At 40.7% G+C, this 144179-nt stretch overlaps 1 protein-coding gene and 1 long non-coding RNA gene across 4 annotated transcripts; one reads left to right on the top strand and one right to left on the bottom strand.

The window, feature by feature from the left end:
* Positions 1-49521: 49521 nt before the first annotated feature.
* LOC311434857 lies at positions 49522-73520 on the bottom strand. 3 transcript variants are annotated; one of them, XR_014691777.1, is made up of 6 exons: positions 61718-61857; positions 61062-61175; positions 58516-58685; positions 57376-57487; positions 56921-57078; positions 49522-50779 (listed from the first exon to the last, which is right to left on the bottom strand). It is a non-coding gene; the product is annotated as an uncharacterized lncRNA (long non-coding RNA). The 3 variants fall into 3 exon arrangements; XR_014691778.1 differs by having other exon boundaries at positions 49522-50488; XR_014691776.1 differs by lacking the exons at positions 61062-61175; positions 61718-61857 and adding an exon at positions 73220-73520.
* Positions 73521-75142: 1622 nt separating this feature from the next.
* TBX18 (T-box transcription factor 18) lies at positions 75143-99451 on the top strand. Its single transcript, XM_084513876.1, has 8 exons — positions 75143-75737; positions 76049-76235; positions 77798-77899; positions 80916-81087; positions 87833-88000; positions 89217-89281; positions 93195-93289; positions 95771-99451. Exons 1-8 carry the CDS (start codon positions 75473-75475, stop codon positions 96493-96495), a joined length of 1779 nt encoding a protein of 592 aa, XP_084370002.1. The 5' UTR covers positions 75143-75472; the 3' UTR covers positions 96496-99451.
* Positions 99452-144179: the final 44728 nt, after the last annotated feature.

Genomic DNA, 144179 nt, shown 5'->3' with positions numbered 1-144179 from the left:
GTGATGGGAAAAGCAAACATGCTCTGCTCAGTGCTGTACCTCCAGGTTTTTGGAGCTAGTGGAGAAGGGAGCATGGAGTTAGCTCTGTGTTGTACATCCTTTTTCCAAGGTTAGAAGCAAGGGGCAGTAGAAGACAATACATCTTCTCCAGCATAGGGGTGCCTGTTGTGAGTGGTCCTTAGATAATCCTCCTGTCATAATTACCCCTGGGCATCTAGATGGGTTCTGTCTGTCTTCTAGCCTTGCTAATCAAATCATACCATGTCCCTGAGAGATCAATATTTATAAAAGACCTCTTTCTCGCTTGCTTAATGCAGAATCACTCCTCCTCTCCCTGCTCCCTGAAAAGAAAAAGGAGGAAAAAAAAAAAAAAAGAAACAAGAAAGACATAAAAATTCAAAGTTCATCTAAACCTATCAACATGTGCATAACGCATGTCTGTGCCTATTAATCACTGCTGGGGAAACACAAAGCCACAATGGCATTATGGAAAAGACAACAGATCATTCCAAAGCCATATGGCCACCACCATTGATCCTGACATCCAGGAATCAGTGAATGATCTTGACTGGTAAGAATGTAGAATGAGAGCCAATATTATAACTTCACTGCTTCTACAGATTGTGGGGAAATACGTTTGGAGAGTAATGCAAAACTGCAACAAAGGGCACATGGATGTGCTATCAATATTTGCTATCAAAGGATCTTATCATGTGGTGTGATGTGCTTTAAGAGTGATTACAGTAACTTAGAAAAAAATTGTATTACCGCATTTGTTCCTTAATAAATCTGGTTTTTAACTGAATACTGAATGAGTTGGAACAGTAAGTTACATGGACCATCCTCCAAATCCTTGTACTAGCATATTATCCCATTTATTTGGGTATGAATATTTACATATATATACTAGCAATTGTTAAGAAAAAAAAAAGTCACCATTTCAAGAGTGTTTACAGTAAAAGCACTGAATATCACAACTGGGTGCAAGACTCAGCATCTACATTTGGGGCCCTTCATTGGCTCAGAAACAAGACTGGGAATTTCCAGCTAGCATAGCAGGCTCTAAATGTCTTCAACCATTTTTATAAGCTGTGTCAGAAAGTAGGTGGTCTCTGACATGGTCTTTAAATACAGTGGGCCAGATACTCAGCTGGTATTAATTGTCACTCCTTTGTCTTTGAGAGCATCATGCCAATTTAACCCAGCATAGGATCTGGCTCAGCATGGTCCTTTCCACACCGTCTGTTTAATCTGTTTAAATCCAAGTTAATCTGGAGTAGCTTTCAGTATCACTTAAAAGTACCTCAAGGAACAAACTTTCCTTTCCAAGGATGAAATACTGTACAGAGATTTTTTTATTTTTTTTTTAAGTGGGCTTTCAAAAGCTGATCTCCCACGCTGCAGAAGCATCCTGTAGTCTTCAGGTCTTGGCTGGCACAGAAAGAGAGTCTAAATTTGAGTTTTTTACTTCACCATCCCAAACCTCAAAAAAATTTGGATCTGGCCTTTGCATAATCTTCAGTTTAAGATGTTATATAAATAGGTAGGAGTTTGTCCTGTTACAAGCTGCTGTTAACCTCTTTGGGACAGGTTTGCAGTGAGAATGGAATGCCGAGGTAACAAAACTTCCCCTTCTTTGACATTTGTGTGTGCAGCTCTGGGATGCAGAGAAATGTCACTCTCCTTCCAGGTTTTGCCATGTGCATGCAATATTCCCATCAGGCTGGCACCAACATCTTTCTCCTGTGCAAAACCTGTAGATTTTGTTCATTTCTCCATCCTGTTCAAGCTACTGGACATGAGAGATGAATTCAAATGCCCACCACTCACAGAAGCATGCTCCAGAGCTTGAAGTATTATGAAAAGGGATGCTTTGACTGCACCACTGCTGCATATATTAAAACATTCAACAGAGTTTCAGTCTGGGAAAATGAGAACTCTCCTGCTCCTGCCTGAAGGTTATCACAGGCCAGAGACTATTTTCAGAAGGCAGCTGCAGCCACCCTGTTTTGGGGAAAAACATAGCGAAGCTGAACATGACCCTTGTAATGACTTTTGTCCTCAGGACCAGAGACATGTTTCTGACATCTTTCATATATTAGAGTAAATGCCCTTCTTGTATTAGAGCCATTTCAGTTTGCATAAATTACTGAAATAGACAATGGTTTGTAGTCTGAAGACAGACCTTTCCCTCCCATACTTGGCTGCCACGAGGGGAGGTATGCCCGAGCACCACCAACCTGATGTATTGCACCCAAACATCCTGCTCCTGGGTCCTGGCAAAGAAGCACACCAGTGAAGCTGGAGCAGGGCAGGAGAATAGCTCCAGGTGCAGATTTCTAGGGAATGCTTGCTTGGGCCCTCCTTGGGCTGTGTTAGCCCTGGCAGGGCACATGCAGCTATGGCCATGATGCTTCCTGCTTTGGAAATACATCAGTCTGTCCTCATGCTGCCAATGCAGCCTACAAGTGGTGAAATACCAAAGCTGGCTAATTCTGTAATACTGTTGCTGCCAGGTGTGTGAGTAGGGATCACTCTGCACCACACAGTTAAACCGGGTTGTTTCTGTATCCCAGAGGCAGGAACTATGCATGTGCATCCCTTTGGCTGGCTATCAGGCAAGAATGCATGAAAATTAAACAAATTACTGGCTATTACAAGAAACATATTTCACTAATTGGCTTCTGAGGGCAACATTTTATTGGGCAACAGCTATCAATAGGCAAAGTGTGTCACTTGTTTAATATTAGAACTTTATTCTAGCCTAAGGGAAAGGAAAGACTAAAGGATCAAGGAGACAAATGAAAAACAAACATGGAAAGCTGCAAAGTTAAAAACACTGAGGGGAGGAAGCCACAAGGGAACGGGATTAGATTTCAGAGTCTCCATAAGTGAGCACCAGGATCTTTCTTGTAAATTAATTCCACACTTAATTTTTGGAATTCTTTCTTACTTTTCCAGACTCCAGCCAAAACTAAGTCAGATGAAATGTTATAGGAGACTGGCATCCTGGGATGTAGTGGTAAACTAGTTTACTTTCACAGTTTCCTTTCATATGTAGATTAAGCACTGCATTTTCTTTTGTCATTGCTTGCAAAGATCTGAGTTTCCTTCCTAAGGCATCATCTTTTATTAATCAGCTTATCCACAACAGAGTCCAAAGAGACTGGAAATGGGTTCAGACAGATGTTGATAAATGTCTTAAGTTTCTTATAAACTAAATCAAGGCCAGCCATGTTTTATTAATAAGCTAACCTTCAAACATACTTTGCCCTCTGTATACTGTATCACACTTTATATGCCATCCTGTTTACACTGCTTGTCCCAATTTTATTCAAGGCTGTTAACATCCTTTACTTAAGAAGGCAAACCCCAATGTATATGTATAATGCTGTCATAAAGGGTAAATGTTATCATCTGCAAAAGTACATGCTACATACCAGGTATGGTAAGAATTTGGAAAGACTTATTCCTTCATTGCTGCATCTCCTTTCCTGCAATGTTGCTGGCCAAACATCCTTAACCAGCATGCAGCTTAGCTGATACTATCACCTTGCCATGGAAAACAGACTTTTGTCATGTCCTTGAAGATTTTCCCCCTCTCCCACAGCATTGCTGTGGAGCGGATGCTGGATCACACTATCCCACTTCTAAGAGCCTGTCCTTAGCCAGGAAAGATGAGAAAACCCCAGACTTTTCCAGCCCAGAAGAAAGACAGCATTCAGTCTCCTAGGGTGACAAGTCCTTCAGCATGAAGTCAACACCTGAACATGCATTTTGGTTTTATAGACCATTAACATCCTTCATATAAATTATAACCTCTTAGAGTGACATTTCTATGAAAGACCTGCATGAATCCACAAATGACTGGGTGAGCCCTGTGACAAGGATGATCTGTGAAACTGAAGGACTTGTGTAGTATTGCCAATGAAAATTCAATGAGGGGGACAGATGACAGCCTAAGGTGAATGTTTGGTGGGGTGGGGAGTGGTCTCTGGCTTAAAAAGTTAGGGGAATGTTGATCCAGATGGCTTCCAGTGACATGAACTGTGAATATGATTGGTGACATTATTACTATCCCAAACCCCTAAATTATTTTAGGAAAGGAAGGAAACAGAAATCCCCCCAAATGCCTTCTGACAATTCATTTTTTAACCTCCCTCAAGAAGTTAACATTTTAAAGGCATGACAATGTTACTAAAGGAAGCATTACTGAAATTACAGGAACATGCCTGGAAAGAGGTGTCATGCAATATGCCTTGCAGTATGATTTCTACAGGGGGGTTGTAGTGCTCATCAAGTTCAGCTGTGGAATGTTCTTGCAGAATCAGCCTTCATTAGAAAGCAGATGACACAGAGACTGTTTTCAAGAGGCATCTTTTCTTTGTGGTGGTGTTTTATGAAATTTTAGGCTTCTACAAACTCATTTTTCAGATGTACCGGGCATTTAATCTTTCATCAAAGTATTATATGAGGTGATAGAGCTCATGATTTTGAAAAACAAAAATCCACTACCCTGGGCAAAATCCCACCTGTATTGTAGTTGATTAAATTTTTATCATTGAGGTAAAAAATAAAATGCAGGGTTTTTTTTTTTTTTTTTTTTTTTTTTTTGTTTGTTTGTTTGTTTTTTGTCATTATTGTTTTTTAAATCAGCAATGAGGTTTGCACTGTCCTCACTAAGGTCGGGAATTAACTTTAAGCAAGGCACCAAGAAAAAAGCATGTACAGCCAGAGGCCCCTCTTGTAAAAATGGCTCTAGTGTGTGCAGCTGAGAACAGGATGTTCACACAGGCACAAAATCCCAAGTAACATGTATCATGAAACACTTCCCATTAGGTCAGAGTTGCAGTGCTGATTCATTAAAATGCAAAGTGTTGCACTCAGACTTCAGCTTTCAGATGCGACATTCTGAAAAATGTACCGTTGTGCCTGAAATAGCCCGAAGTCGTGTCCTGTCTTTTCTTCTTTTCTCCCCTCCTGAGTTTCTTACAAAATCTTCCTATGGGAAAAGTCATAAGAAGATATGCAGAATTCAAGCGGAGGAGCTTGAAACTCAGCAAATAATTTATCTCAGTGGAGGGGGGAACCGTGAAAGATCTGAAAAGACCATTGGATAATTAAAGTGATACATGATTGGAAAACTATTTCTGACTGTGTCAATTAGGCGTCTGTTAAATGCTTTAACAGAAACTAATAAACTGTGGAGAAAAGAGAAAAAAATCAGAAAGATGTCCCAATTTGCTAGATCTATTGTTTCACAAATGTGTTTTCCATTGTATCTCAGTGTGCTAAAACACTTTAAACCTCTTGCTCTTGTCAGGTTCTTGCATAAAGGATCCCCTCTGCTCTTTAGGTGCTTTCTGACAAGTGCGTGATTCCTCTTTGCTGACCAGCCTCAAACCTCAGTGAAGCTAATGGGAAATCAGGAAGGTCCTTCACCAGGCAGGTTTGGGCCCAGAGGCACAAATGAAAATATTTTCACCATCTTTATCGTGTCCAAGAGATGAAAGGAGAAATTTCAGTGGCGCTTAACACAAGCCCTGTAGACTCCATATTCTCGGCCTTCTGCAGAACATGCAAATCCTATGTGCCAATTCCTCTTATTTTTATTGTAGCTGATGAAAGTTCCCAGTGTGTAGAATTATGAGATTTGAACTACCACAGTTCCTGTGCAAAAACCCTCTAAAATTCAGTTTTCCCTTCAGAAAGAATGAACTACCAGGTCCATGACTCCTCAGTTCAGGGTGTCCTGATGACTACCACCTCTAAGGACTTCCCTGTACATCATCTTATGAAGCTATAGTATTGTTTCCTGCCAGGCAAGTCTGCAGTAGCAGATACAGCTAAATTATTTGAGGGTTAAAGGAGAAAAAAAATGATAAGATATCCTTTGTAAAAAAACAAGTGAGCTGCAGGATCCAATAGCTACCCAAAGGGTGAAAAGAGGGATGTGTACTGTCAGTGGATGCACTAAAATTTTGGGTGCCTTAAGTTATTATTTTCCTATATATTAGTTATATTTATATATTATGTCAGGCAGCCTGAAGTCCACTTGAACCGGGCAAAAAATCTCTTCCATTAAAGTCATCAGAAATCTCTTAGTCATCCAAACCCACTGGCCTCATAGCAAAATTATTTCTATGCTTACCATAGCAAAATAAACAAGTTCAGGACAAGTGCAGGGGCTTTCAGAATAAGCTATCTTTTTCTCTAGCCATTTCCAAGCACAGCTCAAGTAAAATAAAAAGGATTTTTTTCTTTAATTCTTTGGAGTATCATAGAATCATAGACTGGTTTGGATTGGAAGGGACCTTGAAGATCACCTGGTTTCAACCCTCTGCCCATGGACAGGGACACCTCCCACCATACCAAAGCCCCATCCAGCCTGGCCTTGAACACTTCTGTGGATGATGCATCCACAGCTTCTCTGGGCAACCTGCTCCAGTGCCTCACCACTCTCACAGCAAAGACTTTCTTCCCTGGAGAGGATTTCCATTGTGGTTTGTATTTCTCATTCTGTAGGATTTGATGGAAAATCCCAACCGTCTTCAATATAGTTATCCTGAAAGACCATTTGTTCTTAGTGAGGCACTGTTCTTCGCTGCAAGGTGTGGGGAAAGGGCAAGGACTCTCTCTACCCTGATGGCCACTTGTACTCCAGGAACCATTTAAAGGTTGTTGTAGCTCATGTGGACGCAAGCACATGGGGGTTTCCCACATGCATGCACTGTGCTCAAAACAGACCCTCACACCATCTTGCATCACATCAGCATTTCCCGGTACATAAAAGACAGGGATCTCCTAGAAAGAGTCCAGTGGAGGGCCACAAAGATGATACTGGGCCTGGAGCACCTACCCTATGAGGAAATGCTGGGAGGCCTGGGTCTGTTCAGCCTTGAGAGAAGAAGAGTGAGAGGGGATCTTATTAATGTTTACAAATATCTTAAGTATGGGAAACAGAGGGATTTGGCCAACTTCTTTTCAGCAGTTTGTGAAGACAGGACAAGGGGCAATGGTCAAAAAATGGATCACAGGAAGTTCCACACCAACATGTGAAAGAACTTCTTCATGGTGATGGAGACGGAGCACTGGGACAGGCTGCCCAGGGAGGTTGTGGAGTCTCCTTCTCTGGAGATGTTTAAGGCCCGTCTGGACACCTACCTGGGCAACCTGCTCTAGGGAACCTGCTTTGGCAGGGGGGTTGGACCCGATGATCTCTCGAGGTCCCTTCCAACCCCTACAATTCTGTGATTCTGTCATTCTCATGGACATGTCAACAAAGCCATTGACTTTGGTGTGGTGGTGGCACAGGAGTTTTATCACGGCCCTTCCCACTTTGGCCAGAGCAGACATTCGAGCCACAGAGAGCTCCTGTGTGGCACAGGGCTGGGAGGCAGCTCCTGGTTTGCAGACGTAGGGCCAAGTGCATGGGCTACAGCTGCTGGCCTGAAGGTGTAACCCTAGTCCCGTGCCACAGAGCAACTGCAGGGCCCAGTGGGTGGCGGGGCTGAAGGGGCCTGGCATGAGCGCTGGCTGAGAGGCTGAGCGTGTGTTTTGAGAAGAATTAAAATGGCTGGCTGTTGGCGGGAAAACGATTCATTTAATTGCTCGGCGGAGGCCTGGCCCACCTATAGCGCGATTGGAGCAGTGTATAATCACGGAGGGTGTAACTGATGGGAAAAATGTGCTGCTTTTACTGAGTGTAATAGATGTTATAAGGTAAAACCTGCTGTGTAGTTTAACAGCTCCTATTAAACCCCCAGACAAAGCATTTGCTGGGATTGTGGAAATTCTACAAAATAGCCTGTCCCAAAAGTCACCAGAGAGCACGAAGCATTTCTCTTTTTATAAACTGAATCATAAAAATAATAAAAAATAGAAAAAACAATTTCTAAATATGTGGCTGGATTAATGAAATTAACAGAGCACTGCTAGTTTAAGAGTTTAATGACACTCTAAGGGAAACACAAAATGAAGCTGTTCAAAAAACAGCAACTGAATGAAGCTGACTTGATCCCTTCTGTGCTACAAATTGCTCCAGCCATGAAGACAACTGCTAAAAATGCCAGGGAGTTCCAACAGCATCTGGTAATCTTTACAACAGATAAACTGGTGGTAAGGCAGACAGCACAGGCAGCACTCGGACTGTGCTGATTTTTTCCCCTCTTCTTGTGGTAAATAATCTTCAAAGGATACTCATGCACAGGCAAAACACTGAAAAAGAAAAATAACCAAGAGCAGACACCATCTCACAAGGGGAAGAGTGAAAGGCCCCAAATAGCCTCCTGGAATCTTTGGAGAGTGTTGCAGCAGCTCTACACTCAATTAAGATGTGTTCAGATTTCTTTACTATTAAAGGAGCAAGACTTAATACAAAGCTCATTTCACAGTCTGCTGCTTGTAACTGTGCTAACACTGCCAGGGACTGCTGAAAAGGGTGTTAGGTTGTGACTTCAGCACGACTGAAACACACACAGAGGAAATCCTTGCTGCACCGACTGTTCACAGAATCACAGAATTTCTAGGTTGGAAGAGACCTCAAGGTCATCGAGTCCAACCTCCAACCTGAAGGTAAAAAAATGCAGGATATGATAAAAAACTCAGAAAGAAAAGGGTAGCTTAGCACTGCAAGTGGGTGTATGATTTGGTACTGCAGCAGCCAGTGTCCTCACAAAGGTTGAACCAGCCCATCAAGATGCCCTGCTCTGAGTTTTTCCCCTGAAGACATCATTCCTGGCCCCAAGGAAAGGATGCACCTCCTGCAGGCAGTCCAGGCAGTGCAGGCAGCCCCAAGCTGCACAGATACTCCCTATCTAACTCTTCCACAGAAGCAAAAGCTCACAACTTCCATGGTTGAAGGGCAATCGAGAAGTATTTCCAACAAGCAGGAAGACAGCAAAGAGAAGTTGATTTCCACAGCAATAGAAATTGGACAGAATTTAATAGTACAGAAGTTACAGATGTCTATTGTAAGAATGAATCAATGTTATCTATATGCAAAAAAAATAATAAAAAAAAAATGTTCTGGAGGATGTGGCTAATGAGCAGCTGAACAGAAATTTTTGACCATTAGTCTGTTATGGGATGAATGAGCGATGAGTGTCTTGTGGCTGTGAGAAAACCAAATGTGCCTGGAGGGTATAGAACAGTGGTATTTTGAATATCGCATGAATCCCATCAGTGCTGTTGAGCAAGAAAGACCCTGGCAGAGCTACCAAAGCTACTGATCTGGGCTGCCAATGTCTGCTTTTAAGGCTGCAGTGAACAGAAGAGTTTTCTTTAGTTACCCTTTTGAAAACAAGTGCCTCCATTGCTCTCAGAAATTTTAAGTGATTCAGAGTTGGATAATCTGAGTCAGTGTCTCTGATGTCACATCCATAATGAAACTCAACTCTCATCACTCAGCAAAGTAAATCTGAAAGAATTTTTGTGAATGATTACTGAGGCAGTCAGTCCTTGTGATGAAAAAGCTGGATCCTGTCACTGCAGGAAAGCATGCTCTCGTCACAGCATTTAAGTCTTCTAGCTGTTCCATGGTTTTGGGAGTAGCTACTACTCAAATAAGCAAAGGAAAGGACAGGTCACCACATAATGCATCCCTCGTCTAGACACAAAATGCAGCAGGAACAGCTAATGGGGGAGGCGCATTGCCTTCAGTTTCTCTTCCCTAGTAAATCTGCAGAACTTCTGGAAAGTTTATTTCCCATCCATTAAACACAAGTCTTGAGTGCCTGAAGTTGCATCATGGCTAAAGAAAACAACAGAAAACTAACAGAATTTTACTCTTCTGATCACCATCTACTCAAGGAACAAATGTCTGCTCCAGCAGCCCTGATATCCTATTTTCTACTGTTTCCACAGAAAAAAAGAAACAACAAAAAACAAAGCTGATCACATCTGGTATATCACTTATGTTGTAGATACTGACTATTAACTGTAATCAATCAGATCCTAAAAACCTTTTTCAACTCAAAGGAGCCTTACCAAAACCTCTTCCCTCAAAATGCTATTGCTCACAGAAAGTGGTGAGCCTTGGCCTAAACTAGGGCTTACATCTGCCTTGATATACATTGATACTGCTGTAAAAATGTCAATGGATCTACTTCAGGTAATTTCCAAGAAGGAGACCAGGCTGAATTCAAGCACTTATACTTTCTCCTAGATGTCCGGAAGCCCTGAATGACTAAGCAATCATGTTTTTTGTCCTTTATCTATTTTCATTGTATTTTTATCCACACATGTGCTGAAAACAGTCAGCAATACGTAACTTTCCAACCTCTGCTGTATTTGTATATTAGAGTTATATTCTTTGCTTTGTCTAAAGGTCAGATTACATTAGCAGTTCACATTCCTGGTTAAACATGCAGGCAGATGTTTTCTTCAGGGGGCAGATCATGTAGGAGGAGGCATCTTTCGCTCCTCCGGTCTTCAGTCAAACTAGACTTGTCCTAAGCTGTGTAAATGTGCATCTTAACTGAATGGCATATGCTTCATTTCGGGCTAACATTTCAATGAACTTAAAACCATTCAAGGGTCTGTTATCTCTTTGCTTAAATCCTGGGACACTGAAATTAATGGCAGGTCTGCTGTTGATTTCAGGAAATGGTACTGGGACTCCTGCCTCCCCCTCAGCCAAAATGTGGTTCAGTCATGAAAAATGGAAATACATTTCACTCTATTTAGCATGGACACATTATGAGATGCAATTTGGCACTGAGGAAGTAAGTCTGGTTCATAAAACAGCTCACTATGCAGAGAAGAAATGACTTTTGCAAAGCCTCCAGCTACACTTTAATTAGGCTAATAACCTGAGGCTGTGACAGGTCTTCTGCAGAGCTGAAGGTCCTTGTGAACCCAGCCTCCAACTGCATTTGCACATTTGATTTATACTAATTTTCTATTCTTTTGTGTGAAATTTGCATCCTCCAGCTTGAATTTTCAAGGTCTAGTTGAACATGCAGGCCTCGTACAAGGAACTGATTAAAACAAATGTTTCAGAATTGGGAGATCATGGTATAACTGCAGCTTTCTGAAACATTTGCTTTTAATCATGGCAAAAAGAAGTTTGAAATGATGAAAAAGAATGTAAATAAGAGAGTGTTCTCCACAAACAATACTCTCACAATGATGTACACTGAAAGCTGCTTTTTGGAAGACTGTGGACAGAGGGTTCACGTATGCTGTTCTAGCAGAGCACTCCCTTGTGTCTGGGCTAGATCAGGAGGTAGGGGAAGTCTCTGGTACTGCCCCATTACCTCCTCAATGGGTGGAAGGGTGTTAGAAAAGCCTTCACTCATAAGTGAAAATACAAACTGGGTCTCCTGCCGGCTTTTTTTGGCCTAGTTGCATATGGCGTTGTTGACATCTATCACTGCCACAGTGGACTGAGAGGAAAGCTAGGTTTTGAGCCACTGCTTAGAGTCAGAATAACTCTGTGTATGGGGTGGATTTTAGGGTGATATTGCAAGGATACATGTACATATACTACTGTTCACTAAGTCTGTTGACACATCCCAATAGAAGTCCCTGTTTTCAGTTGCTAACAACTTTGCAAAACTGTGATTTGAATGTTAGCAATGATCATCTGTGGTTGGGTTATCTGATAAACAGATGAATATCTACTAAGAAAAAAAAAATACAGTAAGGCCAAATCCAAGATCAGACAAGGAAGAAAATAAGCAACTTTGCTTCTCTTGAATAAAGTGATGTGATAAACTTTCTTTTGCTTTTAAAAAATAAAGCTCAGACAAAACTTGGGCATCCAGCCCTTCTCTTGCAACCTTTCTACCAGCGATGGGTCTGCTACTGTGAAAGACTGCCTATACTAACTAAGCTTGAAAAAAAATACTGTTCTTTTAGGCAGGATCTTTTCCTGGTTAGATGGGAAGATTGCTAGGTTGCTGAGCATGTTCTGGTGGCTCTGGGCCCTCAGGCGCATAACCACCCAAGCGCGCCCCAGCTCAGGCCTTAGAGGGCCTGAGCAGCTTCTCCTCATGTGGCTCCATAGCTGCTGGCATGGTCTCCTGCCGGGGAAGCCCTCCAGAAGAGGAGGAGGAAAGCCCTGTGATCTGAACCTCACGCAGGACGAAAGCAAAGCTGGGTAGAAAGGAAAGAGCCATGTTATGGCAGCAAGATGTTTCCTGTAGGATCACTGGCAAGTGGAAGGGAAATGTGGGACTACTTAGGCAACAAGACATGGCCTGAGAGATGGAAATGAGGAAGGAGGAATAGATCAGAAGAGGATTTAGGAGGGAGAATTGGATGTGGGCTGCAAAGGAAGTCACGGCTGGAAGGTGAAATCTGAGGAACAGATCCTGGAGTAGTTAGGTAACGAGGAGAAACTTCTTTTTCTCAGCTGCAGCTCTTTTCCCAGTCTCAGAGTCAATCTATCAAAAACTAGGAACTTGGAAAGAAGGTTATTCTGTGAAGGAAAAGATTGCAATCCTCTGGGGAAAAATACTATGTGATCATATAATTAAAGTCTGTATCATGATGCATATGCAAAAGCAGGCCAAATTTAAGTCATGCAGACAGTAAATATTATGTTTTAATTAAATTGTAGAAACATTTTATGACCTGTTTCTTATTTTATTTTATTTTTTTATTTTTTTTTAGAGAAAAAAAGAATTGTCAAAATATGCACAACATCTAAAACAATGAGATAGAGAACATTAATACTGGAAAATATTCAAGCAGGTTTTGAAGCAACAAGAAATTATCTCAAGAGAAACACAGGCTACCAGAATTTATTTCTGCTTCACTTGTGAGTTTATATAATTTTTGTTACTTTTTTATTATTATTTTTTTGCCTGGAAACTGATTAAATATCTATGGTGATAAATTTTTAGTCACAACACTGCAATTCAGTGACTAAATACTGCTGATGTCTCTCTTAATGACTCAGTTTTCTGTTATTTCAAGAGGAAGCCTGTGCCTATTCCTTCATGATAAGGAAAGAAGCCTGAATTCTGCAGAAATTCCTCAAGTCTTCTGAGTGTCATCACATTCGGGTGCAGATTAAACAAACACACCCAACACACGGGATTAAGAATCACAGAATCACAGAATTTCTAGGTTGGAAGAGACCTCAAGATCATCGAGAGCTATGGAGAAAGTCCTCTAATATTGAAGGAACTGTTTCTTCAAAAGCTTTGGATCAGGCCTCAGATTTCCACTGGAAACTGTAGTACATTTTCTGATGGAAAACTTTACATCCCTTTGTATAAGAAATTTTTTAAAGTGAGGGTGTTGCTTTCACGAACATGTATGCTTTAAATTCACTGTAAATGCTCTATATCACGGATTACTTTTGACACCTTCATGCAACATATCTTTGGCTGCCAAAATAGAAAATGGATGACCTTCCTGATTTATAGAAGAGCTGGTCATTTGATCCAACACAGTAGAGTCTGGAAGCAGTAGCTCAGCCCTGGCCTCACTGGTCTCATGGAAATAGAAGAGATTTCATATTCAGGGCCAAATTCTGCTTTGATTGACACCTTGTGCTTTTCTACAAAAAAGCTCACAAGGAGGAGCACCTGACTCTGTGGGTGAGCTCCTCCTGGAAATAAATCCTGGGTCTCCATCAGGACATAGCCTCCCACTGTACTGCCCCCCGGGAATCATTTGGTGGGAACCTCACTGCCTCATCTTACTTTGACAGGGGGTGTCAGAATTTGGCCAAGAATCTCTCCCAAAACAGCATAATGTCAGACCAGAAATCTCATGATTTTATCTACAGCAGCATTATTTTCTCTTTCTTTTCATTTGCATAGTAAATTAAGTTATTTTGGATTAGAGCCAGCATTCTTCTCAGCCTTTATTAGCATATATTCCCATTGATTCTGGTTGGAGTTTGAAGAAAAACTAGACCAAATCTGCAACTTTTTACTCCTTTTATTATTGGTTTAAAACAGAGGCTATCTGGCTGCTCACTCAAATAAATGAAGTTTAGAAATGTCAGTAAGAGTTTGGTTCTCCTGTCTGCTGAAAGAGTGTTTTTTTAATTAATGAATTTTCTTTTAACTCATGCATTTGGCTTCCATCATTAGGCCCAAAAACATGTGCTCTCATCCAAAATATGGTGCTTACATTGATTTTAATTCATGTAACGGAGTATTATAATGCCACTACAGGAACATCCCCTTCAAGTCTGAGGATCAGGTCCCTCCTAAAGCACAGAGGGACTTCAGCTGCACTTGTTTCTGCTTCTTGTACATGCACATTGCAAGCATGGTATGTTTTTTTTTTTTTTTTTTTTTTTTTTTTGCTGTTGATAGCTTTAGCAAGCAATTATTCTGCAAGAGAAGCTGTTTTCTGAAGTTAGGAGCTTGAGATCACAAATGGAGGATGTGCACCCAGCCACTCACAGAAAAATAAACAGAGAGGCCCGGTCTGCTGTGCCACCTTTAACAAACATGCAGCACTATTCAGGGCTTTTAAAAGAAAACAACACAATTCCTCCTGCCACCCAGTAAAAAATGTACGTTTGCAATCTCGTCTTGTTTTGCATATGATTGGTAGCATAGTTTTAAACTGCTGTAAGTAATAAAAATATATATGTGCAAGTTGGCTATAAGAAATGCCAAAGTTTCACCTAATAAAATTTTGGTATGCCTCAATTTTCAAAGTAAATTTGATTTATTTGAGCCACCAGCCATCTGATGACAGCCTTGTGTTTTTTATATGAGTCATGTCCCAAGGGGTCTAGAATATGCCAATAGTGTACCTTGGACCAGATCCAGTGTCCGCAAACAGGTTTTCATTAGACTTTGATGCCAGTTGCATTGGGGAGCAGAGAGGCTGCTGAAAACCAGCTTTACTTTGGGATCGTTTCTTTCTTTTAGAAAAAATAACAAAGATCTTTTTTAGAGAAGCTTTACGCCTCCACATTGTAGGTGTATGGCAATATTTTAGAGAACAGTAATCTGTTATTGCAGGTGGTCATGCTTCAAGCACTTCCGTATTTTGAGAATAGATCAGACAAAGTGCAACAACTTTTATTGAAAAATTGCCGAATTTGTAAATTAGAAACACATTTTTCTGTGGCTGAGATTAAGTTAGCATGTATTACAGTCACTGGGACTTCTCTGAAGCACTAAGGGGACTATAATTGCACAGATTATTCCACATATCCTGGGTTGGGACCGTGGCCATCCTAAGGGCACCTCAACCACCCAGTTCTAGATCTGTATTTAATATCTCTGCCAATACTCTGGGACCTTTGGGCTCGACCTGTTGGCACAGTGGCACGTACTTCCCTTCCTCTCATCCCCTCAGTGCTGGCATCACTGTCTCCTTTTTGGTCGTGTGGGAAGGCAGCAGGAGCCGGATTCCAGATTCTGGAGATTCGCAGAGCCAAGGCTGCATATTGCTTTACTGGGGTCACCATAATAGATTTGGTGGTATCACATTCAGCCTAAAAACGGATGCAGACCTGCCCTCCCCTTCCTGTAAGGTTACCACACTTAGAAATCTTGAACAGGACAGGAGTGTAAACAAGAGTGGAAGAGATTCAGACTCACTGGGAGATGCTGGTGTCTGGTAAAATAACACTTCTGAGGTCACCAAATTTGTATTCATTGTTGATAATTCTGTATGAATATGCACAGCCTTTGGCCATGCATGTGTGCCAGCTCCCACCTTGCAAAATGCCATTACTATTATTCTTGCTGTGCAAGTTTCTCCTCTCCTTCATGGATCACTTATTGGCAAAGTGTTTTTGTTTGATTGGTTGGATGGTTTTGTTTTTTAAATTCAGTAAGGGGCAGTGCTTCTTGGTCTCTCAGAGAAGTGTTAGTGGCTGGGCAAAATGAGGAGCTGCTGAAATCCATCCTTCTTCCTGGAGCTGTGGGTTTTACTTCAGATTTGAAGGCAGGAGTATGCTGGCACTGAAGATCCAGCATCCCCAGGGTCCAAAATGGCACCCCTTTCCTGCAGGGGAGGATGGTGGAGGGAAAGAGCATTTCCCCCCATTTCCCATTCAGAGCCCTGCCACTGCCAAGGCATTGGTGTCTTGGGAGTCTGAGACCTTCTCATCCAAGGGGTTTCATGTGGCTGCAAGCCACTTCTGGAGAACTTCCAGTTTCTCTGGAAACTTTCTTCTAAAAATCATTTTCTGAAGAAGGGAGAGCTGGAGGCAGCACTGTGTGGGGCAAGGAGGAACCAGCAGCACTAGGAAAAGCCAAGCTCAGCCTCTGTGAGAAGCCATAGGCAAACACTTCAGGTAGTTGTCCAAAAACCACTCATCCCAACAATTTTGTAGTTGCTGAAGAAAGAGGGACATCTCCAACAAGCTGCTCCTTGCTCCCTCTTCTTCCCACTGGACTTGGTACCTCTGGCTCTTTCCCCCAGTGAAAAGGTGGCCCCAGAAATCATCAGTCTCCCTTCCTCAGGGAAACACATAAAGATAAATGCATCCCAGACATGGGGCTGATGAAGGCCATACACATATGTGCCTAGAAAGGAACAAGAACCTCACAGTTTCCTCCATGCAGCTCTCTAAAGATGCCTGGGGAGCTCCAATCAGTTCATGGCAGTAGCTAAGCACTTCTCTTCTCACCAGACGCAAGGTGCCACACAGCTGCTCAGTGCTTGAAAGTTGGTCTAGTCTCCGGGCTTAGCATTTTATGGCGCATAGTGCTGGTGCTGGATGAAGACTGGAGCACTGAGCAATGTCTACTGAATACATTCAAGGCTCCATGTTATGTTTCATTGGAATAAATAACTCTCATAATACTTAGTTTTCTAGCTTATGGATAACATGAGCATTGGTATTAACTCACAACCTAGTTTATAATTGCTGCTCCTTTTTTTTTATAATTGATGAACATCGACCCGTGAAGGTAAACAATGCATGCCTGTCTCTCGCTGTATGCAGCTGAGTAGACTCCCAGCATCAGGAAGTGCTGGTTGTGTTGCTGTGACTGTCCCTGCCATGCAAGCCCACGCAGAAGGTTTTATTTCTATCTGCGTTCCTTCATGTGCTGCTTACATTCCTCCTCAAATAATCTGGTTTCACACGCTTGATGCTTGCAAGCAGAATCCATGCAAATACCCCACGCCATGCGGTCATTAGTCATGCTTGGTTACAGTTTTCAACAACTTCTCAGTGTGAACCTTGAAAAGACCCCGCTCTATTTTACAGTTTTTTAAAGCTTGCAACTGGTAGAGGTGAAGGACAGGTTTCTGTGTGGGTTTATTTGGCTTTTTAATTCCATTACATTTTTATGGGAAAGAAATATTTCTGCGAACTTGTGGACACCTACAGAGTGCAATACTTAATTCATTTTGATGTTCAGAATAAAAGAAATTGGGACACATTTTCACAAGCTTTATTTTCATAAATAAAACTTTCCTTCCGGCTGTGGCAAAAGCCTTTGAAAAGCAGTCCCAAGGAAATGCAAGAATTCCTCCCAGACCTACACGCTTCCCAAAATTGTCTGAGCCTGGAAACTTGAGCAGTATCTGCAAGGGGGAAGGGGCTAGGTTGCAAGGCTCACCAGAGAAGCTTTGGAAAAATGCTGTTTCCAATAGCTCACTGAAGAAGCTATGTTCAAAACTGAGGTGAAGACAGAGTCAGCTGTACCCACCCATAATTTATACTGTGAGAGATTCTGGTCTCCTTCCACTGAGCTAGACTTTCTTACATACTTATAAAGAGAGTAGCGAGGGGATTCAGGCTAAACTGGTATAAATCAGTCATATTAACCCCCCAAAAAGATTCACTTGAAGTACCTCCAGGCCCACTCAGAGCGCTTGGAGAACAGGTTGGGACAGATTAAACCTCATTTGCACATTAGAGGATGTGATGCCAGTGGTCCTAAGACTATACTTGAGTGACCAAAGCTGATCTAGCACACCACGCTTTGCTCCTAAACACAGTCCCATCTCCACTGGCAGAAGCCGTGGGTGAAAAGCATCTGCAGGTCTTGGCATTAGGCACACGGGATATTGCAGCAACATTTGGCTCTGACATGATGGAACACTAAAAAAACCACACCACCACGTACACTGTGTGTGTATATATATATATATGGTTCATGTTCCCACGTACAGCACTTCCTCTCTCAATTTACCACCCTCCTTCTGGAGCAGAGGCAGACACTGCCCGATCCACACAGCTGAGGTCATCTTCCATCACCAGTCCCACTGGTGGCCTGGGGATGCTGCCAGTGCTATTCCCTGAACAAGGCTCCTTCCCTGCTCCCTCAATCTTGGTCAATTCTGACTTTTTCTTTGTTTCTCACTCTCAGGAAGGAAAAGAGAAACTTGAGGATATTTCTTTGTTAGAAGCCATCAGAAGCCATTTTCCTCTGGCCACGGCAGCCACAAGAAGAAATAATTTGCCCAGCTATTGCCACCTGGCTGCTGCCTCCTTCTGGTGTAGCCTGCAACAACCACCTCTGCTGCTGTAGAGTGGTTACAGCCCTGCTATAGAGGCAAACGCTGACCACACCTCTCAGCTTTGCACCCTCTCATTCTTGCAGCCCAGGCTCTGCAGGAATGGTGGGAGGAAAGATGTTAGCATTTTTTTTTAATCTTGAAATGTATTTTCCAGTCAAATCCTCCATGCATTGGGAATAATTAGTTTTTCTTATGGGTCTCCATGTCAGCTGAAGTCCCTAAGGCTTTTGTTGATAGTTTAGTGTTTTATTATTATGCTTTTTTTTTTTTTTTTTTAATCAAAATTGAAAGATTTATGCTATCCTTTCCAAAAGTCCTGCCTCCCTTTCCTAAGGTGAAACATACACCTGTGATATTTGTACTTGCAGAATTCATAAGGATTTGTGTAGTACTCACAAACATTTTCTGCTCCACGCTTGGTGGATTCCAGGAGTAAGTGTTAACACAAGATCAGCTCACCAACTTGCTTTGGAAAGAGACATATAATGGCCACATTAGTGCTAGGAGGAGAGGCTGACAGATTGAGGTGTGTTCACCACTAGAAAGAGAAGATGAAGACAGTCTACAATTGGTTCTAGGCAGAGAGAAGGCAGAGCCAGGCTCATCTCAGTGACACACAGCAACAGGCTACAGACACAAGGTACAATATTGCATATTCCCATTAGATAGGAGGAAAATTTACTCACACTGAGGGTGGTCAAACATTGCAAAAGTTTGCCCGGTGTCTTCTTGAACACACTTAAAACTCATTGATCAAAGCAACCAAATCCAACTTTGAAATTGGACCTAACCTGGCAGTTGGTCCTGCTGTGAGCAGATGCTTAGACCAGATGACCTCCAGAGATTTCTTCTAAACTAAATTATTTCGTGACCCTATTACAAAGTGAGACTGTAAAAGAGTCTTAAATGGAACTGTTTCTCTCTTGATGTGTTCAGTTGTTCTCTAGCTGAACACAGATTGAAACCCTTGAGTGCAAAGACAGCTCAAAGTTTTTTACCAGTGCAAGTCCCATTGAATTCCTACAGCCCTGTGGATGGGGATTGTCCAGGGGAAAATCAACCACTTGAGTCAGTGAAATGATATGGGATGGGGAAGAAAAGGGCTAGCCCTCTGACTGAGGAGCAAGAGGTTACCTCTGGAGGATTAGCTCATGGTATTGTCTGCTGCCAGAGCATGTGAAGAATGGGGAGTTTACCTTCTCCTCCAGCAGTATTTGCTGCCTTATACATACTGCCAGGCAGGCATCTTGGCTTTAAAAGGCTGTGGCACAGGCAGGAGAGGCAACAGAAGCATGACTCTTTATGAACTTGTCATATTCAACTGAGAAGTAACAACAATCTATTTGCCTGTGCTTGAAAGTGGCCCTTGCTAATTTGATATTATTCATTATATATTTTTTTTTCCCTAGGGATGAATTTTCTAAGAAGCTTTGTCATCATCTTATGTGAAAATTGTATTGATTTATGAAGCTTTTGTTGACATGGGTCTAATATTCACTGCTGTTTTCTTCCCATTCCAGTGTCAACTCAGAAATGCATAAGCGTTACATAAAAGGAGTTGCTGGTAGCAGACTCCCTGGTGGACCTAATTCTGAAAGCCCTCCTTCCCTTTCCCCATGCTTATTCTGAAATGGACTGAATCCTACAAAAACCCTCTCTCCCCTTTTTAGCATTCAAAAAGGCAGAACAACTGCAAAGGGAAATACATGGCAGAAAAAAAACAAGTTGACAAGCTTGCTGCTGGGATGCCAGGGAAGGTGAAACTCAAGTGGATCTGGTACAATTGAGAAAGTTACACTGAGGGGAAGGAATAAATAAATAAATAAATAAATAAATAAATAAATAAATAAATAAATAAATAACCGTTCCTTTGCCTTATAGAAGACTTCAGTTAAATAGTAATTCTCTGGGCAGAGTTTTCAGACTACCACAGACTGTCATGCTATACAAATAAAGTTCAACATTTTTAAGAATGATTAGATGTTTGTTGTGGAAAAGTTCATCTTTCCAGAAAGGTGACGTATCAAAACATGATTTCTCTAGATCAGTCAGGTAAGCTAGCCTTATACTGAATTCTCCAGACACAAGACTCCAAAGTCAGCTGATGGTTTTCATTATTCAGAATGAGTCTCATACATTACTCATCATTGCCATAGCTATGATTTATTGATTTGACCCCAAAACACTGGTTCACTTTTGTTAAATTTCTCTGAAACAAAAGCAACTGGTTGCCCTAATTGCACTTTGTTTTCAATAAATGGGTATAAAAAGGAAGAACTCGGAGCCCAGATCTAAGATATCTTGTCTAAATGATGAAAACAATGTCTGTGGATTTGTGTTGGCCTGGAAACAAGCATTAACTTGAGAACCTTTTCCCATACAACAACTTATTTATTTTGAGATTATTTTTAAACAACCACAGCATTCATTCTCTATCCAAGGATAAGACAAAAATCACACAAAAATTTTTTCTAGATGATGTCTGCTTTAGCAGTTTGTTACAGGGTATTTCTTAGAAAGAATTGATATCTATTTCCAGTAAATGTACCACAGAATAAAACAGACTGATAATTTGGAAACCTTAGAATCCTTAATTTTCCTTTCCTTGATTAAATTCTTAACATTTTTACTTTTCTTTCATGGCTATGTATTATCTCTACAGCTATATCAGTTTCCAGTATTGCTGGCTTTCATGCAATTCTCTTTAAAACCCAGACCCTTCCATAGCCTTGTTTTTTCCTACATACTGCCTTGAGGGATGGATAGGTCCATCTGAAAGTGTATATTTCCTGCCTTCTACTTCCCCTTTTACTTCATGAATACAGGAAAGGGAGAAATAAATACACGCTAGTTCACAACAGCTCACAGGAATATTATCCATTTTTTCAGCAGAATTAATTTCCAAACCCTCACTAATTATGTCTTGACATATCAACAGATGAGAAGAAAGCTTCAATCCATCCTAATAGATACTGGCACAACAAAGAAAATATTCACTGGGGCAGTGCTTAAGGGTGCAGAGGCAGGCTGGAAAGGTTATGAAAAGCTCTAAAGTATGGGAATAGACTGAAACACAACCCATGCCTTAAATGACGAAGATAAAGGTGAAATGTTTATATCAAAGTTCAAAGTACTCTTTCTAGGAGCTCATAAATCTCACTGGCCACTTAAAAGACAGGGCCTTGAATCCTGGTCTTTAAATTCATATCATGCCTGAAGAAAACTGAGAAGTTTAAAGGACCTACTGTAGGTAGGAAACTTCTTGTAGAACATTATCCTTGTGTCTTTAGCCCATGTTAAAATCTTTGAGATGCAAACACATTGTCAAACTTATTTTATCCATTTTTTTTTTCATCCTATCTTGATTCAGGGCATAGGTATCCTCTCCAAAGTCATATAGGAGGATTTTGGAAGAGCCTTCACACCCACTGTTTCACAGACAGTCCATCTAACTTTTGAGGTATGTGGTCATAGCTTTCTCTTTTGGGGGAGCCATGACTCTTCAGACAAAACTAGCTTCTTTTGCTTGAGCTCCATAGCTACTTTTTGTAAGAAAACTGTTTCATCAAAGTATAGTAGTTGGCACAGATGTGAAGCTACTGTCCAGCTTTTGTCTTGCTACTCATGAGCATTTGATCCTTTTACATTTTCTGTAAGTTAGATGGTCCTATTCACCTAGTACTTTGGAAGGAAAGTTTTTTGTTTTGTTTTGTTTGTTTGTTTTGTTTTGTTTTTGTTTTTCTCTAGTAGCTTTGCTTTTAGCTATGGGCTTAGATTGCTCCATTAAATGAACTGAAATTCACATTGGCACCTGCTTCCATCAGTAGTGCTCACTTTCTTGGCCAAACAGGAGACATAGATGGAGGAGAGCTCCTGAGCCACAACATCCTTATGCATGTGTCCCAGCTGAAAAAGTGACCTACACTCTAGACCTGGGAGCAGAGAGCTTTCACCACGTTCTGTGAAGAGGACATAAGAGGTCAAATTTTGCATTGTTACAGTGGTGAAATGCCACAGACCTCAGTAGAATAATTCAGAATTTAAATGTATACTTATGCAACAAAGCTGGCCTATGACCTCCTCAGCCAAAAATTGGCTGATGACCCCTATCCATCACCCAAAAAAAACACATTAGGGGGTGTAGTTTCTGGTTTTGCTTTGGGAATGAGAAGATAAAATACTTTCCTGTCGCCAAGGAAATATGCATTAAAATACAGTTCAAAGCAAAAACTGAGCAAAAAAAATGAGCAAAATTCAAATGGCTGAACGGAGAAGCCTTTACAACATTTTCCAAGATACTGACTCATTTTTTTATCCAATGATAGAATTGTGTAAATCTGATAAATAATGACCTTAATAAAGTACACAGAAATCACCATTTGTTTTTACAAATTGCCACTGGAATTAGCTCTGACTGTCCACATTTGTAATATTTGAACAAAGTCTGTGGTTCACAGGCTCTTGTACGACTGCCCACGTCTGCTGTTTTGCTATACCAAATTAAAAAGCCTTCTAGTGCAGCCCATAAGCATAACTCTAGAGAAGGAGTTTGGGAAAATCAAGTACAGTACAAAGGGCCAAATACGATACTTGCCTCTGAGCTGGACTGCTTCCGCTTCTACCCTTCTCTCAGGCTGCACAGAACTCAGACCAACAAAACCAGCCCATCCTTGGAGGCACTTTACTTCATTCATACTATACCTTTTTCAAGATGAATTGCAGAGGGATGAGCATGTTTAAGTGGAAGATGAATCACTCCTACATTCAGCCAATTCAATAAAGTAGGAAATATGAAAGAAACAGCCCTTTTAATAGCTTTGGCTGGTTCCACAGGGTGGGGTGGGGAGCTTAAAAATCAGGAGTGAAGCACTGAGCTTGGCATTCAGCTGGGAACCAGCAACATATGGAACAGGGCACCTGAATGATGTGCTCCTGGCAACCTGAAACAGGCCATTTGCATTCTGAGCCATCTGGAGCTTCTCTATAAGGTCAGTGATTTAATTATATAGCAATCTCAGTGATTCATCTGCAGTTCATAGCTATGTGGCTCGCTACAGGTAGGTCAAAGCTGATGGGCTGGAATGAGTTCCTCTGCCAATAGCAGTTGTTTCTGAGTCTAGCAACTGGTAAGAGGGAAGGGCGTGAGAACTATAGGACTTTTGAGAGCTGGCCTATTGATGTATTAAGACAACAAGGTTAGAGATGCCTAGGTTCCTAACTCCTGATTGAATTCTCTGTGAGTTGAGAAATTTAAATAACTGCCTGGATCTGGGACAAATGTCTCTGAAGGGTTTCCTCTGTTCCTGACGTTTATCCTTTGTAAGCCATGTAACCACATTGCACCTAACAATAGCTTTGGAGGTGGGGTATCTGATATCTGTACCATGCTAGAGTTAATTGAAAGGATCACATAAAAGGAAAGATTCACAAGCAGGTACTAGCCCATGGACTTGGGTGAAAGCAGCCAGTGGCGTTCCCTGCAACCTCCCAGAGCAGAGCACACCTCATAACTACATCAACATTATGTGTGAGAACAAAACAGCAGGAAGGAATTGGTAAGGCTCAGGTCTGACTCTCCACATCTGGCTCTGCAATTTAAGCCTGGATCACAAGCATAGACTTTCTTGGAAAGCACCACAGCTTGAGATGGACAACTGAATAGAATAAGGGGAGATGCTGGGCAGCCAAAGAGAGCCTGTTGCTCAAGTATTTTCACACACAAGGCAGAGGGAGACATTGCTATCGCTTTTTAGCCTTTTCACTGCATGATGTAAGCCCTGAAAGAATATTTCTGGATAAAAATCAGTACATTGTAGCACATACTATATATCACATAGCCATATGTTCTTATGGTCCTTCCTTGCACATGAATTGACTGTCTTAATTTAGATCACCAGCCAAAGCCTTACTCTGTGATCTCTGGTAGGGCATTTTTAAGGGATAAACTTCCAGGTAAGAGGACTCTCCTCAGTAAAGAAAAATTGTATTAGGGAAAGTTTAAGTAAATTGGATGTACATATGTCCACGGTGCCTGATGGGATGTACACACAAGTGCTGAGGGAGTTGGTCAATGTCAATGTGAGGCCACTATTGGTCACCTTTGAAAGGTCATAACAAAAAGGGAAGGTTGCTGAGGAATGGAAGAAAGTAAATGTCACTGCTGTCTTCAAGAAAGACAAGAAGGAGGATCTGAGAAATGAGGTCAGTCTGCCACCTCTTCTTCCATGGGAAGGGATGGAGCAAATAAACCTGGAAACATTTCCAAAGATATTAAGAGCAAGAAGGTGATAGGAAATAGTTAGCAAAGGTATACAAAAGAAAAGGCATGCCTGACCAATTTAAGAGCCTTCTATGATGAGATGAGTAACTTGATGGATAAGGAGAAAGCAGTGGAAGTTATTTATTTAAATAGAGAGGCTTTCAGCATTGTCTCACATAACATCCTCACTGACAAGAAGGATGAAGAATAGTAGCCTGTTTAAGTGGCGGTGAGGTGCACTGAAAACTGTCTGAACTGCCTAGCTGAAGGGGTTGGTGAACAGTGGCACAAAGTCCTGCTGGAGGCCATTCACTAGTGGTGTGCACCAGGGGTTGGTTACAGGACTAGTATGGTTTCTTCTTTACTAGTAATCTGGGTGATGGAAAAGACCACACCCTAAGCAAATTTGCTGATGATACAAAACTGGGAGGAGTGGCTTATGGACCAGCGGAGTGTGTTGCCATCCAGAGGGATATCAACAGACTGAAGAAACTGGCTAACTTTATTTCAGCAAAGGTAAATGCAAAGTTCTGGCCCTGGAGAGAAACAACTCTGTGTAACAGGAAAGGCTGGGGATCAACTGGTTGGAAAACAGCTTTGCAGGAAAAGATCTAAGGCTCATGGGGGACAACAAGTATGCCAGCAATGTGCCCTTGTGGCAAAGAAGGCCAAAAGCATAGTGAGTTGCATGAGGGGGAGCATTATCAGTAGTCGTGGGAGGTGATCTTTCCCCTCTACTTCATCCCAGTGTGACACATCTGGAGTGCTGGGCTCAGTTCTGAACTTCCCAGTACAAAAGAGATATGCATTTACTGGAGGGCGTCCAGAGAAAAGCTATAAGGATGGGTAAAGGACTGGGGCATCTGACATATGAGGAGAGGCTGAGAGAGCTGTCACAGTTCAGCACAAACATTAACATCACTTAACAAACTATACAAAATTATTGGCCCTATGTTAATGATATTCTGTCAATCCTCTGTTTTATTTTGGAAAGGCTTAACATCACAACATGTGAAACATGTAAGGGTTATGTGGACTAAGTAGGCTACAATGAAGACAGTTATTGTTAAAAAAAAAAAAAAAAAAAAGTATGATTTTATGATTTGGGGAATGGGAGGAGGCGTTGGTTAGTCCTGGGGGATACAAAACTTCCCACCTTCTTCTTTAATCTGATCCCATCTGTTTCATGATCAGTTATGGACATTAGCTTTCCCATGAACACATAATTTTGTCTGCATGACTTCAGCTTCAGATAGGAGGGTCATAAGGGTGGAGAAGCTTGTTTTGCTCTCTCATTTTGGGTGGAGAAGGCCTCTAACTCCAGCTGAAGGAGTTAATCCCTCATTGGTTTAAACCTCTAAGAACTAGCTGTTCAGACTAAAGCATGACTCCCAGTGCAGTCATACTTGGGTTAAACTGTGTCAATTCCCACTTAAGCACAGGCACTTAAGTCCTGAAAGAGTGGGATGGGTAAAGACTGTAGGATTTTTGGAAGGTATTTTTCAACTAGTCACTTAGTAAAACCCAAGCAGTGCTTCAGGCTGATTTATGTACTAGAGATTTTGAGAAGGGCTAACCAACTTTTTATTTAACTTTTAAGAACGGATCCTATAACCATAATTTATTCACTAGACAACAATTTGCATGACGGGTTTATTTCCCTCAAGTATCCCTAAAAATATCCTGATACATTGAATTGATTTTAGAATTAGAAAAGGGCTGATTATACATTTACATTGTAATAAATATTTTTGTTTTGTTTTCTGCACTAGCATAAGAACTCCAACACACTTTTCATAATCACCATTACCAATTCTGTATTAGATGTGATAAAATGAAAAATAACTCTTGCACAAGAAAATCAATGGCTTTAAAAGCAGGAGCAAAAGTCACTCACAAAACATGCGTGAAATAATCCCAATGTCAGTAAGGGAAATTACTCCTTTTTCTGAATGCTAGTCATGAAAACTTAGAGGAAAATTAGGAATCTTTATATTTATTGCCATTCCATGAGAGAATATGCTGTCATTACCCAGCAGATAACTGCTGTGAACAACATGGAGCCTGTGTGAAATCCAGCATTGCATTTCACTGGACCAAGGATCTTACACTTGGGCTTTACAAGGAAAAAAAGAAATCATGCAACTTTTCCTGCTCCTTATAAAAAAAGAGACGGTCCTGTCACTGGTTGAACAGATATTTGCTAAGTATTTTATATATATATATATATATATATATATATATATATGTGCCTTTTATACCTTCTCCAGTGACCAACAGAAAAAAAACAGCAGAAACAAACATGCTTTTCCCAAATATATATCCTCTTGTATCTGAGACGAAATAATCTCTAGTCTTCCAAAAAATAAAAGTCAAGCTTTGAATCTATTTAACTTAACGCATGTAAATTGCTGCTCTGAGTAAAAAATTTCACTAGTTTTGCACAATAAATGTAGATGACAGGAAGACAAATGTTTGGGTGAGAAATATCACCTATCTGAAATATGGTCTTCACAGTATTTCTTAATATCATTGACAAAAAAATGGTAGAAATGATGGAGAAAGGAGAATACATCTCAGGGAACAATTATTATTGTCCATCCAGATAATACTATCGTCTTGCTGAATTTCTTTTTCACCCCCTTGGTACTGGCAAGGCAAGTGACTAATATATTTAGTGTTATGAGAACTCCGCAAGGCAATGACATCACATTACTCAATTTGTCTCCTGTGTCCTCCAAGGAGTCAAAGGTCTCGTGTACACTCAAAAGAAAATCAAGTGACCTAGTCTGAAATGAAAGTAGCTTCCAACACAAACAAAGACAAAGATCCAGTATTTTTGCGGTTATGACAAACTAATTTGAAAGTTAACGGTTTGGCCCTTGCTTTGAATTAGTCATTTTTTATTTTATTTTTTGTGAAGTGAAAGGAAAATGTCAAGTGCTGTCAGAGTATGAAACTTATTGGTATGAGATTTCTCTGTTAGATGATGTTTCCTACACTGATCTTGTACTGCCAACAACTAAAATACCTTTTAATGTGTTCTGGCTTTTAATGTATAGCACTGCCTAAGTTCCATATGTTTACCATTATCCATAGACTCATCAGTCCCCTTTATTTTCAATAGAGGCAGTTGTGGAAGGAGGCCAGATTGTGCAGCAACACAGTTCCGGTAGTGAAATTAGCAACTGCACAGTATTCCCAGAGAAGTCCTGTTCATTTCTGGCCATAAGCCTATTTCTGACACAAAAATATCCATAGGAAAGGAATTGTTATGTGCACGTATGTCTGTAAAAGCGAGTGTGCAATATAGCATGTATGACACATTCACAGAGAACCCTTCATCCGCAGCTCTGATCTTCTCCAGGTTGGGTAATATTCAGTGACTTCATTTTGCAATGCCAGAAATCAAGGTACTGAGGTACAGGAATGCCAAGTAACTTTCCCAGAGTCCTGCTGTGAGCCTGAGCCAAGCTAGAAGCAGAACATTAGGTTGCAGCTCTGCAGTGTCCTGTCCCTGGTGGCAATAATGGCCGGAGGTATTTCTGCCTTTCACTCCATCACCTGATCTTCTCCTGGTCCCTGCACTGCAGTACAATGCCCCTGTGGCTCTGCCAGGACAGCTGTTTGTGGGGAAAAGCTGTGAACCAGGTCAGGAAAAAGTCTTTTAAGAAAACCTTTTTAAAATTTCAGGCCTGATCATGATCACTGTTGCTGTACGAACTATTTGTCGCTGTGCTCTGAAAGCAGGAAGAGGTGATAGGCGAGAGAGGATGCCATAAACCAGCATTAGCACATCCATAGCCTAAATTATCCATACGTGCTGATGACATCCATGTGGCATGCTGCAGAACAAGGCAGTAAAGTGAAATTATCATGTGCCTTTCACTTACCTCACTTCCAAATCCCTGTCTGCTCTATAACATACTCTTCTTGTACACCAGTTACTCTTAATTATTTCTAAAAATTCCATAAACTTCTCCTATTCCCCAAACATGGAATATTTATCCTCAGCTTACCCTATGTTTGGTCTGTGCATAAACAATATTTAGACATAGACTGCTGGCACTTCGAGATTAAAACTGGAGTTTTCTCAGCAAAATCAGAAAACATCAGTGGGATAAATAGTTCTTTCTGGCTTTCCTGGAAAGTCTTGCTTAGGTGCATCAAAGATAAAGTGGCTTTTCCCTTTAGGAAATTGAAGGTAACCTTTATAGGTGTTACCCAGGTATGAGTTACAGATCATCCATTCCTTCATCCTTCCCACCAAAAAGAACTGAACATGTGGTGTCAGGATAGCTGAGGAAAGTGGTTTTGCAGAGGAGACAAGAAGGCCCATAGGTGTGCTATTGGTTCCCAGGACATAACTGAAAGCAAGCTCAGGCCACCTAATTCTGCTCATATTTAAGCTGGCTCAATATCTACCTCCCATATACACCCAGCAAGCAAATACACCTACTGCTTTTATTGCCTTCACCATGAGTTCTGCCCAACATGATGGCATCACAGAGAAGTAGGGTATGGAGATGTGATACCCCACTGAGGAGGCTGTCACTGACTCATCCCAGCTTGGTACCAGCATCACACTAGTTCCACCTTCTCCTGTAGCCCAGGAGTCCCCTGAAGCTGAAGGTATTTACTGACCATTACAAGCCACTAGGTACTCTGGTAACTGGGGACACTGCTATAAACCTGCTGTAGCCTCCGTGATCTAATCTAGCCCTAGGCCTCATCAATTTTCTCAAGCATAACAAAAATAGATTATCTAACATCACTTTTTCAAAACTGAAAAAGTTTTTGCTTCTTTTTTGCTTCTTTTTGGCCTCTGCACCAGATCTGTCCTTATCTTATTAAGCTTGAATTACTCAAAGTTCCCAAAATATTCCTGCACACTTTTGCTTCTTCCCACTTAGCTTATCTGGGCAGCTATACCCTTAGTATTGCGGGAAAAGACAGTTTTAAGATGTGCTGGCTGTTCCTATGCTGGTCTAGAGTTTGGAGCATGTACAGAGCAAACCTCTGCCTGCTTATGTGGTTCTGCTTGTTTTCTGACTAACACAGTTATCATGTGGGCTTTTATTACTTCTTCACCACTCACCTCAGACAAGGCTATCTCCTGCCCCCAGGCAATGCAAGGAATGCTCTTCCTGCTTCACTTTGTTCATATGTACCAGTTTAGTCTGGAGTTATGAACATGATGCTGACATTTACCAGGAAATCAGCCTGGAGAACCACAACTGGTTCCATCTGGCTTTGAAATCTAGGGTAGTATTAAAGTTTTTTCTTAAATATTATAGCCAGGTTGCTTGTTCTGTCTGCTTTTCCTTGCCTTGCCTTGCCTTGCCTTGCCTTGCCTTGCCTTGCCTTGCCTTGCCTTGCCTTGCCTTCCCTTCCCTACCCTTCCCTTCCCTTCTTTCTTCCTGCTAGAAAGTGCATATATTGGGTTATTTGACTTTCTTTATCAAAATTTCAAAATAAATTTCCATTAAATATATTTTCAGTATATATTCAACTTATTTTGAATATATACTTGGGGGTGTACATTTAGATTTCCATGTGTATTTCTATATGAATACATTTAAATGTGTACCAGGCTAAATTCTGATATAACATAGGTCTGTGTATACAAGCCAGGATCCTGAAGTTCCTTGACAGGTGGAGCCAGGCAAAGAACTTTGTTCTCTTCCCTATAAATAAGCACAGGTGAAGGCTGCTCACAGAGACCAAAGAGAGTAAATGCTTGATAGAGTTTTCTGACAGCTTACCAACACTCCCAGTTTCATGTGGCTTTCAAGCATGCAAACCCTGCAGGCACACAAATAAGCAGGATTACAAAACCAGTGGACAGTACACACCGGCCAATGTAGGTGCCATTTCATTTCTTGTCCCTACCTTCATGCCACTCATGCTACACCAGTGTGTCCTTTCATGTATCTTCAGGAATGTGAGATAGAAAAGGATGAAACAGGGTGAAGGATGTATGGAAACAGAAACTGAAGCAAAGTTGAGAAGAGGTATTGGATGTATTGAGTTTCCTTCATCCTGCTCCATCTTCATGAAGCCTGAGTGCTTGCACTAATGCAGAGGGCTTCCATCCACCCTGTCCTGCTCTATGCTTGTAGGTACAACTGATCAAAGTCAGCTTGCTGGCAGCAGGAAGGAAAATCTTCACCTTGAGCAAGAGGGAAATCTTCACCTTGATGGATTCTGTGAAACAAACAAACAAACAAACAAAATCAGAAATTTGTAGAACAAATAAAGTGGATAGAAACAGCCTGTACTCACCATGCATGACCTGGTTAAAGAATCTCTGCAAATTAAGACAATAGGTGGCATGGCAGAAATTCAACTTGAATCCCTGAGCTCATAGAAGGTATCACTACTACTGTACAGTAAAGAAGCCATGAGCGAGACCCTATGAGGTGATCCAAATGCTAGCCAGATGTTCCAGCTGGTTTTGAATTCTCTCAGCTGGGTGTGTTTGCTGGAAATGTGTCCTTTGGAGTATAGCCACCTTTTCTCCCCTGCTCTAAGTGATGCTGGTGCATTTGCTGTCTTGTGGTGCTGGTAGTTGTGGTACTTGAATTACACACAGAAAAAGTAATAGAAATAACCCATTCTTGCTCAAAATCTTGGGAAAGTGCTGGGAAATAGAGAATTAATTTGCATTTCTTCATTCCTGTTTACATGACTTCTGTGCATGTCAGCATATGTTGATCACCAGCCACTAAAAAAAAATGATTTCTCATGCTATGCAACAGGCAGAAGAACCAAAGCAGACTAAAATTACTGGGATGCTTGTTTCTTTAGTTTACTTTAAGCTTAGTTTTACTTTGGGGCTGACAGTGAAATAACAGTCATGGTTATGGCACAAATTCAATTCTATAGTGAACTTTTCAAGTTGTTATACCTGCAGGACACTGGGATGGAAGGACACTTCACTGGTAGGGAATCATGGTGATATTTTGTTGAAGGACACCTAAAGAAGGGTGAAAGTCTGGAACAAATAGGCTACCTCCAACTATCTCACAATCTCTTGCAATTCTACTGCTTTCTATTTACTAAACTATATGCAAAACTCTTTTGCATCATTATGAAGATTTTGGAGGCCCTGGTTTATGTTTGCTGTAGTTGAAGGAAAAGTATCTCTCTTGACTTCTAAAAGTGTTTTAATTGTTTCCTTCTGTATTTACCTCATTTCCCTGTGGAAAGCTATTTCCATTTAGAAAGTATTACATGGAAAATATGGAAGAAACAAAATCTTATTTTGAAATAGTTTATTGGTTCTTAATATTTTTGAGAACACGTTCAGTATTGACGATTAAACCTGACACTTTTTAACAAATGAAATCAACTATAGCATGGACACAGGTGCCTACACATGATGATAACTCTGGCAGAGCACAGGCAAAAACAGTACTCTGTAATAAAGACCAAAAATGTGTGGAAAAAATTTGCTAAGCCAAAAGGTAGTGAGATGGATCTTAAACATGATGATTTCTGCAAGGTTCCACTGATAAAAAGTTGCCGATTTGCCACCCATTACATCTCACTTCTAATCTCACAACTCCCATCATTAATGTTATCTTCATTTGTCCTAAATATGTTTGGAACATTATATATTTGAATCATTATTATATGATGAATATTTGATTTATGTTCATTGTATACTTGGGGAAAGTATTACAGACTCAAAATATGTCTAATAACAATTTAACTTATTGAAGACTTAAACAAGAGTGCAAGGAATTTGAAATATGACCTAATGGTGGCCAAAGGGAAAATTCAAAGACTTAAGACATTTTATAGCATAAAGTACTATGATTTTAAAAATGAATGGGCTGGAGAACTTTGCGCAGAAAATTGAATTTTGCAGGACTTAATTAGCTTGCTTCATTCTTTTGAAAACTACAATTTCAGCTTTTTAATGAGGGCTTTGAGTTCCCTTGTGTATTCTGGGCTTATTTGTTTACCCAGAGAGGATCATGTGCTTGGCATGAAGAGTTAGTTGCAATATGAACAGGCAAGTAAAGCAACATACGTCAATAATGCAGAATGTAACCATCAGAGGGAAGTATTACTTGTTGCTCTGGCTTAATCTTGTGGAGGCAGGAATAAAAATAATACTATAATTTAGAGGGGATTGAAGTTGATGGATACCATCGAAGACATATGAACAAGAATATGTAGCGGACAAGCTGAAGTAGGCTTTTCTGCACACAGAAAAGGAGTGAAAGGTGCATATATAAAAATTAGGAGGTAAAGAAAAGCAATCAGATATGACTGTCTGAAGTGAATGTTTGAAGATGATGGTCTGTATTAGCAGAAAAAGACTTACTGAACAAATGTTAAATCAGAAATAAGTTAGAAAAATTAACAAGAGGGAATCATCCACTTCAATAACAAGCTAGATCATTTCTTGATATTGTATGTCTATGCACAAGAAAGGACATGTGGCAGACTTTTGTGCAACAGAAAAATTATCAGATCCTGGATACTCTGAATGAGAGGACAAAATGTGGAATGTTGTGTAGAGAGACATCAGCAAGAAGTGATCAGAATGAGACAGAGAGGAATAACAATGACAGTGGCTAAAGAAGAAAAATATCACTGTAAGTCAAAATGATATAAAAATTAAGAGCTACAGTTTATGTACAAAGGTATATTTCCCTGTAAACCTGAAGAATCAAAATTTTAATTTTAATGTCCAGTGCTTCCTGAAGATTGACAGAGTCTGCACCCATCCATCCAACATTTTCGGGAAGGTTGTCCCACCTGGATGAACTTACATTTCTGAAAATAATTAGGAGGATGCAACAGTTGTCATGCACATGAAGAACATGGTAGATGCCAGAGGGAGGGAAAAGTATTTTTGTCTGTGTCCATATCCCCTACAGAAGGCATTCTCTAGTACTACCCAGAGGGAGAAATGCTCCACAGCTGTCCACAGACTGAAGGAGAATGAGAGAATGTCCACATTCCCCTTCCAGCCTCATAATTCTGCTCTTATCAACCAGCCTCATAATTCTGCATATCACATGCAGTTGTTGCTCTAGCCTGTTTCCCCAGCCCCTCCAGAACTCAGAGCATTTCAGGGGCATGCCTTCCCCTCCCCATGACTTCCACAGATCACCAGCACCTACAGCTGATGTCCTGCTCTGCAGTACAGCCATCCTTTTTCTTCCTCTCCTTACAGATAATAATTCAAACCCAAGACTTTGGCCAGGCCATCCTTTCACAAAATGATCTCCTGAACTCACAGAATAGATAAAGAGGACATGTCCATAAAAACCTCACCCCAACCACTGGACATATGGTAGTGCCAGCCTTTGATTAAAAAAATGTATCCTTCAGTTCTTAATCACGCCTTAACCTTAACTTTCTTGTTTCCATAAAACATAAGGCAGAAGAAATCACTCAGTGACTCTGTTCTCATGGGCGTGCCAGACATTCAGATAACTGCATGTCTGTATTATAACTGTATTCAGATAACTGCCATGGGCTGATCCAGTCTGCACTAGAGCAGGGGGAAGCTCCTGAACACCTGCAGTACATCGATGACATTATTGTGTGGGGTGACACAGCAGAGGAAGTTTTCGAGAAAGGGAAGAAAATAGTCCAAATCCTTCTGAAAGCCGGTTTTGCCATAAAACAAAATAAAGTCAAAGGACCTGCACGGGAGATCCAGTTTTTAGGAATAAAATGGCAAGATGGACGTCGTCAAATCCCAATGGATGTGATCAACAAAATAACAGCTATGTCTCCACCAACTAACAAAAAAGAAACACAGACTTTCCTAGGTGTTGTGGGGTTTTGGAGAATGCACATCCCAAATTACAGTCTGATTGTAAACCCACTCTACCAAGTAACTCGTAAGAAGAATGAGTTTGAATGGGGCCCTGAACAACGACAAGCCTATTAAGCAGGTCTAATCCTTACACCAATTTTAGTTTAACACACTCTGATCAGATCTGCCGTTATCTCAACCTTTCGGGCCCCACGTTGGGCGCCAAAAAGACTGTCGTGGTTTAACCCGACCGGCAGCTAAACACCACGCAGCCGTTCGCTCACCCTCCCCCCTCCCTCTCTGGGACGGGGGAGAGAAATGGAAAGTGAAGCCCGTGAGTTGAGATAAAGACAGTTTAATAAGACAGGAAAAAAAAAATAACAAAATAATAATAACAATAATAATAATGATGATACAATGGTGATAATACGAAAGTAATAATAGTATGTACAAACAAGTGATGCACAATGCAATTGCTCACCACCCGCTGACCGATGCCCAGCCTAACCCCGAGCAGTCCGGCCCCCTCCCCCCGGCTAGCCACCCCTATATATTGTTTAGCATGACGTCAGATGGTATGGAATACCCCTTTGGCTAGTTTGGGTCACCTGTCCTGGGTCTGTCCCCTCCCAGCTCTTACTGCACCCCCCAGCCTGCCCGTTGGCAGGACAGAGCAAAGGCTGAGATGTCCTTGGCTTAGTATAAGCACTGCTCTGCAACAATTAAAGCATCGGGGTGTTATCAGCACTCTTCTCATTCTAAGCCAAAACACAGCATTCCACCAGCTACTAGGAAGAAAATTAATTCTGTGCTAACTGAAACCAGGACAGTCTTGCTTAAAGACTGATGCACTTCAGGCTTCAAGATTACAGCAGGCAGAGGACAAAATCAGCCAGGATGTGCCTGTACTATGGAGACACTGTTAGGCAAGATATATCCAAACTAATTCAGGCAGGCAAACTAGTACCATGAAGAACAGAAAGAGACAAAATATCGCTGGTCTGTATCCATCCAATAGAAAGCGAGATATCTTTCTCATTCAAGTGTACAGAGGAGACCAATACTGTGCAGCTAAGCATTTCCCAAAGGTTTGCAACACCACCTCAGTGTGCAGATCCATCCTATCCTGTTACATCACTAGCTTTGAACTCAGCCTGGACTAACTGGGTATTTACCCAATTTTCCAAAGCCTTTCCCAGGCTCAATGCTATTGCAGCCCTGCAATTGTCTAGCTTAGGCTAATTCAAAAAAGACAGATACAGGACAAGGTCACTACTGTGAGAGGCTTTCTTTGGAAGAAATTGAAAACCAAAAAAAAAGCATTCCCAGGTTTCATCTAGACCATGACCTGTCTGGTAGTCTTTTGCTGTTTGCTGCTCAAAAATATAAAAATCATTCAAATTATTGTCTTAATCATAGAATCAGAGAATCACTCCGGTTAGAAAAGACCTAAGATCACCTAGTCTAACCTTTAACCTAGTACTGATAGGTTCACCACTTAACTGTGCTACTATGTTCTATATCTACACATTTCTTGAAGACCTCCAGGGATGGCAACTCAATCACTTCTCTGGGCAGCCTATTCCAAAGCCTCACAACCCTTTCAGTAAAGAAATTTCTCCTAATATCTAACCTAAACCACCCCTGGTGTAACTTGGGGCCATTTCCACTTGTCTTTTCACTTTCTAATGAAGAAGTATGTGTTATGAGACCATTCTTCATGCTCTCAATTACCAAGAAAGGCATTGACAGGGAGACCCACCAGCTCCCAGAGTCCAAGACCAGAAAAGACCATGATGACCAAGTGGGACAGCTTCCTCTTTCCCTTTGCAAACTTAGAATCTTAGAAACATTAAGGTTGGAAAAGACCTTCAAGATCATCTGGTCCAACCATCACCCTACTACCAATGTCACCCACTAAACTGTGTCCCTACACACCAGGTCCAGCCTTTCCTTGGCTACTGAGATAGTAGCCAAGGGCCTAGAGGGGAAGATGTATGAGGAGTGGCTGAGGTCACTTGGATTGTTCAACCTGAAAAGAGGAGGCTAAGGGGAGACCTTATTGTGGTCCACAGCTTCCTCATGAGGTAGACTGGAGGAGCAGGTGCCAAACTATTCCCTGAGTCATAGAGATGGCAGATGTCTCCTTTCTATACCAAATGGAGCCTGTATATAACTAACACATTTAGTTTGGGACACTTAAACCACAGTAATCCAGCTTCAGGAGGACTGGACTTTGCCCCTACTTGGGAGAAAAGGATTAATTCACTAGTGGGTGGGAGAGAGCAGCGTCTGGCACTAACTACACCTGGTTCTTCCATGTCCAGGGCAGCCAAGGAGTTCAACACAGCTTGGATTTGACTTCACAGCACGGTTTCTCCTCCAGGAGGATGTCTACACATGTCCATCTATGTAAGTGACCACTGTTGGGGAGATGGACTCTGACTTGCCTGCAGGAACCTCAGGGTGGAGTGGAGAGGCAAACTTTAACTCCCCAGGCCCCAACAGGTTCCTTCAGGAGGAGCTTTCCTCCCCAGAGTCAGTTCAGCTGGACTGAACCTGAGCATGGTCATCCACAGAACTGAATAGAAATGAGAGAAGGAGCTGAGATGCAAAGTGCAGTAGGGCATAGAGAGAGGGAGTCTGATATGACTTTAGCACTGGGATGGTAAGAAAAGGTACATGATCATTTCTTGCAGTATTAAGGAATACGGAGCATAAGAAAGTGTGGCCATAGAGAGAACCCCCACGGGACATCAACAGAGTGAGAGAGAAGGGAAAAAACAAAAATGAAACACAAAATAACCCAAAGGCTGGGGCTGGCTGCTGAGTGTTGAGCTGTCTCAACAGTCTCTGAGTTAGTATCCTATGTGATCATTGCAGTTAAATAACTTCAAGGTCCTCTTCACTTCTAAATGCCAAACTGCCAGTGTTGCCACATGGATTCCAGTCATTGATCGGGTACTTGGCCCTTCTCTAGCCACAGGCGTATTCATTGTAGTGCTGAAAAATTGTATCCTTAATCCAAAAGCCACCTTTTTCTGGTAAGTGTGCAGAGTGGAGGAAGAGAACAACGACTCAAAAATGGCAGGGATACAAAGAGATGTCTGAGAAACAGATTAACAAAATACTTCGTTAAACATTTTGCAAACTAGATAATACTAGAAACTTCTATTAACAAGCAGGGGATGCTTAGAATATGCTATCACATAAGAAACTTGCTATCTGCTAGATGTGTCTTGAGGGATTTGAGAGGATTAGCAAGGAAGCTTATTGTAACACATGTAATCTATTTTTGATTTCCAGGAAAATTGGGAGGTATGGGAATTTTTGAGAAAGAAAGAGCAAATAAAGTAGTATTCATCCAAAAAGGAAGAATGACTCTGGTTATTATTGTCCCATGGGAAAATTTTTTAAATGCCTATAGATAATAGACTCCTGAGCAATACCAGAGCTCATTGTATAGAACAACTTTCGCTAGATATACTTCACCATTAGAGGAAGGAAAAGCAGTAGCAATCATGGTTGGAAATATGTGCTTGGCCCCCATGTTTTGCAAAGTAATAAAGCTGTCTAGGGCATATCTAGTTCTTATGGAGACTGAAGACTTGACAAAGGGCAGCAGATAAGAAATTCAGTAAAATGGCAAAGTATAGACCATAAGGAAAGTCTCTAGGAGTTCAAATCAAAGTACAAAGTACTCCATATTAGCTTATTTGAACAGCTTATGTGCACACTCTCAGCCTGCAGGAAGAGCCAGGTAATTCAGTTTAGCATCAACCACAATGAATGTGAAGGTCCCACCATGACTGATGGTAGGTCCAGACTTGTAAAATACTTTTCTTCATGATTTGGGGGAGTGAGGTACAAATATTTTATAAGAAAGGACTGAAAAGTTTATGACTGCATGAGGCTCTCTATAGTATGGATGTAAAGAAAACAGGAGAAGAGAGCAGATGTTTGGAGGTCAGGGAAATTTCTGGGAATCAGATATCTGTAGAGGTAGCCACCAGGCAAGGAAAGTTGAGCTCCTGTTAATGACCTCCAAACATCTGCTCTGCTCACTCCCCTGTTTAGTTTCTACTATGATTTGGGGGATGTCTTATGCAACCATGATTTGTCGTTGGCAGTTTAGGGGCTTTGGCTGACTTCCAGTCTCTGCTCCAAGTGGATGTCTTTGCTATGAAATTTTTGCCGTATTCTTTGCAAATGATTACCAATGCTCAATTACATCTTTTGTGAAATAATATTGATTGTGTTCCTGCCTCTGTTTCCTTCTCCTTTATTATAACTTTTCTCCAAAAAGGATTTCCTAATGTGTTGATCTGGCAAAGCAACATACTTCTGAAAAGGCAGCTTTTGCTGTTGCAAGGTAGACAGACCACCTGACCAAAAACTCATTTCATATGTTGACTACAAATCCAAATCAGAGATTATCTCTAAATGCTCTCTTCTACTGATCACTCACTTTAATATAATGAAAATTTACATTATACTTCTGTATAAGACTCACTGCCTACTGCCAGCTATGTGCCTTCTGTATCTTTGCTGTAGGAAAAAAAAACAAAAACAAACAAAAAAAAAACACAACACTCTTTCTCAATGTCTCAATGTGTAAAATTTAATTTTATACTGGTAGAGATGAGTAAACTGGTGGAAGGGATCTGGTTTTTCTTTAGTGGTTTAGTAAAACCTCATCAGTCAAGGAATTGGCTTTGTGAAATATTGGAAGGCCTTGTTTGAATAAAATGTCCCCAGGCTGGCTGGGAATGGGTGGGCAACTTTGTTAAACTGGTCTGGTTCTGTTGCAAGCTGGGCTTTTTTTCTCATCTATTTTATATAAAAAAGGAAACAAAACTTTATCCATGCCTGTTTTTAGCACAGATGACTTTATATGACTAAGTGAGAGGAAAACTAAATAGCAGTCAGATGGAGAAGATTAGAAGTGGGGAGGCTATTGTATAAAATTAAGGAGATAGGGAAGCCCAAAGCAATAAGTAGTAGCCCTTTGCAAGATTTTATTAAACAGCTTATTCCATGAGAGTAGAGCTAAACAAACTCAATTTCCCATAACATTTGCCCCTTCATCCCTTCATATATTTTCCATCATTCTTAACTTCCTATCATCCTGCACCATCCAACAGCCCTGCCGTATCTACCTGTCTTCCTAGATAAGTAGCAGCATACTGTGACAGGTCCAGTGCTGATGGATCAGACAGCACACAACCACTGCAGGCTGATTTCTATTTATGTAAGCCTTGGTGGAAGTGTTAATTAAGATATTTCCCTTCTGTTTAGCTATAAAGTTTGGAATGCTTTAAGCCACTCAGTATCTCTGAGACAGCTAAACTTCTCTTGGATTCTGAAAGTGGTCTACGCTTTTAGGGGGAATGATTGTTCTGGAGCATCAGTCCAGTGACAGGCACAGGTAGATGTTGCAAATGACATGTAGGTAGGCATAACATTCCACCACATGAACATCTTAGACAGTTCAGTTAAATATGTTTGTATATTCCATAAGAAAATACAAGTAGTTAGAATTAGAGGGTACAGAAAAGAACACACTGAGATCCAGTTCTTAGGGAAATAAAGTTTTATTGTTTTATTTTATTTTATATTTTATTTTATTTTTATTGTGGAGATTAGGTAACAGCCAACAGAAAAAGATGAACTACTTCTAATGAGAAAACTAAATGAAATTTAAATTTCAATTAATGAATGATACACAAGACACAAAAGAAGTGTGGGATGGATTCTGTATCAAAATAAGAGACCATATAAAAAGCTTACAACAAAGCTGGCTGTTCAATGCATGCTACAAAGTGCCATAAAGCAGAAGGCTGATATCTAGAAGGACCTGAGAGGTGAAAGGTGAAGGACTTGGGCTAAACAGATGGAGGAAAAGAAGTAAGAAGGACAACAGCACAGAAGAATGCATGGGAATGTTTTGCTGAAGGATGAAGACATTGGCTTTCACATTTACAGCAGCAGGTGCTCAGGGAAGAGACACTGCAATTCTTCAGGATTTCATGGATCTCAAGATTTTGATGATAGCTTAAAACACAAAATGAGGTACAATAAAAAAGCTGGTCTATAGCTCATATTTATCAAAGAGGTGCAGGGACTGAATGTGGCTGAAAGCTGTGTTTGTTCCCTTGCAGCCAGAATTGCCCAGCAAAATCTTCATCCCACCTTTACTCACAGAATTAAAGTTGAAGGCCATTTAAATTAGTCTCTTAAACTTCACTCAGCAAAAACTTCCTTCACAACCAGAAACTGGGGGAAGTTCCTCACAGTGCAATGCTTCAGAGTTATTTTTCTTAAAAGCCTTTGGAGAAGAAAATTTTTCTGCCTGAGTTTTTATAGTTTAAGAGATGTTGTTGATTTAAATTTCTGTCTTTGAAAAACTTGTTCTCCTAACAACATCTTTTTGGACATCAGGGATTTTTTCCACAGTTTTCAATGTTTATCTTTCTGATACTCATTTTGATACACCCTAATGGAATTTCAGTGCCTGCCATGTAGGACAATTGCACAGTCAGGATGGCCGAGCGGTCTAAGGCGCTGCGTTCAGGTTGCAGTCTCCCCTGGAGGCGTGGGTTCGAATCCCACTTCTGACAACTTCTTTTCAAAAGCCACCTGGACGTGGTCCTGGGCAGCCTGCTCTGGGTGGCCCTGCTTGAGTGGGCAGTAGACCACAGGGACCTCTAATCCAACCTCGACTATTCTGGGATCCTATTAGGCATATTTAGACAACATGACACTGAAAGCACAAAGCAGCCTTGGGTTAAATGAAATATATAATATATAAAGAAAGGCAAAGAACTATGTCTGAGTGAAAAATTCAGATCTTCTTGACATTTGGTCAGTCACCTTTCTATATAATCTTTTAGGTGAAGGATCATGCTGTGGGTTTGTTAAGAGCTGTGCCAAATTTGATATGCTTTGAAGGCTAGATGGTATGGTCAATCACCTCGTCTTCATTAACAGTTTCAGGTCTTGCCAGAAATAACTGCTGTGCAAAGGGAGAACACTCTTCGCTATGTTAAAATTAGTTAAAATAGGGTGTCTCCTACTCAAATCTTTTCCTGGATTGCCAAATGATGTATAGCTGTTTGTGTTGCAGATAACGCTCCAGTGGGGACCATGCTAAAATCCCTGAAAACTCATATTAAGCAAGACCTCTGGCTGAACTTTAACTCTGTGTTCAGAAGTGAGAGGCTGGTGCTATAAGCCACCCAGATCTACATCAAACACTGTGATTTTAATTGCACACTTAGCTAACTAAGATCAATTTAGATTAAATGAGCAATAAATTCCCAGCTATATAAAATGAACAAAACAGCATTTCAGATTAGCTTAATCTGTATATGGGGCACTTGCAGAAGTAATGATGGCAGAAAAGGAACAAAGTGGCCATCTAAACACTGGTAGGATCTTAGTACCTTTTGCCTTTGCGTGCAACAGATGTTTCCCTGAGTTGGTCAGTTGTATTACATAAGCCATAAAATAAAGACAGAAGGCTTAACAAATGATTGGCACAGATCCAACACTTAAATCAGCTTCAAGTAGTATGAGAAATGATGCTGCTTTGAGGGCAACTATAAGGAAAATCTATTCTGATAGAGTGTACCTATCCCATTTTGGCTGATTGCTGTTTGAACTCCCCCTGGTTAGAAGTACATTAGGGAGTATATATTTCAAACAAACATTGTGCAGCATTGTTAAGCACTCTGCATATATTTACCCTGTCTAAATGTTTGAAGTTACAAGCCACATATGAGTTTCTAATTTCTTTCTTCTTTTATTATGCCCCATTGGAAAATGTCAGTGCATCCACACGTTGCACTTGTAGTGCCATTCCAAACCTCTGCAACATTTGCAATAAGTAAAGGAGAGACAGAGGCTGGAGCAAACATCTCTGGAGCTGAATGCTTATGGAAAACACCATTTGTCCTCTCTGTTCTTTTCTACAGAGATCTACAAAGCCTCTTTCACCATGCTGCCACAGAGTCCTGACTCATTTCTGTTCTTGGATTGGCTAAAGAGGTCACCATTGGCCTGAAGATTCCCATGATGGAGACCTATATGACAGGTTTCACAGCTGAATCTAAGATGACCTGCACTGATTCCCTCCAGATGTCTGGAGAGACAGAAATAACAAAGGGCTCCCTATGTATTTCAAAATGTTTCTTTTCCTTCTGCTGAGGAGAGGCCCTAGCACCCGATTGTGTTTCCATTCCTGGGACTGTTTCAGAAGAAGCCTGTTCCTTAAGCCACCCAATCCTCCACTCAGCCTGGGTTATCTTTTGTCTTTAAGGGAGAGCAGAGCATCTGCTTGCAGTGCCATGTGATGGAGTTGTACTTCCAAAGAGCTCTGCTGATCTCATCACTTTGAATGATGAAGGCTTAATGTCATGCACATGTTCAACTACCCCTCCCTGCATTCAGACCACTGCCATTTTTACAGCATGGTTGCATACAGCAGGCATCTCCTGAGATACTTCTCTGTGCTCCCACTCAACAAAAATCTTAAGACAAACAGAAAAGGATTGAAAAATGAAAAACAACATCAGAAAACACCAAACAGATCTCATGTGTTTCCATATCGTGATTTATTTATTTATTTTCCTACAGTGACAGCTATTGGCATTCAAATCTGGGGTTTAACACAACAATGTAGGGCCTCTAGGTCCTGAAGGCTACAACAGCTCTCTCTTGTAATGATATAAGCTACCACAGGTTCTTTGCTCCCGTGACCTGATACTTCATTCACTATTGCTTTTGCTATTAGCTGTTATTAGCTGTATTATATGCCGTCAGCTTTTGTTTATTGCTATTTTGCTTTTAGTTTAAACCACACAAGAACTATCAAGACAACTGTCTTGTTCCAGGTTAATACAGCTCTCAGAGCCCAAAAGAGTAGAATAAATAACCTCCATGGCCAAGCAACCCTGCTGTATAAGTAGTTTACTGCAGGAGGTTAAAGTCAAGCAGAGACCAGACACCTTCAGAACATGTCGCAAGACTTGTTCTCTTTCAAAATTTCAATGTATGGAAATTCAAGTACATGTAGCACTTTCTTCCCATGTCTTTAGCAAGGGAAGAAAAAGAGTAAAAGACAGCATGAAACTCATTAAGCACTGTCCTTTCATTCTGGAAAGTATTGAGAGGCTGCATAAACACATGAAGAAAGCTTTAGAGCAGATGAAGAGATTAATGTCTTAGCTGGAATTGGCTTTAACAAGTGGGCTAGGTATTTCCCTCCTTGTGAGCAAAATAAAAAAGCCTTCACTTTTAGTTGCTAAATTAATATAATTATTCTTTAAATCCCAAATGAAGAAATGCAAACCTTTCCTGGTAGATACCTCCAACTTCACAAAACACCCCAGATGATGAGTGTGTCTTTCTGAAACAATCTGATGATTTCTTTTTCATCCAAAAAAGAAGCAAAGTCACCCTGTTTCAGCAGAGGGACATCCACATAAGGGGGGTTGCCACATGCTCCTGACTGCATGAGGCAAAACTGACCACTCTTTCCAGCATGTCATCCATGCAATATAGAGCAGATGAATGCATGACACAATGGATAATCATCTGGCTCTTCCAGAAACATTGGTTTCATTACATGTATGTCATGGAACTGGTCAACACCTACGCATTAGAAATGTTTGGTATTCCTGATATTAAATGGTTTGGTCTGACCTACTGCTACTGCTCTGACTAGGTATAGACTCTCACTAAAATCCCAGATGTAGATGCAAGCTGTTCTCTTTATACTTGGATGCTACCCTTTGTGAGAGAGAAGGGGAGGGGAGGGGAGGGGAGGGGAGGGGAGGGGAGGGGAGGGGAGGGGAGGGGAGGGGAGGGGAGGGGAGGGGAGGGGAGGGGAGGGGAGGGGAGGGGAGGGGAGGGGAGGGGAGGAATATGGCACAAAGTATATAAGGAAACATTAATGTATTTGTCTCAATTTAAACTAAGAACCTCATTGCACAGGAAACAGTGGCAGAGCTCTCAACACCTTTAATAAGATCACATTTAACCTCTATTTACTTGCTACTTCACAGCTTTTATCCTTAAAATATACTTACAGCACTCAGACCTAGAGCAAGCAAAGCTGAAACAGGCAAGGCTGGTGAGACAGAAGGAGGGAGAATTTCCTGGTCAGTCATCTATGCACACAAGAACAAAGCAGCCATGGTCAGCTCATATGTCACTGCAGCAAGCTCCAAAACCTCATAGAAATGTCCCAAGTATAGAGTGATAGTGAGTGCAACAGATTCTATCCAAATAATTCTGCTGCTGTAGTTAAAAAGGACTATGGATGGTAAGGCCAGAAAAAGCTGTTTTATCCACAAGTCCCATCTTCTTCTGCTTAACATGAGACACACATCACATCGTTCTAAAATCACATTTGGTTGTAACATAAATTGCTGACTGAGATGGGTAAGAAATGGCTTCTACAAATTCTTTGGTGATTTCTTGTTACCCCAGGAAAAGGATGGTAAGATGAAACCAGGGGTGTGGTGGCAGTGTGGGTTAAGAAACCTCACTGTATGTTCAAAGGCATGTGGTAAGCCTAGTGACAGATTGGAAACCAAGACTACCACCAGCAATCCCTGCTCTAAATAGGTTTCTGCTCATCTGGACTGGAGAGTCAAAGACAGTGGCATGGGATGTTACCATACTAGTAACCCTATTGGCCATGCAAAAAAACATTAATTTATCCTGTCTGGCTTATTGAGACATTGGCACTGGATTCTGGATAGGTGAAACTGGTTTCCAAAGTACCTTAAATACCAGGCATGTGGTATGCTACAACTGCATCATAATTAGAAGAACACCAATATAAAACACTCTTGCTGCAGTGTCATGAAAGAGTTTTGGCTGTTCTCAAACTCCAAGTATTTGTATTTATGTCCTGAAATAAACAAAAAAAAATATATATATTTTTAAAAGGAAGGTATATGTATTTTTTTGCTTAAAGCTCAATCATCTCCTTATGATTCTTGCACAGATTCTTTCTTCCATTGCTCCACAAGTATATAATATTGAGTACATTATTTTCCTTCAAATGCCTGGGAAAGGAGGAGTTAATACATCATGGAAAATAGCTTTGTGTGGAAGACATTTGTTTTTATGAATCTGGCTCTAAGGCTCTCTCTCTAGTTTTAAAATTACTATCACAGCCAGATTGTGCATCAAAAAGATCCCACTTAGCAGAATATATGATCTCAAAAATGAATATCTGTTAGATTGTTCATACAGAGTGCTTTGAGAAATAACTTCTCACAGATGGAAAGCTATAAAAATGGTGTTCTGCTATCTTGTAGTTTGAACCACAATCTCAGAACATATGAAATATTGATATTGAGTCAAGCTGTACCTGGTTCCCCTTGAATGAATTCTTCCAAGTTCTTGACCTCTGTTCTAGTGCTGTTTCATTTTAGGCTGGAGTCCAATGGAAAAGAAAAAAAATAAAAAAATAATAAAAAAACAACCCTTTTGTCCATGAGCAGAGGCAAATCAGGAATGACATACTGTTTTCTAACCAGCCTATTTGATATTTTATGCTACCTTTGAAGAGAATTGTTATAATAAAGTATAATGACATGAACGGTCACACGCATGAACATTTACTTGGTGTGAAGTGTTTTCACTGCTCTCCGTACAGAGTAGATATTTCTTGACAAAAAGAGATGGCATAGAAAGCACTGCTGACATTTTTAGGTGATGGAATAATGAAAATAAATGCTCATTACTGCTAGCTTTTTCTGAAGATTCTCTACTGACAGTACCTTTTGCACTGAAAAATGCTGACATCGTCAGCGTAGAGATCTATCTCTGAACAGGGAATTTTCCTCTTGAAGTCCCTCTTCATGCACCACTTCAGTCCTGGCAGTTTTCAGAGTGTACTGTAAGGATGCGTTCAAGCACAGTGCCTTTAAAACACTACTGAGGCCACACCAGAAGTACCCTTTCCTGGAAATTTTTTCACCATTCTCTCCAGGTGCTCCTAACCTTCGTAATAACAGTAATTCTCAGTGCCAAGGTCCCATTAGCTAGGAATCATTTAACCATTCACAGAAAACATCCAGCATTGTGTTCCAAGATCCATGTTTCCTGACCAGAGCCTGTTGCCTCAAGCCTGTTGATCTTGAGCTGCAGTTTGACTGTGACTTGTTGCGAGCAGGACAAACGCCAACACTTGACACCCCAGAGTCCACTCCCAAACTAACGGAGACCCTAGAGGAGCAGATGGAGATCCAGAGAAGTGGATGGAAACTGCTACTCTCTGCCATGAGCTGACATGGGATCATTATACCCTGCTCCTTCTTTCTTTTTCTTTTTCTTTTTCTTTTTCTTTTTCTTTTTCTTTTTCTTTTTCTTTTTCTTTTTCTTTTTCTTTTTCTTTTTCTTTTTCTTTTTCTTTTTCTTTTTCTTTTTCTTTTTCTTTTTCTTTTCCTTTCTTTTTTAATAAATAAGTAACTCATAGGCAGCACCTTGTCCCAGTCAAGCTCTTGTTTAGTTCACCTCAGTATAGCAGACCATTTGCAGGTATATTGCTTTTATTTTCCATACCTTTCCTTTCTACTTATTTATTAACCCTCACCTAATAAATATTTTATTAAGTTATTCTTAGTGCTTGGATTGATTTAGAAAAAGCTCTGTGACAGGTTTTAAAGCAGAATATCTCAAAAATGTTATTTTATCACCACCGGATATTCCATATAAGTGCTAATATTCATTGGTCCTTTCTGTAGGACAAAAGTGATCTGAAGTGTGCTCCATGAGGACATCGCTGTCATTCCTCCCATTTCTCCTTGTCCAGTTCAGGACTCAGTAGCCTGAAAGATGCTCAAAAATCTGATGCAAAAAAATAGTGTTAAAAGCGCTTTTTCAGGCAGTGTTTGTGGGAGGGGTGATATTCTCCCATTTCCCCCAGAAAGGCAGCAACAGAGGTGTTTTTTGCAGGTCCACGTGTCCATGCAGTTCAGCATGGATTGGGCTCCTTTAGACCTACATTAACACCTTTCCTCTGTGTTTCCAGATCTCATTGATGCAGCACAGCTTTCAGCTCTAGGGGAAGCTGAAAGCCCTCTGCTGCAGCTTGCCCAGGGACTGCAAGAAACCCTGAAATCCAGTCCTTGTGCTCTGCCACACAGCCATGGGGTCACACACCATGCACTGTGAGTAGGTGCTGGGGGTGGTAAAAACCCCTTGCTGCCATTTATGACAGAAAGCCATGCAAAGGAAGAAGAATGGAGGCAAAGCAAAACAAAAGTAATAGGAAGTGCCATGATTGCCTGCTTTTTCTTCTTTCTCTTGGAAATACAAAGGGAGAAGTAAAAACAGCTGTCAGGGAGAATTCAGTCTTGGATTCTCATTCACTTCATTCATTCTTTGTATTCTTTGTTGCTTGCATTAACGAAATGTCTCTTGCAGTTCTTGTGCAGTAAGATCTTCTACCTTCATATCACATAGGTTTGTTGCTTTATTTCAGCAAGCAAACAAGCAGCCTTTGGACTGATGGGCCACATTTGCCCAAGTGAAATAAGATGCACCTGAGCCAAGAACATCCCTGCAGGCAAAACAGCCCAGATGGGCTGACGTCCTCTGGAGATGCCTCACTCCATGTCCTTAGGATATAAGGAATACATGTGCATCCTATCCAGTACCTAAAGGGGGCCTACAGGAAGCTGGGGAGGGACTCTTTGTCATGGAATATAGGGATAGGGCAAGGAGTAATGGCTTTAAACTAAAAGAGGGGAGGTTTAGATTAGATATATGGAGGAACTTTCTTATGCAGAGGGTGGTGAGGCACTGGCACAGGCTGCCCAGAGAAGCTGTGGATGCCTCATCCCTGGAGGTGTTCAAGGCCAGGCTGGATGGGGCTTTGGGCAACCTGGTCTGGTAGGAGGTTTCCAGGATCATGGCAGGGGGATAGGAATTAAATGATCCTTGAGGTCCTTTCCAACCCACACCATTCTGTGATTCTATGATTCTATGATTCTGTGAACATCAGAATACTGTGCTTCAGTCACATGCCTGAAGTTGACACTTGTGCCCCCAATGTTTTCATCAGACATTAGCTTCAAATGAATTTATCTTTCAAAATAGTAAATAAAACATGTGATCTCTCTCCTCGCAACAGGGCAGTCTTTGCAGGGACAATGGGTCCAGTCAGGGACCTGCTGTGGCTCTGCCACAGGAGCTGGGAATGTGTCCTACAGACCAGGGCAGCTTGCAGTTCCCCTGGGCCACAAGCTCACATCCACATGGCCAGAAGAGTATGTGAAATCCAACCTCATCAAGCGGTCTGGAAACAGGGTTGTCTGGAAAAGCATTAGAGAAGGGCCTTAAAACCTGTCCACTGCAGCAGGTTTAGATTAAGACAGGTATGTCGCAGACAATCCCACTGCAAAGGCTGGAGCCTGTGACTCCCATTCAGCTTGCACAGATGACATTCCTTGCACCGACTGACTTCATGCTAAAAACCAACTCTGACAACCATCTTGACTACAGGTCCCACCAGGAGCAGGTGGTAGCCATTTGCTCTGTAAAGCACCATGTGTGTTGAGCCCACTAACGGATGAGTAGTACATTGTCATAGATTGTCCTGTTTTTCCTGATCTCATGTAGGTACACAGCAATTCCCTCACCTAGCACCATGATGGGAGCCTCAGTGGTGACCCCATGTTAGTGCTCGCAGAGGACGTCTTCCCACCCACGCGTTAAAAAGTCCCCAGTGTAGACACTTCCATGAGCTCTTGTGAACATTTTACTTTTGTTCTTTCTTGTTTTGTTTCCCTTAATCTAAGAGAAGTTACTCAAACTGAGAACATATTGTTGCTCTTTGTGTGTGGAAAAACATAACATAGCAACTTGTCTTAGCTTTCTAATAGTTTCACGATGTGCTTTTAAACAATGTCAAACTTGTTCAAGGCTCGTGACATTTGAAGTTGGCAAGTAAATCAATGTTTATTTTCTTTCAAAAGCAAAACTTTTTAGAAATAAAATGGTTGCATTTATTTCAAAGGAAAAATTTCATCCCTGTTTTTTTTTTTTTTCCGTTTTCTTTTTTTTTAAAACATAAAATGCTGTGTATGCAGGATTATTTTTATTTTGTATGTATGTTGCAGCGCTCAACATTTTAATTGCCACTTCCTCAATAAAACTATTGGAAATCTTCCATCTTGCCATTAGCACTTACAAAATAACTGTTAACAATATGTTATCCAGACACAGAAACTTTATAATTAACATTGGACTAGTCTTCAAAGTCTAGTGACTAAAATATATCCTATAAAATTACTGGACTTCATTCAACGCTATTCTGCTGGTTTAATGTTCAATAAATGTGTTGAGGGGAGATATTTGGCAACATGAGTTAGTCTCTCTGGCAGAGAGAGTGACTACAATAGGGTTTGCTCTCTGCTGTATGGCAAAAGCACCAACACTCTATGAGGCTACAGCGCAAACACTGAAAGGTTGCTGCTGGTGTGAAATAACGTAGCTCCCAGACACACTGCTGTGCAATCCTTCAATGCGGCGCTCCTCCCTTGTCAACTGACAAGGAATTGGACAGTTTTCACATGAGCAATAAAACACAACAGGCAGTGTATTTCTGGATGATTATAGCACAACTGTGGTAGTGTCAGAAGTCAGGGGGCTGAAGGCCAAGTGTCTTAACTACGGGAGAAATGCAAGATTGGCTCTGAAGTGTCTTAATGCTATCCCAAAATGGAATTTCTGCAGTACATTAAATAAAAAGGAACACTTAGACCTGTGCCTTTAACACAGACATGGACATGACATCATTGGCAGCTAATTAAAACTTCTTCCAGCTGCAGCCATAGTAGGCCATTCCACTGGTAAAGAGTTTGGAGAACAGGATGAAAAGGTCTGGTATGTACTTTCTTTTGTATTAAAATATGAGAAAAGTATCAAAAGAGTTCTGTAGGATCACAGTCATTTAAAGCAGTATCTCCAAATAATCTGGCCATACAAAGCTCTTACTCCACAGGAAACATCTGAAAAAACAAACAAACAAACAAACAAAATAACTCTCCTGCTTTTTGAGACAAAAAAAGACTAATGGACCAATGTACATATTGATACAGTCTTGGAAATTATTTTTTTGGGGTAGAGCTCTGAATGAATCCAACAGTATCATTGTGTTCAATATTCTAGATACTCAGGGAGAAGCAGTCACTGTCCTAGTGTACTTTCAGTCCTTTAAAAATATGCAATACTTCACATGCCAGATGATATTTCTCTTAGAAGCTTCTGCAGGCAAGAGTCAGGCTGCCCAGGGCTCCTGCCTAGAAAGAAAAGCAGAGGAGTCAGAAGTAGAATCCTTGGTCTTAGAGTCCCAGGGCTCCATGGTGGCTTTGGTGACATGCTTGCAAGGCAGAATATGAGGACATTAAAGTGCCATAAGGAGCCAGCCCCAAGGTCCACCTGGAGTGGTGTCCTGCCTCCAGGGGTGAACCAGGAGTGCCTGGACAGGGAGGAAAAGGCCTCCAGAGGGGTGCGATGGAGCCACGCACAGCTCTACCAGGCCAGTTTCTCAGATAAGAAAATGAGAATAAAGAGAAAATTCATAAATTTACAGTATAAATATTAATACAGTCTTGCCATATCTGAAAAACAAAAGTACACATGTGAAAAGCAAAAGTATCTAGTTTTCCAGACCACGTCACTAACTCTTTACAGATAGCAAGCACTATAAAAGATATATCTGCAGCATCTGGGGCAAACATTTCTTCAGAAAAAAAAAAAAAAACCTCCTAGGAGAAGCTGTTTTCTTATACTCTCCCTTTTCTCTGCTCACAGGTCATTTGGTGAGGCCGCAGGTCAGAGTAAGGGCTTCAGTGCAAGAAAAGTGCCGGGGAAAGGCTTTCATCTTCTGTGCTTGTTGCACACACCAGCATTTCCCTTCTGTCAACAATTCGGACACCCGGTCAGACCAGTTATTTTCAAATTATTTGTCACTGTCTGAGCAGGTTTGGTCTCTTTGCAAAATGTGATTTTTCAGATCTGTCAGAAGCAGGAACAGACATTTAAGCAAGTGGCTGGGTTGCTGAGGGGACATATCTGTGCTTAGAAATGTCTACTAGGCCATAATGCAAGCTTGTATCTTCTGGACCTTTCTTTTCACCAAGACAATGGGCTTATTCTGTTCAGTGATTCCCTAATATTAAAACTGGATAATACACTTTTGAAATAAGTTACAGATCATTGTGGGGGTGTTTGAGTTGTGCCAGTATAACATCACTATATTGTGACATTCAGGTCTCAGATGAAAAACATGGACAAAAATTTTTGAAAGGAAAAATATCCTTTGTTGATACACTGTCAAGCATTCAGGTGAGAAGAGCAAAGGCATATTGTAGGACATCTTTTCTGTGCATGTTATTGCAAACATCACATAGTCATCAATCATAAGATCAGAGAAAAGAGATGTTTTAAGGACACTAAGGAATTATCTAGTCAATTCATCTCTGCCGTGTTCCTAGTTTAAATTATTTCTTCTTTTGTGCACAAAGGGCAGAAGATTTTTTTTTTCCATTCTTGCTGCCACCCTCATGTATGTGAAGACTATTATCACAATTTCTTTTTATTCTATTGAAGACAAAACAATCTGAATTCCTTCAGCCATTACTTGTAAGATATAATTTTAGGCCTTTGATCACAGTCAGTGCTCTCCTCTGGTTTCCACCCACCCATCCATCCATCCATTCATCCATCCATCCATCTATCCATCCATCCATCCATGTCTTTTTGTAGTTCAACACCTAGGATTTATCCACGATGAACAAAATGAACAAAATTAAAGTCTCACAGGTGGTAATTCTGTATGAATACAGTACAACTGCCTTCTTCCCAGCTGTGTGACTGGAAGTCAGAGAGAAGAAATGTGAATCTTTCATGATGTAACCAGGGTAGGCTCACGTTTAAGACAAAACATTTCTGTGTTCATCATTCAATAAAACTACTTTCATCTTAAATTTTATTTATTTTTGTGAAGATTTGTTTGAATGCTCATGTAAGGTGAATGCAACTAAGACACAAAGTAACAGACACAAACAAATATTCCTAAAATGTTAACTCATGTTCGCACTGAGTTAACAGAGGTACTGTACCCTTCTTTTGGGCAGCTTAAGATGATAAATTAGTATGCAAATTTGATGAGAATGATGGTAGGTACTCATTAAACTGGTGATGGGTGTATGTCATCTTATCATTTTGATAATTTAAGAAAAGTCAATCAATGTTTATGATTAAAGTACAATGTCTCTCATGCTGTAGCTGTTCTAACTGGAAAGAAAAAAAAAAAAAACAAACACGCACATAAAAAAAACAAGCTGCCATGCACACAAGCTGTCCTCAAGATATGCTTCTATCTTGGACCTGTAAAAATGTTTTTGACCCAAAGCCTTGTCTGTTTTTTCCAACTATATTAGTCAGCCTAATAAAAGAGACTACCTCTGTCCATAAATTTTGTTTCTCTGGTGGTTTTCACTATAATATTTGCTACCATAAGCCCCTAGGAATTCACAGATCTCTTTCTCTCTGTCTCTCTCTCTCTCAAATTCAGATGAAATCCTATCCCACTACAAGGCTGTCTCCCTGTGTAAAAGAGCGGTGTGGTAGTATCAAGGGTTGCCATCAGATGAGCTGACAGGCTGGTGCAACACTGCAGTTCTGGTAGGAGATGTGGTCTTGCATCCCAAAGCCATGCAGACAGCAGAGATCAGCGCTGCACTGGTGCAATTACACCGGTGCCAGTCCTGGAGAGAGCTCTCCCAGTGCTCCCTACTGCTCCATTTCAAGCCTCAGACATGCCTCAAACCACTTGTGAGACTTCAGTTCCTTAGGTGCATGGTGACTTTGGAAAAACATAATCTCTATTCACGAGCAGGAGAAAATCACCAAATGATTTGTTACAAATTATTCACCATGCTCTAAGAATAACCAACTTATTTCATTTAAAAGAGGGCAAAGAGGTTCTCTGTAAGCACGTGAGCACTTTTCCCCAAGGAAAATTTCATAATGGTTAATATAAGCAGAGCTACAGTAGTGCATATGGTTAACAGCTGCTTTAACATGATATGGCATAACAACTGTCTGGAAATCATTAGCCTAACTTTTCTTTAGTATTTGGATAATTAACTAACAGACAGAACTATTTCAGCTTATCAGATAACGCATAGATATGTATTTTTCTGTATTATTTACAGTACATATAGTCCCTTTTCTCAAAATAATGCATGAAATGATTGCTGAGGGGATAAAAAAAAAAAATCATAGGTCTCTATAGATATTTAACAGCTATTTAGATATTTCCAAAACATTGAAACATTCATGGGTTCCAAAGAAGACTTTCCTTTAAGGAAATTAAAACATAAAACTGTATTACTGTTAAGGTTGCATTGAGACTCACAAAAGCCTGGAAGATAGATATTTATATATATATAAATTTTGTTATATATATTGAACCATAAAGCGGAGTTCTCGGGGACTTTGATAATGCAGATCACCTTTTGGTTCAAAGATTTTCTAGTGGACCTTTGTTGTTCTTCACAACTGCCACCCTCCCTCTCCTTTATCTGCCATTAATAATTTTGTTGCAAATAAAACTACCTTTTAGTTTATACAGTGGTATAAGTAAAAGTTCTCATGTTAAACAGAGACAAAATTGTAGAAAAAGAGAGATCAGCACCAAATATGAGGGCAAAATAAAATTCCTGGCTTTGTGTTGATCTACAGAAAGCTAGAAGCCATTGTCCTTTTGCATGAAAAAGTATATAAATATGCAGAAAGTCAAGCAAAAAAAGCATGAAAAGCAGAATAATTACTCCAGCCAACAACTCTATAAGTTGTTAACATTCCTCATCCAGAAGTTAAGTTGCACATTCAAACTTCATTCATTCTTCAGAAGAATTAAATTATAAAAATAATATAATTGCCAAAAACTTCTTTAGGAAGAAAACATGTTTGAAGGAAGCACCTAGAATTTAGACTGTATGTAAGTAGCAGAAATAAATAATTGAAATTGTAAGATCTGAATCCTTGTCATCTTTCCATGAGTCCAGATAGAAGAGAGATGAATAATGATGTACAATTTTTCCTTCTGCTTCCCAGCGTATTTGCATGTGCATATTTGTGCACCTGTCCTTTCTTGAGGACAGCTCAGAATCCATGTTGAATACCCATAGAAAGTTAAACCTATACCCTGATGCAGGTGCATGTTCTTTCAAGTGGGGAGGTGGAATGCTCTTAAAGGCTTGGTTATAATGAAGTTTTAGGAGTGGGGAGGGAGAAGGGACATGACTAAAGTACAAATGGTTACCCAGCTGCCTTTGAATAACATGAAGAGTAGTTTGACCCGATTGACTTTTCTGTTGTCTAGTACTAAATGCAATTCCCTCTCCAGCTTTTCCATAGACCATAGCTTGTTTTACCCTTTTGGACCTCATATGTACCAAAGCATATATTTCTTTACAGCACACATCAGAAAAAAAGTGGTAAATGTTAATCCTGCAACGGGCATTGAAAGAACAGGTGTGTTCTTGCTTAATGAAGATAGATTCCATTTCAACAGTAGCCATTTAGTAAGAAATATGTGTAATACCCGGCTACCTGAATCTGATGTATCTTGGCTCTGCTAATACATGCTACCATAAGAGTCAGAGACAAAAAGCTTATTAAACAACAGTAGCGTTTCCACAAACTCACCACTGCTATTAATTAACTGCCTGTTAATGGATGCAGCATGCTTTCTAAAGTCCAAATGTATTTATTATTGGTAGGGAGTTCAATAACAATCCTGCCATACTCATAAGCTTTATAAACTACCTAAATGCCTATTTGTAGTCCTCATGGGATGGTATTGTCAGTAAAGATACCTGGTGGTATTTCTACATGTATATGACTTCGGTATGATTCATGGTCCAACATGACTAATGACTGCGATTCCTGTAGGGTCATGGAGTAGGCATATCTGATGGCTTTTTGTCACCAAAGCTTTCTGCAATACAGATCAAAAGCTCACTTAACTTAGAGCCATAAATTTTGGGAATAGATGTAGCATTTAATTTGCTCCAAGTTTTGTTTCCATGGGAGATAAATAACTGAAAAACTCCTATTTCCTCAGAAATGTAATGAAATATTTCTTTTAGATATCCATATAGCAGAGACTACTCAGCTTACAATTTTGTCCAGTGCTGCATAGTTGGACCTTAAATCTCAGGAGAAAAGTTCATTGCATGTTGTCTTCTTTGGATTTGACCCACAGTCCTAGCAGAGGCAGAAGAAAGACAACTGTGGCTGAGAGGGGTCTTACAAAGTGCAGGAGTGGAAGTCCCGCCATCCTTCAGCTGAGTATTCGCCTCTTTACAGAGGGCACCACAATACTTTCGGAGTGCCTACCACAAAGTTTCATAATCTAGCACATTTTGATCACAACATCTGAGCCAGGTCCCCAGCCTCACCAAGGAGTTTACAGGAGCATGATATGAAATTTCCGATGTTACTATTGCTGCCATCTTTGTGCAAATGCAGGCATACAGCCATTCATATATGACAGGTCGCTGGAGGATTATGGAGTAAACAAGATTGTAAGGATCTTGTGAGTATGGGTGAAAAGTAACTCTTATTAAGGGAAAAGGGTTTTTACCTCACTTGCCCTTTTTCTCTCTTATATGACAATAGCTAGAATAAATCTGCACAACAATAGAGTCAGATTTCTAATCACAAAATAATGTCTCTGTTCTCAGCACATTGGCTGAGAAAAAATAAAAATAAAAATAAAAATCTGTTCCCTTTCCCATTGTTGGCCTATGACCAAGTTCCATGTGGGTCTAATACTGCAATCTTCATTCAGATAAGAAGAGATTTATCAAAGTGAAGATCAGGACTTTTGTCTATAAAATCAGCTGGTTCCTGTTATAAGATTCATTCAATCATGATGACATTTGTGATATCTACACCAAAATCAGCAAAACTCATTCCTTTTGCTTTGCAAGATTCATCTCATTGTATCTTATCAAAGTCTTTTTGTTACTCAGACCAGCAACTGTAAAAAATTATCAGAAAAAAATTCTGGAACTGCTTAAGACTACTGATTTCACGTGGGGGATGGGTCGAGCACATAGAAATCTTCTATTTGAATCCTGAAACAAATGTAGCACAATAAAATTGTCTTCAATATTATAATAAATTTAACGAGTCTTAGAACAATTCAGTCACAATAAAACACAGAATCATGCAAATAACACAAATAGTAACAGACAAATCCTAAGAACTAGTATTGCATCTATCTGACAATAATAATTGTAGGATGAAAAATTAAATCAAATCAGAAAAAAAAACTTTCAGTTGAAAGCTGACTATCGAGGTATTTTATAATTTAAAATACATCCAAAATAAAAGCAACAATAAAATGTTAAGTATCTTACCATACTACTCATATATTGGAGGGTTATTTTTGTTGATGTTTTGGTTTTTTTTTCAGTATTATATGTTCCATCTTTGTTTTCAATATATAAGCAAAGTTTCCTGGGAATGATCGTCATGGTCAGCTTCGTATTTAGCATTTCTCTTCTGTTATTTGGTTCTGAGAGGTACAGCGATGACATGAAAAGAAAAATAATGTGTCAGTGAAAGAAAAAGAGAAAAAAATATCTATTCTAATCCCATTTTCTGTAATAATATAGATACTCTTCATTTGTGAAAACCAGTAAATAACCCATTGCAGCTCCTAGACGCCTTTAAAACTTGAATCTACCAGCCCACATTTGAAGAATTCCAGTAAGATTTTTAAAGGACTGTTGTCAAAGAACAAATATCTACAGTTCAGGAAACAAAGTTTGTTTCCTAAAACCTTCTTCAAGGAAAAAGTATTACTCCTCACCTTTACCAGTTTCTGAACACATATTTAATCCATGATCTAAGTAATTTATTCTGGCAGAAGAGCTTTTCTTTTCTTCTCTTTTCTTCTCTTTTCTTCTCTTCTCTCTTTCTTCCTGTGAAACAAGTAAGCTATCAGAACAGTTTTATAAAATGTGAAGATCTGCTTAATAAACTCCTTTGAGGGTAGTTGGGACACAGATGTTTTTTATAGTTATTAGTTATAGCTTAAGATAAAACAATGATGGAAAATTAGAAGTCTGAGTTTTATACTGGGTACCTACTAAATCTCTTTTCTATTGGTGATTTTATCCAACAGTACACAACAAATGCATTACTGCAAAGTATGCATTAAATATTCCACACATATGTCGCCAGATAGTTGGATGACATAAAAATAATACAAACACTTGCACCCGTCTTCCACAGGGGAAGAATACTTCTATAATGTGGAGCATTCAACCATTTCATATTCCAAACTTCATTTGATACAAGAGAGTATGCCACTTTTTCCTTTTTTTTTTTTTTCTCTTTTTTTTTTCTTCACAGCGAAGAAGTAAAACTTTTCCCATGGATTTTTTTCTATAATATATAACAACAAAGCCTATATTACTCAGCTCTGTCTTTGCAGAAATAGGAAGGCTTTTGCTTGCTCTTGACCATTGGCCACAATAGACCGTAACCTTTGGAAATGACTTGTTCACAATTAGTGGCCTTGCTGGTGCTCAGGGATCTGTATTAATGACCTGGGCCTGGCTCTTCCAAGCACTTCACATGGAATTATTCCTGTCCAGAAGAGTTCACAGGCTTGAAAGGCACTTTATCCTCAGCTAACAGAGGCTGGTGCAAGATTCTCACCAAAGGTAATTGGGCATTTCATGGCTGTAAGGAAGGGCATGTAACCTTCAGTTCCCCTACAGGCTTTACTCTTAACTGCTGCCCAAATATAGGTCCTCCTTTCTCAGATTTTGTTATGTCAAAGTACTGTAGCTGTTTATCCCTTCCTTCGCTCCCCCCCCTCCGCTCCCTTTCCCACCCCCCATTCTCTTTCAAGCCCATTGCTTTTCCCCACAGAACTTATTTAAGCCATCAGGGGTTTATATTTAGCTCTGGCAGAAGCCAGAGGGTATGTGTCTGCTCCCACCTCCAGTGATGTAAGGCTAACCCCAGGACCTCAGTGTCCGCACTTCCAGCCGAGCTCAGTGTTTGGTGGAGTAAGGCTCAGAGCATCGATTTTCCCATGCCCTCAGACTTTGCTTGTTGAGACTCCAGCCTTTTTGATTCAAGCATCTCTTGGCTGCCTGGTGGTGGCTGCTACAGTTAAAAAAAATAAAATAAAAAAAATCATCATCATCAGTTCTTATACATTGAGATCCAAACTTTATCTGGCATGAGCCAGCCAGCACAACCCTATCAATTGAGGCGAGGCTAAGCTGCCAGGTTATGTCACCTGAGGACCTGGCCTCTGGTCTCTCTTGAAGTTCACCAGAAGATTTTCAGCCAAAAATCTTCAAGTTTCTTTTCCAGTATTGGCTGCTTTTTCCAGCAGTGAGAGCAGAGTGCTCATAAAATATGTACTCGTGTTATTATTATTGTACAGTAACACTAATATTATAGTAGTACCCAGAGGGCTGGAACTAGGTCCCACCAAGTTATATGCTGAGCAAACACAGCCGTGGGACTCGGCCAAGGAACTAGCATGTCAGGCGTCAGCCCTGGCATCAAGTACCACCATGCACAGTGATGGAAGTACCAAGCAGGAGGAGACCCCAGGGGCTGCAGGGTAAGTGCATACCAGCCATTCTTCTCCAAATACCCATCTCTTCATGCCCTGAAGGTGAGTTTTCACCATCCTTCTCACAACCTAAAGGAATCTGATGAAGAAAAAAAAAAAAAAAAAAAAAGGAAACAACAAAAAAACACCCACCTTACAGAATGCAGCATAAGGCTGAGGGTGAGAAAGAAGGTTGCCATGATGTTCACAGAACAAATAAGAAAATACTTGATCTGTGCACTACCATAGGCTTAGCTGGTTTGTTTTTCAAGATGAATAGTCCAGTCATGAGCTGACCCTTCCAGAGAGACTTTTAATAGGTTAGAATAACCAATAACCTTTACAATCCCTCTTGGGGTGCTGAGATCACCCTTTTAAATCCAAAAGTGAGAAGGCACATGCTCTTTAGAAATTGTACAGTTCCCAGTAGGTAAAAGGGTAAATGACAAAGAAGACACCAAACAGAACTGGTCTAAATGAAGCTTTCCTTGTTTCAGATACATAATCTGCTGGAGAGACATGGGACTCCAATGTTTCTCTGTTTGTTTATGTCAGTAAATAAATAATAATTAAAAAAAAAAAAAACATTTCATTTATCTTAACATTACGGTTAAATATTTAACTTTGTTAGCATGAGAAAACTCTAGTTTCTGTGTCAGTTAGTTTACTGGAGAAGCAACTAGTGATTGATACCTGCAATTTTTTTGTACCCTCTAAACACTACACTTTAACTGATAAGACATTTCTCAAGCAAAATTTCAGTCACGGTGCTTTTGTTTGCTATATGTCCTGGGATACCTGCAGGCTCTCCCCACTCTTCACCATTCTGCAAGGTACTCTACAGGCACATAATGTTTCACAGACCCTATTTCAAAGGTTTCTAAAATGACGTTCACAGTTTCTGGACTGGATTCTCTGTTAGTTTAGATTGGCAACCCTACATTGACTTCAGTGGAAGTCTGGTAATTTACACCAACTGCGAATTTGGATCTTTATTTCTTCTTCTCTTTTATTTCTGAGGACAGATTGGTTTATTTTAAAAAGCTGGCTGCTGACTAGAAATGTGTGAAATAACTTTTTTTCCTGCATAAATATTTTTAAACAGTATTTTCAAGGATTTTGCAATGAGTTACATGAAGCTGGCAAAACTCTGGTACCCCCTTCATCTTGTGCAAACAGAATTATGTAAAGAACAGGCCTATGGGACATTAACATGTTCAAGCAAAAAGAACATTAAAAAGCAATTTTTATTTTTATTTTTTTCCCCAGAGACCTTAACCTTTCCCCATTCTGGCCCCTGGGCAGGTGACATTCTACCATCTAGAGATTTTACCTGATTTATCCTGACCACCCCCATTAGATTCTTTTTATATTCTGGATAGGACCAACTGGCCAGTTTACTGCTTGTGTTTGCCATCATTGCAATGAATAATTAATCTCATGCTGAGTCTCTCAGTCTATAAAGCCTACTCCAAATTCAATTAAATTTCTAAGTGTAGGCACAAGGCCATCTTAAAGTTGTTTTTCCCTTGAATTTAATAGGTTTTGGCCTAGAGAGTGGTCCTCTGCCCCAGCAGTTTCTCCCACATAACGGAGACTTTTCTCATTCTTCATTATTCAGAATTACCTTGAGATCTTCCTAGTAGTAAGCACTCACTTAGCCATACACCTCCCCAAAATGTTTTAATGTGATGAAGCCACCAAAGCATTTCTAAACATAGACCACAAATATTCATGACCATGCTGTAAATGGTTTCTGCATCCCCTTGAGAATTGTCTAAGGCCAAAAGTCATAGCCAAGGAATGGAGTTTAAAACTTTGACATGAAAATCTTGGAACATCTGGTCCTTGAAGGATGGCTGCAGCAGCAACTAAGGCTGCAAGGATATCTTTCCTTCTCCAGCATTTTCTCTCACCCGACTCTATCCATGCTTTTGGTGTCCTCTCTCCCATCCAAGAATTTCTTTCCCTTTTCACCAATGTTTTTGGGTAGCTGGTCTTCCTCCACACAATTTCTAGTCTGTCTCCTGCTGCCAAGACAGTTTGCACACTGTTATCACCAAAGAAAAATATAATTATTTGGGCAACAATAAGACACACACCACTAGACACATCCATGCATGAAGGATATCTTTGGTCCCTCCTTTGAGTTTTAACTACTTTCCCTTCCTCATCTCCAAAGGCTGTGGTGGACATAACGGTGCAAGGCTGCATGTGGGTGAGGGAGACCTGCCAAGGTCCCAACACCAGGAACTGTTGCAGCTTTTTGTCATTAGGGCCTTCACAGCTCCTCCTGACTTTTCCTTCATTTGAGGGCTTGTGTGCCTCGTACCATACACCCCTACCCACATATGACAGCAATTTATGCTGCCACCTGACCCTTCCCACCCACCCTGGTCCCAGCTGCCCTGCCTGGTTGAGCCCCGAGGGGCTGCTTCCCAGCTGCACACCAGTTCTTCATCTTACACTCCTTTCACACATGCTAGCACACAAACCCAGCTCTCAGCTTCCCCCTTCCCAGCAGGGGCTGGTTGAGAAGAGGGATGCAGAGAGCCTGAGGAGTCCCAGCCACCTGAGATGTTGCCTTCTCCTGGAGGTGGAGAGCAAGGCACAGGGGGGCAGGCCAAGAGGTTTTCCTCCTGATGGCAAGAGCTGAATTTTATAAGGGGGGGTGGAGCTCTGCCTTCAGATCTTTCCTGGCTCTGCTCCCAAGGAAATCATGTCAGTGAGGAGAGCTGGCAGCACTGCTGCCTGCCCCCCGCCCCCCCCCCCAGCTCTTCAGCCCAGGAGGACTTGTTCAGCTCTCGGCCTGACAGCTTCTGAATGGCGGCGGAGCTGCACGTGGGCCTGGCCATAGCTCCGAGCCTTTGCTTTGCCTCTCCATCTCATCTATGAATCACAGGTGTTGTGCATTTCCCTCAAAGGACTGAAAGGAGTTTTCAAGAGCTCCAAAATCACTCAAAGTTAATGGGAGCTGGGAGCCCAAAAGGCCCCTGAGGAGCCACACTGCCCCAGCGCTCTTCAAGTCCTGATGTGCACTGGAACTGGGATTCCTACGGCACAGGATGCTTTTAAATGCATGTTTTGCTCTCTCACACAACTGGGAGCCAAGAGCTCGGCAGCTCTGGTCTTGCTTCTGTAATTAAACTTTTCCAAGGCATTTAGGCAAGTCAAAATCCTACTGAGCCTCTTTCACCATCTGTAAAATGGAGATAACAATATTTAAGATCCTTCCAAAGTAAACGTTAATAAGGCTTCAGCAGCTTATGAATGCATAGGGTCTTGAAGATACAAGGCACTGGGAGAGCATTATGTGTTGTTGTTACTAATTGTGAATATCCCTAGCTCTAGTTTGTTGTCAATTATTATTAAAAGTGAGAATTTGTGATCCAATGTAATATTACTCTGAGAAGATTTAGTATCTTTCACAGCCTGTAAATAACTTCGTTGTATTTGTCTGATGCAGAGATGGTAATAGGAAACAGATTTGAAAAGTGGTGCAAAAAGGAATGTGTGGTTGTTCTGACAATATAGTTTTCTTAAATTTAAACCTGATAAATCAGCTTTGGGATTATATTTTCTCTGAGCAGAATATTTTTAAAGGAGGCAACATAAATGAATTCCTTAATTAGAACGTAAACATTAGCAATATGTTTCTACACTTCTGTTCATACTGATGAATAAACAGATACATGTCAGGGATTTAAATGACATTTGGCAAGGAGGTATAGGGAATTTTTTCAGAATCTGCAGGAGGAATCTGAGGAAGGTCTTCTGACTACCAACTTTTTGACCCTACCAAGTGAAAAGTGACCCATGGATCACAAGACTAGATACATCAGTGCCACAAAGGGCATATCAGCTGCTTACCAAAAACATATGTCTTCACTACCATGAAGTACCAGTCTAAAGCTTTCTAAAATTTTGCAGATGAAAATTAATTGTACTGCAGTAAAGATGTTAGATGAACTGGCTCCTCATATGGGAAGTTACTCAGGCACAGGAAAGGTCTATGCTATTTCTTTCATCTTCTTCCATTCCCCTCCTCCCCCCCACCTCCCCTGCCTCAGGAACCACAGGACACTAGATATACCCACTGAGGAACTGCATGAATGTTTTTTTTTCCTTCTCTTTTCTGTTCATTCCTATGGGTTCACACTACCATAAGCTTCCCTTTAGTGGATGCTAGCCCTCAAAATCAACCTTATTCTAATGGGCTGAATAGCTTTTGACTGCTGTGCCATGAAGAAGTCAGTCTAAGAAACACATAATTTTTCTAAGGGAGACGGGATTGCTCTATTTTTATTTATTTTTTCCTCTTAGAGATTTCCATCCCTAGTTGAGCAGGTCTCCATCCCCTAACAGCAAAGGGTTCCCAGCCCTAGGTCATCGTGCACCAGGTGAAGGATGTTGATGCTGTTATTCTTCTTTTCATAGGCATGAGTAAGCATATGAGTGTGGGTAACTGACATGAAGCAGACAATTTGTCTGCAGAAAATGAGGTCTGGACTCTTTCTTCCATGGCTGAGGTGTTTGGGTTTTTTTTATACTCTCAAACCTCATTGAGCCACTGTGTAGCTCTGGTTATGTGTATGTTTTTGTGTGCTTTTCAATGTATCTTCTCCTTTAGATTAAAATCCATACTTTTGTTTTTCAATAGCAGTTTTGGAAGGGTCAGCTCTCACGATTTTATTATACTTGGTAGTGACTTTCAGAGTATTTGGTTCTTTAACAGAATCTCAACTTCTGTGGATCTAAAGCAGATATGAATTTCTCAAAAGAACTGAAAGGAGTGAAAATGTTAGTCTTTTCCATATTTATAAGCAGCCAGTTATTTTTGAATCTATTGCAGATGTATCCCATTAACTGTCAAGTTACTTAGTAAACCCACCAAATTACTGCACACTCACTCAATAAAAGTGCTAGATATATAAAAGAGCAAGGAAGTTTTTCTTAAACCTAACCAGGAAAAAGGAATTGTGTTTCTTTCTCTCTCTCTTTCTCCCCCTCTCTCTCCCTCTCTTCCTCTCTCTCTTTCTTTCTCTTTTTCTCTCTTTCTTTTGCTTCTATCTTTCTTTTATTTCTTTTTAAACAAGGAGCACAGCAAGGGAAAATGAATGTTAAAAACCAAGCAGAACAAAATGAGGGCTTACATTTGCAAACCTCGACATACCACATGTGCCTATAAAATACAGGAAATGGGTACAAATGTGAAGCTGCACACAGGATTAGAGGCACATGAACACATTTAAAGCAGGTGGAAATAATGTCAGCTGGAGATGTAATGCCAGGTTTGTACCAGTGCAAGGGTAGATGGGGCTATACTGCCATGAGGGTATTCTCAGTACAATTTTCTGAAAATAAACTGTAAACGCAAGGAATTTCTGCTGTCCTTAAACAAATGTACAGATGTTAGCTGCATCTCTTCCCATTGCTTTTAAAACAGGAAAGCCTCCAGGCCTTCAGCTCAACTGCAAAGCTTTACAAATCCAGTAAGCTACTTTTTCAACAAAAGGAGCCTTGGGGAACATCACTGAAGTAACTTTTTTGTCAACTGGCATTACAATATCATGCAAGGCCAACACACAACATCAAGCTATTGGGAAATCCAGCCTGGTGAGAAATTGTCCTTGAATAAGTGTGTCATGCATTAAAACAATGATGGGATGTACACAAGGCAAGTAATAAGATGGCCTGTACTGCCCCCACAGACTCATCCCTGCAAGATCAGCATGGGTGGGCGTAATCCTTCACAAAAATGTCTCCATTTTCCCCTACAAATTCCCAAGTAGGATACTTTTGGGTAAAGTAGATCAGAAAGAGCCTGGCAGAATTGTCATAAGGTCTAGAGAGGAACAAACTTTTCATGTCTTTTCAAACAATCCTGCCAGTGGTGAGGGTAGAAGTAACTTGTCATTAGCTATGCCCAAGACTATGATCTCTTCTCTGGAGGTACTGGGGGCACCTGGAGCTGACAGAGCCAAGCAGTCAGCAGGGAGAGGGGCCAGAGCTGGCACAGAGGCACAGAACAGGATGGTTCTTACCCTGTTTGCATCCTCTGGGGTATGACTTGCTCTGTGTGCACAGTTGGTAAAGTTTACTGCATCTTGTATCTCTCCTGCCAAAATCTCATTCACAGTGAGGATCTAAATCAAAGGCTCTCCTACCACTATGGCTCTGCCTCCTTGTAGCAGCTTAGATTACACATTTTCCATAAACTAGAAGAGCACCCATCTCCTACTACTTAAAAGCAACATCTGAAGAATTGACTGGACCCAAAGAAATTTGTGTTTCCAAAAAAGACAAAATATGAATGATTTCAGAGTCTGGAATCTCTTCAATCAGTGCCTTCCAAAAGCAACCCTATCCCTGCATCCAAAATCTACTGAGAGAGAGAAAACAAGCAAACCTTTCCCACTTCTGAAGATATGGCATACTTTCTCCGGTGCCCATTAAACACGATAGTAAGTTTCCCTCCTCTTTGCCAGGTTAAACTACACATATTCCTTCCCATTCTCTTGCGCTGCCTTCCAGAGCACAAATAAAGCACCATCTGGCCCTTCATTAACTCTATTTGATTTCCTTTGATCTCATGTAAACGATGAGAAAAAGATCTAAGACTCTCTTCTCCTCTTTAGACATATGCATAACTCACATCAGTGTCAATGGGAGTTAAACATCCCTATGGAGAGGAAGAAATAGAAACCACTGTGTATTTCACTGCAGCATCCACACATTTGCAAAATGGAAACAAAGTGGTCCAAAACCTAATTCCCAGATCAAATTCCTCCAAGTCTGAAAGTGGACCTTAGAGAGGATGTAGAAATACCAGGATACTCTGACATGACACAATAGGGTAGTTGATGCTCTTATTCATAAAGCAAAACACCTCAGTTGTCATGAATTCAACTGGCAGCAGCTCAAAAAGAAAAATAATAAAATTTAAAATGCATTTTGAAGTTATCCATAATTTACTTTATCTTCCTCTTATGTATAAGATAAAAATTGTTGCGAATTAAAGCCTGAGGTCGCAGAACCTTCCAAGACCCTTCTTCTATTTTCTCCCCAACCCCCCCAGACAACACCATCTTTTCACCAGCATTATCTTCTCTTATTGCTGGTAGTTTGTAAGAGTAAAAGATGTTGTCTTTATTTCAGGGCTGGCCAAAGAAGCAATGGATCCAGAATACTGGCAATCACCTGCTAACACCCCACACATCCCAAAGCATGCAGGGAAGTTTGTGCCCGCATAACATTACTGACTGTGGTGGTGAAGGCTGGGAGCTTGTGCACCCCATGGAGAACCACAGTCATTCAGGAGATTACGGTCAGGCAGGGAGGCAGGGACTCCCAACATCCTTTTAAATCCCCTGGAGAGAGGTGCTTAGGGCAGAGCCTGAACAAGGCCTTCACCCTGTCCTGCTGCACACTCTGGCACTGACCACTGCTGCCAGGGGGGTGCTCAGCCCCTTTCCATCCCCAGTGCCCCTTTGGGGAGGCCTCTCACTGATCAAGTGATGGATTTCAGGTTGATTGAGCGTGGCGAGAACTGACAAGTGTACCCAGGAGCTCATCAGTCCAAACACATGCGCACACCTCAGCACTCACCCCCTCCACCCAGCTGAGGCTCTATATGTGTGTCTATGCCCGTATATATCCAAAATACCCACTCACACACAAACACATAAGCTCTGCTCTCGCAACCCGTCCCCTCGAGGTGTCCCCAGCTCCAGCACTGCCCGCAGGCGCTGCTTTGCCGCTGGACCAGGACAAAAGCAGACGGTGGGAAAGGGGCCGGGGGACCGAGATCCGTGGGTGCGCAGCGCCCTACGGGACCCGCAGCGCCGTGCCGCGGGCAGCAGCAGGGCCCTGTTTTTTTTTCCCCGGCGTTTAACGCGGGCTCTGATCTGGTGCAATAATCAATAACCATCCTTCAGTCTTTGAACACCAGGGGGCTGAGAGGACTTTTCAAGACAAATTCCTCGGGCGATGATGTATACTTCACACTTACTGTGCACTTTCCACTGAGGAAAAGGAGAGAAAGAGAAATAAGGGAAAAGAAAAAAAAAATAAAAATAAAAATAAAAATAAAAAAAGAGAAACAACAAAGGAAAATATTACATTTATCTACGGAAATCAACGGCTGAAAGAATCCCGACCGCAAGGCATGCCTATATTTAATGGGGAAGACTTTAATCAATAAATATGCGTGCGCGTGTGTGTATGTAAGTTTCCATATACACACATACATACATCTATACATAATATATGGATGTATGTTCTCATGTATATGTGTATGCATATGCACACACGTACTGGTTTATTTTTAAAAAGGCGCCAAGGGGCTTTACACACGCAAACCTTAAAGGAGAGTGGCTTTCAAGCCCTGGTTTGCGACACGTAGCTGGAGCCTCCACAAGCGCTTCGCCCTCGCCCCGCTCCCCGGGTAATTACAAGCAGAATGCTCGCACAGTTTTTAATAACTGTCTCCCTTTCAGCACATCGAAAAAGCAATATATTTAAAAGATATATTATGTATGCAACATTTGATAGGGAGCTCCGGGGAAATGATCTCCTGGATGTTACTCTGGAAGTATTTGGGGCTGGCTGATTGCAGAGGAATGTAATTTCGGCGAGCCAAATCCCTTCTTTCAGGTGACACGGGGGCTCCGACCGCGCTCACGGGCTCCGCCGGCATGGGACGGCGCGGGGAGCCGCTGCGCAGCAGAGAAGGCTCTTTGGTGGCTCCTTGGAAGGATGTTGCCCAGCTGGGGCTCAGCTTTCTCCTCCACAAATGGGTTTCCACCCGAGATCCTACCCGCTTGCCTCTTGTTCCGAAGGCTCGCCCCAGTCGCCCTCGCCCACCGCCGGGGTGGCCCCGGGAGGGCGTCGGGGCGCGGTGGCCCCGTTCCCACACCAGCTACCCCCAAAACGGGGCAGACGGGGCCGAGGGAGAGCAGCTGTGGGCTCCCCTCGGCAGCCGGTGTGCGCGCATCTCCCCGGCCCGGGGCCGGGCTGCGGCTTCGGGGGACCGCGGAGCCTTCCCGGGGAGCCCCCTCGCAGCCCCCCGGAGCTCTCCTGGGCTCCGGGGGTGCCTGCGGGAAAGGCAGAAAGGCGAGCTGAGCGGGGCTGAGCCGCAAATCCGAGCGAGAGGCTCCGGGACGAAGCCCTCGGGCTCCCAGCCCCGTTTCAGCTGCCGGGTTCAACAGCAGGCAGGGAAGGTGCGCTTCAGGCAGCGGGGCTTTTCAATTCCCCTCGCATATAAACACAGGAACGGCCTTTCAAGAAATTCAGACAACTTTGTAAAACACCATCGACTCACACGTTCACACCGAGAAGAGCAGTAAAAGGGTATGAGTGTAGGGTCTGGATTTTATGTTTTCCTGTCCTCTGGGGTCTGGTTTTAGACGGAGGGAATTGGGGGGGGGGGGTTATTTTAGGGATTTTTTTTTTTTTCTTTTCTGTGTGGGGAAAGATTAACCTTTCAAGCCGAGAAATACAGGTGCTCCCTGGAATTTCCCCCCCAACGCACATATCTAGACAAGAACCGCAGAGCCGCCTTCTGCGGGACAGCGAAAAGGGAGATTACGACGTTGAAAGCTAAAACAAAGGGCTCTCGTATTTCCCACTGAGCAGTGCCGGGCTAGTTATGGCAGGGGAAAAGCCAAGTCCTTCGCAAGTGAGAGAAGCAGGAAGAAAGCCAGTTCAAGGCGGAGAAGCAGGGGCTTTCGTTCAGAAATTAATCTGCGCTTGGAGCAGGGAAAAAAAAAATACTTTTCCCTTCGCATCTGTACGATTATTTCGGTTTATTTATAGCTGGTGGGGAAACATCGTCTTTTCCTCTCCTCCCTGGAAACGGGAAAAGCGCTGGTAGCTTTCTCCTGGAGGAGAAGCGTTCTCGCCGCTCGCAACAAGCGCACTTGGCGATGCTCCCCGGTCCCCTCTCCGCTCTCGCCGCTGTCCTCCCGGCAGAGCCCGTCCTTTCCCCCCGCGTTTCAAAGCACTGTCGGGAGCTCTTCGAGGCGGGGGACATGTACGAGGGAAAAGGAGGCCCGATTCTGCAGTGAGATTCGCGTAAAGTTCAGAGGAAGTCTCACTGGACGCGGAGCCTAAGGTCAGCTTCTAAAGCAGCCTACTGAGTAGTTTTGTGGCTATAAAGTCCTTAAGTAACCTTGCATTTTTTTTTTTTTTAATATATAATCAAGAGAAAAAAAGAAGAAGAAAAAAGAAGAAGAAAAAAAAAAAGGAAGCCTTATTTGACATGGTTCAGTAATAAAACAATCGAAAACACTAAACCTCTCCCATCCCAACGCTCCAAGAAGGGAGTTTGCAATTAGCTGCAAAAATCCCCCTGTGAGTTAATGACCTAATTTGTGAGGTATAAATTCACTAACTGACTTTGCTTTCTTCTTCTTCTTCTTCTTCTTTTTTTTTTTTTTTTTTTTTTTTTTTTCCCTCTTTCTTGGTTCATTTATTTTTTTTAATTGCTTTTTTTTTTTTTTTTCCTGGACCTCCATGGAAATGTCTTTATTCATTTGTTTGTAATACAACAAAACTATGACTGTGACACTTTGCCGCACAGTATTCAAAGAATGGAAAATACTCGCTTGGGTACCCTTGGCTTTGTAAATAACTGCTTTGCCAATAGATGGCATAGTGTCCTTTCCATTGTGCGGAAGCTCCGGTTCCCCGTTTTTTTTACCTTGCTTGTTTGTTTTGCTCGCAGCAATTTTTTTACGCATAAACGTCTCTTTGCGTTTCCTTCCCTGGGGTACAGAAAACATAGGTATCTTTAAAAAGGTATATTGCAAAAATTAAAATTACAGATGTAATACATACTGTGAAACCTATAAAAATGCGTTTACAATGGTTACTTAAAAAAGAAATTTATAACTTTCATATGTACCTTACTCGTGCAATATGCAACTGCCATATGTTTCCTAGTTCCATAATTCAGTTTTTCCTGGACAGCTGGAGCAGGTAGTACTTCTTAAAGTACATTTCATGTAATATGAGAAGTAGTCCTGACTAAAGACCGAGGGTTACCATAAAAAGACACAAGCCTTGCTTAAAAAATGTTGTTTAACTACACATCATTTCTTACAATGGTATGATATAAATGTTCCCGTAGACTCACGTTATGATAAAACGGGGATATACTGTATCTTTTTACTGCCGAAATCCCAGCCTAGCAAACATAAATATTTCCAATTAGTGACTCTACTCTAAACTACGGTGATTTAAGGCTACTTAATTTAATTTAATTCCATACATGTTTTCATATTTTTCCTGAGACAATAGTGAAAATATGAGTTAAATTTATAGGAAAGCAATAAAAAAGTAAAGCCAGAGGTTTCTTCAACCCTCATTTAGCGTTTGCAAACGTTTATTTTGTGACTGCAGTCATGAAAAGGCTATTTTAAAAAATCGTTTGTCTGAAACGAACAATAAATGTAAGTGGGAGCGTCATATTAAAGACTGGAGATTTCCTTAGAAATGATTCATACTCGTGGCTGCGTGATTCTGAATAAAGGTAGTAATTTAAGCGCTATAAAGCGCAATCGCCAGAATATTTATAATTTTAACACGGGTGCCTTTAAACAGTATTTTCAATTCTTTAATGCGATTCCTCAGTATTTGCACCCGTCTGGAAAGCCGACCGGTTGGCTGAGCGTTTATTTCCGTACGCTGATCTTATTTATGCTCAGCAGCAGCAGGGGAGCGAATATTTCTTTCCGCAGTTTTAAAACGAGACCTGAGGCTGCGGGGGCACCGGCCGGCAAACACTGCCCGGCCGAAGGGCTCGACGAAGAAGGCAGGAAAAGGCCGGCGGCCGCCGTGCGGGGGGCGACGCTGGGCTGCCGCCGGGCCGAGCGCCCCGACGGCGGGCACCCCGGGCCGGCCCCGACCCGTTCGCCCCCTCGGCTCCCGGCCGCCCCGGAGCAGCGCTGCTCAGTGCTGAAGCGGGGACAAAACGCGCTACCCGCGCGTACAAGTCCTCGTCTAACCCCAAGCACGGCGCCTGTTTGAGGGCCGCTCCCGGCAGGTTGGGCTTGTCTTGGGGGCGACCGGCGACGCCCGCAGCCCGCGTTAAACCGGGGTCACAGCAGGCGACACTGGGAGCTGTGAGCGGTGAGGGCGGTGGGGTTCCTCTCGCCTCCCGGGCCCGGTCGCCAATTTTCGGCACCCAGGCTAGGAGCACCGATAGGGATGCTGCTTGCACCCCTGCCCCGCAGGCTGGGGCCGGCTCGGTTTCTCCCTTTGAGAGCTCCCAACTGGGGCCGAGCCCGGGTGCTCTCAGGTGCAGGGGCTCCGCTCCCCCGTTCCCCAGCCTGGCTGCGGTCTCTCGGGGCAGTGAAACCGAGCCAGGCCCCGGGACGAGGACCGGGGGCTCCGCGGGCCTGAGGCCGCTGCGGTGCGGGGTGAAGCCGGTGCGCACCCGCGGAAGGCGACCCACGGGAGCAAGGAGCCGGGCCGGCTCCCGTCGGCAAGCTGAGCGAGGTCCCGCCGCCTCTCCGGCCGGCTGCTCCTGCTGGCTCCATCGTGGCTTCTCCTGGCCGGGCTGAAGCCCTCCTGGAAGCCGAGGAGCAGCCCGGCCGAAGGGCCGGCTCCGGGGAGTGCCCCGGGTAGGCTGTAATACCCCACCGTGGCCAGGGGGGCTGCAGGGGCTTCCCTGCCCCTTTGAAATTCACTCCACGCTTAACCTTATCTCAAGCTCGTTTTGAAGGCGACCTGCATCTCTGGAAGAGCAGCTCCAGGTTTGCCGTGCGCCCCGTTAATGGCAAAAACGGAGGTGTTAATTCTCTCTCCAACGCACCCAGGCCTCCTGCTCATCCGCAAGTGCGGAGGGCAAGGGAAAGAAGTGGGGCGAAGGTGCTCTGGGGAAACAGGGTTTACGCACGAATTTCTCGCTGTCGTCTGTATTTTCTCACTAGATGGTCGTGTTTGGCTGTCTAGCCCCCGTCAGCTACCTGCTGTCAGTGAAACGATTAGGCTTACTGGGGGAAAAAATGGATAATAATATAAATATATTTTCCTTAGTGACCGCTCCTACGGTCCCCTGCTGGGAAGTTACAGCAAATCGTGATTTACAGAGAAGCGTACGCTGTGGATATTCCTTTCCTCTCTGATGGCACCCGGCTCTAATGCTCGAAAAGCTTTGCAGAAATCACACTGTGATACGGCAATACGCGGCCGTAAGGATCTCCAAAATGTCATTCGACATTCTCGAAGAGAGAGAAGGAAAATATCCTTCTGGTGGAAAACAGTTTAGACATCTTTTTCGGAAAGTCTACATACACGATTCTCCTACTTCAAATAAGCAGCGCCTCAACCAAGTGCCTGCAAAGGCAGCCTGCATTTTAAAGTCCGGAAATAAAAGAAAACCCAGAAAGGTGTTTTGAATATATATATTATTCCATTAGCAGATCACTATATATAGAGATTCTTCTCTCTTTCATCATCCCATAAAAAAATTAATCGGACAGACATATGGATCACAGGTTGTTCGATAAATTTAAATCCATCTTATTTAAATAAAAAAAAAAAAAAGGAAAGAGAAGAAAAGAAAAAAAAAAAAAAAAGAAAGAAAAAAAAAAAGGAAAAGAAAAGAAAAGAAATGAAAACAACATGCCACAAGTAACCTACAGAAATCTGGCAAGAAAAAAAAATCCACAACAACAACAAGCGCCCACCCTCCCGGGAAAGAAAAAGAAAAAAAAAAAAAAAAAAAAAGAAAAGAAAAAGGGGGGAGGGGGAGAGAGAAGGGGGGATTTGCCCCTTCCGCCGCAGCGCGGGCAGGATGCGGAGCAGGGCGGGGGTCGGGATCTGCTCCGCGGGGCAGCGCGGTGGTCTGAGGCCGGGGGGGTTGTCTCGAAGCCCCCCCGGGGCAGGACCGGCCATGCCGTGGCCGGAGCCCTCTGCGGCCCCCCCGCCCCCCCCGTGGCTCGGCTCGGCTCCGCTCCTGGGTTCGGCGGCTCCGCGCCCCGCGGCCCCGCGCCCGCCGCCCCCCGGCTCCCGCGCGGTTCCGCGCCCCCCCCCGGACCGCCGGGCGGGCAGCGGCGGGGGTCGGTACCTGCTCCCGCCGGCCCCGCCGGGGCTGGGGCACCGGTGGCCGTGGCCGTGCCGCGGGTGGGCCGGGGAGGGCGGCGGGAGCGCGCCGCGGGGCCGCGGGAGGTGCCGTCGGTGCGAGGAGGCTGCCGGAGCGCTCTCGGACAGCTCGGCTCCGTTTCCTTCCTTCCTCGCCCTCCCGAGCTCATCATCCCCATCGCGACGGCGTTTAAACTCCGGCGAGCTCCTCTAGCTTAGCACGTTGCGACCACTCTCGCACATCTGATTTCCTTCAGATTCAGTCGCGGCTGGAATAGGCAGAGCAGACAGGCTTTAGACCACGGAACAGTTAATATGTCCCAGATTTAATGTAAAGATAAACTAACTCCGCAGCACTGTTCGTCGGCGACAGGCATCAGGCATTTTCTGCTATCCTATCGATTCCGAGCGACAGCAACTGCAAGGGATTTTTTTTTTTTCGTAGTGTTGAATTTTTCTAAGACAAATTGCCATCTCTTCCAACGTGGAGATAGTTAGCGCTTCTGTGGTAACCTACGGATAACACTTCTGCGTCGGTTTCGTGGTGTGTGTTGTTGGTTTTTTTTTCTGCTTTAATCAATTATCTATCTGTCACATACCTATATTTTCACGTCTCGAAAGCGCCCCTACTATTTAAGTGCTGATAACCTCATTCGAGGGGATAATTTATCTCTGGGGTATATTTATTAGTCAGCCCTTCCTCAGCCTCTCTGACGAAGCAGCCCACTCACTATTGAAATTAGGGATAAATTTGCATTTCGGGGATAGGTAAAATGCTCTAGTGAAAGCAGTTACGTCTCCTAAGTGGCAGCTATTTCCTTGTCGGACTACAATCAGAAATCTTCCAGTTCTCTCAGCGGAGCCACTCGACGGTCCGGACAGGACCTCCGAGATGGTAGCACAGGCGAACCACGCTAGGAATTCCTCTCCTTGCTGCCCGATGCAGCCAAGAGAAGCCCAGATCCCATCCCACGAAAGCGTGAGCTTTTCCCCAGGATTTTTTACACGAGGATTTCTGCTCCTTCACCGGAGCGTGCCACCTCATTCGGCTCTGCGCAAATAAACAAACAAAAGCCCCCAAAATGCAGATCTCCCTCAGAGAAACGAAGAAAATAAAATAAAATAACATAAACAATAAATCTCGATAACTTTTTCCCTTCCCTGGGAGCGCAAAGCAGAGGGTATCTGGCTCCAAAACTGCATCTTTTAATAAGTTTTGCTCGCTGGAAAGATTCGAAAGGATTTTCCCTGTGACTATTCTATGCACCTGAATACGATTATTAGCGAAGCTGCCTCGGCTGGATGCCCCCATGTTGTACAAGGCTCGCTTTGATTCCCTTTTTAGCGCAGCTCCAGCGGGTCGGGGTTTGAGGGGGGAGGGAGGGGACTGCGGCCGTCGCAGCCGGGCGATGCATCCCCGGCAGCCGAATACCGCTGATAATGACCGACCCTTAACAGCACCAACGGGCACAGCGTCGTTTTCCCTCATTGTAGCCCCCGGGCAAAACGAAATCCCGAGGGCAGCGCCATGGGAGAGCCCCCCCCACACTTTTCCCTCGCCTTTTCGGGGAGTCGAGGGGGGGCTCATGAACCTCCAGCGGGCCGCATCAGCCGGGACGGGGGGGGTAGCGGGGCTATTTCGGTCGGGCCGGCGGCCTCCCCCCCCGTCCGGGACGGGGCGGTGGGGCCCCCCCGGTCGTGTCGGGGCTGCGGGGGCCCCCCCGGTCGGGCGGCGCTGATTGGGCTGCGGGCGGCCGGGCCGGCGGAGCCCCCGCCCCGCGGCTCCGCCCGGCCCCCGCCGCCGCAGTGACACTAATGAGCGAGTTCTTCCCACCGGTCTCCTGCCTGGAAGTGCTGACAGATCAAGGCAACAAATTTCAATTACAAGCCCTAATTTGTGTCCGCAGAGCGTTTGTTACCCATGTCAGTCCCGTTCGGCCCATCAGACGGGGCAGAACGTGGAGGAGGAGGAGGAGGAGGAGGAGAAGGAGGAGGAGGAGGGGGAGAAAAAGAGCGCATCTGCAAAAAGGAATAGAGTTTTTTTCTTCCCCCCTCTTTAAAAAAAAAAAAAAAAAGGAGAAAAAAAAAAAAACTTGGCTGATAACTTGGATTTAAAAAGAAAGGCGAGGAAAAGCCCCAGCCCCTTGCCTGCGCGGTCGGGAGGACGGGAGGGCGGCCGGGCGCGGGTGCCGGTGCCGGTGCCGGCGGGCCTGGATGCGCGGGCTGTAGGGGGGCGGGCATGGCCGACAAGCGGCGGTCCTCGCCCGGCACCACCATGAGCCTGAAGGCTCACGCCTTCTCCGTGGAGGCTCTCATCGGCGCCGAGAAGCAGCAGCAGCAGCAGCAGCAGCAGCAGCGGCAGCCCAAGCGGCGGAAGCTGGGCGGCGAGGACGAGGCGGCGGACGACGAAGGGGGCAGCGGCTGCTGCGCCAAGAGCTCCCCCGCCGCCGGCGGCAGGACCTGCGGCGACATGGAGCTGGGCTGCGCCGCCCGCGGGCCCGCCGGTGAGTGACCACCCCCGGCCCCGACCCCCGGCCCCGACCCCCGACCCCCGACCCCCGCGGGAGGCCGTCGGGTGCCGCCAGGCGGTGGAGCCACCTCCGGGGGGGCCCGTTCGCGACACGCTCGTGCCGGTGCCCGCGGCTCCGCGATGGGGATCCGCGCCCCGGGACGCGCTCACCGCCCGCAGCCCCGCCGTGGGTGCGCAGCCCGGCGCGGAAGGCCGCGGACAAGGCCGGGTGTCGGTACCAGGCGGGCCCTGCCTCTCGTTCCCCCAACCCCTGGGGCTTCCTCCCCGTCTCTCCTCTCTCCGCAGGCGGCGGAGGCGAGGACGGCTTCCCGGCTGGGTCCCCGGCAGCCTCTCCCGGCGGTTCCCCGAAGGGCTCGAGGCCCGGCTCGCCGCTGCCCGCCCCGCAGGCGCCGCGGGTGGACCTGCAGGGAGCTGAGCTCTGGAAGCGCTTCCACGAGATCGGCACCGAGATGATCATCACCAAGGCCGGAAGGTAACGGGCACCCCGGGGCGCTGCGGGGACGGCCCCGCACCCCGCGGCCTCCCCCGGCCCCGCGACGGCCGCTGGAGGCGGCGGGCGCCGGCCGCCGCACGAAAACGGGCGAGAAAACGACGCCCCCCCCCCCAAAAAAAAAAAAAAAAAAGAAAAAGAGAAAAATCTTTACACGCCGGGGAAATGGCGAGAGTTTCAGATGGGCATGTGGCCGTGTGGGGTTTCCTGTTCGTTAGGGTGAAGCCTGCGAGCGCCGCGTCCTTCTGAGGGGAAACTTTTCCCCCTTTGCCAGTGGATACAGATGGCAAAAACCTGGATAGTATAAAAGTATCTGAACTTATTAGAAATTACAAAAACATATTTTATTGAATCCATATGCTACCTTCTGCGTTTTCAGAGAGGCTTTATTAATGATTGAAACGCAGTCTTGAACAGCACAAAGCAACATTTGTCTTAGCAGGGTCCAGTCAGGGATTTTCTTTTTTATCTTACAGGTGCACTGAAATAACAGTGCAAACTAGTTAACCACAGTCAGGTTTACCGTCCTGTGTTATTTTTTTTCAAGAATAAAAAGAGATAGGATTTTTCTTTCCAGTAACGACTTTTAATTGATTATTTTTTTTTTAGAGGAGCAACAAATAGTGGATAAAGCGGCATGGCTTTCAGGTTTATAAACCACAGAAAAGTACCTTTCATTAGCTCGCAGTCAGCTCAATGTTATGATGTTTCTTTTTTGGCATCGAGAATGAACTTCCTTGATTAAAAGCCATGCCAAGCATACGGTGAAATAAGAAATGCATTTTTTATGTTAAAACCGCTGCATCAGTTAATTATTCCATTTTCTCCACAGAAGGACCTAAATTGTGAACGTATTTTTTAGAAATTACCTTGTACGTTCGTTTCTGCTTTCAATAAAGAAGTTTTACTATACCTTTCAAAGACAGAGTAACTCTTGCACTTCACCTTTAGTAAGTTGCAGACAGGAAGTCCGTCTCAATAAAGACCATATTGTTTGGTTATAGCATGGCACATTGGGTTTTATAACTACATCCTTGCAGTGTTATAATTGTATCACCATGGATTCAACTTTGTAATTTGCTGATATACAAATGATACACCATTTGCCGCTGTCAGTTCAAGCAACTGGCAATTTACATTTCCGTAAGCATTGCTGTTCCTGGACGGAGATGGTTTTTGCACATCTCCAGAAATAAATTTCTAGTTAATATTTCTAATGGGCTCTAAAAGTGTGTACTGCTGAAGTAGAGTCTCAAAACAAAATGATTTACTGTCTAACAAGAAAGCTGAAATGGTGTGGTAATAGTTGCACTCCCAAAGCGTATCCCAAAACATACGAAGCATTGTTCAAGTAAATGCACTTTAAAAATCTGTTTTGACATATCGAATGGACCATTTCATGGCTATGTAACTGTAATCGTCAAAAAGGACTCTGTAGACTAAAAGGAAGAACGAGAAAAATCCCACGAACTCGTTACTTTTCCTAAACAACCATTCCCAAGTCTGTTTCATATTAAAAATGACCTCTCTCTTTCCATGTTCAGGCGGATGTTTCCCGCAATGAGGGTGAAGATCTCAGGTTTAGACCCACATCAGCAGTATTACATTGCTATGGATATTGTGCCAGTGGACAACAAAAGATACAGGTACGGTGGCTTTATGGCAAAAAACACATCTTGCAAGCTGTAGGGATCTCAGCTATTGGAAGAAAATATTAACAGCATGTAAATTAGCAGAAGGTAGTGTTTAACCCTCCGTCTGATTCCTATTTTCATCCTGGTACATTAAAACAAACAAACAAACAACAACAACAACAACAAAAAATACTATGCCAAGGTGCCAAGTATGCAAAAATAACTGCAGTGGTGTCAAAGCTCTTTATACCTTTGGCTTATGTTTTATGTGTGCTGTGGGCAACCACCAGGTCTTCTGCTTTCGCTGTCTGCAGTTCTAGTACAGTCAGAGAAACATTATCATACATTATTTCTCATCATATCAGTGGGAATTAGTTCCTGTTAACAAATAAATATGTAATTAAACATTTTTTTTTTCTAGGGTTGCATAACTTCAACATTAACAAATAACATTATATCATAAATATCTGATTTAATGACATTAGAATGTAGTGCACATAAGCTTTCTTGGTCGTCCTTCAAATTGATTCTTTCATTTGCTTCAATAGCTGTTTATCACTGAGATACTTGGTTGCTTAGATTCGCAAAGGGTAATATTTCTAATTACTGTTTTTTAAACAATCAGTGGCATTATTTCTGAGGAATAATGTGAGGAACAAAAGTAGCTGTTCTTCCAAAATTTGAGAATAGGAATTTTGTGCTTAAACTCTTACTATTGCAAGGGTAGTTTTATTTCTAGTGAGCTAGTTCCACTTTGTTGAAACCACTGGTCCTGTAGAAATGATAGTAGCATTGGGCCCACAGTAGTTATTCCTATGAGTTCTAGAAGTTTTGTATTCATGCTTTACAGACGTGATCCTGTTCTTTGTAGTAGCCAGGAGCAGCCTTGCCAAGTAGTTCAGTGGAGGCAGGAATGGGTCCTTACCCATTGCTGTTTTGATTGTTTCAACCCTATACTTAGTATAATTTACGGAAAACCGCTGCAGATTTAATTGTGGAAGTAGGAATATTTCAGACTAAGACTAAAAGGTTGGTTCTTCAGGAATGTTTCCTTATTTCCTAAACAAACACTGCCCTGTGTTTTTTTGCATGTCCTTACCTCATTGACTGTAATTTTGTCCTTTTCTCATGCGGTATGTAAGCAGTTTCTTATGAACATTTTTGATTTTGTATTTTGCAACAAGGTGTCTATAAAAATGCTGAGCGTGTCCAGTGCATATACCTATGGAAGGCTTTTCTGGTTGTACCATAGGGGGAAAAAGGCTTTTTTTTTTTTTTTTTTTTTTTAAACAGAGAAGTGCAGCTGAAATGATTTTTTTTTTCTCTGTTGTTTTTCTTCATGTTGCAAGTGTACTTTCACTTAGCAATCTAAGCATATCATTCCTAGAAGGTCTGAGCAGTTTCTTAACTCACAAGAAGAGCAAAGTAAATATTCCAGACTGAACAAAAATGTTAATATTAAAAACAGTGTCAGCAAGCATGAGTTGTTTAAAATGCACTTTATTTAAAATAAATATTTTCATGCTGATCCGCACTGTCTGCCCAATGAGATGCATGGTCCCCAGATAAGTCACTTAACAAAAGTTGTATGACGGGCAGCATTTTTGTAATTGGCAAACTTAAATTTCTATAATCATATTTTAGTACCACACCTTTAATCATCCTATTAGATGTTCATGTTTCACTTGATTCCCCTTTTCATCGTTTGCTATGCAATCTCCACGTAAATTTATTGCTGACTTACTTTAACTCCTACTGTTCATGTGGCTTTGCAAAATGATTGCCTTGCTGATTTTTATGTTTGAAAGATGCAATAGCAGTCATATATTGAGCCTAGTCACTAGCTGTCATAGCAGACAGCAAAACTAAACAGAAATGAAGAAAATTGCATGTAGATCTAGATTTCTAACAAATTTGGATCCCACTGTAAATATTTGGAATCTTAAAGTGTGGTTCAAAATATTTTATTTTTATGGCATTATTTACTTTTGCAGGAAAAGCATGTATTGAGTATAAAACAACAAATACAAAATAAATGAAAAATGTTAAAATGGTTGACTGTGTGGATTAGGGTTGAGAACTTCTCTCTGCAGAGGATTCGGGAAAGGGTACTGCCACTGTTCTAGATCTTAGTTTTCCAGCTTGATATGAATTGTATGAAGGGATTCGTGTATTGGGTCACTTGGTTTTAGTTTCTTGTTATGTTGTTTGTCTTTTTTTTTTGCTAAGGAACTGAATTGTACAAACACATGATTTGATATTATTTCCTGTTTTTATTAGAAAATACAGCTCATTTACAGGAATTTTACTGTACTCGGAAAAAAATACCTTGACATTTTTATTTAGTCCTTTTTAAACTGCTCTGTGAAGTATCTGCCTTCAAAATAAGTTTTCTACTGAAGAAGGCACTACTTTTGTAAGAAAATGATTTTTTCAGCATTGGCCTATCAAATGAAATATAAACTGTGTTTTTTTTTTTTTTAATTTTTAAGCCTTTCTGCAGTGCTATTCAGGAAAAATAATAGTCTTGCAGAAATAGCTAGAACTTAATTTGACATAGCTTCATTATTTTTCCCTATCATAATGTTCTTTCCTTTCAGTAGCTTTATTTATAGACTCTTATATTACAGTCAACATGTTAAATCTTCCATATATGGAATTACTACTTGATTTGATAAATGAGGGACCAGATTCTGCTCTGTTTGCTGATGCTTTTTCTGAGTGGAGCTGTAGCAGTCAATGAATTGACACCAGCTTGAAGTGTAGCATGGAGTCTAATGTACATACTGTTACTGATTTTAGGAAGACTAAGGTTGGATGAAAGCATGAGTTTTAAACTTATGCACAAACTACCTTTGTGCAAACCAAGACTGTGTTTTGAAACTTAAATTGTAACATTTATTGTCCTTTCATGCTGGTCAACTGATGGGTTCTTGCTATATATATGGTCCCTAGTAGGTTAACCCTTAACAGGTCTGATCAATTATTTCAGGTTTTGTGGTTACAGACTTTTGTTTTTTTCTTACAGGTATGTTTATCATAGCTCCAAATGGATGGTGGCTGGTAATGCTGACTCCCCGGTACCACCTCGTGTTTATATTCACCCCGATTCACCTGCTTCTGGGGAAACGTGGATGAGACAAGTGATCAGCTTCGACAAACTGAAGCTCACCAATAATGAGCTTGACGATCAAGGGCATGTGAGTACTCAGTCTTCTACGGTATTATATGTAGGCACATTGCTCAGCTCTGAAAGACTCTGACATACAGCTTCAGGGTGCCAGAAATAGGCTTGACTTTTGAAAGCTGTTTTGGAACTTTACCGTCCAGATCTAAAATCTGCTTACTTTCTGCTCTGACAATTAACTGCTTATTAGAGCCTGCTGTTTTACTCCCCCCTCAAAGATAGAACTCCTTCTGCAAAGTAAGACTTTACAAGGCTAAATTGCCTAATATGAAGGGGCAGAATTGCTCTCATGTTTTCCCACCAAGCGTGTTACTCGCAACTTGTGCTCTGATCAAAAAGTACATTTAAATTCACAAGTGGCTAGGAGAAATATTAATAGTGTGTAATAGCTTCATGTGAATAAAAATGCACTTAACTATTTGTTTAACCTAAACATTTGTGTGAAATCCCATGAGGTGTTAATAATTGCAGTCAAAAACGAACAACATGGGAGCTGGGTTTGCTCCGATAATGATTTATTGCATACCTTATGAAGCAAGACCCTTTCACAGCTGAGGCTCATTACTTCTGAAAAAACTGGCGAAGACGTATGCAGTATGAGTGTTCTGTTTGCAAGTTCTAAATTGTTTAGTTATGACATTATCTAATGTGACAAAATGTGTTATGTTAATATTTCCTTTTCTCTTCAAAACTGTTGAAACATGACAGATGTAAGCCAGTATCTTTCTAGCAATCCTTAAAATAGTTTTAGTTGACACCTTAGGAAAAAAAAATAAAAAATGAGAATTGTTTTTTAGCCCAAGTGGAGTCTTTAATTTTGAGAAATCCAGTAATAAATGGCAAATGTTGGCTTCCTTTCAAAAGGAACATTGAATTCCAAATGGTAGAGTTTTAAGATGTAAGGGGCAAGTTTTGAGACAGGATGTGGATTCCATTGTCCTAAGCATAGCCCAGTTTATTAAGCGGGATACTTTCTCCTTCATGGACAGGATTGAAAGAAAACATACCTTGCACAAAGTGCAAAGATACTACATGCATCTTTCAAAATAGTTGTAGCTCTGTGACATTAAGCCAGGTATTTTCTGAACACGTATTCCAAGTATAAGTATGACTCTTTTTTTCCCTATTTGCGTTTGCAAAGGAGATTAACTTGAGACTGTGGTCAAATTGCGCAGGAGTTAAAACTTTTATAGTACAGACGCAGGAATACAAGAGATGGGCTGGACTGAGCAAGCAAATGCATCGTAAGGATGAAAAATCTCCCTTTCTTATAATACTATTCATAATTTTGCTATGCTCTTCCTTAAAAAGCTCATGTGGGTATTTACATCTTTTGAGTGAGTAGTGCTTTTGTTTAGGATTGTAAAAGAGACGTGGTAAGTTGTTTATTTCCAGAATTACATTTATGGGGTCTTATTTGGCATTGTTTGTTTGACCGAGTACTAGCACAGGTAGCCCCCTTAGTTTCCTCAGTATCTGCATATTTGAGACTCTTTTTGAATGGGAGTTGCTTTCTCGGAGTCCAGAGTATAATGTAACAGTTTACAAAGTTTACAAACAAGCAGATGCGAATGGGTAGAATATCACTTCTCCGATGGAGAGCAGGCTGGTTACTTTCTGTACTTGGTGGTTTGTGAGGGGCAATGTGTGGATGCAGTGGTCCACCCGTGCACTTGCAGTCACAAACTGCTTTGTGATAAAATCTCTGATACGTAGAGAATTGCATTACTGCGTTTTTCCATCCCAGTTCTTAGCTTTGTTTTTATTCAGAACCAAAACCTGTGTAGTGTACGCAGCACACCATTATTCATAACATGGGGGGATATAAATTTTCTGGTCTTTAGTTAAGTGTTTTGATTTGGAAACACGTGAAGCAAAGCTCTAGTACAGCGATTTGAGACACATTGAACTGATTCAGAGCTACGGCAGAGCCCCTCCTCCCCAAAATGGAAATTTAAGTATTAAAATAAAAGGACAAAAGAAGGATGACTGTAAAATAATTTCATATTTCTCAAATCTGGGAAATTGCAAACATGTCATTCATAATTACCAGAAAAGGCAAAAGCAGAAAGCAGAAAAGTGTCTTTTCCAATGGGTACATTTTTTCTTTTAAAGCTATGGTAGTGTGGAATGCTGTATTGAAAAAGCTATGTAGCCTCTGAATGCCTCCAGCAATAATGGAAAACGAATAATCATATTTTGTGATGAATATAAAAAACAATTGTTTCTCATAAGCAGGAAGGAACCATTTTTCTCAAGAGGGTACCAAGGGAGGGATGGTGGATTAGAAGAGCCAGAGGTCAAGGTCATACTGTCCCTGGAATATTTGTTTTTACATCAAGTGTTCTGACTCTCCCACCCCTGTAGTGGGAGAAGGGATGTATTTTAGGCTATTAGAAAGCATTTTTTCATCCTCGTTTTCATCCTCTGCTTAGGCAGAATGGCTCAGAGAATCCTCTGTGGGGTCTCTGCACTCTGCCTTCCTTCTTCCAGTGATTGAAACAGCACCGGGGTTTAGCTGTTCTTTGGGTACACTTTCTGTGCTGCCTGGTTCCGGGACTTTATTTCTTGTTGAAATCATTCCTTTGTTCTTTCTGTCCTCCTCAGAGGTGTCAGTTATTGCAGAGTGTTTGTGTTAAAATTGTAGGGCTCAGTTTTGATCTTGTGGACGCAAATTTCCATTGAGGTAGGGAGTTCGCATGCAATCAACCCAGAGCCCTTTTACCAGAGTATTAACTCTCGGAGCTGCTGACAGAAGTGACTCACAGGAACGGGAATGGGGACTCTATTTGCAAACAGACGCTAAGGTAGTATTTCTGTGTAGTATTTATACTGTGGTTGTAACTAACAGCAGCCAGCTCCTCTTGCGTTGCGCTGGCCCTGTGGTAAATGGCAGCGCTGGCCGGGGATTAGCTTCTTGTTCAAGGGATCGGCCATCTCTGAGACAACTTGTTTTGCTGCTCAAATGCTTCTGGACTTCTTGCTGCCTGCTGCTATTTTCATCAGTGTTTTGGGTGGGAGTTGGTGACGACGTAATTTTATAGTGCTGTTCCGTGGAGGGGTTTTGAAGTACATCTGCACGTAGGACACTCTCTGATACTTGCGTTCCTGTGCAGGCTGAGGAGATCAAGCAAAATTTGTAAGGATATGTTTTCCTTCTGTATTTTTGATCTCAGAAGGGAGTCATAGAACGAATTCTCTGCGTTGGAAAGATTGTGTGCCCAAATGGATATTAAGGCTCGATGACACCATTAGAGCCTTTACTGTGGCATTTTTTTGTCATACATCTGAGTTACGGTACAGAAAAGTGAATCTGTGTTTTGCAATTGACACTGAGAAGTGTGTGGTTTGGGTGCTCTTTGTCTCGTGTCAATGCCGCTCACCTCCAGTCTTTGGAATAATTATTACATTGTAAAATCAGTCTCTCACTCTGGTGAGAGTTGGTTGGTTTTTCGGTTTTTCTATTTTGATGCGGTTTTATATCTGCATTTCGACAGAGGGCAAAAGTCAGTATTTTTGATGCTGTTCTCTGTGCTTTTCAATTAAGTATGTATTTGATGAAGAAGAACATCTAACTCTTAGTGAAAATGAGGCCGTTAGTATGTTAATTGTTCCATGGTAGTTTGTTGTTTTTTTTTTCCTTCCCCAATTTGAAAGTGGGGTGAGGCTGGAGGCAGAGGCGGGCTCTTGCTCTGCCCAGACTTGGCTTCAAGCAGTAAGCTCTGCTTACAGTCAGTGGGTAGTAACATCTTCTTGTCACAATGAAAAGCTGGAAAACATCAGCATTTTCACTTGCAGTTTCTGTCTTTGTGAAAAGAGAATTCATGTTCCTTGACTCCACACATTTCTCTGACTGCAGAAAGCCTGACTGTGTGGGCTTTGCTTGATACAGAAAAATTTTTGGAGGCAACAGCAGTGAGGTGAGGACAATGCCACCATGCCAGAGGAGAACTGGTCTCACTGGTGCTGATGCTGACAGTATCATGGCAGTATCTAAGGTCTCATCATGGCAGCATCTTTCAAAACAACCATTTCAGAGGTAATTCTGGCCAGAAAGAGCTTTGTGCATTTGTTGGTGCGGTGGCCTTGACTCCACACTGCCTCCGTCTCTCCCCAGCCTGCTTCTGCCTTCGTGCTGCAGGGCTGTTGCCTCATCCTCCCTGCCCAGGTAGATCACGTCTTGGGAGCTGCCGTGGTGACAGTGTCACAACAGTGAGGACTTTACATTTAGAGAGATGTATTCCCCTGGGAAGTAACGGTGCAGTGTTGGTAGGCGCCATCCCTCTCAGCTCTGACCAGAACCACTGTGCTATTTGTCCTCACACGGTGGAGGGCTCGGGTATGGTACCTTGATACATGCGAGAAAGAGTGGCTGTTTTGTAACCTTACGGTAGTGAAGCTAATGTCTGAGGTTGATGATTTTGCTAGGAAAATATTAGGACACGTCTGAAGACAGCTCACTCACTTAGGAAGACTGTCTAACCCAGCGCGGGGGCAAAATGTGGCTGTGCCGCCTCCAGAGCAACTTGGGGAAGAATCTGGGACTTCGCTGTGAGCAGGGCTCCCCTGCTGTCTTTGAGCTCATCCCAGGAGGGATGAAACTGTGCTCAGGGTCTTTCCGCGCAGCTGGGCAGGGTGGTGGAGGGACACTCACAGCGCAGATCCGGGAAGCTGCTCCCCTCCCTGCCCTGCCCGAGGCCCCAGCGCTGCTGCAAGCTTTCAGAGCGGGCGTCACATCTGCTTCTCCTTTTACTCTCCTTCTACATGGTGTTGCTCTCTAATTCAATAGGACTTGACAATTAGGTATAATTTATTTAGAGTTGAAAATCCTGGTAATTAACAAAGATTCCCATCATACAAGGCACGGTACAAAATGAAGAACAATTTTATTTCTTTTTTTCCTGCTGTGGATCATTAATGGGCTAACAGTATATCAGTACAGGAAATTTCAGTACAGCATAGAGCCAAGCCAGGTTGCTTTTACAAGATGACAAGGATCAGTTTAGCCACAATACCAACCTAGATGAGGAGTGGGAAGCGTTTTTTCTGTGCTACTGGGACTTCACTTGTTCTGATACGTGAACAAGTTTGTTCACAGCTGCCTAGGTTATCATTGCATACATGGGCAAGTCTGCCGTGTGAGCAAGCAGTCATATGCACCACAAAACTTAAAACAACTGTAACACAAAGGTTACAGTAAGCAGAATGGGAGCAGAGTGTGGTGTGCTCAGTTGTACACAGGCAGATGACAAGGCACAGAATAACGATGGGCTTGAACAGGGCTCTCCTTGATGATTTTTTTTTCCTGTTGCATCAGTATCTCCCCTAGTATCACTGGGTGTTCACAGGAAAACAGGGTCAGGAATGTGCTGTCCTCTCTATATTTTCATTTTATAGATTTTTGCCAACAGAGGACTGAAAGGATTGTTATAAAGGAGAATATACATTTGTATGATAAAAATATTGCTTATGCAAGATTCTGAAAACTGGGAAAAGGTCTCATATGAGAACATCCATAGGGCACTCCCTGAGCAAATTAATTGGAGCCTGTGATGTCATTGTCAAAACCTTACTTACAGGCTAATAAAAACGCTGATTATCCAGAAACTTGGCTTATCCAAAATGGGGTCATGTCATCTGGCCAGGACCAAGTGTAATAAACTAGCCAAATGCTAGTTTATCCAAATGAATGTAATGTCTTCTGTGTCATTTGGATGAATGAACTTCCATGGTATCTGGCATTCAGGCATAAGGGCTCTGTCAAGTGCCTGAGCACATACACATTTTGAGGCTACTCAAGGAGCAGGAAATTAAAAACCTTCCCCTGAATTTTGATTAGGGGTTCCACAGGCCAATAGCCATAGGGCTATTTATTTATCAAGTTACTAATTTCTTAGGCCTTCCAAAAATAATAATTGAGCTTCCTTTTTTTTTTTTTTTTTCTTTCTTTTTTTTTTTTTTCCTTGAAATCTTCTATTTTCATAGTGGTTAGCTGAAGTGGCATAGAGTAAAATAAAGGAAAAATTGCGTATGTTAAATTTCCTCTAAAATTTGGGAGCAATACCAAGAATTATTTTTATGTTTAGCTTTATACACTATGAGTTCATATTGTTCTTGTTTATCCTTTATTATGAATTGAGTGTTTTATGCTGGGAGGGATTTGTGTATTGATATTCATTGTCTGTAAATGTATTACAAACCTAGGCTTAGTAACATTTTAAGCTTTTGTCTTTTGGTGTTGTTTTACTCCGAGTATCTGCTGTTTCAGAGTATAAAAGTCTCAGATCACGTTCAAAACAAAATACATTTTCCAGCCTTCTGGATATCAAGAAGAAAAATGCTTCAAGCATATCCTGAAGGCTCCAAAAACAAAAGGCAAATGCTGCTGTTGTTAATTGTGTTAGATCAAATCCAGGCTCAAGTGGAGAAAAAAAAAAAAAAAAAAAAGTGACAAAACTTTCCTAATTCCAGTGGGACCAGAACTTCACTCCTTTTTTCCTTTTTTTTTTTTTTTTGAGCCCATCCCATAATTTTGGGGTTCCTGAGTCATAATTTCTAAATGCTTAGGGTTGGCAATAACATAAATGCACAGACTACTGTAATAACAACCTTCAGAGGTTAAAACAAACATTTGATTTCCAGTAAGTGGAGTGGCAAACACATGCCATAAGCTGTGGTTTCAAAAAGCCATTAGTCCTGGAACAACAGGGTGTCCGTTCTAATAAATGTTATCTTTTTCCTTTCTTTTGATTGCACAGATTATCCTTCACTCTATGCATAAATACCAGCCTCGTGTCCATGTCATCCGAAAAGACTGTGGAGATGATCTGTCCCCCGTCAAGCCTATCCCTTCAGGAGAAGGGGTCAAAGCATTCTCCTTTCCAGAGACAGTATTCACTACTGTCACAGCATACCAAAATCAACAGGTAACTCGGGCTTTCTGCTTAGCATTTTGTAGGCTTTTCAGAGAAGTGTGAGACAGGAAAAAACAATATATGTTGGTTATACCACCAGGCAGCATTGCCTAACCCCCTTTAATACTACAAGTAGCTTTCACTAGTAGTAGTGCAGCAGCGCCAAGAGGCTATAGCTGAGACTTCAGGCCATGTGGACTAGGTGCTGCCTGTAAAAAGTAATTTTTGTAATGAAAATCTCACTAAGTTGACAACATAGTTAATAATGTCTTAATTATAAATGCAACATTGAAGAAGAAGGCAAAGAGGAATTTGTTTTTTAAAGGTGTTTTTGTACCTGTACATGTAGATAAGTGATCAGATAGAATTTGCAAAGCACTTTTGGGCCTGACCCCAGTAATTTCAAAACTCTGTCTGAAAAATGTGCCCCAATCCCTTAAAAGAAAAGCTAAGGTCTGAAGAAAGTAGCTGTAATTTTTATTAATTGGATTCAGCATATATTATTAACTGAAATTTATCCGCACAGACTCAACATTTGCCTCTTATCACCACTTGTTGAAGTATTCATATACAGAGTAACACCATATTTAGTGTTGGACATTTTATTAATTCCATATAAGCAACTGTAGCTATATTTTGGGAGATTATAAATGCCTTGTTATCTTTACAGAGAGAACCGTGTCAGTAATGTCAAGAGACCCAACTAAATAATGAGATACAATTACTTCATGCCTACTGTTTTTATTTAAATGAATTACAATTTATTTTTTTTCCTTTTTTTTTTTTTCCTTTTTTTTTTTTTTTTTTTTTTTTAGAGAGAGGATAATAGCTTAGCGATAATCTCTCTTTTCACTCTTTTCACATTTCCTTCTTGGCCCATATAGAAATAAAATTTAATTTAAATTTTATTGCGATTAGGCCATGTACTCTCTTAGGTGAAGAATGACATTTTCCAGAAGATTTTACTCAAGAATTCCAACCTGCCAGTTAGTAGCATTAAATACCTATTAGCTTCTCAGCGGATTTGCAAAAATAATGGTCAGAAGACTGGGCCTTGTTTTGCAGTGTTTCAAGAGAGCTTTCTTAAACCATGCAAATAGTAAGACATTTCTACTTTAAATGAATGGAGCTAGAATATTCAACTGACAGCTTCATTCTGTCAGGAGAGTCGTTTTTTGTATTTCTTAGATAAATTTGTAGATACTAATTTCTTTAATCATCTTCACAGATAACTCGCCTGAAGATTGACAGGAATCCATTTGCCAAAGGGTTTAGAGATTCAGGACGCAACAGGTAGGTGCTGGGAAGGAGATGGGCTTGTTGTTGCTGCCAGAATCAGTTTGTGAAGGCTAGTAGTGGATATTCTTCATACAGAGGGGAATAGCTGTATTTACAGACAAATTAGTCTGAGGACTCAGACTCCCTGAGGGAGCACTTAGGCTTCCCAGTAACATTCTCAGTGGTGGCTTCCTGTTCCTACTCCTCTGACCCTTGGAGAGCAAGAACGGGTTGGCACGTGGCTTGACTCATGTGCTCGAGTTTCCTCTGGAAACTGCAGTATACTGTGAAGGCTGAAAATTGAATTAATGCATCCTGAGGACTCAGATTTTTGAGAGAGTGACCAGAGTGTGCTCCAGAACGGGGAGCCAAGGAGGCTGTGTCACCATTTTTCTTGGGGGCAGTGTTGGGCATCGCAGTGGGAGTGTAAGTAATGATACTGACCTGGGCACGGGAGTTTTCAAAAGCCAGCAGGCAAGGTTGGAAGGGAGCACAGCTGGCCAAAAGGAGTGGCTGCTCCTGAAGACTTCCTCCTGGCTAGAGACACAAATTGCAGATAGCACTATCCAGCCATAAGCTCAGACTCCCCTGAATTTAGTGGCATTTAGTATGGATGAGTGGCTCATTGTTTTCTCTTAAAGGGGGAGAAACTAATTCTGCTCATGCAGTAACCTTATGGTTATTACATTTGTGTAGGTGGAAGACCTGTGTTCAAATGTCTCTTTCACTTAAAGAGTTTTAAATACACTTCCTAAGTGAATGCTTTTCCTAGTAGGCTATAGATGACCTTGAAACAGGCCGGGTTTCCACCTCTTCTGTTGCAGTTGGACTGATTAATTGCTTGTTCTTTCTTGATCCACGATTCTTTCAAAATAGCAATAGGGAATCTGAGTAGTGCGAAGTGGAGACTTGGGTCTGGTCCCTGCTGCCAGTACAGATGTGGTATCTTATCCAAAGACTGTTCAATGCAAAATACTTAAGCCTGTTATGAATTGCATGTTAAACCATTTCAGCTAAAAAAAGAAGCATTTAATTGTGGTGCATAGTATACATCAGTTCCAGTGACCACTTTGCGTTTGCTGTCTACAGCTGCTATATTTATGACTTCGTCTTCCAGAGAAGGGAGCAGACTGTGTACCGGGAGGAATGTTCAGAGAGTATCTTTTGTTAGCTGCTTTAGTGAGTTTTTCTTTTAGCACAGGCTACAGCATTAAAAAATGTTTTATGCTTCCACCTGAGTTAACTAAAGGTTGAGACTGGCCAATAATAAAAAAAAAAGAGTATTTTTTAGAAGATGAACATGGGGTGGGGTTATAAAAATTTACAGGAGCACACTGCAAGTGTCTTTTCAGTTTACACTTTGTATTTGCTGCTTTCTAAGGTTTTTGTGTTCTAGCAAAAACCAACTGGCATTACTCTGTCCTGAAGCCTGGAAGGGATGTCCCATGCAGTGGCATAAATAGACTTTTGTCCTCTTTTGTAGCATTCTATACTGCAAATAAATGAACAGTAACTTCCAGATAAATACAGCAACCAAAGAAGCAAAACAAGCTGTGTGTACTCGAGCAAGAAAAAAAATGCTGAACATGCCATATTTGACAGCTTTCCATAGGCAATGCTATGCACGCTTATTGTAGAGCTATAAAATAAATGTTAAGGAGGCTTAATAAATGCGAAGGAGTCTTCTAAGAAGTATGCAAACCTAACTCCTCTGAAATTTCTGATTAAGTTAGGTCAGAATTTCATGCGTGATGCTGTATGAAACAAGAGAAAATACCCTTGAAAATAAACTGGAAAGGATCATTCTGAAAGGAGTCTTGAACTGGATTTACTCCTGATATAGTCTGAATACAATGTAGGTGCTGTGAGTGTGTTGCATCTGCAACTGTGCAAATCCAGTTATAGTTACTGGGGCTATCCAGAGAGGTTTTTGGTTTGGCTGCTAGGAATCGGTTTGGTTCAGGAATTAAAACAAACAAACAAACAAACAAACAAACAAACAAACAAAAAACACCAGCCACATAAGATTTGAATTGAAAACAATTATAGTTTACAGAAATGGATTATGAGGCCAGTTTTGTAGAAAGTGCTTGTGTATAATTGTATAAATGTTTCAGAATTGGCTTTAGATAAGGTCCAAAAGCTTTTACTGTCATATATGCACCCATTACAGAAGTAACTCTTGCATACTCTCGTCTGTTGCAAATAGACATTTGTTTACTGATCTCAGTATTGCTGTTTTCTTCCATAGGATCTGTGGCACCAAATAAGTAGGCTTGGGAATGCAGCTGAGATTTATAATTGTTGAGGAAAACAGTAGTTTACTCAGCTGATTATTAATTCACTCTGTTGCTGGACATTGAAATTAAATGTTAAGATTTTGTTATCTTCGTTGTTCTGGCTGTTATTACCTAGGCATTTTAGTCTGCAACAAGTGTGAAAAATGCTGTTCACAATTCCATCAAACTTTTCAAAGTAGCTTTAATTATTGTGGCTATCTTATTCTGCACTGCTGCATGCAATAATTCAGTTTAATTAAAAATATTCCCTTTCAGGTCATTCCCTTTGAGCCCCAAAGGCTATTTTACAGAAATCAGTAGCTTCACCTTTTAAAAGCATTCCCTGCACATTTGCAAAGTGCAACAGAATTTATGTGCTGAGAATAGTTTCATTCTTCAGCTAGGCCTTAGGTTTGACCCTATAAAAACTTTTACTCAGGAAAGGACCAGAATTTCTCTCTTTAAATACTTCAGGAAAAACATAACTGTTTTGTTAAATAAACTTGGCCATTTGATAGCATAAATTAGGGTGGTGATAAAATGTGGAAATTGTTCGAAGGCATCTTGTATAAATTATCACCTTGGCTACACTCCTCCAGGAGGTGGCTTTTATCTCTACTTTAACTAGAAATGAAAATTCACCATTACTGAAGAAAATGAAGGCTATCTTTTTAGTCCAGGTTCAGCTAATAAATACTTTATAGCTATTTCCTGAAGTACGTTTGTGATCCTCCTGGAAATGCAACGTGGAAGAAGCAGTATCAGAAGAACATGTTGGTAGCTTCAAATTGGTCTATTTGCATAATTCCAGTTTACAGAGTGTTGCTGCTCAAAGGCAAGCACTTGTATTTGGTTTGTGCCTGATGTTGACACTTAACAGGCCTTTGGGGCTCAGCAGCCAAAAATAATAGCAAAATTATACCTCTGAGCTGCATTATTTATAAAATTCTGTCAGAAAGCAAATGAGCCTTTACCTTCAGGAAATAGAGATTCTTTTAAATATTATCTGCCAAAATTGTTTAGCCAGATATTTCTGTTTTGTCATGACATTGTTGAAAGAAAATGATTGAAGATTTTCAGTTTCTAAAGGCATTTTGTCCAGCACATAATGTCTGAAACATAACATTATATTTTCACGTTTTAGTAGCAAAAGAGCTGTACACCCATGCCTTGCTCATGTTGTGAGCACAATTTTCCAACTCATCAACAAAGTCTGGAAGTCCAGTTTCAATAACAGCTGTCAGCTGATCACCTTTGTTCTAGTCAGAAATAGGAGATCATCTTCCTGGCAATTAGAGCACTTGCTCTTATAGAAATGTCATAGTAGGAAATTATTTAACATCATAACATTTAACGGCCACCCAAAAAACAAACAAACAAACAAACAAAAAAACCAACCAACATCCCCCAAAATAAAACTGAAAAATAAAAGCAGACTTGTAGAAGAAAGGAACTCTGCATGCTATCAGCCAAGTGACTGCACATCACAGAATCTCATGAGTTAGCATGTAAGACTCTTTCAAAAAACAAAATGAACTTCAGAATAATCCTGAAATGTTAATAATTTTTACATGTTTCTGAGGTATTCAGATAAATGTGACAAAATACAGCTTTCTATCATAATGCAATGATGTTTTTGTTCTAAATAGGATGGGACTGGAAGCTCTGGTAGAGTCTTATGCCTTCTGGAGACCTTCACTAAGGACACTTACGTTTGAAGATATACCTGGGATACCCAAACAAGGTAACAGTCTTTGTGGTTTTTCAAAACAAAAATGCATGAAGATAAAGCTTTATGCCCATCATTCCTTACAAAAATCTAGGTAAGTGTCTCACCTGCAGAAAATGCGACCAACCAACTGCAGGCCATCACCTCTCATCAGCATTAGTCTAAGTTAGAAAACAAGTGCTAACTTAAGGACTGTGGCAGCAAAAATGTTAGGTCATAAAGATAAATCAGATCACACGTGGAGGAAGATGACATTTAAGGACAGAATAACCTTTTAATGAGTGTTATGGTCTGGCTAGCTACACAAGGCAGAGTTATTATTAGCGAATTCTGTTGTACACATCCAAACTCAAATGCAGGAATTGCATTGCATTTAAGAAAAAAAACAAAAAACAAAACAAAACAAAACAAAAATGAAAGAAGAAGTGTTATTTATGTATTGAATAAACAGTTTCAAGCTTAAGTTTGCTTCCTCCTTGGAAAGCTTTCTTGATTCTTAAAGACCAGTTCAGTGAAAGTATCTACAAACTTTATATGTATTCTAGAGCTTGAAAAAATGGATCTCCTCTCTGTTCTTTCTCCTGCTCCCCAGTTCATAACCTCTTGGCTTTCACTTTCCCTGCCATAAAAGTAGTGCTGTGTGAGGGGGGGATATTTAAATGGCCTGTGAGGATATTTAAATGGCCCCCTGAGAGAGGGGACTTTCCATGCTCTTTTCTAAGTTCCTTTCTTTCCAGAGCATCACTGTGCGTATAGAAAACTTCTCAGACTTTTCACAACTAAATCAGATATCTTGCTCTTGAGTCTTAACATTTCCTGCTATCAAATTTAAAAACATCCTATCAGCTTTCTTGGTAATATATTCCAGAGTCATTAAGCACCTTCAGAACAAAAATTCAGAAAATACAGAAACACACAGAAGTCACTTTTCTTAACTTCTCCTTAGCCCACTCCTTTGAAAATCTTAAGCATGAGAGTTTGATGTGGGCAGTTAAAAAGGAGTTTTTTTTGCCAAGTCACAGATGTTTAGGATAAACGTAGGCAAACTTTTGAGCAGAGGGTGGAGCTGGGGGGCTGGTCCTTTTACAAACACCTAGAATGAGGTGGTAGCACCAGCCTTTGTCAGACTTCATAAGACTGACAGGCAACTAACTGTGGAGTTAACCTGTCTAGGAGACAGACCAGCTATATCACCCTGTTTGTACATAGCAGCACTGTTTGAGAGTAGGGGAATTGTTGTTGCTTGAGGTTAAGGAGCTTGTTGAAGTTATTGCTGATGTTTGGAGAGTGGGAACGAGGATCCGTGCACACCTTTAACCTCATGTGCCTTGGCGTATAGAGATTTATAGTTTAGGCAAAGAGACTTGGTGAAAAACCCCCATTAGAAGTCTGTCCTGATTTTTAAAATTGCCCATCTCAGATAGTGGAGGTGTTGAAACGGAAATCCTAGGATCTGTGGAATTTGGAGGCATCTCATAGTGCTTTGTGCCTGTAACCTGTTAGTAGAACAACAAGCTGGAGTCAGAGTTCACTGATAACTTATTTTTCTTTTTACTAGTTCACCTGTCATGAAAATTTGTGAGCTTACTGACAGTATGTATCTCTGTGTCATCAAGCTCTTTAACTATTAATGTGATTCACAAACAGGAGAGACTTCCTTGCTAAGTGACTTTGGCCTGGAAAGCAGTGAAAGACCCAAATCCATTTTTCTAAGCTCATTTTCCCAGGAGATATAATTTCTAAGAAAAAGAAGCTTTTTGTGCAGCTGGGAAACATTCAGTCCTCAGAAAAAGCTTCACCTGTAGTTAGCAGTTCATTTTTAGGAACACTCAGCACTGGTATTTGTGAGGTTAAAAGTTCTGATACCAGTAAATGAACAGTTCATCCACAGTTTTCTGCAAACCTAAACACCCACCTTCACATTCAAGAAATGAAACAGCTCAGTACACACTTCTCAGCCTACACCTTTCCTAAGTTGTTTTATCTATGAGAGCCTCTATCATTTGAGATGAGGAACTGGTTCCTTAGCTGGCGCTCTGGCTGTGACAGTTGGGCACAGAGGGAAGCATATGTCACACAGAGCAAGGGCTGAAACCCACTCCAGAGCATAGCAACAACAGAGACAACACAAAATTCATAACTTTGAAGAAGGCTTCCTGTGGTGTGGTACTTGAATGGCTACACCTTGGCTGCCAGAATTTTCTTCCAGTGACAAACAAAGAGTAGTTAACCTTTTGAACAGGAGCTGTAAGGTTGGATATATGAAGTGATGGTCACAGAAGCATAGGTTGTGTTCAGTTCTTGGATAGGTCTTTTCTTTAAAAATACGCATGTGCCATCCACACACACCTTCACATGTACATAACAATATTTTTGAATTATTTTGTGCCAAGTGTTTCACATCAAGGGTTATTTTAAAAGACAAATGTCTTGATCTGTCATCTAAGAAATGAACCTTTCCCAACATGTTTCTTACACTGTCATATTCTCTTCCAGGAAATGCAGGTTCCTCTACTTTACTCCAGGGATCTGGCAGTGGAGTGCCATCTACCCACCCTCACCTTTTGCCGGGTTCCCCTTGCTCATCTCCAGCCTTCCATCTCAGTCCCAACACTAGCCAGCTCTGTAGCCTTGCTCCAGCTGACTACACAGCTTGTGCCCGCTCAGGCTTGACCCTGAACCGATACAGCACTTCTTTGGCTGAAACCTACAACAGGCTCACAAACCAAACCAGTGAGACGTTTGCTCCCCCAAGGACTCCCTCCTATGTCGGTGTGTCGAGTAGCACAACTGTGAATATGTCAATGAGTGGCAATGATGGGGATGCATTCAGCTGCCCACAAACTGGCTTATCCATGCAGATTTCAGGGATGTCTCCACAGCTCCAGTACATCATGCCATCCCCATCCAGCAATGCCTTTACCACTAATCAAACCCACCAAGGCTCCTACAACACGTTTAGACTGCACAGTCCATGTGCGCTGTACGGATATAACTTTTCCACATCCCCTAAACTGGCTGCCAGTCCTGAGAAAATTGTTTCTTCCCAAGGAAGTTTCTTGGGGTCCTCACCAAGTGGAACCATGACGGATCGGCAGATGTTGCCCTCTGTGGAAGGAGTGCACTTACTTAGCAGTGGGGGGCAGCAGAATTTCTTTGACTCTAGGACCCTAGGAAGCTTAACACTCTCGTCTTCTCAAGTGTCTGCACATATGGTTTGATGAAGCCTTTAAGTAAAAGTACAGTATGTTTGGTGTCTACAATGTATTTCTTCTGGAATATGAAAGGACACTCAATGTAGCTTGTAAAGTGTGTGTATATATAATATGAGAGGAAGTTTCACTGAATTTTTGACTTGTTTGCGGCCAGATTATTCTCCTATTTTGAGTTACACGGAGTTTGTTGCAGCACAGACTGCTTTAGTTTTCTGGTATAATACACTTAGTTGTATAACACGTTGGGACATATGCAACAAATTAAGTAAGACTTCCTCCCCTCTCCCCCTCCTCTTTTCTAACCCCTTTAAAGAACGAAATGACACTTAGTGTATTAAACAACACAAACAAGCCCACTTACATTTCGTATAGTACTAGTGAGTTTCTTTAAAACATTCATACGATGGTAAGCTGATGCACCAAAGGCATTTTGCAAGCTTCTTCTCTGTTATAAGGGATATGAAGGGTATTTGGACTTTCAAGTGTTAAGCATCAAGCATCCAGCCTAAAATAGAAGTTTAGCTAATGGATTATTTACAAAGTAAACGGAAAGATTAGTTTGCCTTCTCATGATACACTGTTTTTAGCTTATCAACAGCACGGCATTCTTACTAGGATTTTTTTTCAGCATTAGTCTAGATTTATGATTAGGTATTTGGAGACATATAATGCATATTCAAATTGTGGCAATATGAGTGATTTAAAACAACAGCAGAAGAAGTGGTGTTCCTTGGTTTAGAATGAACCTTGGGGTGCTACATTTTTGTCAAAGGAAGGGCTTGATGCATTTTTTTTCCTCCATAAATATTGCCTATAAGACATTTACTGGACAGTAGGATATTCTAATGTATCTTTCTTGTTGTATTTTTACTTTTTTTAAAGGCAAATGCAGGTTTGATTTAGAAAAAAAAAAAAGTGCGCAGAATGAGAAATTCCATTATTGGTTTTACCCTTTTGTGTGTTTTGTGATTTTTTTTTTAATAAGAGCAAAAAGTCTTCCATCCTCAGTGTCTCATAAATAAATTGCCTGTAGCCAGTAGACAAACAACCCAGTTTGCCCACAAATATTGCTGGAAGCAGAACTTTGTCATAGTTGCCTCCCTGTAACATGGTCAAATTGGGACCAGGATTACAATAGGCAAAATTCCTTTAATAGTTTACTTTGAATGCTACCGCATGACACCTACAGCCTATTTCCCTCCCTCCAGGGAGCCATCTGTCTTCCTTTCTTGTTGCTTTCTGTCATGAGGCTACTACCGCTCTGTTTCTTAAACAGTCTTTGCCGGGGAATTTGAGTAGTTTATTTCCTTCCAATATCTGGTTTTAACTGGTGTTTGCAAGAACACAGATCAAAACCTGCTCCTGACCAAGCCTTTCTGGAGTGACAAGGACACAAGGAGATATTTGTCCTAGGGAAACTTCTGCCCTCATCTGCACCTGTACTGCCCTGGTGTGTGCCGGTGGTTCTGCTGCAAGAGCTGCCTTCCAGATGCCTGCCTGTTGAAGCTGAAACAAGGAGGGTATGGAAGAGATTTTAATGCTTAGGAGGATGAGTTCAATGTTTCCCTAAACCTCATCTATACTGTGCAGTTGATGTAAAGGCATTTTAAAGCGGGTACAAATGTAACTGAAAATGCTTTCCTTATTGACATTGAAGGAGAATAAGGCCCTCAGACTTAACATATTTCTCTGTTAGATTTTTCAGTGAAAGTGTATTGTTAAACTTTGCAAGAGTTCCAACGTCTTTCCTGGAAAACTGGGTTTATCCATTACCACTTCAAGAAATACTCAATGTAGCTGATGTTTCTTCAGTGGATTAGAGATAATATATACAGAAGCAGCCCTCTCTCTGTCTCTTACTATTATTTGGGAATAGGAGGGAGACCACAAAAGCCTTAAAGCTCGTGGCTGGAGAAGGCTTTATTTCTATTAGTTATATATATGTTTATGTTAAAGAAGACACTTAGAATGTTCTCATTAGAGCTGGAAAGACAAGAGGGTGAGGCTGCAATTAAAGAGACGTGGGTTTGCTTATTTGATGTTGTAAACTTCCCAAGTGACCTTGGGCAATTCACTCAGCCTTTCTGTGTCTATTTTTTTTTTCTTCTGTAAATTGTGCTACTAGCAATTCTTTGCCTCATAGGAAATGCTGGCAGTACATTGAACATGAAGATGTTCTTTACGTCTGATGTACTGTGTGCCATACATTCAGGACGAATGGCTAGGTAGTGTTCATGTGTGAGGATAACAAAGAGCATTCATGTACTTTGAGTCTGCTGCTCGTTTTGGCATTGCAGTGTTCTTTGAGGCAGACCTGACAGCAAAGACTTGCAAAGCTAAAAAAAAAACTGTTCAAAAAACTCCCAGTAATACTTTGTGAAATGGTTCTAAGATGTGTAGATGATGGGAAATTTTTCAATTATGTACATTGTCATAGCTCTATTGGTTTAAATTAACAAGGCAGTTGTGTATTGTAATTCATGTTCCAGCCAAAACTTTGAAGTGTTGCAGTTGGACAAAGTGTTAAATGGGAGGAATGGTACAATTAATCTGTACATGAAAAAGGATAAGCAAGATAATTATCCATGTCATCTGAAGGGCTGTGACTGGGTAGAAATGTGGAAGAGCTAAGTCATGCATGTTCCTGCAAGGGGAAAAATAGATTGTGCATGCATGTATATGGAGGTGCTCCTGGCAAGAGTATGTACTTTGTCACCTGGGATTTTTTTAGAACTGGTCTCTTAGTTTTCCTCAAATGATTGCTATCATATAACCACACAATATTGTTTGAAACGTTTGTTCCTTAAAATTTGAATCGTATTGTAAATACTTACTGATGTGTCATTGTGAAATGACTAGCTTTTTATCAACATAGTAAATGCTACATATGCATTATATCTATAATTATATATCTGTATTTTACAAAAATGTCACAGAAAATATATTAAAGTGTGTATCTAAACACTTTTTACTATATTTGCAAAATTAAGGGGCTTGGGCCTTTTTTTTCCTCTACAACTTTAGCAAAAACAAGGTAACTCTAAGGTAAGCTCTGAAACTGAAAGACAATTCAATAAGCTACAAATACCCAACAAGTCTACAATTCTTGTATGTTTCAGTTTAACTGCATGCCATTGAACCTCTCTGTCATTTGTATGCAGAGGTTGTGACAGATGGTGGGCAAGAAGAGATGCTGAGCCTGATAGCAGAGCTGTGAGGTTTGGGAAGAAGGGAGTAAGCAGCTTGCTGTGCTAATTTTTCATAACCCAGCTCATCCCAGCTGCCAAGACAAGTTCAGCTGCTCCTTATCAGCTAGGTCTGGGAAGTTAACTCTTCCACGTGACCAGGTGCTTGCATGAGAGCTCGATGCCCTTCAAATCTTCTCTCCGTGCTTGTACTAAGACAGAGTTTATGACCTATAATCAGCTGGGTATGCTGTGCCTCTATTCAGCAATGAGCAGCATTTCTCCCCACAGAAATACTCTTAACCATAGTGGCCTTATTTCCCATTGTACTGCAATAAATGATTCCATGTGACATAGGGCACAGAGCCTGAAAATATGATTGCTTTAGAATACTAGGGTTTCGTAGTCACTTAACACCAGCATTGTTACAAATGACCAGAATTATGGCAAGAGAAGTAGGCATGAAAATGCTTGATCATAAATATCACGCCTCTGGAGAGAATGAAAACTTCTGTTTGTAATAAGAGGAGCCTTTTTTGGAGTGGTACAATCAGACACTGAGAAATCTCATTTCTGCTTGAGCAGAGGGCAACAGGACAAAATCAAATTGTTGGCAGTAATGTGAGCAAATCTGTACTGTGAGCAGTTCAGCATAGGGGATAGTTCACAGGTTCTATGGGTGTATTTTTCATGTAAGGGTAATAGATCTAATTAGACTGTATAGAAATGTGTATAAAGGCTGTAAAGTAGCTACCTCTAGAAGAGATTTATGTAATATGAAATTACTATTGCACTCTTCTGAATATGCTGTCAAACTCTCATAGCCTTATTATTTATGTTTACTCTGAAATTCAAGTTTTAATGTCAATGACTGCAATTATCATAAAGGAATAATAGTCTTTATGGGCTGCCTTTTCACTTCAGCTGAAAAAAAATACATTAACTTGTCAGCTGAGCTCTTCAACTTAATGTGATCCTCAGATACAATAGTTCTTGTATTTAGCACAAAGGTGTTACAGTCAGTTTAATATATGCAAAACTACAGTCAAATTCATGTTCTGTCTCATTTTCCACAGTATTCCTCATTTACCAGTTATTTCAAAATACTGATGGGCCAAGATGGCACACAGTTTCAATAGGTGAGGACATGCCTAGGAAATAACATTTCTAGAGGATTGAACTTGCCTTAAATGTTTTTATCAATGTTGTTTTGTTCATGGACTTAAAAAGTGCTTGTTAACAAAAAAAGAGAAGAAATCCTATGCAGTCTCCAATTACTTTTGCATAACAGTATCAAATTTTCCATAAAACTAACTCAGATACTTTGGTATCCTACAACCCAGACAGAGCAGTTCCAGCAAATGAGAAGATGAATCTTCTGGACATAATTGGAGAAAGATAGGGACCTAAATAAGTGATAGTTTCTATTCATTGTTGATATCAAACCTGCATCCTCTTCATCTGAAATGGTTAAAACTACAGCTTTGTACAGAAAATTTCTAAATCTGTTCCTTGCCAAACACAGCCTGCTGGTTGAAAGCCTGTCCCTTCTTCAAGTATTGTCACCATTGCAGTTGCTTGCCTCTCTGCTTGCAAATGCACCAGATGAGGTTTGCAGGGGAAGGAGATTTTATCCCAAAGCACACTTCCACAGAAAGGACTCATTACACACAGTGAAGTATTCCCTGACATTCCTGCCACTTCCTGCCTTTCCATGCTCCAGTCCTGCAGCAGGGAATGACAGGAGAAATGGAAATAGCAGAAACGGACCCCACAATCCTACACACATTTTCCAAATGTATTCTTTTAATTATAAGTCCTATGTGCACTGTAATGGCACCCACAACTTGCAGCTTATCTAAATATATCTCAATGTACCTCTCACAGGACTGACAGCCAAGGCTAGTCAAAAAGGATAAAGCAGGATATGAAAATACCTGTGCTACCTGAAAGCTGGGCTATCACAGTGAATGCTAAGAGTAGCCCCAGCTCAGACTTACCTACGTCAGTACTGCAGACATTTTGACTATGCCTTGCGCTGATGTTCATTTGCACACCACTGGGTTTTATTTTGATGCTATAATAGGGGGCCAAGAGCAAATTCAGAGCATATTGGAGGAAACCTGCACTCCACTGTGGCCAGTGGTAATGTTGCCTTTGACTGGAGAGAGATTTTGCCCACTATGCTTTAAGGATGCCATATTTTCAGACCCCAAGCCATCCTGCCTTCCGTTGGTAAGTGTGTCACCCACACAGCAGCTGTAGTCATACCATTGTCAGGCACATTCTTCTGGCTCTTCAAGGTGTTTTTCAGGTGGATAGTTTTTATCCATTTCATATGCTCATATTTTGTTTTTAAATCTGTGCCCCTGCTGTTTTCGAGCCACAGTCTGCCCCGCACAGAAAGATAAGGCAAGCCTGGAAGTCAATTCTACCTCCCCCAAAGCATTGCCAGTGGATGGTTTATTCACTTCCACTGCAGATAATTGACTATATATTTCCCACAATGTTTTTATTGTATTTTACAGAGAAAAGTAATAAAAATAGAGGCTGTATCACAATCAAAGCAGTGTTTCCATTCCTCAGGCAATATTTTTCACTAACCCAAAGGAAAACACCTCCCTATTAGCAACCAGGAAAACACCTGGTTGCTATGCTCTGTATATGGTTCTTGGCAAGAAGAAAACCAGATGCCATTTTTAAATGTAAGGTGGCAGAAACCAGAAAACCAGGAAAATGGTCCTAGTTCAGGGAAATGTTCCTGGATATCTTTGTCTTCTTTGAAGTGCAATTTGGATGCTAATGCTTCCAGAGGCATCTGCAAAGATCCTTTGATACAACACCAAGAAGACATCAGCTTGGTAGTTTTGTATGTGTGTGCATGCAATACATGCCTTGCTAAAAGAGCACTACAAATTACCTGTTCTGCACATCTTTGTGTGTCAATGCCACACAAAGATGTGTGAGCAAATGTTGTTTATGTGGTTCTGATAATCCCACAGAGAAGTGTTGCTTCACAGGTGTTGAACAGACCTCAAAGCTATGTCAAGAGATCAGTTCTCAAGGAGGCCTAGTTACATGCCAAGCCCCTGTAATCCAGTTATCCTCGTGGTGGTAATTAAATAGCATATAACAATGAATATAAGAACTAGCTAAGCAGGTATTTATTTTGTTTCACTATAACTGAAGAGGATACATTAATTTCCTCTACATTTTGGGAGGGGAAAGGTACTAAATGCCTAGGTACTGAACACTCTAATATGGAATAGTTCAGCCCCATAAGATTTTTATTTATTTAATTTTTAATTTATGTTTTATTTTGTGGAAAGAGAGGAGCCTTGGAAAACAAAGTTTAAATCAAGAGAAGGCAGGTGAAGGCTGGTGTAGGAGCAATCAAGCTCTAGACATAACAATATAGTTCCATAGATGCCTAAAAATGGTCTGTCTGGTGTCATGTCCTTGTGTTCCTCAGAGAGAATTGTTACATCAAGGAATGAAATGATCCATGGAGGTACCTTTAACTTACAAAGTGTTGGGTGGTGTGAGGGCCTTAGTTTGGTAAGTTAAAGACTGAACTACTTAAAATATCTAGTGTTGAACGTCTGCCATTTTAAGTCTTTAACATTCTGTTCTTTCTTTCTGTATTTATTTGTTATGAAAGATGTTATTAGCAAAGATGAGATGATGCTTAAAAATTTCCAGCCAGATGTATCTCAAAACTTTCCCAGAGATGAACGATATTCAGATATAGTTTGGATTCAACCCATTATATAGATAAGTTTGTTTTATAGGTGGCCACAGCTGTGAAGTTTGGATTCAGATCTGTAACTCCCCTAAACTTTGAAGACTGTAGTCAAATCTGTGGTTTTGGATTTGAATCTCCAGTCGCTTGTTGCATCAGACTGTTGTTCATATCTGCTACACCATGAGCTCAGAGTGAAACTCCAATACCAGTTTCAGACTCTGTGAAGCTGAACATCCAAAATGCCACTTCTCAAGTACACTGCAACAGATGAGCACCAACAGCAGCATATTGCAGGTCTGTAGGTTAACAACCCTCTACCTGCCACCTGAGGGCTATCTGTGACCCACCACAGAGCACTGTCTGGTGGGTCACAGGTTGTTGGCTCCTGTCCTACAAAGTATGCTTTACATACTTCCTTCATATTATGTTTCCGTGTAAGTGAATGCTGTAGCTTCCCACGGGAACATTACATGATCCTGTGTGGAAGGAGAGAGGTTTGGTGTAATTGCAAATGGAATGAAGGCTAGTCCTTGAGGCACTCTCTGAGGGCTTATCCATGCCGAGTGGTTGCTGAAAAATAAACTAGGAAGTGAATTTACAACACCTCAGCTCCACAGGTGGGCACTCTTAACCTACAGGCAGCAAGGGGGAAGTACTCCATGTTGGAAATACAAGTAAGCTGCACCACACAAGCGACATTCCTGTGAGGCTACACTGCTGTGAGGCTGAGGTCCTCTAATTTCCCTCTCTTGTTTGCTCTACAGGCAGACCTTAAGACTTCTGCCACACTAAAAAAACCAGCAAGCCACAAAAGTCTAGCTGGGAGGGTGTTACTGGTTGTCACCATAGCATAGACTGCCTCACCAACAGCAGTGACAGAGCCACCCATGGTAAGTGCTGGACAACTCTTCTGACCTGATAATAGTTGGCAGAGTATTTGATGACAGTTGCAAGAATCTGATGCACAGCAGTATCCTTTACAGCAGTTTAATCTTTGTCATCAAATCCCCCAGCAGCCATGATTAATAGCAGCACTTGAGCTTGTTTTGAAAGTTGTATATTTGGCAGCTATGAACTTTGATCTATGGTTTTGCTTTAAAGAATCATTATGACACAAACTTTTCCTGTAATCCTTCCATCTAATTAAACCACACACAAATACTATGTGGGGAAATATGATGCTATTGATATAAGCTGTGTGTTTATTACAATATTTTAGGCACTTTATTAAAGTGGATAGTTGTTCCCAGCAAGATAGTAGATAAGCTCCCTAAAAACAATATCATCATCCAGGAAGAATATATAAGAGAATTTCCCAAGGCCAAATTCGATTAGAAACTTTCTTTGTTGATTAATACTGTGCCCTTGAACCCGTTAAGGGCTCAGATGTTTTAACCTGAGCTAAAATTACTAGCATTTAATGAATCCAGCCTACTAAATGTGTACTTTTCCAGAAAAAGTTAGCCTTTGTTTCAGACAGTCAAAGGATTTCAATGTCTAACATGATAGTGTCTGTTGTCTAATAGTAGGTTGTTCAATATTTGGGTACAATTTAATGGAAACATTTTCAAAGATCCAAGGAAATTTACCTTCATAAAAATATTTAAAACCATGAAACAACCATCCAATCTTTTTGTGGGTGGATCAACTCTAAACCAGATATTGCTTGCCTGTATTTCTGTCCTGCTTTACACTCTGTGATGAAATTCCAATCAGGAAAATAAAACTCTTGTTTTCAAACCTAGAATATGAACTGTGGGTCAGAGTCTGAGCAGCAGTTTTTCTGGGGCTGAGATGCAGAGCTGCGTAGTCCAGACTGAGTTGGCTTGCCTGTGCATTGCACCTTCATGCCCCTTGCATCTCTGCAGAAGAGGGTTCCTTCCTCGAGGGTAGGCTGTCCAGGCGGTGAGCAGCAGTTTTAAGGAGATGCCTGGGAGCTCTGGAGTCTCTCCTAGTTGACCCAAAACATGATCTGGGTGTCATAAAACTGAGAGATAACAGAGGTGTAAATCACTATCTTGAGGTTGCTGCTGCTGCCGTGTCCAGCACTGTTTCTATTTGCCAATCACCACCTTTTCTGTATTATCAGAGTGGATTTTCAGCCAACTGGCTTCTGCCTAAAACACAACTCTTTTCACTACTGGTTAACCCCAGTGACCATGGTGTCTGAGTCAGTTGGAAAGGAGACAAAGTAGTAAGTGTAATAGTTTTCCCAAATTGACCCACAAATTTCCAGAGACTTGATGTAAATGTAGAACAGCTGAAGCAACATGAGTGATGCCTTAGGGAATTCACAGTCAAGTGCCCTCATGCAGAGAGAGTAGATGCCCATCACCACTCTCAGGACTCGATCAGAAAGGATTGAAACAGAATTGCTCTAATGCAATTCCATCTTCTTGTGCCAGGTTCTCCAGTTTTGGTATTAATCCCTTGTGACCAGCCGTGTCCAAGGCTACCGCAAGACCAAGCAGAATTAGCAGGGACATTTGGCATGTATCCGTTGTCATGAGGGAGGCTGGATCAGTGGCCAGAAATGGCCTTGACCTGATCTGCTCCTGAATGGCTGGATGCAAGTTACTTGAGCTGTCATCGTCTCTCTAGTGCTCTTCTCTGGAAAGCAATGTGCAAAACTTGTTCAGGTATCCTGAAATCCCTCCTATAAATGCATAACCAGGGCTCTGAGTGACAGTAATTGGCTGGGCAGAGTGGAGGTGTCACATTATTCTCAACCAGCTACAAAGTTTTGTGGGTGGATACAGGGTCAAAATGTATTCCATATACAACTGGGATAAAGTTTTGTGTAAAAAATTTATAAAACCTCCTAAGGACTTTTTACTAGATCAAGGGCCTCCTCTTGTTCTTATTGAACTCAATGGGAATTTTGCTATTGACTTCAAAGAAAGTTGAAAGGAGTCATGAGGGGTTGATTTCCACTAATACATGTGTGCTTCTGCACACCAAATTTGCATCTGGAGGGACTGTTTTAGTTGTTTTGTTCTTGTTGTTGTTGCTGTAGTTGTTTTGTTGTTGTTACTTTTGTTTGTTGTTGGTGGTGGTGGTGTTTTGTTGTTGTTTTTTGCTTTTTTTTTGTTTTGCTACTTCAGAGTTTGTATAAGCACAAGGTCTGTTACATGTAAATTGTCTGGACGTATGAGCAAACAGCTTATTTCTATTAAGCAAAAATACTCATACAATACACATTGCATACATTCTTTTAGAGAAATTGATTAATTGAACTACCTCCTCCAAGTGGCATCATCCTCCCAGGAGATCAAAATATTTCCTAAGCACATAATGACTGCTGAAGCAGGTTCTGTTCTTATCACTGTCAGCTGCAAGAAACCAAATCAAATATAAACGAATACTTTACAGGTCCTTTCAGAGGCTACGAAATGGAAAGCTTCAGCTTCTGTTCTATAAACAGTAGTAGAGCAGCCTTAAGAACAGATTTAAGAATTTAAACAGTTGTCAAAATGGTTTAAAACTTACCGTAACTTAAACCATTTCTGAGTGCAGACTTGTCCGTTCCTTTTCTGTAGCAGTCTGCAGAGAATGAGATTTATCAAATACACCAAACGTAACCTTAGATGAGTGGGCTTCTTACGGAGCAGTGTGAGTTAAAACTCACGTTTCAGAAAGAGGCATGAAGTTGTTAGATTGGGGCACAATTTAAAAAGTAGAGATTCACTAGAGAGGAGAGTGAACAGGAAAGTGACCTTGCAAATACCTGTCAATTCTGTAAAAAAAAAAAAAAAAAAAGTTTCTGCCCTAGAGATTCCTAGGGACCTAAGCAAAACCAGACTGAACTCACCTCTATGTCACTAATGACATATTCTGTCTTATTTACCATTGATTGAGACCGTGCATGACTCTTTCTGTGTTATTCAAAGAATGGAAATGGAGTAGAAGATTGCTGAAGCTTCACAGAAGATGACTTCTGCCAAATTGGTGAGAATTCAGGGAGTGGTAAAATGTAGATAGGCAGAGATTTCAGAGAGTATCAAGTAGGGAGGTTTGGAGAAAACCTACACAACCTTGGGGTAAAGAGTTTGGGTAGTCCCATAAAGCATCAACACCTGGTTGCTGATGGGAATAAAAGCAGTTTTCTGAGCTGACTGATGTTTCTTTCCTCTTCATGAAGATTATATACTAAGGATCTCACACTCTGGAGCTAACCCAGTCAACTTTTCAGAATTGGTTTAATATCTGTTGTTGTATTTGAGGTCAAAGGGCTTTGCTGCAGCTGCAGCTCAGCCAAATAATCTGGACTTGTTGCAGGAGTTACTAGTCAGAGCTCTGATTTGTGTCAGGTGCAGGTTCAAACCAGATGTGACAGGGATACTTTCTGGTGTTGAAAGCTAGGGAAGGTGTCCCACACTTCCTGGGAGCTTAGCCCTGGGCAGTATATACTGAAGAAAATAGACTTAAAAGGCAGACAATAAAAAGTGATATTGGAACCTGAGTTAAAATTCATCTAATAAATAGAAACATCCTATACCATGACTGCAGTTGTACCTAGTGTTGATTTTTTTATGCTTTCTGGAAGACTTGCTTTATGTTCAGGATTAGCTTTTCAATGTCCAGTGGTGATAGGGGCTTTTGAAGGGATGTAGGTAGCCAGCCATAAGATAAGGGGACAAAGTAGCTAGCAGATTTTTCATTAAAGCAAACATAGCTGCCAAACCTGAGATGGACTGTGTCCTGGGGACAGGCACTGACACACAAACCTGATTTGAAGATCTATGTCTCTTAAATCCAAATCTTTAGATTAAGAAGGAAGTCTTTGTGGTCAAGAGGGAAAGAGCAGATTGAAGGGATATCTGCACATGTAAGTCACCTATACAGGCAAATTGGAGCTCGTGGTATAACAGCTGTGCTTGGCTTGACTGTCAGCTAGGTCTGGCAGCCCTCGGTGCAGAGTGAACAGGTAAGGACTTAGTGTTGATCTTTGTCACCTGTTTTGACCTGATAGGCAGATGTTTCAACCAGAGTGTTTCACACCATTCTGTCACAGAGGTTTATGTCCATAGGTCCTCACTTTGCATTAAAAGCAGTATTTCAATGTAAAATAGTCAGTAACTGAAAATATGTCAATGGACAGTTTAATTGCAACAATTAACGGCAATTGATTAAGTCAGACTTTTTCTTTTTAAATCTGTTCAGGCCACTTGCCTTTCACTAAGAGTCCAATGCTGCACCCTGCTTCCCTAAATATCAACAAAAACAACTGTATGAAATACCTATATGTTATCGTCTGCTCCTTAAAACACCAAAATACACTCTACATATGTAAAAACGCAACACAGCTCTCTTCACGAAGCAAAACGACAACACATGTATTTAAATATCAGAGCCTGAATGGAGTCTGCTTCTTTTCCCACACCTCTGTAAAATCAAAGTTTGAAACTCTGTAGGAGCTCTTTTAAAATATCCTGGCTTCCTTGCTGCAGACCATATGTTGTTTCAAAAACCAGGACTGCAAACTCGAATAATTGCATGACTTGCATTCTATCACTGTAGACTGTGCTCCACTGGCTTCAGCTGGCACGGTTTGGTAGCTGTTACAGATGCCACAAGTCATTGCTTTGAAGTCTGCACATTAAAAAAAAAAAAAAAAAAAGAGAGAAAAAAAAAGGGGGGGAGGGGAGGAGGGAGAAAAGAGAGAAGGGAGAAAGAAAAGGGAGAAAAAAAAAAAAAAAACAACAAAAACCTTTCAAAAGATTTGCCTGACTTTCTGTTATAAATAAGTCAGCATTTTGTAACATCTGTCATAGTCCCTGCCACTTTGGTCTCCTCCCTCCACCCAGACTTGTGATTTTACACTAATGCTGGACCAGCTGTGGATTCACATTCCGAGTGAGGTGCAGTGGAGAGAGCAGGTAAATGCTGAGGATGAGGCCAAGAGATGCTGCCTTGCTCCTGCTGGCACAGGGTAGGGAGCAGAGAGAGCAGGGACATCGCAGCAATATCTGTCTGGAAGCAAGTTGTCATTACAACGGTTTGCAATAGCCTGTCCCTATGGAAGAGGCTCATGTCATTCCTGAGGAGTCTACAGGGACCCCAAAACACCTCCCAGCACTGCTCAGGCATTTCCTCTTTACTGCTCTGGACAAGGTGCTATGGACAATTGGGTCTGGGGACACAGGCATGCAACTAGTGGCCCTTTTTTCTTGCTGTTCAGAGGCCCAGAGCAATGAACCCGTGTCCTGTTCATTGTGACTAGTTCAGGTGTTACCATCAAAGAAAGCAAGCTTTCCCTGTGCTGTTTCTTCAGTTACTGGTTTTCATACTCCTAGCTGCAATCTGCATAATCTCATTCAGATGTTGAAGGACAGGACTCAGAGTGAAAATCATGTCCCAGTTGGGCTTGCTACCAGCTTGTTTAATTAGTTCTTGAAAGTGACTATTGCCAGCCAAAGACAAGAGTGGTACCATAAGTTTAAGCTTTGACTATTAAAGTACGCAAAACACCAAGGAAATGCACTAGGTGCCTTCACTTTGGCAACTCCAGCTGGTTGTCCATAGAATTTGCAGTGCGGTATCACTTTGCACGTGTTCAAAAAGTAGTGCCAGATCCTCCTCGGCATGTTGCTTGCTGGGTTCCTCGCATAGTGCTCATGCCCGGAGAAGAGCCCTGGCCATCTGCAGAGCTTGGGCTACACCGAACGTTTGCTCTTTCATTCAGGCTCTGCAGGGAATAATTCTACCCGACTTGTTTTCAGGTTTGAATTTGGGGGCTGGAATTCATCACCTCGGAGGACCGCTTCCCCCAGTTTGGTGGTGTGTTCGATCACAAGCATCTGTAATCCCTGTAATCCATTTCACCCCGCTTGCCTTTCGCAGGAAGGATGGGATAAGAAACGGTCCCACTCCATAAAAGCACATAACACTGCCTGTGACCCTGCTTAAAAGCCAGAGGAAGGTGTCCTTGAAGCTATTAAGAGGAACTATGTGACAGCTCTTTTCACTATTATTTTAAGTATCAGCTTCAGCTTCCTTATTCATTTCCAGTATATATTTTTGTTTTGCTTTATTTTGTTTTTATTTCGTAATAATATCCTGAGCACAGCACTCATCTGGTTTAGCTGAGGTGGTGCTACTGAGGTTTTTTTTCCCCTCTATACTGTTGGTCTGTTTTATAGAACATGGGAAAAGGGTCAGGGCAAACATAATTAAAATGCCAGCACATGAGCAGATTTTGTCCACATGTTCCTAAGATCTTGTTGTTCTCGGGTTTGCTGTTTCTATGCACCAGGTGTTAAGACGCAGTTATGTTAAAGGAGTTCCATATTAAAAAAGTATATTTGATGTGGTATATTATTAAAATCAAACTAGCTAGCAGTGGCGCTGTCTTATCCCAGTGAGGTGAAACAGAAAATTTTTGTGTAGTTCTGCACTTTGCAATCTTTTGCAATGTGAAGCATCTAGGTCTTGGGAAAGTGCATGCATTTCAGCATATATGCTTTGTCTCTCCCCTGTCAGTCATGATTTGGGAGGGTTTCTAAATCTTTGCCACTTGAAATCCCATTGAGCTAAAACTTGCCCCAAAGCTGTCAGCCTTGCTGTTCTTTTTTTTTTTTTTTTTTTTTTTAACATGCTGTTCATTACTTCCATATACCTTCTATCAGAAATAAAAGTGGAAAAAAATATATATATAAGAAAAATACAATAAAAAAGAAACAAAGGACTTTTTAAAAACTGCTAAAAGACAGATTTCTAACTTGTGGTGATTTACAATCTTTGCAAACAATTAGGCTTCAGTGAACACAGATTTATTATTATTATTATTATTACTATATTGATGATTAACTTTGTTAAAGAAAAATATTTTGAAGCCTTGACATATAGATATTTGTAAAAATTAATTGGAACCAGTTGCATTTTTTCAGAAGGATGTGATTGCCTGTCACAATACTTGCAAGAAGTTCAGATTCAAGATTACAAAACATTTATCCAGGATCCCACATTTAATTAAGAATCAATACAAGAGGCAAACATGAAAGGAAAAGTAGTTAGAGGTGGAAAGGGACCTTTTCTCATGTAAAACTCATGAGCAGAAACCACCTTTGCTCTTGCTCCTGCCCTTTTTAGTTATTAGGGTGCCTGGACTGGAGATCAAAGTGACACAAAAAAAGCGATCCCCTGAACAACCAGAATAAAGGCTCAGCTGCAGCAGTGTTGTTATCTTTCTCAGACCTTCTAAAACAGCTTTGAGTGCAGAATCCAGATGGGGTAGGCAGGAATGAGGATGGAACAACGTAGACATTGAGTGAAATGAGAATACATCGTGCATGCATGCATGCATATTCCATGCTTGGGTCATGTCACTTGGTACAATGGAAGCTCTACCAAGAAGGGAAATGTGAACTGAGCAGCCACTGTTTGTTGAAGACTGGAGTCTGTGCGCATACATAGGCTTTTTATATATTCTTCACAGAAATCCACAATATACAAGCTGGTTGTCCAGTTACTCCTTTATAGCCTGTAGCAGAAAATTGGAACTTCTAGGTTTTCATTCCCCTTTTTCCCTCAGAGAAGGCATGTAAACCAGGTCAGATGGATTACATTTTACAAGCACCCTTAACTCTCCCAGAATTACAAAGGAAACCTAGGTGTCTAGCTCAGATGTAGCATGCAGACGTATGTAATTAGGTGGAATGAATCTTACTTAGAAATCACCTTGCTAATGACTCTGACTTCCTACAGACCTACTTGCACATGGGCAAGTGTCACGTGCAACACATGGCAGCACTTGCTCATTGGAACTGCTTATCATTTTTCCTAGTTTTGCTCCTTCCAGCTTTGTGGTTCCTTCATAAAGGGAAATGCATCTCTGTCACACACTTTGCAAGGTGTTACCCAGGCGGTAGGGCAACGCTGATACCAGTGCCTGGAGCTACATCCCATGCTTGGCTGGGCTGAACATGAGCCTTTTCCATTTCTTCCTGAAGTGACTCTGAAATGTTTTGGTCTCTATCCTGAAGGTGCACAATTGTCTGTTCAGAAAGCTAAAACTTGAGAATTTTGAATATCAGCTGAGGACCAATTCTTCTCTAGAAAATAATAAAGACAACACAGCTTAGCAGTCTCTTTCATAAAAATTGCCCTTGAGAGCTGAGAAGGACCATAATTTTAGCAAAGTTAAATTCCCTTTCCTTTGTTGAAGATCTCAAAGATCCTTAGTATAACTGAGAATTAGGTGTGGGTCAGTCCCTCCCTCTCTCTCTTTTTTTTTTTTTTTTTTTTTTTAGGAGATGTGTACCCATCTGTAGTTACAAGTTGTGTTGTTATCAACATCATGGCAGTTTACACAAAGTGGAAAGCTGTAATTTCACTTGATGTAATTCACTAGCAGTAAAGCAGCCCTGTATATTTACTTATCTGTGCTGAAATAAACACACTACAACATTTGGGGCTGTTATAGTTGAGACTGAAGAGAAACTTCGTTATAACTCCCACTTTTATATCTAATTTTAATGTTCTTAATCTCATAGAAACTTTGCTTGGCTGAAACATTGTATTTGCACTCATTTGAGAAAAGCAGTCATGGTTTTATCAGTCATGAGTAATGTAGTCATTTCTATTTCATACCAATATCTGCATAATCTTGCCTTGACATCATATTATGTTTACATATGTAACTTGTTATTATTTAATATAAGTACATATGCATATTTACACATACATACACAGACATAAACTGATAAGGAAAAATATTTCAGCATTAGGCTTTCAAAGAATTATGAAGTTAGAACAGAGTGAGAGGTTCACAATGAAATTTAAGACTTTACTGGCTATAAGATTTCATTGCTAACACAAGACTCAGTCCAATACTTTGCTCATGCCAGGGTCAATTTATTTTTAGCAGGAAGGATGGTCTTGTTAAAATACAAGCAAGAGTAAAGTTTGATATTCATTGCTACAGAGTAACTCCTCAAAAAGAAAAATGAATAAAAGAATAAGGTCTGCTAATTGGCAATAATTTAACCTTGCTAAATGCAGTTCAATTTATTTATTTATTTGTTTGTCTGTTTGTTTGTTTCTTTATTTATTTATTTACTTATTTTTACTGACATTGAATGGGAGAAGTGGGTGTGAAATAGCTCCTACATGCAGGAGCCAGGAATATTTCTTTAGAGGTCAGTGTGGATATATTCTACATCCTCTTTTCTTTCTCGTGTGTGTGGTCTCATGCCAATAAGAAGGCTTTGCAGAGAGGGGGTGTTAATACACACACAGTTGCACGTGGTTCCTGAACAATTGTCTTGGCACCAGTGCTGCAGTTTCAGGAGTCACCTCCTCTGGCAGGAGGCAGGAAGGCTTCCTGTTTCGGTCAGCCACACAGAGTGGGAATGAAGAGGAAAAGGTTCTTGTAACTGCAGTAGGCACAGAGCACAGTTAACTCACAACCAAGATACATTTGCACAATCAGCTCCAAGTAACAAATTTATTTCTAAGCTTTGTTTGTAAAGTAGAAAACATAGTTTCTTGGTATTAAGAAGCATCAAGTAGGTATAAACAGAGTAGGTCTTAGAAAGATGAAAAACAGAAAGAGGAAAAGAAGGCAATTTTTCCCCTGTTGATTGCTCAACACTCTTTACTAAATAATTCATTGTTATTAAAAAATATATATATTGAGCTAATAAAACTATATAAAAGTTGATGACTTTGCTGATAGATGTTATATGTGAGAAAAGTTGAGAAGGGGGAATGAGTCAGTATCTCTGTTATGCAATAAAGCTTCAAAACATTAATCATCAGGAATTAGGCTCTTGCATCTCCAAAGCTATTACACAGCATGGACCAATCTGTGACATGTTCCTCATAAAGGTTTTGGAAAAATAAATACACACATTGAAACTTTACACCTGCCACCAGTTCCCTCCCCTCTGTGCATGGAAAACAACGCTTTGTGAGCAGAGACATTTTAAAGTCCTTTTATGGAAAGACCGTTTTGCCCAGTATTGTGCTAATATTTTCTTAATCTAAGCAGATGTTTAAACAAAGTTATGAGTGCAGCATCCGTGGCTGCTGGGAATTGCAGTTTACATCCCTGTTCCAAAGGCAGAATCGTGGAAAGCTGCCATAAGGAATTATTCCTCTGAGAAAATGAAGCATAGGTTTGGAGGTGACAGGCTCCCCGTGAGGAGAAACAAGGAACCCCTGGAGAAGTTCTTTTCTTTGGCACTCAGCTTTATACGAGTTAGAAGCCCCCCTGGGTCTTCTGCAATTTTTCCAATGGGTGGGAAACACAGTTAACATTTAGGAAAAGCAATTTCTGACTGCCAAAACTGCAGTGTCTGACAGTTTTGCATCCAAGCAGAACTGATGAAAATCCAAATATTTGTGGATTTTGCTTCAGATGCAAATATTTTGTATAGCTTGAATCCCAAATTGAAGTCCCAATGGATTTTTGATTAAAACTCCTGATATTCATACTTCAGTGTTTCCCTCATTTCAAATAATATCAAGCTGAATCTTTCTTAATAACTTTCTGAGTGGGTATACATGTCAGAAACATTTTAGCCTTGTATATGTTTATAAAGTGGTATGTGTTTTTTCAAAGCCGACTTCAATGAGGATTTTTATACAGGGTGTGTTTTATGACCAAAATAACAAGCAGAAAAGATGATTATTTGCCAGGAGGTATCATTCAAACAAACAAAAAAAAACCCACACACTTCTTGGCCAGAGGTCAATTGTGCTATCAATTACCTTATAAAAAATCAAACTCTGGAGCAAAAATGTCATGGCCTAAAACAATGGTCAAGCCTGTGATACCATTTGGATTAGTAGAAAGGGCGTTGCCAAGACCAAATACGTATTACTATCTTCTGTCAGCCAAGCAGACACAGAAGAACTGATCTCTGGAGAGAGAATTAGGTATGAACTGGTCTCAATTTTTAAGAAAAAAAATATCTCTCTGTGTTTTGTTTAATATATTCATTGATTCCAAATACAAGCCTTCATATTAGTTCTTGGAAGCCCACAGATGAGGGAGATGATTGAGCTGTTTCTTCCTTCTTGAAAATCCAGAAAGCTTTCAGCAAGGTTTCCTCATCAGTGTCTGCTATAGAAAGTAAGCTGACATGGGATGAGAACCAAAACTCTGACATGGCTAAATAACTGATTAAATGGTAAGACAGAAAAGGTTAGGAACAAAAGGTGGAGGGAAGTCACAAGTGAAATCCTGCAGGATCTGTGTTCTGGCCTGTGCTGTTCAACATGTTCATAAGTGATATGGAACAAGGAATGAATAATGAGGTGACAAGGCACCCTGATGATAGTAAGTTATTTAGGGTGGTAAGGACAAGGGCCTTTTCATGGTCAAAGAAAGACTTGACCAGATTAAGTAACTGAGTAAATGACAAGATGAAATAACTGAGTAAATGAAATATATCTGAGATAAATGTAAAATTTGAGGTAAATGTAAAATCATGCGTAAAAGAAAAAAAAAATCTATTTTTACCTATTCAGTGTTGGGCACAAAAGTCTGTCATCACTGTCTTTTTTGAATGAGATTCACACACTTCCATGGAGACACCACCTCAATGCATATTAACAGTGAAGAAAACAAACCAGATGCTAGGAACTGGTGAGAAAATGGTGGGCAAGAAGCCCACATAATTACACCACCCTACAGCCTGTAGTGTCCCAGTCAGTCCTGAGCAGTGTATGAGGTTCTGGCCTCTGTCTGCACAAGGATGTAACAGAGCTGGAAAAAGGTCTAGTGAAGAGCAGCAAGAACTGTCAGAGTAGGGTACAGCTTCTGTGAGAGTGACTGAGTAGAGCAGGAGACAACCGATGAAGTACAGTACTGCTCTGTACATTCATGCTTGTTCTACAGATGGCAAGTAAGAAATAGATACCCACTGTCTTTTACAAGGTAAAGCTAGTCAAAACAGAACAACGAGACATCATATGAAACTAATGGGTGACAAGTGTCAAAGAAACAAAGGTGATATTTCCTCCATAATTCATTGGTAAACTATAGAAAACCTTTGGATGTTAAACATTACTACTGGGCAAAGAAATTAAATAAACCCTATTGAAGGTCTGTAAACACTCAAAAAGAAGCAGTTTTCACAACAGAATACTCCCCAGACTACAAATAGCTGAGGCTTGGGATTGCATTTTAGGGAAATACTACTGCTGTCTTGTCCTGTTCTTACTGCCTTCCTTAGACATCTGCTGCTGAAAATCCTGGAGAAGGGATGCTCACCTAGATGGATCTCCAGTGTGGCCCACTAGAATTACACTTAGGTTCTTTTATTCACTGCTCGTGATCTGTGCTAGTTTGGTTACATCTCCATTGACAAGTGAACACTTAAGTAAGCAAAAAAAATATCGCGTGTCCCTGACACCAAAAAAGAGTGAAGAAGGGAGGGAGGGAGGGAGGGAGGGAGGGAGGGAGGGAGGGAGGGAGGGAGGGAGAAAAGAAGGAAGGAAGGAAGGAAGGAAGGAAAGAAGGAAGGAAGGAAGGAAGGAAGGAAGGAAGGAAGGAAGGAAGGAAGGAAGGAAGGAAGGAAGGAAGGAAGGAAGGAAGGAAGGAAGGAAAGGTATATTTCTGGTATAATTATAGTATAAGATTAGCTGAATAGTGATTTACAATCAGAAAATAGTTTGATGGTCTCAAATGCAATTGAATTTCACATGGTAAAACAAAGACAGCTAGTGTGAATCCTTCCTTCCATGCTCAATAAATTCACCTTAGTATTTCTGTTCTGAATCAAATCATGCCAGTAGCTTTAATCCTGCTCTGGGAAAAGACCCAGGAATATTTCCATGGGTCACTGTAAAAACTTTTATTTCTCTCTCTTGGCCATTTTTTTTTTCTACTAAAATAAAAATGTCTTGTATGTCAAACTGGTTTGAGACACACTGTTTAGTCACATCATAGAAAGCTACAGCAAGGCATTAGTTAGGCAATATTCCTTATCCAATCTTTCTACAAGCCTCTCCCCTGTATGAAAGGAACTTGACCTGGCAATCACAGAGCACACAGGGATGACTCAGTCCTGGACAGTGTACAACAAACAGGCAGCACTGCCATCAATCCTGACAAAAATAAGAAATTCAGAGTCGTTGAAATGACAGACATGAACACTGTTCTTGCAGAAGAGATAACAGTGCTACCAACCAGAAAGAAGAGCAGCAAGAGCAACTGTTGCTAAACACAAGGGGATTTTTGACAGGCTGTGATGATAAGGAGTTCTCAGCTGGCAGGCAGACAAAACGCATCCCTGCAGAACATCTTTAAATCAGGGGATGCCTTTGAGCCAAAGTGGATGCAAAGCAATAGTGTTATGCGAAATGAGAGTGAAAGATAGAATTCATGTGGCACAAACCATAATGAGAGACACAAATTTTAAAAAGTAACATAACCTTGTGCCACTGTGAAGTCTGTACTCAAACTTTTCCTAGCCAAACATGCCTGCTGCAGCAGAATGTGTTCCTGGCATTTCTGATGTTTTGTATTTATGCTGACTGCTGTCAATCACAGAAAAAATTCCTCCAAAATTGGTAAGAAATCCTGGGTTTTGCAGCTCCACTCCACTGGTTCTAATTTCACTGTCATCAATGGGAGCCATTTGCACTTAGTATTTTTTCAGCTGCAAATGCCTTTTATTGAAGCTGAACACAATCCAATGCCATTTTCTTCGGGTTGTTAATTGAAGAAAAAAATACAATATTTAGCTTTTTCCCTTCTGCGTTAAAATAAGACAATAATTTGAAGATCTCAACATTTTTCAATATAAGAAAGAAAGAGAAGGAAAAGAAAGGAAAAACAAAACAAAACAAAACAAAACAAAACAAAACACATAGCCAGCATCAATTTTCTACTCAATTCTAACAAGAATTATTTAAAATCTAGAAAATGTGTTAACTGTGAGATTCCCCTAGAGCTTTGTCTCTCTAGCTCATCAGAAAGAAATTACAGGGTCACTTGATTATGGTCCATGGGGAAAATAACTCTGGTAAGATAAAGATACAAAGGTATAGCGTGCTTGGGAAACTCATAACAATCCAAAAAAGAGAAACACAGTAACTGACCGCTGAGATAACCAACGTGATAAAGGCTTTCTTCCAGGAAATTTTCAAGTGTGGGTATTTCCCTCAAACACACATTTGATTCATTGCAAGCTCTTGACCTTGAAGCAAGAATTCAGTCAGGAAAGTCCTGTATCATCAAGGGCATGAAAAGCAATGTGATCCTTTTACAGCCAAAGGAAGGTAGAGCGCAGAAGTGAGTCACATTTGTGACAGAATTGGCACCCAGCCTGGCAGAATCAGCTGTCAAGTGGGCATTTTGGGAAGGAGCCACCCTGAGCTCAGGGGTCTCAAACAGTGCAGACTTTCAAAAACCCTTAGTGGTGGCTTGGATACTCCTGAGGTCAGAGGCCCTGTTCCAGACAAGGAACTGCAGCTTGGTGCCAATCCTTTTCTGTTTCAAAGAGCAACCCCACCATGACAATACCTGATCTCTTTTCAGACATCACAAAGACAACTTTCTGTGCACACTCGGATATTAATCAAACTGAAATGAAGAACTTCCTGAAGTCATAGGAAATTGGATCCCAGATGCTCTTTCTTGCAGAAAACAGGGTGTCCATGAAACAAACAGAAGATAAGGGGGGATTTGTAACAAGACTGAGACTATTCTCCTTGAGGGCTTCTCCTTATTTTGTTAATAGCATACCCTGAAGCATCTAATCCCAACTATCAATGCTCTTAGTTCCTTACCTAGCACAGAAATGACAAAGTCCTGTCTGAAATGATAGATTTGGCCAGGTACCTTTTTTTTTTTTTGGCTTCTGGAAGAACTCTGCTTTGCCACATACTACCATGAAGAAATTTAATTGCTGTGTAATTATAATGATACCAAATTCCATATTGCAAAACCAAATGTGAGACAATAATAATTTATATATGTCCCAAATTTTGTCTGTTTGGTTCGGTGATCTGTGCAAGGTAAATTTTCTGAAATATGAAAAAAAAAATAAAAAATCTGTTCTGGTCCAGAATAACCCCTGATTAAAATAAATTGCTACAAGTGGTTTTAAATATTTCTTTGCCTTTTTATCTTTTCTTCATCTCTTCTTTAATATATATATATATATATATATTGCAAAATGCTTGCCTTGAAGAACAAAACATTTAGAGCAACTAAAGATAGAACAATTAAAAAAGAGGACACTGGGAGATGCAACTGAGTTCTTCCAATGTGAGCTCTTTGGATTCCCAGCCATCATTCTTTTCACTTCAGCACTTATCAGCAGTTGAATCCTCCATAACCCTAAGGATCAGCTCACTCTTCCACTTCCCATCCAAAAAATAAGTAATAAAAAATATGTTCAGAAGAAGGTTATGATGCTGGCTTCCTACCATCACAGCTATGTGCTAGCTTCAGCAGGGTTGCAGGCTTCTGCACGTAAAGCATGCTGACATTTGCTGATGCCTCCATGAACAACTGGCATGATTTGTGATCTACGCTTTGGGCAGGTGAATGGCAGGCAAATGCAGGCTCTGCACTTCGCTGGTGGATGCCTGTCCTTGCAATCCGAATCCCTGGCTGATATAAGAGAGACAGTGTATCACCATTTCTGCTCTCTTGGCTTCTGATACCACCACCTTCTTAGTTATTTATTTTTAGTTGGACCTGAGAGGAAAGTGGCACAGCAGGTTACCCAGCTGGTTCACTTATAGTTTGCCACCAAACTTGGGGCTTGTCATGTTGCTATATCGCAACACAAGAAAGGAAGGAAGGCAGGAAGGAAGGAAGAAGGAAAGAGGAAGGAAACTAGAAGAAACATCACTAAATATGACTCTTCAGATGCAGGTTCTCATTTTCTGTACAATTAATGTATAAGCAGAGTGCATTTCCATTTCATTCACAGTCAGTACACGTCTGGAGAAGGTAGTCATTAATCAAACAAAAAACAAACAAACAAACAAAAACAGAAACACACACACACAAACAAACAAACAAAACAACAGAAAAAGATATGATGCATGCCTACATGCCATCCCTAGCCTCATCACTTGTGTTGTCTTTAGCATTCATCAAGATGAAGAGGAGACTTTGAGTCACATCCCTGTGAATCTGCAAATACTGTTGCATTTCACTGAATGTGGGCTGTGTTTGGGTGTTCTATATGTGTCATGAGGTGACTGAAGTTCACAAACGTTTTCTCAGTTTCAGAGACTCAGAACATGAAATACAGAAGTATGCCTAGTCATATTAGCAACAAGCTTCTACGGACAAACTGAAAGTACACAAGATGAATTCTTGCTTGGAAGGGAGTCACTATTTCCTCCTTACTTTTCTGGTGTGAGCCCTGAAATGGCTGAAGTCTTTGGGAGTAGGAAGCTTGCTATTGACATCTATTGATGAAGAGGGAGAAAAGCAGCTCAGACTGGCCTGAGTGCACCACGTATCAGTGGATGGATAGGGCTGGGAGCCTCTTGTGAGCATCTGCTGGTGAACATAGGGAAACAACTAAAACAGACCAAACTTATTTTTGTCTTTTTTTTGTGGCTTCATATGCTAAATGTGCTTCTGGGTAAGGACCTATTCTAAGAATCAGTTTTACTTCATAAGAAATAAACTCAAAGGTCAGACCATAAAAAATACGTTATTTACAGCTAGCTTTGTGGATATAACGTTGTGTTCTCTATGTTATTTATTTTTTTATCTTCTTTAGATCATCTCTTATCTTAAGATGTCGTACCATAGAGGAGGACTATATGCCTTTTTCTACCAGAAATTAAAATAATTTAAGAACTAACATTGTGTTTCCACAGCACTTACAGTGTTGTCATATAATGGTTATGTATGTACATAAATCCCAGCTTTCATTGTGTGTACAGAGTCAATGACCGGAGGATCATTTTCACATGTAGTTATTTGCTGTAGTTCCCTCATTAATGCCTAAGTGTGGTTTTAGTTCATTTGCCAATTTTTCAGCTTTTCAAGAAGAAATACAGGCAGGAATTGCCATCAGGTTCCCATTTCTAGTGATTCAGTTTGCCCTGTGTCATAAAACCCTTTGATACACATAACTATGCTTTCACATGCATGCAAAGAATTGTTTTCAAAGTACAGCACAGTCCCACAGACAAGGCAAACTGCTTGAACATGCTTCTAAACACGGACCGAACACAGTCCTGCTGGGTTTGACTGCAGTTCTTCTCAAGTAAATAAAGTTGCATCCATTTACACCAGGTCTGAATTTAGCCCTATGCTTTCTTGGAAAGAACAAACAAATCCCAACAACAACAGCAAAAACAAGCCTGAATGTATTAAGCAGCTATTTAAACCGTTAAACAATATGGGCTTTCTTGTGCATCAGCAGGGAGCTAAGCTTTCCCCAATAGCACTGTGTGATGGATGGTGGTGCATTTGTGTCAGCTCAGCTGGCAGGTCCAGCACCTTTAGGAAGGGTCATGTAGCAGTTTGTACTAGGCTTAGAAAAGCTGGGAGGAAGGAAGCAAACTTCTCGGTTCCTGTGAAGAAAGACTTTGGTTATTGCCCTTTAATTGAGTAGATGTAGATCCACAAATGGCAAAGCATTGCACTGTCACCTAGACTCAGGAAGAACATCAATAAAAGACGAGGTAGGAGATGCAGAGGATTGTGTGCAACTAGCAAGCTCACAAAGCAGTAGAAGCCAAGCTGCTCTTTGATGCCTACTTTTTTATTTTCTTTCCTTTTTTTTTTTTCTTTTTTTCTTTTCTGTGTCTAATGAAGTTTCACTGTTTTTTCTAGGCTAAATAAAAAGGAGTAAATATGAATAGCACAATAGAAGCCCTCTCTTGAAGCTCTTACAGCAGGTTTTTTGAGGACTCTTAAATCTACACAAACCCTAACAGGAAAACAATGGCAAACCTCATTCACCATGTTCATCCCAGGCTTTTTCCACATGCCAGTCTTCCACCTTGCAGGGGGCTATGTGGTTGTTTTAGTCAGGAAAGCAAACTGCATGGATAAATTAGGATGCTAAAAGCATAAAATTACTGACTCAAGTTACCTCTTCTATGAATTACAGTTTGCAAAGCAAGGACATTTACATACAAACTTATTTTGGGTTTTGTACAAATCAAAATGCAAATTTGATAAACAAAATCATCGTTATATTTTGCTTTTTATTGTGAAACCTTAAGACTTCCTTGAAATCAAGAGGAACTACCCTTTCTGAGAGGTAGACATCTTTCTTTAGAGGTACTCTGGAGAGGTGCTGCATTGTAATGTTGACAGAAGCTGACAAACTCCTTATGTCTTCCCAATTCCCTTTGTGAATGCCAGCTGTTTTATGTACATATGTTTCTGTCTATATGATATTATAACTAGGCACTGAAATAGGACGAAAGTACTTGGGCCACCTCTGCTTCTGGATGCAGCACTGCAATTCAAAAGCCTTGTGTTTAATACATTAGCAGCAGAAGATAGCTGCCTCTTTATTAAAACTTGGCAATCTGTTTCATATTAATATAAACACTGAGAAGAAGAGCATAAATTCTAAGTGAGTAGTTCTCCAAACGTACGTTTGATTAAAATGATGCCTCTTCAGAGAAGTAGACTGTATTTATGTATTTTGGATGGAAGGCTTAAATTTTTTGGCAGGCCCACACATAGAATTTGCATGTTAATATGCTAGTTTGGGTACGCTCTTTTTAAGTAGCACACATCAAATCTCATATTGTTTTCCTTCAAGTCCCTACCACAACATCACTGACTGTAGGAGGTAGATGAGGCTTTTAAGAGAACCTAGGAATACAACACTGTTGAGCTTCACAAGTTCTAAAACTCATTAACTACCAGCCTGTGCAAAATTTCATAACATTTGAAGCATTTAACAGCCATGCCCATGAGAATGGACACCCAGAAAAGGATAAGAAAAAATGACATAGTCAGGCTTGTCTATACCATAAGCCTATAGATCATAAACTCACAATACATTTCATTGCCATCCATGCTACTGTCCAAGGAAAAGAAGAAAACATACTCTGAGACAGCCAGCATTATTCTAATGGCATGTTTATGAGGCAGCACCTTTTCGTTTCATTATACCTTCTCATTAAAACTCTGAATTTTTGAGCTTGGAGTTCATTTGCTATTTCTGAAGAAAAAACGATTCCAGAAATTTGAAAGCCTGGGATATAGATGTATATTATAGCCCTCTCCAGAGTCCACCACAATATATTAATCACAGCTTTGTTTTATTTTCTTTTTTATTTGCTCAGATATTCAGTATTAATAATATTAACAATAAAAACACTCCTTGTTATCCTCAGATCATTTACATGTAGTCTTGGCCAAAAGAGAGATTTTGACTGTGCTCCTTTGTTCCCCACATACTTTGGCCTGAAACATTGCATATCATAGTAGAACAAAAATTACATACTTTGGCCTGAAACGCTGCATATCATAGTAGAATAAAATCTGCTTTTTAGAATGACGTTTGAGATTTTCCCATCAAGACAGATTTCAAGAAAAGTTGAAGTTAGAAGGATATATTCAGAATGAAGTATCGTCTACTTCCTGCAGGTGCCTCAGAAGTATTCTACTTTTGAACAAAGTTAACCATGCCTATGAAGATCACAATCACATGGCAGATGTTTTGGTGCACTGGCAGGAGCACGGGTTTTATTTTGGAGTCCCAGGTACCTAACCTGAGTGAGTATTACACAGCAGGACTCAGCACTGACCTCTTCTTACAGGCATAATTCCACTGTGAGAGATGGTAATTCCACATTTGAGAGATGTAGTCTAGAAGGTATAGCTTGTTAAAGGCAAACAGTAAAACTTTCTGAAGGTAGGAAGGAAGGAAAGGATGTTCATAATATATTCAAGGGATGAACTGGGCCAACATTTTTCTTACAACATATGCATGCTATAATAATTATTTCCAATTGTAATTGTAATAATTGTTTCCAATTATTTCAGTTAGACCTGAAAAGCTCCTATTTAAGAGCTAGATACGACAAACTCTTCAGGTCCTTATATACTAATTACCAGACTTCAAGGAGGAATCCAGTCCCCATAGTCAGGTACACAAATTATGTGTACAGTACAGTGGAGGGAGAGGTGCACAGTGCTCAGTGGTTACAGTTCTTTCCCCTAAGTAGCGGCCTGGCTGGGGGCTGCAAGAAGTCACCTATTCCCACATGCATACTTGGCATCCTCTCACACAGAGGGTCCCCCAGATCCAGTTGCTAAAAAATAGACAGTATCTGTGAGCCCTGACTCTTTTCTGATAATGTTCCAGTATCACAGCCCTTGTCCATGAGGTAGAAAATTGAGTGGGATGTTCAGTGCCCTTCTCAGTCTTCACAAGCTCAAATTTCCGTATCCCAAGAAAGCATCCTAATCACAAATAGGGAGGTGCCTTATAAATGTGAACAGCTTCTGAGTGAGAGGAATGGAGATTTTGGACCTTAATCTGCTTGACTCTGACCACTATTCATATATCATTGAGGGAGAGGGAGAGAAATGAACCCAAGGTCCTCTCTTCAGCAGAAGCTACACACATCTCTGGCCACACTGTGGGTGATGTGCTTGAGTATCTGGGGTCAAACTGGAGCAGGAAAGAAAGATGATGCAGCTCTTCAGCGTCCTCCCACAAAATTACTTCTGTCCCTGTGAGATGTCAGAACAAATTGCCGCTCACAGTAGATTGTGCAGCTGTTCAAACTATGATTGTGCTGCCCTCTGGGTGCTTGGAGCTTGGCTCTCTCTCATGCTGAACATGCCTTTGAGCAAGAAATTCCCAGATAATAGTGGTAAGATAACACACCAAAGTAGCTGATACTATTTTTTAAAAAGGTTTTATCCCTCTTCCCCTCGCTTAATCTGGTGGTTAACATCTTAGATAGCGAGCCGCTTGGGGCAGGGCCCACATCTTCCTATTTTTAGAATGTACCCAGCACATTATAGGCCTGATGCAAGCCAAATATGTTATTATAAGTCAGTATTGGAAACAGGTTGTTGTTAAGAGCAATGCTCTTCTGAGGTTGCCAAGCAGGCTGTGGGGACTGCTCAATGTGACAGAGCTGATTCACCTCCTCCCACCCAAATGCTTCTTCCCACCTTTCAGAAACTGTGACAGCGGCCACTCTGCCGAAGATACTTTTTACATGATTTCATGCCTGTGAAACTTCATCAAAGTGCTTATCCACTCCTATCTCCTTGAGGCTGGGAAAAAAAGTGATCACTGGATTCTTCTCAGTATTTCTTCTTTCTTCTCAGTGTCCTGGCAATGGCAGTTAATTGTGTGCTCTTTGTGCAGATCCAGCTTCTTCTGGTCAATGACATTTGTTCAGAGAAGTTGCTTCAAAAGTTTCTTCATAAATTCTATTCCTTCTGAATGTCCTTAACAGTGATCCAAAAGATTTCCTTTCCTTAGCAAACTCATGTTAGACTAATGTAATCCTCTCACAACTAGGTAAATGGGTTTATTTATTTTAAGCAAGTTCTTTTCACTAAGATTTTATCAATTCTATCTATCAACATAGGTATTAATATAATTAATGTCATTCTCCTTACACAAAATCTTCTGAAAAGTAACTCCAAGTGTTCAAGACACAGGAGTTTAATTATGATCTTTTCCAGGTCTCCCTTGCCACCATATCAAACAAACCGTGTTCTCCATTCTGTGTTTAGATAAATTGCAGAAAGCATACCAGAGACATTTTAAAGAAGAAGCAAGAAAAAGAATAGATATGTTCATGCACTTTTAATTTCTGATCTACATGTTTTTGCCAGAATAGATTTACACAGCTGGAGGCTTTCCAGTCATCAGTCTCTCTAGAATAGGAGAGAAAAATAGAATTGTCATGTATGCTTCTCAGGGACATTACTTTCTGGAGTCTGTAAGACATAGTAATGTACTTCCAATTTTCCTTCATACTGTAGGTTCCATTCAAAAACAATAGGACAAAAATAATCCATTAAATAATACTAATTTATATCTATAAACAGATTCTATGTTAGACAGACATTTCTCTGAAGTTATATTTGTCATATCTACCCCTTTGTCTTTATTTTATGTGTTTCTCTTACTTCATAAGACATGCTTCATTTGGATGAGTATTTACTGTGGGTGATTCAAATGCACTGGACTAGGTTCACTGGTATTTTAATCTCATTTAATATGTCTTAAACTGATGTTTTAAAACATGTAAGTCTGTATGCATATAACGCATTCTGTTTTGCTTGGTTTTGTTTTGTTTCTTACTAAATTTTCTCTGTATCTACTGAAGGTGTCTGATCTACTTTTACCATGTAGATCTGAGATACATTACAGCTCAAAGATTACTGTGTGAAGAGGAAAGCCAGTGAAAGGCACTAGGATTAGTTCTGTAATGTGATTTTTCTGTATTCTGCAGTTATAGTAAGTAAAACTCAGGTGTAGTTCATAAAGAATTAGTCATATCCTAGGGACTAAGAACTGATTATAAAGCTACATAATGATATTTCTATGAAGTGTTGAAATACTTACTGTCTTAAATTCACCCTAGAACAAAAAGTAAATTTATATTTTTAAATCTTTGAAGAAATACAGTGTAGTTGATAGTATTATCTATGTATTTGCTACACCTGCTCCACATTTCTGTTGAATATGACGGTCACAGCCACTGAAACATGTAAGATCTTCTCAAGGAATGGTGTGCAAGCCTAGTGTATTTCTGTGATAGGATCTGTTTAACTTCCTTTCTTCAAAAACCTTTTAAATGTAAAAAAATGTAGATGATATCCCAAGGCAAAGTCAGCTGTGCACTGTGTATACTGGAATAGATCACAGTGTAAATAGAGGAAAAATGAAAATAAAATTCCAGCTGAAATACTTGTCCAGGAATAGTCTACCCAGATTTAAAGGTTACAAAAAGCAAAAACCAAAGAAGTCTTTTCAACACTAATCTTATTTTCAAATTATTAATGTCTTTCCAATAATAACATTGGTTTAAAAATAATAATAATATTTACCATCCCCTAAGTGCCAGGAATCAAACGCTTTGGGATATTCGTTTTTAGTTCCTAAGTGACACATGGCAAGATAATATTACATGCCAAGATTTTCTTTGCCTCAGCTGGTGGCTCAAATGGGTCTGCATTCTCCAGACCTTTGGGAGCTATCTCTGGGACGTTCTTGTTTCTTGCTGTTGTTTCTATTAGATAATGATATGTTGTGCCACTGTTTAAATACATCATTAGCACATTATAGAAAGAAGTAGGCAGGCTATGTGTGGAGTCAGGGGTCAATACACACCTTGAAGAACATTCACCATGTCTTTTTGCTTTGTCAGTTGCTTCTAAAAATGGATCTGGGCTTTACTGCTCAGATTCACTGCGAAACAACAGGAAGCTCTGAGATTAGGTGTTGTTGGTAATGTGAATGACATTGCCAGGAGCTAGGAGTGGATATGGGGATGTGGGTTGCTGTAGATCCACACATGACATCCATGTACATGGACACACAACATTACAAGAAATAATTGAAACCTTCCCTACTTGAGCTTATTTTTCTTCAAGGCAAAAACAGGGAATAAGTGCATTACCTTTGTCAAAGATGAGAAAATTTAACAAGGAAATCTTCCAGCGAGACCTGGAAAAATCTTTCCTGTGGATTTTGCAACATAACTTTTAGTTATTCAGAAGCTGATTCCCAAGCTACTGAAACAGCTTTTCTTGGCTGCAATCAAAGAAAGCCACATTTCACTGGGAATTAATTGGGCTTATGGTATTTTTAAGAATGGCAGTTATGTGGAGAGGAAATTTGCCTACAACCTTGTGAAACAATACCTGAGGTGGAAATCATAAAGAAATAAAGGTAGAGAAAACCTACTGAAAATGATGGTGGTTTCTACAGTAAACACTATTAGTTGTGGATTGTATTCTATATTTATTTTTAAATATCACAGAAATAGAAACACAGTCATACTTGTGATTTCAGAGTAAAAGGTGACTCCTATTGTGAAGTTCAGAAAATAAAAGAGTAATCGAACATTTTCAGAGAAAATAGTAGTAATTTTAGTAGCAAAAGCCATTTTTTGAATAACTTTGGTCTTTCTGTTCTTTAGACAAGATAAGATCCTATATCTTTATATTATATTTATATCATATATCTTTAGATATGTTCAACTAATAAAGCTTACCCTTAAATGCTGCTGAACAGCCCCCCAGCTTGGTGTATTTTCTCACATTTTATCTTTACATAAAAATCTGAAACAATCTTGTTTCATCCTGGTTACTGGTATTTCCAGAAGGTACAGAAATAAGTTCCTCTTTGCCACCCAGGTAGTCCCTGTCTGCCAATCAAACTGAATGGACTGCCCTTAAAGCTGAGGAAATTCGTTATAGTTTGGACACTTGTACAATGTCAAGTGATTTCACTTACTGGGGCTGGACATGATGTGAGGAGTGATTAGCACAGCACTTGTCCAAGACACAGCAGGGGTTATGGCCGCCCTTATGGTCAGCAACTGCACAAATATGAAATGGGCTGAGTTTGTGGAAGTAGGTTTTCACAAATTATTTGAAGTGTGAGGCTACCTCCTATCTCTATTTATTATTCCAGTTCTTGGTGTAGCACTGACGAAAAATTCTGTTTACTTTAAGCTGTTCCCATTATTGGGACAGAATTATAGGCATTTTTCCCCAATGTAGCTTCTACAGTAAAACGCTAGCAAATGTGACATTATGACAACCTTGTTTAAAAATATTCGGTTTAAGATGAGGAGTTGTATTTGTTCTGTAAACGTCTTGGTGTTTCAAAAAACAAACTTGCACGTCTGTCACCTTTTGGGCCTAAACACTCCCACCATAGGATCTAAGGCAAATAAATATTTGTCCATTTTGTGTCAGGGGTTGGGCCTGAGCTGGAAGCAGATACAAGCACTGAAGGACATTGAGAACAGCCCCCAGATCAGTGCGGCCTCTCTTGGCATGTATGCATGGTTTGGGAAAGCAGCTCCCAAGAGCTTCAGACAGCACAACGAGAGCTCCTGTCTGGGAATCCCTTTGTGAGAGGTTATGGATAGGTCTAACATGTTCAGGCCCATGCTTTCATTTCAAGCAATGCTGGCAGCAGATGAAGACATACAAAGAAACCCTTTTAGACAGGCTTTATTACTCCAGTCGTCTGGTGTACCCTCCTCCCCCCAGTCGTGATAGGCTTGGCAGACAGAAAAAAAGGAGTCTCAGAGAGATTTTACTGGTTTGTTGTCACTGTCAATAAGTAATAGCTCTGTTTTTAATAGCCAGCCTCTGGGTAGTGCAGCCTCCACCGGCCGCCCAGCAGACATCTGAGTAAGCGCTTTTCGCAGAGGCGGCAGATGGATGACTATATATTACATAACCTGCTGCTGCCAAGTTCTGCGCGGTTCCATGTGTGACGCTTTAAGCAAAGTTTCAAATAAGTCCATGAAATGTGCATGCTTGCAGATTTGGATCTGGCTGTAAATTTTGCCAGATGGTTGCTCTGCCCTACCCTGAGCAGTGCCTCTACATGCAGTGCCGAGCTGCGCCCGGCATGGCACACAATGCTGCAGAGGCATCCTGGCCTTGCTGGGAAGATGGCCTTATGTGAGCCTCACTGCGGAGAAGGCCACATATGGACCTCACTGAGGAGATGGGTGCATGGAGACCTCACTGAGGAGATGGCAATATGGAGGCCTCACTGAGGAGAAAGAAGCATGTAAACTTCACTGAGGTGGCCACAGAGACTTCACTGAGGAGATGGCCACGTGTAGGCCTCCCCCTGGAGTTGGCTCGTTCATGGAGGATGCTGCAAAGACATTCATGGCCAAAGGACTGGCCGGCAAGGGAATGGCTCCTCAGAGCAACTCAACAGAAGAGAGGATGGCAATGTAGTAATGGGGATTTTCTCAAGGGTAACTCTTCTGTTCAGAAATGGACTTGCTGCTATCTGGGGAAGAACAGAAAATGAGTATCACTCCAGGAGCTGTCTGACCCCTGTTCAGCTAGAAAGCCTGTTGCAGCAGTCTGCATAATGAAAGCTGTCTACGAGGGACTACCAGCTGCCTGGCTAGCATGAGTTGTGTGAGTCCTTCAGCAGAGACAGGAGCCTACTTGCATGCACAAGGTGCAACAGGGTAGAATATCTCTTGATTAATAGGAATAATAAATCAGACCTCAGAAAGAAAAATTGAACTTAAAGTATTGTGTTAGGTGTATGTTAGTGCTACTGCTGTACCTCAAGATAGTACCTAGGTCTTACCAAGTCTTTAGATACCAAAATAGTTTACAAAGGAGGGCAGAGAAAAGCAAGAGGGAAACTGGAAGGAGGGAAACTTTCAGAGAGGCCCTGGCAGCCCTTTTACTGCTCTAGGATAATGACTTGAACAGTGAGTACTAACAACCTTGGACTTGGAAATGACTGTAGACACATTTGGTTTGATGGTAGTCCTACCTACTGAATTGTAAACTCTGATAGGAAAGTGACTTTGTGTTCTCCGATTTCCATGCAGGTACGATAACTTGTCTTGGGTGTACACAGAGTGTTTGGATACCACTCTGAGGATGATGACAGAGGAACATGAACAAACAAACAAAAAAAATTAGCTAAAGTACCGGGCAGAGACTTGGCTAACTGAAAAACAAGTTGTGCTGAATCATGACTACAGCATTGTACTACGCAGTTCTGCATGTGTGTGTTTTAATGGGGATACAAATGAGTGACTCACCCAGTGCTCTGCTTTATAAGTCACTAGATCACGAACATGGCACAGCTCAGTTTCCAGCTAAGCAACACTTCATTCAGCAGTTAAGTGAGTTGTTATCTGGCAGTCATTATATCTGTGATTTACAAGGAACATACAGATCTGCATTACCAGTGTCAAAGACCACCAATATAAAATACAGCAAATGGGATTTTTATCTTTCAGCACACAGCAAGAGTGGATGCATGAGACACACTTTTCAGGCTGTATGTAATCAATCTAACATAAGACGTTATCTCCAAAATAGAAGACTAAACTTAGGACTGCTTTACATGACTTCTTACCTTTAAATATATTTGACAATCTGCTCCCCCGGTATCTTACAAGCTTTCTGTGGCCACTACAAGATGTTCATCACCAGCATGAAATGGTTACTGATGCAAAGTGAAGCTATTATGTCAGAGGAGTCTGCTGACAGGCTAAGAAGCCAACACTTAACAAAAATCAAAGTCCATTGATATTTTGTGTTTTAAATCTGTTTCAATAATCTCTCAAGATGAGAAAAATGTGCACAGACTAGAAAAGCAGGCAAGGATTGAATGAACGACATTTCTCAAGACAGAAAGAAGAAAACAGTAAAAAAAAAGAAAGTTAAAAAACAAATTAAGGATTTAGCAGTGACTGTCTATCTTTCATATTTTGCAGAGTTATTTTCTAACAAGGAAGAATCTGAGAGTGAGGAAAGAAAACAGAATGTCTTAAACTTTGCATCTGGAGCAGATATGGGTATCCTTAAAGCAAATAATTTCTGGGGCTGGTTTTCGGAAAGTACAAAGCTTCCTAATTGTGTTCAGGAAACCATCATTAGTGTAAAATTTAGACCAACACTACTCTCCCTCATTCTCAGAGCATATGAACAATCAAAAGGCTCTCAGACGTGCTGGGCACCCTCAGTGGGAAGTGAGAACTCAAGACCTAATGACACTTGGATCATTTCATTCACTTAGGTGGGCTCCAGTCTGGCAAGCACTTAGGATGTAATGATTAGGGCTGTGTAAATAAATGGAAAATTATAGCTTTGCTATTATTTCATAATTTTATTTCAAAAGGAAGATGTAAAAAAAATAAATAAATAAATTTAATAAAACATTTAATTTAACCCAAATGAAATGTTTTATCTCAGGTACATGCAAGTAAACTATAGGAAACAAATTGTGTGAAAGTCAGAATAGTTATTATCTCTTTCTTTTCTACATAAATCAAGCCAGGGAAAATATTTTCACAGACAAAACTATTCAACATTCTCCACCCAAACTTGCTAATAGACTTTGGATGACCAAAACCACATGTTCTGGGGTTCTGTGAAAGTCTTTTTTTACCCAATTCTTGTGCCTAATTTTGCATATACAGACAGATTATTTGAATTCAGTGGGGCTATTCCAACCTATAAAAAAAAGCAAAGTATTTGCCATATGCAGCCTTTACATGTGTGTTGCAATGTATATTGAGAATTTAGAGTCAATTTTGCTGTGAGCAACCATATGGATATTAAGGGAATTTTACATGAATATTTCCTTTTCATTTTGCCACGTTAATTGATAATAAATGTCTTGTATTTGTTAACATGCTAGGACAAACTTAAAAGAAAGTGGATTTAAACTTTGAATGAATTGGGTTTGTATGTTTATATCTCAGAGAGATTTTTTGAATGTTTAGTGACAGAGCAAGAAATTATTGTGTCCTATGATCTCATTGTTGTGTATTTATAACTTGGGTTAAAGGTGACATCATAAACCTTCAGAAAGTCCTTGTATACAGAAAAAACAATGAGGGGGAGAAGACTGCTGACCTCTCACTCACATCAAGAATGATCAATCATAAAATCAAAGGTTGGTATCAGTAATTTTTGTAAGCCACAAGTTTTCCTACGTGGTAACTCTGTGATGAGAAACACAGTGTTCCTGTCTTACAGATTGACTGTTAAAATCCCTTTTAAGAGTGGGATTTGGGATTTGATGTTATTGTAAGTAGTCCTTACTGCAAAACCTAGGGAAGGAGAAAGAGAAGAAGAAAATAGCATTCCTTTTCAAGTTGTCCCACATAGGTAAGAAAAGAGTCAATTTGTTCTCTGCCTTTCAAGGGGACAGGCTGTGGGACTTGCTGTAGCCCAGTAACTGAGAAGTCAAGGTCCTTCATTCCTTGTACATTTACTCCATGGCTCCAGTAGCAGTAGAAAAAAAGTAATGTTATCTTTCTCTGTGAAATTCAACAAGGTTATGTGTATGTGTGGGCCCCTTCTACTACTCCCTAGGAATGACCTGCCTCACTCCTTCCCAACACACTCTTCTCTTTCTCCCATTTTTCCCCAAGTTAACAAGTCTGGAAATAATTAAGAAATCCAGTCAGCTCTCCAGCACTATATAATTCAATTTAGTGCTCAGTGTGTGAAAATTTGAGCTCAAGGCAGTGTTTATCTGTTATAAAAATGCTTTCTTGTAGGGGAAAAACATTCCTCCTGGTTGCTTGTAGCTCATGGCTAGTTACTTAAATCATTAAAACCACAGGTTTAATGATTACGTATAACATTTTTTGCTGTTGCTGTTTTAGAGTGCATGATGACTTCTTGGAGCACAGAACACACACTCACACAAATAAACAAATCAGAATATATGAGAGTGCTTTCACAGTATCTTCATCATCATCCAGTCCTGATTTAAGAACAGCAACTTGGTAATAGCCCAATAACCTCACTGTGTCAACATGAATCAGGATGGCAGGTTCTTGAATGCATTTGAAGAATAATATGATTAAGGAGGGGATGCTGAGGAAGGATGCTACCTCACAGTATTCTTAGTCCCATAATTTTGTAAGAAGTGAAGAAAATCTCTGCTTTTTAAAGAAATATGCTGTGTCTTGATATTGCCATTTTCAGACTTCTGCATACCTGCTGTTTTTCCAGGATTAGAACTGGAAACATGGGAGTGGTAGAGCTTGCTAATACACAGCAGCATATATAGAAGAAAAGGGCTTATTTAGAAAGGCCTGCATGTGGGCATCTTCCTGGTTTTCTTGGTTAGAAAAATATGTGTTTTTTAGAGCAATACATTCCACTCCACCCCTTTTCATTTGTGGTGGGACTTGTGCTGAGACTGTCTTCACTGGCTATGTCCATACTAGCAATTTAAATGTGCCTAGGACCATTCCCTGTCTGTAAGGCCAGCTGGCACAGAGCACCCCCACAGCCATATTATTAACATCCTGCTGGGAGTGATCTCTGACTTATGCTAACTCCCAGTGCTACAGAGCACAGGCTTTAACCATGACTTGGCCCATACTAATGACTTAAAACTTAGACTATTGAATTTATTGAATTATTTTTCATAATTAACAAAGCAATACTTAATTTATGAGGATAAATTTAGACATTGCATTGTGCACACAGAAGAAAAGGCACCTCTTTTATATGTATCTGTATAATCTTGAGGTGCAAGACAGGTACGACAACCAATCAATAAGTATATGGAGAGCAACAGGAATAGTCACAGCTGAAAGTGGGTGGAACAGTGTTTTCTTGCTCAGGATCCCCAGGGCTTACAGAGCTGTGTAGAGTTTGACCTTCCACTGCAGGCCACTTGGCATTTGTAGGTGACATGAAGTAATTCAAAGTACAGATATTTATTGGAGATGGCTTTCTTAAAGACGTAGATACTAAATTTCCAAAGACACAATATCTAACTAAAGAAAGAACATCCTTCTTATCCTTCTTTTACATCTACTTAGCTAGTCAACACTTGCAAGGCTGTTAAAACATATATGAGATGCTAAAAAAAATTGTGTGCAGCTGTTACCTGTGAAACTTTCCTGTTTGACTTAAATTATTTTGGTCTGTTTATAGAGGTGACACGACATTTGACAATACAATTTCAAGCTGCAGTTCAGTTACAGAATAGAAAGTTGGGTTCTGAAGAATCCATGCTTTTTAGACTCTCACTTAGTGATTTGGTGGCCTCTTTGGGGTTGTTACAATATGAACATAATATTCCTGTCTGACTACAGATTTTCCTTCTAACAGTTGGACAAGATTTGTATCTTTTTTGTGCTTTGCTTTGACGCAGTAGTAAGGACAAGATGATAAGGCCACCTACTGGTATTATTCACATGCCTAATTTATTTTTATTATTTAACCAAGCTTTTGAAGGAGCCTTAAGCGTTGAAAAGAATTAGCTGGGAATATTAAAGTCCTGACAGGAATCATAAGCAACCCAGGGTCTCATGAGCTATGCAGTTGCTGTCTGGGCAGGGAAAGACAGGCTCTCTTCTAAGAGGGGAACCTTCTGAGTGCACTTACTGCTCTTTCCTATATTCTCCAATATAAAGCTTTCAAAGTGTTGTGTGAGCATGACACCAACACCTCCAGACATCAAACCCACCCTTCTATCAGCACTGCAGTTCTTCTGGGGTGCTGAGTAATAGCCAGTCTTCTAGGAAGGGTCATTAATGGTGAGACAGTCTGTGTTTCAATCACCTGCCTATCAATCAAATTCCTGAAGGCCAGAGTTCAATTAATTGATGACACCCTGGAGGCAACCCAAGCAGTTAACAAGTCAGTGAGACTTGGTAGAAAAACAAGCAGTAAGTTTAAAAAAAAACAAAACAAAACAAAAATCCAATCTCCCATAACTCTTGTTTGCCATTTTACCTCCCTCTGATTTCTGTTTCCATTGTTACTGCACAAAAAAGACAATGCATACTTTTCATGCAAAAAGCATGGAGTAGCCACAAAAAGAAAAAAAAAAAAAAAAAAAAAAAAAGGTATATTTCAAACCACACATCCTCTATACCACAGATAGATTCACGATCTTAAAAATGCTAGAGAGAAGTGACCAGGGTTTATCCCAGTCCTAATAGCTAATTTCAGTGCTTTCCTTTTTCTTAGCTGATTTAAACTATTTTACCATACTTGCAAAATTTCACTGAGGTGTGTTTTAAGTTCCCGTTGTGAAGGATTTTCTTTTGTGTTGCTTTGTTTTAATGTATTTGTTATTAGACTTTTGTTAAACTCTAATGTAAAGTTTACATCACTGTTACACAACTCTTCCAAGAAACACTGAACTATGTAAAGACCTCTCCCAATGTGAAACCACCTTCTTTTGCAGTAATAAATCAGACAAACACTGATTTAAATGACAAACAAATCTAAAACAGTGAGATCATCTTGGTTTAATCAAGACACTTTCTGTTGTCCTTACCAAAGTGAACATGCATGCTGATATATGGTCTAGATAGTGTAGAACTTAGAGTTTTAAAACGTAGTATTGTTTAAACATGTCATTTGGCTTAATTATGCACCAGTTTGTACCAGTTTTTGCTTTTAGTTGAAAGGAAAACGTTTCATTGGCATAGCAAAGTTTGATGCTGCATTATGTTATAGTTACTCAAACCTAATTGTTTCTTCAATTATATATAGATATAATTATGCTTGACGACTTTGAAAAGTTTCAAATACAAGTAAATCTTCTGACAGACCTGGTCTGGCCAGGAAATTTATGATCAAAAACGAACCTGGCAAGTTCTTCACAGTTGGGTGTTTATTAATGTTTGAGAGCATCTAGTCTATGCAACAAACAAAATGCATCTGCAGTATACCTTAGCTAAGGCTTTGCTTCTCACAAATGTTTTGTTTCTGGCTCCATGCGGAGTCAACTATTTTGATGCAGAGGGAATGCAGGTTGCTAGCACCTCTTACTGAGTGAGAACTGAGGCAGATCTGCTGCACGAAATGATTAGAACATACAAACCCTTCTTGGGGTAGTTTGCATCATGGACTTTATTTACAACAGAATGAAGCAGTGTGTAAGGAGTGGATTGATCTGGGAGAGGCCAGAAGTTTTGATAATTTGTTCATCAGCAAATCCCAAGGAGTTTTCCTGATCTGTTTGTTTGCTTTAGCTATGTGGAAGGACCATGTTCTTGAGTTGAGAAAGCTACTAAGTATCATGAAATCTGGCTAAGTCTAACCTGTTGATCTATAGAACCAAATATAAATAGTATTTTGGGTACATATGTTTATTATTACAACATTACCACTTTGCATTTATAGAGGTAAATGGGATGGGCTACCTACTTGTTTATAAATTGAACTGTAAATCTCTCTCTGGCTTCAACAGCATGAATTTCGAAGAGTCCATACAGAATTCATTCAGAGTCACTGAGGTCTCTTGGATCCTCTTCAGTCAGTGGCTTAAAATCAAGGCATGAAATAGCAACTATTATTATCCCTTACACCTAGTACATGCTATAAAAGCTCTGTTCACAAGAGCTGAGAGGCAGAAGCCCTAAGGGCTGACAGAAATCAACTGTACAAAGATCCTTTTGCAAAGGATGGTATTGTAAGGAGATAGGGATGCGTGAAGTGCAGTTAGGATGGAGATACTGTGTGAAATTTTTTTGTGGTGATAACTTATTCCCATCTGTGGGCAAATTTCAGATTGATGGCAAAGTACCAGTCTGATTGCAGTAAAAATGTATTATATTTGGAAGACATGATTATTGTGGCAGTCAATCTAGTATATTTAAGAAAGTGTCTTTTTTTCAGAGCATGCTGTCAGAAGTCTGAAATATGACCCCAGTCCTTGAGTCCCTGAGTAAGCAGGAATTAATAAAAAAGCAAGTCAACTGAATACTGCAAGCCCCTCTTCCAAGCTCATGATACATGGAAATGTTCCAAAGAATGTTGTACATTTTTGGATACTACCGAACTGTTACAACAAAATAAAAACAAGAACCCAGGATCAATGGAAATCACATTCACAGAAGATCACAATCTTCTAGGAAAGAAGGAAAAAAAGAAAAAAAAAGTAACCTGCATGGGAATTATGTTTGAAGATATAGAAAGGGAGAAACAAAAGAGGATGACTTATGAGCATGCAAATGATCAACTGGGCTGGAGTCCAACAGTCTCTGTGGATGAGGCATGCAAGAGCAAACATCAGTTATCATTGAGTCAGGAAGTTCCAAGTCTCATCTCCTGGACTCAGGGCAACAATTTTGATACTACTGAAGGTACTATTAAATAAACTTATCACAAGTTTTTGGAGCTTTGCAAGATGTTCCATGAAAGGACATTAGTATCTTCAGATGACCTGGAAACAATCTGCAGCCGGAATTCAGTGAATAAGACTGTTTTTGTTTGTTTGTTTGTTTTTGTTTTTGTTTTGTTTTGTGAACTTCAAAAAGGAGTGTCCAAAATAAAAAGAGCAAAGTGAAAATGATTCAGAGGTTTTCAGACAAAGTCCATTGCTCTGACATAGTTTGCTAGATCTGACAATTTATGAAGGCTGTAATAATGAAGAGAAGATTCAGGTAAGACAAAATTCTCTAATAGGCAGACCTGGCATAAGCAAATGAAGGAGGTAAGAGCATGTATTTGCATGTTACCTGCAATGACTTAGAGGACTGCTGATGGGGAGCCACATAACAGCCACGGACAAAAAACTTCCTACTTTTTGAGTGCAGTGCATACATAGGAGTGTGTTAGTGAATGTAGGCAAGTGCAAAGAGTTTTCTGGACTGCCTCAAAAGGTTTGTGAAAACATTAATGAAATATATTGCCTTATGCCAGATAATGTTTGAAAAAAATCTGTTAATAGCAGACATAGCACACGGCTTAGAAGTGATAATGTTTCTGCAATATATTTCCCTTCTGCTTTCTCACTTTTCAGAAATACACAGTGAAGTAAAACTCCTGTATCTTCAAATTAATGAGAAAAAATATCTTGGAATGAAATATAGGGAGATTTTTTTCCTGGCTTTCTTGGGGTCACATGTTTTTATGAGGCAGAAGATCTCGTAAGCTTGCTATTGCACCAGATGTGGGAGTTTGCTTCTGATTCAGAACAAAATCGTTGGGTAGAGTCCAGATCCCAAGTTGGGAAATGGCAGGGTTTGCTTTTTCTGACAGCTTTGAGTGTTTTCAATGTGCTACCTCTACTTGTAAGGAGGCTGGCTTACACACTGACGTCTCTGACAGCACAGAATGGAAAACAATGAACTAAGACTTTCCTACTTTTTTTTTTTTACTTTTTTTTTTTTTTTTTCCATTTATGAGCTCATCTGCTCTTAGTAGTCAGCTAATTCGCTTCATGCAGGATGAAATGATCAGCTCCATCCTTAGGCAATTATTACTGCAAGACTGGCATCTCCAACTCACAGATTATTTGGCCTATATATCAGGAGTCACTAAGGCAGCCAGGGAAGGCAACAATGGAGAATTTACTTTTCAGTTTCCACAGGGTGTTTCTGATGGCTTTTATGTTTTTATTCAGGTAGCCTCTGCATGTGTCATACGATTTTGGGATTGCCAGTCTCTTCTATTAGAAATTGCATTTCTTCAGCAAATTGTTGCTAGATACTTTAAGGGTTCTTTAATTTGAGCTATGTCATCTTTCCATTTATTGTTTGTGACTAAGTCCTGGGCGTGCCATCATTTCAGCTCAAAATAGGCCCATTATAAAACACATCAGAACATGAATACTTACAGAACAAGTATTCCAAACAGATTTTAGCATATTCGGTAGATAAAACTGAGAAATAACTTTAGAACAGGCAACTAATTTTTTAAGTTTTCTTAACAGAATTGAGCACTATGAAGAAGAAGCACAGAAACATAAGAGCAAACTATACAAGAAGAGAGGTGAGAAAATCAGAACTTTATGTTTTTCTTTTATCTTAGAAGAATAGTGAAGAGTAAAAGGAGATGCCTTTTCTAAGTATGCTCAGTACCTGGCCCATGGGCCACAAATTCTGCATCATCATGACCCATTTACAGTACAGGTCCCTTGAAGTACAGACCAAAAATGACCAATCACCAAGGATGGTGAAGTTCTATCCCAAATTCACCACCCTGTTAAGTTCCTACAGACCAACAGCCTTGACCAAGAAAGCCAAAATATTTTTTTTGTGTGTGTGGGGGGGATTTTCTTGCAGAATTTAATTTTAAAAGCACTGACACTAAATAGATGTGCTCCATTTTAGCTTGTATGGTGTAGGTATGCACATTGCATTCACTTTACTGATAGTGACAGGCAAATATTCTTCTCTGGTCATTATCATAAACAAAATGCTACTAGCATGGATATTAATCTTATCTCTGAACATTATATTTCAAACTGTTTTGTCCTTGCTTATACAATGGCAGGAGAGTTTATTTGTCTAACTGTCCATTTATCATTCCCATTTTCCATTTTGTTTAACTAGGACACATACTAACTTACTCTGAGCATGTTGTTTGTTTTACAGTTCCACTGACATTGCCAAAATTTCATCCGCTTTTATAGAGTTCAAAGGTAGACTTTCTTGGCACTGTGAAAAATTAAACGTAAAATGCAACAGAGGCTTTTTCTCTCTTGGTTATCGCAAGCAATATGTGCTTCTACCTTCAACCAAAACAAAACTATGAAAGAAGACAATTTCTTGTGGATAAACCACGGCATGGATAATCTTCCTGTCACAGCAGGAAGTAAAAGAACTGAAGCAGCAGTTTTGGGGCAGAACCTGCTTTAGCTACACCTTGGGGCTTTGGTAGGCGTGGAGCAATCTGCCTATCTCAGCAGCAAGCTGAAGTCATTCTAAAGCAAAGCCAAATTGTTTGTTGCAAATGGGCAAAATTACTGGGAAGAGTAAGGTGCAACATGCAGAAAACAGGGATTCTCATGTTTGTGAACCATGTCAGGATGGCCTAATATTTTTCCTATGTACATTTATTTTAAAGAAAATTAATCCCATCTGTTTCATTAAAAACTTCTTTTCTTGGCTTCGGAAACAAAAAATTAAGAACGCTTGCTTTTAAATTATTCTTTAATTTTGGTTTTGAAACATACATAATTTCTGAAGGTCTTGTCTTTCTTCCTACTTAATTTTCCTCCTTTTTTCTCTCTCGGAGAGAAAGAAGTTTTTAAAGAGTTTTTTAAATGCTGGAGCAAGCGATTGCTTTCTTTTACATTTATTATTAATTCATTTACATTCTTACTTCCATTTACTCTTAATACTCTATTTTTCTTCTTATTATAAAGTAAATGTTTTTAAGAAAGGGATCCAGCAGAATAGGTTTGTTTCATTTTAAATACAGGGCGTATTGTTTCCCTAACAATTTTTAAGCATTTTGTTACATTTACTGCTAGTAAAAAGGTGTAAAAATAAGTTTTTAAATTATGAAGCTATCTTAACTCTGGAGTTTTCTGGTATTACATAAAAAAGTCTTCCAGATGAATATTTATATGTCATTGGTTTCACATTTTAAAACAAATTTGTCCAATATATATATGTATAATACAGTAGCTAGTGTAAAGCTAGAAGTGGTTGTGTATTTATGCTAAAGTATTGCCCAAAGTATTAAAAAATATTCTGTACTTTCACATACTGCTCAAAGACTGTTGTGAGACCATTTATAGACTGTTCAAAGACTAAAACTTTGGTTCTTCCCCATTTCTGCTTGAAGAATTTAGTGTACAGTTTTGCCATGCAACGAAGTAAAAAAGCAGATGCTCCTCTTTTATCTTGTGCCCTCCTGTTTGCTGACCATGAGGAGCAACACTTTAAGGGGGATCCTGTGCTCTGCTTTAATGCGCCAATGATAGTGAGCTGTTATCTCAAAGGCCGCCTCTCAACCTCTACCCTGGCACATTAGCCAAGATCAGTGATGTAGCGCTCACTGTCAGTTCCTGAGGTGAAACACTATGCAACTGGTGAAAGGGCTTTCTCAGTTAGAGGCCACAGCTGTGAACTTTCTCATGAGCAAAGAAACTTTTAGGACCAACCTGCCCTTTGTGGACTGAAGCTTTCTAGAATCTGGCTGCTGCTGGAAGAACCTGTGCAATGCAGCTAATGACAGACATCAGCAGAACTGATCTGACTTCTCAGAGCCTGTCATTGACTTTAGGTAAATTTCCAACAGTCTGTATTTTAATATTTTTAACAAACAATTTATTTCTTGGCATGATTTAGGAAAGATTTAATTACAAAATGGAAAGGAACTTAGGGACAATACCAGGGTTCAAGAGAAAATATTTAGCCCCCCTGCCTAACATTTTTACAGGAAAAACAATATTTTAAATGTCCTGACCCTTTATTTTCCAAAGGTGATGCATTTCACTCAAGGACCTAATTCTCCTGCATTCATTAAAAAGAAGTTGTAGGTGCTCAGACCAACACTGGGGATCCTACACCACATGGCAGATCCAACAGTGCCCTAAGTTGTCTTCTGTCTCAGGCTACAATGGCTGGAACAGAAGAGATGTTGTTCTTGAGTGGGCACTAGCTAGATGCAGTGATGTTTCACAAGCACCCCAGCAATGTTCACTGAAATTTGGGTAGCTTCAGACTTGATATTTTTCTGTCTTAGAATTAATAGAAATTAATCATTTCAGTCAGACTCCTGACACCGAAGCAGAACAAAGTAGCTTCATAAAGTTTGGAAGTTTTTCTTTGGATGTTTTGGAGAATGGCTCAAATATATATATATATATATATATATATATATATATATATACACACACACATATATATATACACACATATATATATATACACACATATATATATATTAATTGAAATTTAAGGTTTTTTTTTTTGCTAGTTCTTCATTTATGATAACTTAATTTCTCTACCCAAAAAGAAGATGAATATTTACTCTGTAGGAGGCAACATAGTATTTTGATGGCTATCTTTTCTTGAAGATGGTCCACAGGATAGAAAATACTTGTCCTTTACCCTCTTTTCTTCCCTTTTCTTCTCTACTATTTTCTTCCCTTTCACTCCCTTTCCACAAACACACATCCAGTGAAACACTTTGTAAATTTTGCTCTGTAGGTAAAAGACAGAAAGGTTGTTTCTCCTGGTAAAAAATACACCGTTGACCAAATGATGTTGTCAGATATTTGCAGGACCATTTTACTTGAATTGCATCAATGTGATGCATGATATTGCTCTCTACATTTTGCTAGTGTACAGTACTGAAAGGGATAAAAAGCAGTAAAAAGACATGCCCTGTGGCAGGGGAAAAAAAAAAAAAAAAAAAAAAAAAAAAAAGAGTAAGAAGGTGCCACTTTTATAAAGTCACCTTTGCAGGCAGAATTATACCTCAGTGTTGCTTTAAAGCCAATTATATTTCCCTGGGGACCAAAAAGAAATGTGTGGGATAGTTAAATATTGCAAAACCAAAGAGTTTTCAGCTAGTGAAATAGAAAAAACTCTACTTCTAGGCTGCAGCTCAACTCAACCCATCTCCCAACAATTTCTCTTACTAATAAAAATATTTTAATGTTACCAAGCTGTAGCTGTTTAGACCCTTTCCATCAGCCAGAGTTTGAGATGCCTTATTATTGCTGGCAATTTTAGCACTTCCTTCCTTCTGCCGTAATAGCAGAGTCTGTGAGGTTCCTCATTAAGAGACGAGTGCCAGATACTGACAGAGTGCAGAACTCAGCCCCAGGCTTCCCAGGCTTGTCCCTCATTACTGAAGCAGAATGGAAGTTGTGAATTCTCAAAGATTTACTTAAATAGTGCTAATGCAGTTTAAGTGATAAACTTTCCAAAGTGGAATGATTCTCACTCAACACACTGGAAATAAAGGAACACAGTGCAGTGTTAATAAGCTCAATTTCCAGATGCAAAAATGTCCCACTTTCCTTTTAAAGCAGATGCAATCAGATTACTTTCTTCTTGCAAACAGGAAAGAAAAGATTCCTTCTCTTATGCCACCTCACATATCACGCCTGATGCAGTAAACGACTTCCCCTTCTGCCTGTTGGGGCTTAGCCTTAAATGGGTTGATTAATATGAAGTCAAATGCAGCAGAAATGTCCCTCCCTTTGCAGCAAAGCCTCACCTTGGGTTTCTCTAGTGTTCAAGAAAGAGGTTGTAGCTGACTGTAAGGCAGGTTGTAGCTGACTGTAAGGCTTGTCTTTATTGATCTCCCTGTACTTTTTGGTCCTCCCCCAGACAAGTGAATTTGAGAACAGAAGTCATTCATCTATGTCTTTATGAAACATATGACCTAAGGCTCTTCTATTTAAAGGATATGG

The sequence above is a fragment of the Aythya ferina genome (genome assembly GCF_964211825.1).
Source record: "Aythya ferina genome assembly, chromosome: 3".
NCBI classification, from domain to species: Eukaryota; Metazoa; Chordata; class Aves; order Anseriformes; family Anatidae; genus Aythya; species Aythya ferina.
This window is presented reverse-complemented; position numbering and strand designations above follow the sequence as displayed.

Coding starts and splice junctions, on each gene's coding strand:
- TBX18 (XM_084513876.1), top strand. CDS start 75,473: ATGGCCGACAAGCGGCGGTCCTCGCCCGGCACCACCATGAGCCTGAAG. Junction 81,088..87,832: donor AGCTTGACGATCAAGGGCAT/GTGAGTACTCAG, acceptor TTGATTGCACAG/ATTATCCTTCACTCTATGCA. Junction 88,001..89,216: donor CAGCATACCAAAATCAACAG/GTAACTCGGGCT, acceptor TCATCTTCACAG/ATAACTCGCCTGAAGATTGA.